The 137,193-nt window shown below is 32.2% G+C and overlaps 11 protein-coding genes across 19 annotated transcripts; 5 read left to right on the top strand and 6 right to left on the bottom strand.

The window, feature by feature from the left end:
* Nucleotides 1–31,561: 31,561 nt before the first annotated feature.
* LOC126840667 (uncharacterized) lies at nucleotides 31,562–35,949 on the bottom strand. The gene is made up of 2 exons (XM_050576556.1): nucleotides 35,032–35,949; nucleotides 31,562–33,493 (listed from the first exon to the last, which is right to left on the bottom strand). The coding sequence occupies exons 1-2, from the start codon at nucleotides 35,498–35,500 to the stop codon at nucleotides 33,372–33,374; spliced, it is 591 nt and encodes a 196-aa protein (XP_050432513.1). The 5' UTR covers nucleotides 35,501–35,949; the 3' UTR covers nucleotides 31,562–33,371.
* Nucleotides 35,950–57,381: 21,432 nt separating this feature from the next.
* Nucleotides 57,382–66,762, top strand: LOC126840676 (uncharacterized). Its single transcript, XM_050576568.1, has 3 exons — nucleotides 57,382–57,586; nucleotides 59,341–59,648; nucleotides 65,759–66,762. The coding sequence occupies exons 1-3, from the start codon at nucleotides 57,402–57,404 to the stop codon at nucleotides 65,845–65,847; spliced, it is 582 nt and encodes a 193-aa protein (XP_050432525.1). The 5' UTR covers nucleotides 57,382–57,401; the 3' UTR covers nucleotides 65,848–66,762.
* Nucleotides 66,763–71,652: 4,890 nt separating this feature from the next.
* Nucleotides 71,653–77,019, bottom strand: LOC126843084 (uncharacterized). Its single transcript, XM_050580400.1, has 9 exons — nucleotides 76,757–77,019; nucleotides 76,555–76,676; nucleotides 76,205–76,425; nucleotides 75,477–75,754; nucleotides 75,186–75,388; nucleotides 74,849–74,973; nucleotides 73,789–73,952; nucleotides 73,486–73,693; nucleotides 71,653–72,715 (listed from the first exon to the last, which is right to left on the bottom strand). The coding sequence occupies exons 1-9, from the start codon at nucleotides 76,851–76,853 to the stop codon at nucleotides 72,397–72,399; spliced, it is 1,737 nt and encodes a 578-aa protein (XP_050436357.1). The 5' UTR covers nucleotides 76,854–77,019; the 3' UTR covers nucleotides 71,653–72,396.
* A 3,442-nt stretch (nucleotides 77,020–80,461) lies between these two features.
* LOC126837903 (peroxisomal membrane protein PEX16) lies at nucleotides 80,462–84,456 on the top strand. Its single transcript, XM_050571886.1, has 6 exons — nucleotides 80,462–80,720; nucleotides 80,782–81,049; nucleotides 83,480–83,646; nucleotides 83,720–83,817; nucleotides 83,904–84,007; nucleotides 84,066–84,456. The coding sequence occupies exons 1-6, from the start codon at nucleotides 80,594–80,596 to the stop codon at nucleotides 84,310–84,312; spliced, it is 1,011 nt and encodes a 336-aa protein (XP_050427843.1). The 5' UTR covers nucleotides 80,462–80,593; the 3' UTR covers nucleotides 84,313–84,456.
* LOC126837912 (protein Mpv17-like) lies at nucleotides 81,227–82,540 on the bottom strand. The gene is made up of 3 exons (XM_050571898.1): nucleotides 82,087–82,540; nucleotides 81,683–82,017; nucleotides 81,227–81,605 (listed from the first exon to the last, which is right to left on the bottom strand). Exons 1-3 carry the CDS (start codon nucleotides 82,157–82,159, stop codon nucleotides 81,450–81,452), a joined length of 564 nt encoding a protein of 187 aa, XP_050427855.1. The 5' UTR covers nucleotides 82,160–82,540; the 3' UTR covers nucleotides 81,227–81,449.
* Nucleotides 84,457–85,511: 1,055 nt separating the features above from the next.
* LOC126837883 (protein kinase C and casein kinase substrate in neurons protein 1) lies at nucleotides 85,512–96,353 on the bottom strand. Of its 4 annotated transcripts, none has more exons than XM_050571873.1 (9): nucleotides 93,294–93,316; nucleotides 88,448–88,831; nucleotides 88,124–88,312; nucleotides 87,827–88,053; nucleotides 87,634–87,754; nucleotides 87,347–87,460; nucleotides 86,826–86,956; nucleotides 86,402–86,580; nucleotides 85,513–85,893 (listed from the first exon to the last, which is right to left on the bottom strand). In XM_050571873.1, exons 2-9 carry the CDS (start codon nucleotides 88,808–88,810, stop codon nucleotides 85,784–85,786), a joined length of 1,434 nt encoding a protein of 477 aa, XP_050427830.1. In that variant the 5' UTR covers nucleotides 88,811–88,831; nucleotides 93,294–93,316; the 3' UTR covers nucleotides 85,513–85,783. The 4 variants fall into 4 exon arrangements, with proteins under 4 accessions (XP_050427812.1, XP_050427830.1, XP_050427804.1 ...); XM_050571847.1 differs by lacking the exon at nucleotides 93,294–93,316 and adding an exon at nucleotides 89,288–89,311; XM_050571865.1 differs by lacking the exon at nucleotides 93,294–93,316 and adding an exon at nucleotides 95,890–96,353 and having other exon boundaries at nucleotides 85,514–85,893.
* Nucleotides 96,354–99,322: 2,969 nt separating this feature from the next.
* LOC126843253 (protein Fe65 homolog) lies at nucleotides 99,323–108,428 on the top strand. 2 transcript variants are annotated; one of them, XM_050580651.1, is made up of 15 exons: nucleotides 99,323–99,444; nucleotides 103,012–103,152; nucleotides 103,640–103,916; nucleotides 103,990–104,145; nucleotides 104,279–104,466; nucleotides 104,529–104,641; nucleotides 105,097–105,221; nucleotides 105,292–105,484; nucleotides 105,551–105,678; nucleotides 106,564–106,730; nucleotides 106,795–106,902; nucleotides 106,962–107,161; nucleotides 107,229–107,408; nucleotides 107,475–107,657; nucleotides 107,731–108,428. In XM_050580651.1, the coding sequence occupies exons 2-14, from the start codon at nucleotides 103,041–103,043 to the stop codon at nucleotides 107,634–107,636; spliced, it is 2,109 nt and encodes a 702-aa protein (XP_050436608.1). In that variant the 5' UTR covers nucleotides 99,323–99,444; nucleotides 103,012–103,040; the 3' UTR covers nucleotides 107,637–107,657; nucleotides 107,731–108,428. The 2 variants fall into 2 exon arrangements, with proteins under 2 accessions (XP_050436608.1, XP_050436616.1); XM_050580659.1 differs by lacking the exon at nucleotides 99,323–99,444 and adding an exon at nucleotides 100,269–100,460.
* LOC126843263 (COP9 signalosome complex subunit 6) lies at nucleotides 107,924–111,284 on the bottom strand. The gene is made up of 3 exons (XM_050580673.1): nucleotides 110,851–111,284; nucleotides 109,327–109,766; nucleotides 107,924–109,044 (listed from the first exon to the last, which is right to left on the bottom strand). Exons 1-3 carry the CDS (start codon nucleotides 111,154–111,156, stop codon nucleotides 108,834–108,836), a joined length of 957 nt encoding a protein of 318 aa, XP_050436630.1. The 5' UTR covers nucleotides 111,157–111,284; the 3' UTR covers nucleotides 107,924–108,833.
* A 528-nt stretch (nucleotides 111,285–111,812) lies between these two features.
* On the top strand, nucleotides 111,813–114,728 carry LOC126841674 (glutamyl-tRNA(Gln) amidotransferase subunit B, mitochondrial). Its single transcript, XM_050578270.1, has 10 exons — nucleotides 111,813–112,080; nucleotides 112,266–112,410; nucleotides 112,531–112,644; nucleotides 112,730–112,902; nucleotides 112,976–113,124; nucleotides 113,214–113,446; nucleotides 113,790–113,948; nucleotides 114,051–114,187; nucleotides 114,241–114,364; nucleotides 114,438–114,728. The coding sequence occupies exons 1-10, from the start codon at nucleotides 111,980–111,982 to the stop codon at nucleotides 114,660–114,662; spliced, it is 1,560 nt and encodes a 519-aa protein (XP_050434227.1). The 5' UTR covers nucleotides 111,813–111,979; the 3' UTR covers nucleotides 114,663–114,728.
* Nucleotides 114,729–117,945: 3,217 nt separating this feature from the next.
* LOC126838572 (neuropilin and tolloid-like protein 1) lies at nucleotides 117,946–130,703 on the top strand. 5 transcript variants are annotated; one of them, XM_050573101.1, is made up of 11 exons: nucleotides 117,946–118,320; nucleotides 118,423–118,594; nucleotides 122,776–122,820; nucleotides 122,930–123,121; nucleotides 123,196–123,349; nucleotides 124,822–124,928; nucleotides 124,991–125,148; nucleotides 126,835–127,072; nucleotides 127,477–127,586; nucleotides 128,629–128,775; nucleotides 129,260–130,699. In XM_050573101.1, the coding sequence occupies exons 2-11, from the start codon at nucleotides 118,552–118,554 to the stop codon at nucleotides 129,860–129,862; spliced, it is 1,797 nt and encodes a 598-aa protein (XP_050429058.1). In that variant the 5' UTR covers nucleotides 117,946–118,320; nucleotides 118,423–118,551; the 3' UTR covers nucleotides 129,863–130,699. The 5 variants fall into 5 exon arrangements, with proteins under 5 accessions (XP_050429058.1, XP_050429049.1, XP_050429066.1 ...); XM_050573092.1 differs by having other exon boundaries at nucleotides 117,946–118,594; XM_050573109.1 differs by lacking the exons at nucleotides 117,946–118,320; nucleotides 118,423–118,594 and adding an exon at nucleotides 121,545–121,684 and having other exon boundaries at nucleotides 129,260–130,701.
* LOC126838565 (integrator complex subunit 8) lies at nucleotides 130,446–136,855 on the bottom strand. The gene is made up of 16 exons (XM_050573080.1): nucleotides 136,466–136,855; nucleotides 135,743–135,956; nucleotides 135,459–135,680; nucleotides 135,183–135,384; nucleotides 134,763–134,987; nucleotides 134,440–134,697; nucleotides 134,130–134,373; nucleotides 133,729–133,862; nucleotides 133,255–133,365; nucleotides 133,037–133,187; nucleotides 132,711–132,950; nucleotides 132,401–132,644; nucleotides 132,147–132,265; nucleotides 131,313–131,467; nucleotides 131,037–131,219; nucleotides 130,446–130,763 (listed from the first exon to the last, which is right to left on the bottom strand). Exons 1-16 carry the CDS (start codon nucleotides 136,581–136,583, stop codon nucleotides 130,641–130,643), a joined length of 2,943 nt encoding a protein of 980 aa, XP_050429037.1. The 5' UTR covers nucleotides 136,584–136,855; the 3' UTR covers nucleotides 130,446–130,640.
* Nucleotides 136,856–137,193: the final 338 nt, after the last annotated feature.

The following is a 137,193-nucleotide window of genomic DNA, read 5'->3' as shown; positions in this document are numbered from 1 at the left end:
TCTTTAATTTTGTTAATATTTAATACATTAATTTGAATGTCTTGTAATAATAAAACACAATTAATGTGTATCATTTTCGTACATTTAAAATCGTATTACTTTGATTATCAATATTGGTATAGTATTTTTTGCTGAAATATACATTTAAAAAATCTACAACCCGACTCAGTGTTGCTAAAATGTACTTCAGGTAGTTTAAATGAACCACGTAAATTTTAGGATGGTTGTCTGTAAGACAATATATGTGTTTTATATGATGTTATTAAACTCTAACCTTTTTTTTAATTCAGTCTGTCCTACAATAGATGCCCGACTTAATTGTATTAATATAATATATAACTAGTATAAGCAAATACTTTTAATAGAACGAATTTCAAAACAACTTAAAAATGTACAGTTTTGAAAAATAAAACTTTTTTAATACTGTATGATGAAAAATTTTGACGTGAAAGTGATTCCACAAAACATTTTTTTTTAATATTTATGTAAAAATAATATTAAAATGAACTACTGAGTGTTTTATACTGATACTATACACTTTCTTTCTTTTTACTAGTGTCTGCTAATTCGAAACTACAAATAATCTTCGTCGCAATATAGTTTGACTGATGAAGATGACTTGCTTTTTTACTTAGAGAGTATTGTTAAGTGCCATCATAATGTTTTCACTCTAATAAATGTCAGCGAATTGTAATAGGATTATTTCTCGACAATGTCCTAAAATAGGTTGAGTAAAGAATATATAATTATGAACATAGATACCTATTTATGAGATATTCCACGTATTTTACATCTCGGATTTTGTTGAATTTTTGTTTTTCAATTACTTTTTATCCGTTTACGATGTAGATTTTTTATTTTTCATTTACTTGTATAATTCAGTAGAACTTATACTGTAAATTTGAGTGGTAATAAAAAAACGATGTGTTGAAAATCTTCGTTTTGATTTTTGATCTACCTATATTTTTGTTCAACATTGAAAGAAAATTTGTATGTTTGTTGTAAGTATACTATTTATTAAATGTTAACCATTATTCGTATTTTAGACTATCTATTTTATTTTAAAAAAAGGTTTTTATACTTCTTAAAAAATATGGAAAATACCTTATTGTATTATAAAATTAATAATCCTTTACAAGATTTGACTAACTTATAGTTAGTCCAAAATCTAAATAAAAAAACCAACACAATGGGGACGGGGAGGTTAAAGATCTTCAGAAATTATCATAATTGATAGTGATAAAATTAACGATTTTAGATCGTCCTGAAAAATTTAAAAACGTGGATTTATCTATTTGTTGCTCCAATCAATTTAATTAAAGTATTTAGGAGTTACAAGCGCAAGAAATTAGAGTATTTGAAGAAGATTGTGGCGAGTAAAATGAAATGTGATTGGAAGTCGTCATTATCTATTAATATCGATTAATATATATTTTTTATGGAAAACTTACATGATTTGTTATTTATTGACTTTATAGTTAGTATCAATGGTCACCTAATGCTAAAATAAAAAAAAAGTGCATATTTCAAATAACAAACCCAGTTTTAAAAAATAATGAAATTACATAAGTACAAAATATTACTGGGATTTTTTGGAAGAGAGAGGATAGATAGAATAGATAAAAATGCTAATGGGATTGCATGCGGTCTGTTTTAAGGAGTTTTGTATAGGCTACATTTAAGAAAAAAAGAAGTTTTAATAAATTTTGACCGTGTCATTTAATTTACCGGTTGATTTGTATAAGCTTCAAGGAATTATTTTTAATTTAAATAATTTTGTCTATGAGTAAAAGCCATTTCGGTTTATTTTAGACAAAATTGCAACTACACAGAATGATCCAATTTCAATTCCGTAATGAGATTCGAGTTCTTAGAGGGCCCCAAAACTGTGCAAACTCCTATATTTTTAGTATTGATATAAAAATGTTTTACTGAAAAAAGAATAATTTTCCATCTTTTCCGAAAAACAGTTTAGGACATATTACTGTACATTTATTCCCCAACATAAAAAGCGTCAAAATTTAAGACTTGCCAGATGCAATTTTTGTTAAGACTGGCGCCACCAAAACATTATCGACCTTCGAGCAAGCAGCCTCTGCGTGCAAGTCGATTGTGGCAAAGCCTTGCAGCAGCAGCAGTAAAGGAGATAACAAAAATTAAATAATAATACTACCACGGTCGTGCCCCGCAGAAACACACACTACAAGTCCAATTGTGCTGTATATAATGTGTTCTGTGTGTGTCTGTGTGCGTCCAGACTTGATGCACAATGTGGAGCCAACGTTGCCCCCGGGTTCATTGCGTTAATAACAAACCGAATGTTCTCGTAATGACCGCGTATACTATTATAACGATAATATTATATTATATTATTATACAGGCACCTAAATTATTATTGATGCCGGACGGTCCAGCCTTTTGCGGCGACACGCACGCGGCAATTGGTAAACTATTATAGACAGAACGCGTCGCCATCGCCGACAAAGGATCCAATCAACGAGTAATTATATACAGTTAGGCCTGTCCGCTTTGACGTGTGCCGGCCAAGAATATACTCGCTTTGATTTGACCCGATTTACCTGCAATATTATCAATCACCGCTACACCAGGACATTCGTTGTCGATTTGTTAATGTTTCAGGTGTTTGCGGATCAGGCTTCGATTAGACCACGAGTACGAGTAAAGTCGAACACGAGTATAGGTATATAAATTCGGCGAAGAAGACCAGACGGACCAGTGCTTGATAGGTGAGGCAAGAAAGGATCGTGACAGGGCACCAGGCGGAAATCCTAATAACTATTCATTCGGACGACAAATTGTTCTACAAGTCTATTGTTTATTGATAACTGACCAAAGGCCAACAGTTTATCCCGTATACTCTTAAACAGAAATGACTTCAAAATTATTTATTCCCAACTAGGGATTCGGAATTGATTCCGGAAAAAATACCAACATTCCAGATCTGTGTTCCAAAACTAACGTTTTCAAAAGTTCCGTTTCTCTATTTGTCCTGGAATTTTGAAACGCCTTATAGACACTAATGTCACCTTTACCACATGTTTATTCGGAGTGTTGATGAATAATAATTATCGAAGTTTTAAGTTTTTAATATTTGTACTAAATGATATATGATTTTTTTTTTTTAATTGTTTATTCCGAATCAAAAAATAACAAAAGTTTTAAAACGATTAATCATTTCGGAAAAAAAAATCAAGTAACGGACATATTTAAGAATTAATATGAAAACTAGTTTTTGACCAATCAATATTTTTTAGAAAACTTACTTTAAAATAAACCAGCATAGTCCAAAACCAAGCACAGTCCAAACCAGCACAGTATAAACCAGCACAGTAAGAAATTACCTAAGTGTGGTCTAGTATCCACAGACTCGCATCAAAGCTTTTTCTAATTTCTCAAATGTGATTTTACTACTACCTAATTATTTTCTATAAAAATGTCGACTATACCTACTGTTTTTTTGCGAAGATATAGCAAATCAACTTTGATGGTTGAAAAACCTAATAATTTGTTTTTCCCGGTTTCGGGTAAGAAGGAGTTGACTTTTTCTATTGACCCTCAATGTACCATTTGCATACGATTCTGGGTCTAAAAGTGGTACTACACCAGTGAAATCGGTCAACAGAAAAAAAAGTTATCGTGTCTACAGATACAAAAAAACACATGATAAAACCAATATCGCATCGAAGCTAAAATTGTAAATACAAATAATAAAAAAAACATGAGCCCGCTTAATGAGGATACTGTCATGACATGCTCGACTTGATTTAAGTTAGCTCTCCGGACTACACCTCGATTGCCAAATGATGTGAACGTAACTGTTTTAAGAATTATTTGATTCCATTTTTAGTGAAATGATACTTAAATTCATGTGTAAACGTGATTTCACATATTTTCTCATATACAGAAAAGTAACCATATTTTTTTATAATTAATATTTATTATACGCTCCTATTATGTTATGCAATCCTCGAATGTTTAATAATTGTAATAAAATATTAACCAAATGAGCCCACAAGCTGAAACAATACTACATGCTGAAACGAAATCGGCTAATTTTTTCCACATAATACAGTTAATCTAAATGTTAATGAACACGGACGACCAATTACACCGGAATATTGACTAATGTGCTTTCTAATAGCATGAAATTAATCGAACGATCCGAACAACCAGTTTTGTCTTATGTTTTTTTTATTATTTATAAATGTAAACAAAAAATGTGTACAATACAGTAATGAATGGACTGATTGGGTAGTAATCGGTAGCATAGAAACGACGTTTTTCTTATAACGTTTTATCATTAATAAAACACTAAAAAAATGTTAAACGTTTAAGTTTGAAAAATAATTGTTTTCAAATATATTGAACAACAACAGTTTACCTTTTATTCCAAACAAAACACAAAAAACATACATTTTATAGGATTTTGTTTCGTTGTAATCCTACGCGCCTATTAACGTTTTTCTAGGACTTATTTTTGGTGTTTATGCGTTATCTCTAAATTTGTGTACAACTTACAGTAAACGAAAATCATAATTAGAAAATAGAATTTTCTTTTGTGTCACAAATCACAATATCCAAAAGAAACCGCATAGTAAAGACTGAAGACTACAAGACTACGGGTTAACACGTTAGGGCTCGAGAACATAAATATGAAAAAAATAAAAAATATTCAAATCAGTATACCCTTGTTTGGGGCCGTATCACACGAGAGGATTATTATTATTATTATTTTCCAACAGCGTAGCCGCCCGATGATACTGTACAACCGTCGGCCGGACGACGATGAAGAAACCAGTTTGGTTGTCATTCCCCAACAATCATTTTCTTTACTACACGCATACACAACCTACACGACCTACCGGCCCAAGACTCAAGAGGTATTACCTGGTCACCGGGGGTTCAGTGACCATGTCAAGGATTTACTATACACACACACACACACACACATACGTCTATCCGTGTTGGACGGTGTTCCGAGATGAAGAGAGAAGGAAATTATTATACAGAGAGAGAAACCTGTTGCATGTCCGTACAGGACACAACGTCGAACACACCCTCTGGCCGCCGTCCGCGTACGGGATAATATAAAATCAAAAACCGGTTTTACCACTATTCAACTTAAAATGTTTTATTGTACACTCGGATAACACACAGGGTAACACAGAAGTCAGCAGCCGTCTCGTCTGGATCGCCGGGAACGCGCCAACGACGCGTCACCCGACTACGCGGGGGTGGTGTAAAAAAAGTTTCTTGTTTTTAAAAAAAAACAATGCAATAATCAGCCCCCCCCCCATTACCCGCCCCTGGTTTTGGGGGCTCAAACCCGTCCTTGGGATTTTTTAAGCTTGCCCGTGTGCCTATCAAAGTCTATTGTTACGTTCGTCTACTTTTTGTCTTGGAACTTTCGTTCTGTTTTTAATCTATCTTATTAATATTTAAGTGTACAGTTATATTCAAAACGCACGATTGCAATTTGTGCCAATTTAAACGGCGTATATATTATGACGGATTTCTATACGCGAACCAGACACAACTGAGGTCTGGTTGACACGCCGTATACAGACACGTTGCACAACCAACAACATCAATAGAGGGTTTTAGTGTTGTGTCGCACCCTGTGCGCTCAAGAAAATACCTATTCTCATATTTATTATATACCTGTATGCTAGCTACCGCGCTTTAAACACGTATATGGGTACATGTAAGTAAACAGTAGCTACCTCGGTTTTTTTCTTTTCTAAAGCACCCGACCATTAATCAATACACTATTGTGTACGGCCGGGGTACACACAGTGTGTAACCTTGTAAAAAAAAACTCACAGTAATAATAATAAAACTAGATTTAATCTCCGAAACGGATGCCACTTTGAATGCGAGAAACCGAATTTGAATTTTAATTCCAACCTCGGCCTATGAGAATACCAAAATATTATTATTTTTTCGTATATTAAAATATAAAACATAATTTTCAAGGTAAACTATTTATATATTTTTTGGCCTGTTACAGTTGTGATGGGAAAAGTGTTCTAGGGCGACATTGATTCAGAAAAAGCCAAATAAGACTAATGTTGATGTATATCTAAGTATTTGGTTACATAATAAAAAAGAAGATACCTTTCCATCTCCCTATCGGAACTTGGTATGATTTATTTTCATAATTTATTATCGAACTTTTCTATCCAACTTTTATATTCACAACGCGACTAACAGGTGGGTGAAAAAATTGGTTGTCATAAGGGCAGCAATGATATATTACTTATTAGGGTGGTATTTTTATAGGTTTTTGATCAACTTATTTGTTGGTGCCCTGGGTATAGGTTTTTACTTTTTAAAAAGTAATAAATATACTCTTATTTTTTTTAAAATTACTCAGAATTAGTCGATTGAAGTTATTTACAAAACTTTCTAAAATCAATAATTTTCTTAGTAATTTCTGGTAATGGGACTAAATTTTTTATTAATACGAGTACGATGCGATTTGAGAACACTTTTTTCATCGTAACAGACATGCAGTGTAATTTTCAAAAAAAATCCGAAAGGGTCACTCCAAACGTTCGTTTATATTTAGCGTTTAACCTCATTTAGTAAAATTGATATCCCGTACGCTGCCATTTTATTTCTGAAGATAACAATTCGAGACGATGTGTAATAACCTGTATATTTCAACTATTTTAAAATAATAAAAAAGTATTATTTGAGTAAGGGAAGCAATAACAAAGAAGGAATTAAAAGCGTGTTGAGCGAGTGAGCTATTTTATTATTTTATTTGTGATAAATATAGATTCATTTAAGGTGATATGAGTATTGGCAATGCGATATTGATTGAATATGAGTGTCTGGTGGAAAAGCAAGTGTAGGCACAACATTTTCTAGTCATTTAACCGGTTGCTTAATGTGGGTAGTAAACAAATGTGTAGACTGTACACCGTTATAGCTTATGATCAACGGATACAACATTATTATACATAGCTCTGCCGAATTGGATAATGTTATGCAAAAATTATACTTATAACCGATCTGATGGAAAATAAGAAATACGTCGAATTGTGTGCGCTTCCAGTAATGAATATGAATGCGACGCTAATCGGGTAATGGTCGCACATATTTTATATATATACGACGTATAGAGTCGAAAAGTCAATAGGTATAGCTACTCGTTGACAAATATAAATATAAATATATATATATATATATATATATATGAAACAAACGGTACCTATAGTGTGTGTGTGTATCATATAATGTATACGATTGTGTGTGTGATGCAAATAGAAAATGCGAAATGGAATTGAGCAGTTCGAACTCTTCGGTATGCGAAAAACAAAACCAGTTAGTTTGGTTGTAATATAGTACACGTCCACTATGTATAATATATTATAGTATTAGACATACTTTGCACAGTAGAATATTTATCAAATAATAATAATAATAATAATAATCGACGTGGCATAGAAATTATTATAATCGGAATGCGGTTGAAACGACAAAAAACTACTTAATATTTATTATTATTAGCCATTGAACATTTTAGGTAAATGTCTCCGTGAGTAGCCTACATAATATTATTATACTACAATATATATATATATACATTATAAATAAAAACCTGAGAAAAAGGATACAAAGGAACGGCATTTACTGTAATAATATAACGATTATAAAATGAAAATGTGGAGCATATACCTATATCCATTCCGAGTGAATGGATAAATATAAAAATAACAAAAAAAAAAATATGTGGAATAACAGGTCTAAAAGCCGAATAAGGGATGCTGCGAGATAAAAGAAAAATAATACGGCCGCAACCGTCATTGTGTCGTTTTGTAACTAAGTCATTGAAGAATAAATAATTCAACACAACTAGATGAATTATATCGACAGGTGAGCTTATGTTAATTCCCGTTCAGTAAAGGAGGAGAAGGGTGAGTGGGATCGGATTTATGTATAGATCTTTTCACAAAGCCGAGGGATTTTCAATTTTTGTTTTCAAAAGGGGCAAAATCAGGTGGCCGAATACAGTGTGTGTTGAATGCCGTTAACGCCTACACCAAATTACTACATAAATACACAAGAGTTTTTCGTTCATATAAAAAAATATATAAAATACAATTTTTTTTTTTATGTACCTATTTCTTGACTCGCAGGTGCTAAGATTTTTTTATGTCTGACTAACAGTGAACACAACAATTTAACCAATTTTTTTTAAACAGCAACACACACACACATGTATATATATATATATCTAAAAGGTTCAGAAGGTATAATATAATACATAATTAAAAATCTCAACACCGTATCTAAGAAAAAAAATGGAGAAAAACCACAATATTATTAGGTATACTGGTTATTTTTATTTAAGCGATCCTCTCAATATCTCATAGGTTTTAGTTTCTAATTACATTTATTTTTTGTAGTCATTTTAAACAATGTACTTTCAATTTTTCCAAATAATTAATGTTTTTAACACTCTTTACAATGAATGATTTTTTATTAACTTTTAAATCTTGTAGTAGTGTATGTATTTTATCAATTTTTTCAAATGAGAATAATTTACTAAAAATTCCGACTGTTCGATTAGGTAATTATTTTTACAGTTTAAAGTTAAGAGCGGAAACTAAACTTCCCCCTTCAGTCCTAACTTTTTAACTTAACATTTTTTAGTGTAATTATTCTTAAGTTTCATAAGTTGATGTAAAAATAATTCATTTGGAAGAGGGTTAAAAACGTAAACATTTGACCATCCCTTTCTTTAGCTTTTCTCTATCTATTTCCTATCCTACATTCATTGTCTTAATCGCCATTATACTACCCCACTTACCAGTCCTCATAACACTCGAGGAAAGGCTCAACTGTTTAAGATTATTTATAATCATTTTTAGCTTCGATGAGGAGCTGAAAAGGTATTGTATTTACAATGATGTGTTTTTTTTTTGTGTCTGGACCACGATATCTTTTAAAGCGCTGAACCGATTTCTTCGTGTAACAACTCTATAGATCAGAAATCGTACCTGAAAGGTACTTTATTGGACCAACAATTTTAAAAGTTCATCCCTTTTAAAATCGAGAAAAACACCAAAGAAATGTACATATTTTCTACTTAAGATTACGGCGCTCCATAACTTTTTTAAAAATAGTCTAATTAGTTCCAAATTTGCAAGGAATATTCTTTAAACATAATACTACCGATAAAAATTAACAAACCAAAAAAAAATAAACCCTTTCCTCTTAACAGAACATAAAGGCCCAACGTATCCTCCCTAATACTATAAACTAGTTTTTAAGCACATACTAGTCATTAAGTACAATGATTTTTTTTTACAATTAAGTACAATTTTTTTTTTTAGTACAATGATTTTATCGATATTCGTATTTTTATTTGTGAACACTGGACATCCCTTGCTTTCTAATTTACTACTACTACTGTCTACTACTCACTTACGTATAATGTTTTCTTACTGTGCTGATTTGGACTGTTCTGGTTTGAACCTACTATATCCACAGGTTCGCATCGAAGCGTTAATTAAAAAGTGATTTTATCACTTTCAGTTATAATAATTTCTATAGGTCTGTGACCTCCTCGTCCCCATTATACTCCAGTTAGGTTATGTTGAACTATTTATGTATATATGTATAGATTAAATACGTGTTTTTTTTTTAATGAAAAAAGTTTTTTTTTTTACTTTCGTTTCTTGCTAAAGATTTTAAAACACATGTTAGTGGTCGAGGATGATCCGTTTGACTAAAGTAACCCTTTGACAATGTATTTTTACCGTTAAATTGTTAGACTTTTTTTCTAGAGATAATATTATGACCGGCTTACACTGCAGACTTAACATTAACTAGCTAGAAAAAAATATACATAATTCTAAACAGATGGAACTCGAACACTAATCTTTGAGCTCTGAAACATAAATTTCGTTCCAGAAGGCCTCGGCAAAACCCTAAATTATAGACAGCTGACAGTTATTACGGTTGTATAAGTGGACATTGTTATTGTTATTAGGACAAACGTCAAACAGGGTAAACTATTGTCAAATTACATGACTACTTGAAGTGGTTTCTCGGTAAAATAACATATTGTACGTTCAGCATAACAGTATCATCAACGGCGCTATCCCGTTATTATGTTAATTAGTTTACATTCAATATTTGTCAACAATCTGTATTCAATGATTTATAAAATGTAATAATTCAAAGCTAATTTTTTTTAGACTGTATCTTACTTCAACAACAATTCACTTGCGTAAATAATGATCATTTTAATTTCAAATATTATAGCTTTTTATAATGATGTTTTTTTTTTTTTTTGTGTCTGGACTCACGATATCTTTTTAGCCACTGATCCAATAGGCAAGTCTATGGAAAAAAGTTTACCCTTCAAACACTCGAAAAATGTACATATTAGTCAACTTTTGTTTTTAATTAAGAGGTATGAAGCCTTTTAAAAAAAAACCAAATAACATAATTTTTAACCCAAGCATTATTTTTTGAAAAATGATTTATATTTTTTAACTGTTTTTACCATCTATATTTTCTTTGTAAATTTTATAATTTTCAGTCATAATAATTTCTGAAGAACCGTGACCCAGTTCCAATGTGCTTAGTTCCCACAATGAGTCGGGCCCCACTATGCTGTACTTTCTTAAATTAATATTATTTTTTAATGTATGCTTTTTTAAATTGCCGAGATCAAAACTAGTTACAGGTACTTATTTTAATTGCTACGGCCGTCTATAAATAATTTTTTGAATACCATTAGTGGCAAGAAGTTTGTTTTTCATTTTTTTTTTTTTTTTTTTTATAATTATTATTATTTACCAACCGCGTCCGTTGGGCGAGTCAACGGAAAGCGCCGAGTTGCTCTGTTTGGATCGCGAGTCCATTAAACCGCTTATGTATAGTTTGCTAAACAAGCAAAAAATGTTCCTCTCTTCTCCACTCGGCGTTGAGGTCATCACTGACCGTTGAACCTGGCCGGCGTACAAAACTGACGGCGTAAACTACTCTATTATTATTAATTCGTCTTGTGTTAGCCACATTGGATGTATTATATATTTTTATTATTATTATTATTATTATTATTATACGTTTTTAAGTACGATATTCTCGTTTGGCAGTTGTCCATTATTATTGTTATTATCGTGTGGCGATCAACACACACACACACACACACAACATCTTATACATCTATTTACTTGTTGTACATACAACACGCACGTGCATGTACGTGCAACCCGTTCTGTACGAGATGACGGTGTGTACGTTACGTATGTATATTATATACGTGTTTACTTCCAACGCTATTGTGTATGTGTGTGCGCTCTCCAAGCAAGCCACTCCGGCGCGAGGTGAACGTCCTAGTACAGCGTGTGGCATTAACCTCCTGGCGGCATGTCATTTTCTCCCTCCTCACGACAACCAGCCCTCCACCCCCCCCCCTAACCCAGCCCCCACAGGGCCCATTTTTATCATCATTCTCCGGCACCGTAATAGCGTATACTATCTACCACCGGCGTCTTCTTCTTGTACTTATATAATATATATATATATTGCCCGGACGTAATGAGACGGGTTTTTATATAAACAAATAAATCTGGCGGAGTTAAAAAAAAAAATAAAAAACAACAACAACTACCACTCGTATGTATTATAAACGTGAGGATATAATATTATTATTACAGTAGATTACTACGTATTAAAATAATCGTGTGTAGAATTCTCTGGCCACGTTCGTCGTGGGGTCGAAAACCTCTCCTTCGAGTAGTAGTATCGATAGAGAATCGTGTAAATACTGCACATCCGCCGCGTTTCCCTTGTGAGCAACAAGGAAGACGTGGTTATAATCCCCCGGATACTACAAAGCGACACCGCTTGTAAACTAATTTACAAGGAGAAAAACAAAACACTGCCCGAAATACTAGCAACAATAGGGTCTGCTCGTTCTGTACAGTAAATTTGTTTTGTATAAAAGTGAAAAATCTCTTTCGACTTGTTTAAGCAAACTCTTCGGTTCGAAACTATTAGAGAAACAGGTAAGAGTATCACAAACGAGTTAACACCGTAAAGGTTCTGTATAATGTAATACAGTCGAACGAGTAAGAAAGATTGGCGTCAAAGTTAAAAGTTGTAGTAGACCGAAGACAAATTAAACGACGTGCGGAAAAATGTGTTTGGCCTTGGAGTAGTTGGATAAATGGCGACGAAACAATAAACACACAAAAAGGATTTTCGGTCGACTCCGTTTGGTCGTTTGTATAAAGTGTAAGGCGATGAAAAAGACACTAGTGGTAAATGGTAATGTAAAAATCTATTAAATCTACTCTTCGCCTATTTTTCAGACCAGTCATAAAAATGCCTGTGAAAGTTTTTACTTTCTTGAATCCTGTTTTTCGACTATATTGCTCAATAAAAACGTTGACCAAAGACATTTTGCTCATGTAAAAAAAAAAAAAAAACAGAACTATCCATTAGAATCGCCAAAACTGTTTATAATTAAGTACTAGGTAGCAAAAATTCAACAATATGAACTCGAACAAAAAAATTGCTTACGCTGTACGCATAAGGAAATAATTATAATAATTACATTTAGAAAGTAGAAACGCATACACAGGAAAAGTTTTTAAACTAATAATGCTACCATGGGCGAGTGTTTTTTTTTTGAACCGATATTTTTTTCCTAGAACAAAGATATTTAAACCTCAAAAATACAATAAAATAATAAATAATAACCATTTCTGTTATTAATTTCTTTCATATTATGTATAATATAATATGAGTATATAATAGATAGTTAAATTTATCCGTTGTTAAATATTTTATTTATAAATCATAAATAATAGATAATTATCTATTATTCAATGAATAATTGTACATAAGGTAGACAAATAAAAGATAACTTATTAATTTTAATTCGAATAGATTACTTATTACCTAATTAGTTTCAAATTTATTTTTAAAAAAATTATAATAAAAATAAGATATCTTTTTATTTAAAATAAAACAATTATCTTAAAAATGGTTCATATATATACCTCACTAAAATGGATTATCTTTAGTATTGTTTAACGAGGTAAACTCTTTTAACCCATACAAATCATTTTTGCTAAACGTTTTCTGATAATGTATGAACTATGAACAGTATTTATTGGTATCCACATGAAAAAATATCAGATGTCTCTCGGATTATCCACGATATTTATTAACCCTTAACCTTTAATTTGGCAATTTCTCTTTTAACACGCTAATTTTTTTAACGTATTTTTCCACGATCAACCTAATAAGTAATAAGTGCGATTCTTTTTAATATTATACAATTTACCTGGTCAAGGGTTAAAAAATATCGTGGATCAAGGAAGCAGACACAAATATAATTTTAAATAACAAACACTTCATTCCAATAGTATCCTAGCCTTATGCCTTCGGCATTGTAGCTGAAAAGATACTATTATAAAATGTAAGTGTTCGTGCTATAGAACGGTATCTCCTTATAAACAGGTAACACGTGCACGCTGTGTCGAAAAAGATTTTTTTTTTTGTATTAAAATACAATAAAAAAAAATGTTACGCAAACGATCCGTCCCTTTTGCCCTCATGGTATACAGTGGCGCAACTTGTTAAATACCCGCAGTTCCCGCATAACCACGGAGAAGGGTGTTTTCTGTTCTTTAGGTGCTTAACGACTCCTTTATGTATTTTCCATCCAATCGGGAATAAATCTTTTTTAATCACGTCCATTATATTGTATTATACGGTCGTTCAAAATCATTACCGCAGTCCACGAGGATCAATGTAATGTGTTTGAATAGACAGTTAAATTCTCGAGTGGTAATCAAATATACTTCCAATTATTACCATCGGATAACTCATCAAACAATTTTTATATTTCAAAAAGCGATTTTTGTGTTTTGTTCGAATGAAATCTGCCAAGGTAGCGTTAAATTAATAAAAGCTATATTAATACACATTATAATAGTAAAAAAAAAATCTTCAAAACAATAACTTGCTGATTGCAAACGTGAACGTAGTTGGCAAACTCCCACGTCATGATAGTCATCGTGCGATAATATTGTGTTAGTGGGTCGTCGTCGAGTATGTGAGCAGTGGAACAGGTCGAGTGCCTAGAAAAAAAGTATTGCAAAGTTACCAAAAATACAATAATTCCAAACGCGTTTTAATTATATATTATGTAATGTATTTAACCCACAAATAGAACAAAATGTCGGCATGCGGTCCATTCTCAAAGACCGTCGGCGTCTTTTACAACACAATTGAAATACTAAAGGTGACAAACTCAACGTCAATAGGCATACACACGGCAACGATTAATATAATACGTACGAATGTCCTATACTATATTTTTAAATCTTAACACAAAAAAATACCACAGAAAATCATCATGAAAATTAAGCAGTTTGATATCGGCATACTCGTGCTTTGTGTGCTCGTTCTATGATTATTAAAACTGCGTTTTCTTTAAATTTTGTGGACCTTTTAATTTAACCGCAGGTCTTGGGGGCCGCCCCTAAATGTATTAATTAGCGATAAAGTCGTAAACAAAGTGAGCCATTTACATGCCCCTCATACAGACTTATAGAATGTAAATGTGTAAGACAGATATTAATAATAACAGACACTAGTGAAGTGAAAATAAGTGGAAAAATCAATTGCTTCTACATAAAAATCAACTATTAAGGACAGTGGAAACCGATCCTAAAGTGTACGGATTATATTGGTATTGATGATCAAAATGCTTTGTAGATTAACGCGTGCCAGATTATCACAGCATTTTTTCCCTTCGATTTCCTCGCCAACCGGACTGTTTTTTTAACCGTCTAAACTTCCCGTTATACTTTTTACAGTTACAGGCGAGCACGAAAACGACTGCAAACCAGTTTGGCAGTGTGGAACTATAAAATTGTGGCATATTTTTTTCGCATAGCGGCAGCGACTGTACATTATACATATAGTACATCGCTTAGTTTATTATACCTGTATAATGTATATGATACGTGCAAACGTCGTCTAAAGAAAGTGGCATGGAAAAATAAAACAGAAGAAAGGTGTTCTGCATTTCGGACAACGGCCGATTGTTTAGTATTCCGGTTGAGGACGACTTTTTCCGCGCCCAAATTCCATCACCAACACACTACGGTTATATGTGTCAAGGATGAAAAATTTCAATAAAATTTCAGGCCCCCCATAGAGGCGGTTATTTAACAACAGAGCCGTCAAATGTTAATTGAAATAATAAAATGTGCCGAGATGTACTGTATCCGTTCAGTAATAAAAATTGTAGCACGGGCCTAATCGTTTAACGCATCACGCTACTTTTTCTATTGCTTGTAATAAAATATCTTTTTCTAAAGAAAAAAGTTTAAAAATGTTCGGATGAAGTTATACAACAATAAAACAACGATGAAAAATAAGGTATGACATTATAACTCAGTTGCTATTATTATTATTAAAAATCACGTATGTTAAATATTGTTTTATTTAAATTTTTGTAAGGTTGTACTTTAACAATAAACTTGCACAGTTCGAAAATTGTATCTCCTGAGACATGTTTTGAAATAATAATGTGATAATTAAGATATGTTTCCAGCCATTAGAATATTAATACAAGTATTAGCAACTCTACCGGTAAGCGTTGCCTCTGCTTAAAGGAATTTCTCTACACTTAAAAGAGTTAAAACCTGACTTCATTCAAGGATGACTATCAGCATTATGTGTCATATTAATGTGTATAATAAAGTGGATGTTTTAGACAGGCGCGGATTCAGGATGTCTGATGGGGGGGGGGGGCCACAAATAATTTCAATAGAGATTATCAGGGTTTGTTATGTTAACATTTTTTGACATCAGGATAATAATGATTGAGACGAAGTTTATCTCAAAACTGTTTAAGTAGACCAAAATTGAAAATATGTATTACGTGCAGACTATTGGTGCCCTAAATGATCGTTATTTTTCATTATATTTTAGTTCCTACATTAAACTTCAATAAATAACTTATATTTGTATTGTAATAAATAAACAAAAAAAAAATGTTTTTGATACTTAGGTTACTTAAGATTTTATTTTATTGCTTATAAAATATTTAATCACATTCTTTGGCAACTGATTTTATTTTTTCAGTTTCTTCTTTTTGGTCATTTGGTATTTTTTAAAAATTAGACGGAAGAAAAAAAGATGACTGAAGTAATTCCAATGTACTTTGTGAAAAACGTGTTTTTAAATCATATATAACATTATCCAATCAAGGAATTTATATCGTGATTCTGTAATAGTCTTCTACATTATAGAATTGACCGAAAACCAATATCATTTTTACAAAATATTTTATCAAATATAGAAATATGTAATAAGAATAATTGAATGGCGTTAATAACTGGTTGCTTTCTGCATAACGCCGCGTTATGCAAAAAGCAACCAACCCACAAAAAATAATCGAGATTTTAGTTTAACTAGTGTAGTATAGTACTAACTAAATTGAATGAACTTAATGTCTTTCTCATGTAATGTTTTGATATTATCCTCTAGATTCTAGAGTCTAGAAGATAAAGTATTATTAGAGTATTAAAGTACATTAGTAGTAATGTAGGTACATTACTACAGTATTAATACTAGTATTATAGTAATAATAGTATTATTACTATACATGTATACTTATAATCATTTTCACCAGCCTCTTTTTTTTTAGATTTGGAGGGCCATTGCTCCCATGCCCTTCCCCCTTGTATACGCGCCTAGTTTTAGATCAAATAGATCATATTATTGATATTTTTGCTAAAACTAAAAAGTAGACGGCTTGAATTTGTGTTGTAAAAATTGTTTTTTTTTTTTTGTTGTAGTTTTCTGAAAATTATGACTTAGCCCCCCCCCCCCAACCAAGTCTCTGGAGCCGCCCCTGACAAATATTTGATTTGATTCATATCAAGTTTTATCGAAAAATTGACTATACTTTGCTTGCTAAAAGATAGGCGGTGGCGACCTAATATATTGCTGTAAATAAAACTATATATTGATCGCGTGGAATAAATCTTTAAAAATATGTATATAATGGCAGATACATTTTATAAAATATATTATCAGCATTCAGCGTAAGTATATCTCGGTGTTAGTGGGCGAATTAAAGCGCTTGTCGTATGTATAATCCATTTGTATACCGTTGTCTGGTCTAATACATATCATTTACATAATTTATGTATCTGAATTCAACCACCGCATTGGAATTAGGTCAATACAAATGAGCGGTATTTCTTTGTTGGCCTACCCAAGTAAGCGCACGTGCCACTAACGGATTCAAAAGGAAATTTTATAGTAACTCGTATGTACGATTTAGACATTATGTACAACATAATGGCCTGTAACGGACTCTTGTTCTAATTAAAATAGATACGATGGGCAGACTCCAATAGTACTGTTGTAAACATAATTTGTTAAGTCCTAACTCTTGCTTGAATGGATATCCGAAATGTTTGAAAATTGTATTAAGTAATCAAACGAGTTGTTCATGACAGTAACCAACCATCATTACAGTTTACCGGTATTGCTGTTTTCGCTGTTTGGATTAATAAAACCCACGGGGATACCTATTCAATTTCAGTCTTACATTTTAAAAGCTACCACTAATACATTCTCCACCTAAATAGCCCTACCTAATAATTTTTTGAAACGGTAGTTGAATATTTTTAAGTGAGCTGTGTAATAGTTTAGCTTTATGTAATAAAAATGTCTATTATTAATTACGACTCAATAAGCGGAAGGCTAAGCTCATTAGTCATATAAAAAGCGGTTAATCATTCGCCTAAACCAACATTTCACATAGCCTGAAAAATCATATTTATTGTTTTTTTAATTGCCGTTTATTATGACAATATTTAATTTAAAAAACATTTGTTTTGTTTTAACTGTATTTTAACACAATAAAGATAACAGGGTAATATTTTGTCCAAATGGCCTTTACAAGGACCAATATAACATAATAGTTAACGACAACTGTTTTACAGCTGAAACGTGTTTTTTTTTGTTAACGTTTACCATTTGCCAGTAAAAACAAAACAAACAAAAAACAAAATGGTCTTTTGTCCTGACACACACACAACAATAATATAATTCGTCATACTCTAATTATTATTTTAAATAGATAAAACACGTCCCGTGAGGTGCCGTGTCGGTTTTTATAAACTACAAAACAACCGACAGTGTTTACCTAGTTGCTCTGATTGACTTTCCTAAGTTCTGGTCACGGTGAATACATATTGAACCAAAAATAATAAGTAGATAAAGCGATTTACATGAATACAGAATCACTATGCGTCCAGAACAAACTTCAAAGTCAAATGTGTTATTTAAAAAAAAATATTAGCAAGGTCTCTCAAACCAAACACTTTAGTTAAGTCCTGTTATACAAATTTCAACCCATAACTGAGTCCGCGAAATTGTCTAATTGTGGTTTGTGTCCACAATTAAATAACAATGATATATTTGAGTCCGATATAATATGCTTGTAAAGTCTCCCACGTATATATTTACATATTAAAGTAGCAATCAAGTAACCCATTTAGGACTTTACTGTACAAATGGCAACCGTCCCATCCATCGATCATGCCAAACACAGTGCTTGACTAGGTATTACAATATACACTTATACATATATGAATCTAAAAAAGATATTAAACTTACCAGTTCCGATAAAGCTTATACGGGCTTCTTCGTGTATATATGTTTTCCCGTGTATATTTTTTTATTACTTTGGATCAGAATGACTATTGTTCTTTTTTTAGATATATACCCTGATGTATTGACATGAGGTATAAGGGATATCGAGGACTTAGATAAAGAATTGAACAAGTGGTGGCTAAAATGACAATCGGGCGAGCGCCGCGCTCACTACGAGTCTAATGACGGATGAACATTTTTTTTCTGAAATAGGACAACGAAAGGAGACAGGAAAAAATGTAATACAAATTTTTTTTTCATTATTCGGGACCAATCTAGGGATGCCTCGAAATTTTTTTTCCAAATCCCATGTGAGGACCACTCTATTGTGGTATATTCCATTAATACATTTATGCCATGTGGGTTCGTGTAGTCTTACCTGGATTCAAGTGTACCTTATGTGGTCCACCACGTGTTTTCCTGTTTTAGTTTCATATAGGTCATTATGCGGTCGTCTAGTCGACGGTTGTCCACGTGGCTCGGATACGCCTATTACACAGACTACGGTGGACGGATACTCGAAATCCTCTATCTGGTTTACCTATGGTCGATGAATGCATATTTTTTTTTTTTTCGAGCTCTACTAGACCGGCCAGCGTTTCCGCATACCTAGGTATACTGGCCTACACGGAGACACTATATACCTTAGTACTGCTATAGGTATATCATAAGAAGTAAGAACACACGTGTTCGCATTGCCTTGGGCCAAACGTTCAAACCTCGTGGCGTGTAGCCCTCTTAACCCTGTGTTCGGTCGAATGCAAGCGCCGACTATATCTAACAAAACCAAAAAAACAACAACCCCACAGACACGTGGCGGCAGCCTATCTATGGGATTGCAATTGAAATCAAAGTATACACAAGGCGGCCGGTCGCCACCACACCCCGTTTAGGCCCGTCTTCATCGGTAATTAACGACTTGGGCATTACCACCTTCTCCTTAAGGCGACGGCACTCCCTCGGCCGAGGCACAACGTCACGTCGGGACGCCCCGACCATTCATGTTTGGCGGCAGACTTGCAAAGCAACAGGGTTGTTTTTCCTCTTGGAAACAGCTGTTTAGAGAAAAAAAAACTCGACACAGATATAGGTATTAACGTACGTTAAAAATAATAATAATAATAATAACGATCGCACCGAGTTGGAGTGATTGTATGAGCAAAAAAAAAAAAAAGCAGGTGATGGGCAAAGGTAAACCTACCTACCTATGCGTACCTACCTGGAGAGCAGGTGCAGCGTTTTGGCGGGAATTTTCGTAAGGTCGCGCGTGTGTGCAGGTGGTGTGCGGGTGCCCGGAGGTCAATTATGGTAGGTTTTTTTTGGCGGGAAAATCACGGTACGTTTCGCTATACACGAAGACTGGCTATAGAAGATGATGACGGAGAAGACGGGCAGGGAAAAAAAGGTACCTTTTATTTGTACGTCTGTCGCTGTTGCTGCTGCTGCTGCTGCTGTTACTTGGTTGGTCGTCTTTCTGTTTCTTGGGTTCGTGTATGCAGGCTGTGGCGACCGACCAGCTGCCACCCGACCGTCTACGGCAAGGCCCGCGAGGTCGGCCGCACCAGGTGCACGCAACAGCTGCTTTGCTCTGCTCTCCTCGGTGTGCTCCTGGACTGCTTCCTTGGTCCTCCTCCGCCTCCGCACATACGGATCCCGTCAATCTTACCTATCATAAACAAAAATAATCCACCATTAGACTACTCTCCTCTCTTCCTACCTGATCCTGCTGCGGTCTCGTGCATGTAACACACATCACGCCATGTGCCGCGCGACCGGAGACGGCTGCACCGAGTCCGTCCAAAGAAATATTCGACCAAAGGTTTTTTTTTTTGCAACACATTGCCCGTTAAATACAGTCGTCATGCCGAAATATGGCTGATGATACATAACACCTACTATACACCTACTGAGAATCTCGTCTGTCGAGACTCGTGGGACGCGCTAAATATTAAGTTCACAAACCCAGACCGAATATTTATTTTTACTATTTAATTTTAAATTCAAATTGCCAATAAACGCTAAGTCCAAATATTGACGGTGCTCTTCTAAGGTATTTGATGCTTTGGAATAGCCTCGGTATGCTGACTTGCCATTCTCTGCTAGCATTCTAGCAAATTGCCATACATTTTGAACACGCTTTAACTTAAATAAGCAAAATGGCATAGGGTGTCATACAATGCAACCAAATTCAAGTATTGACTTAACGAAAGTGGTGTATAATGTCACTAGGCGTCCTATGCCAGAATACTCCTTGCAAGTTCTTTTAATACATTCCAGAATTCTTATAGATTTACCCAATGTCAGCGTGACAGAAATCTATATGATGCAAACTAAAATTGATACCACCTTAGCGACCGAACTAGGCCTATACAATGCAAATACGGGGGGGCTAGGGTGGGCTTAGTCCTCCCAATGCTAGACATAGTCCCACCAAAAAATTAGGTTATGCTTAAAATTTAAAAATACAAAAATATGTATATATATATATATATATTTAAAAAAATTTTCCAGCCCCCCCAAGTTAAAAATTGAAATTGCGCTTATAGGCCCTACTCTCAGTCCATAAGTCTGAAAAAAGTTCATAAGCGCGACAAATAATGTTAAATTATTTATTCGAACCTTTTTCAATGTTTATAAAAAAAAAATAATAGTAATAACAAAACAATCTAAGAAAATATTAATTTTTTCTCACACGCCAAAAAGATACCGGCAAAATTGGGTAACTTGGATTACATTTAAATGTAAAAGTAACCCAGTTTTTGTTAAAGTTAAGTGTTTTAAAACACGTGTTCTAATTTAATTACGGCATCTAAAGTACTACCACGTCTATGCAGGAACATAATCTGGTGATTAAAACGTACTTGTAAAATTGCATAGATTGTGTAATATTCTGAATAAAAGTTTAAAAAAAAAATATATGTATACATTGTGACTAAATATTCCTTCTACCCTTCAGTGTAGTATTTTCGATTAATTTAATAACAGGTGTCTCAATACCATCGATTTATTAGCGCCACAACCTGACCTTTACAAAATATTACCTACAACACCGAGTTGCTTGCATTTCCGTTTCTAACGACGCCGGTGCGGCAACAACACGTCCCAATTTTTAACGGTCATACGCATTAGGTATTTGTGTACTAATAACTGCCGTTTCGGTTAAACAGGATGATTCATTTGGGGTGTGTCTCGAATCACTGGCTTAGACGGAAAAACTATAAATTATAGAAAACCGCAAGGCGCAAAAACCTACCCGTTTTGCTTTGTATTAAGACTGGTCTCATAACACATACGGTCCAAGTATACCCGCCCTACTACCAGAAGTTAGTTTTTATATTTTAAATAAAAAATACTTTTGGCAACAGCTCATAAATTTTCTGCTGATATAACTGTACCGAATTTGATTAATTTAATAGGGTTTTAAAAGCCAACCGTACATCGTTGACTTTTTTCATGACTAGATTTTATGAAATTAGGACATAAATCTTAACTTTTTATCTTGGATACATCTACTCGTAGGCAGCGTTAGTTTTTACCGGACAAACTCAAAACTACGACGAGGCTCTCTTAAAATCCGGTTTTGTCTATATAGAATTCTCCGATTCAGAAGACTTAAAAAACTGCTCATTTTTCTTACTCGTGTCCACGGAATCGAATAAAATGTACACACAATTATTATTATTCATTTTAATATTTTCGTGAAATCCATGCCCCATAGTGTGCCGTTCATGAATTTTGAAAAACCGTACAATAATACTTCTAACGTCCGCGTGCGAGCTCATACACACATGCGCGCGTTGCCCCATGCACCTTGAGCTTAGGAATTCGATTTACAGTGTACAGTACATTGTGCAATGGCGTGGGCCAGCTGGAAAAAGAAAACAAGAAGGAATATATACCTATTCGCGTCCTGCTGGGGGCGATCGGAGAGAAAGAACACACGTGCCTGGCACACTTGCCACGTCTCTTTTCTTTTCTTATTTTATTTATTAAAATAATACATTTTTCTACCTTGTGTCCGTGTCGAGGGTGGTGGCAAGGGATGATGACCGAGAGACGACGGAACGTTAATAACAAATATTCGGCTTCGTTCAAAGGACCGGTTGCTGCCATAAAGAAGTTTCTGTATACACAATAATATATTGAATACCATACTATAGGTGGACAGTAGCCGTGTCTATCTGCTAGGCGGGTGTCCCTCCCGATAATGTAATCGCCAAAAAAACCGGCACGTGGTACTCGTTTTTAACGCAGGAGACGATCAACCGCTTCAGGTATTTAATCGTTATAGGGACATAAAACAAAATACACAAGACGTGCAAATATATATATATATATATATGTACATAAGTTAAGTGTTAACATTCTATTTGTTTTCTGTCCCGTGTCTCACCCAAGGTACACATTACACACGAGTCGTAATGGATGATATTCCAGTCACCGTCGCCTAGATTTTTATCCTGCGCTCCAACACAATTTTTATTTTAACGAAATAACTATAAAAATAATAATTAATTGACGGAATTAAAATATTATGATGACGAGGGATACGACGAGAGATACGAGGGATAGTTGGTGTATAAACTTCTTACTAAAATAAAACCAGTTTGTAAGAATTGTTTTTAAAGTTATTAAACATTAAAATGTATTTAGGATATGAGGTGGAGGTGCGGTTGAGCAATGCGCGCATCATAACAGAAACGTTTTTAAAAAGAAAAGATACACCTATATATTTATGTTTATATATAAATATATATTTTATACATGCGATTTCCGATTTAGGAAGTTACTAAGAATTCTCTTACTGTGATAACGGAGTGGCTACAAAAAATTATAGATAATAATATTAAAAAAATCAATGTAATTTTGCATTTTTTTTATGGCGGGATGTAATATTTTGGAGTTCCCGTAAAAGTGAAGGGATGCCGTTTAACGTTAACATCCACTTTGTCAACCGTCTGAAAATATTTATTGCTGCAAGTATTTTAAAGTCATTAGTAATTACTAATGAGGGATTATTTATTTTTAGTTATCATCAAAATAACGTGTTCTATTGTTCTTGTACAAATGAAAGCGTAGACGCGGTTTTTTTCTAACTCGCTCAATATAAACAGTAGATATACTCGTAATATTCGAGAACAACAAATAGTTAACGCCAATAGATACGCACGATAGTCCCCAGTTCAATACCTACACAGTTGTATAAGTATTATTACTGAGAAAATATGATAATAAAAAGTAAATTGGTAAAAATAAACTATTCCAACACGACAAAAATTTCGAATAACCAAGTTCAAGGTCTTCTAGTTAAATTTAAAGGATCACAATCGCGACACGACTGTTATACCTATCATAATAATGTGTAATGATATTATCACGGGCCGTGTTTTTATCTAATGTCTAACTCATTCATGACAGCGAACGTCGTATTCATTCGTTCATTCATAAAAAAAGTTTTTAAATATAGAATAATCGTTGCGTTGTAAATAGTAATGATATTGTACGTTGTTGTTCAGTACAAAAATCATTTGACAGTGCCGGAACCAGGTAACACGGACACGTGCCACCCCTGGCCCAAAATCCCTTAACAAATTCATACAAGTATAGATTTTTAACACAATATTTTATCAGAATTCAGGAAACTAAATGACATTATATATATATGTATATATATGTGAAGGAAAGAGGTGATATGGTAAAGCTACCATTGAATTAGAGACCCAAAAATTTAACAATATAATCTATAATATTCAATTTACGGTATAGCCGTTTTACGCTCAGATTAGTCGCAAATTATTACAGACTTAAAAAATTGAATTTTTCAAAAAACAATATTCTGTGTATAATAGGTTTCTATGACCTATTACTGCCTGCAGTTGTGTTCAACGACAACCGGTAGGGTCAGACGTGGACCATCGTTCCATGTTCCTACCGTACCCTAGGTATTTTATTAACTCATCCATATTGTCCGTTGCGTTGGGATAAGATTTTTTTTTACATAACGATAAATAATAACCTCGGCTTTCCCACAAACGATTTTTTTACCACCCAGAAGTGGTAGTGTCTTTTTCATTATGTCCGACAGACAACTCGGCATGCACAGAGGAGTGACGAGGCCGACGCTTATTAATCCTCTTCCTCGACAACGGATCAGTATGTGTTTAGTGACCAGTAACAATCACATAGCCCTATAAGAATAGTATAGGGATTGGAAAGAAAAAACAGGGTAAATTACATAAAATATGGACCTTTGGCGGCCGTGAGAGAGAGAGAGAGAGAGAGATAGAGAAGGAGGATGATGACCACTCTGGCTTGTGCAGAATCGGAGACGGTTTTAACGGATTATGTAATTTTTAGGGGCAAACTAAAAACAATATACCACACTAAATTTAAGTAAAATTCTAAAAAAAAAAAATACTTTTAATTGCTTTATTTATTAATCTTGAAATAAAAAAAAATAATCTTACTAAAAGTTTTTACAATAAGTTACGGCCAGCGTTAATAATTTAATTACTCATCAATTTTGGCTCACGTTTACACAGTGTTGATACAAAAGTATTTGAGTAAAATTTCAAAAAATAGGTACAGAAATTTTAAATTTGAATACGGTATTCGAATTATGTTTCATATTATACAACTAGAGTCCAGAAAGAAGTATTTAAATATTATTTAAAATAATTATTCCCTTACTTTTAACAATTGAAATATTTGTAATTACAATTAAACACATATTTTTTCAAGTTATAATTAATTGTTAACGTCAGAAGATACCTTATACCAAATTTGATAGAATTTCCCTAGTGTTAACTTAATTAAATACACTTATTAATAAGTAGTGGCACTTATATTTAAATATTTTTTTATTTCGTGCGACGTTTGTGTTTTAATTTTAACAGTGCGACGTATGTTTAGCCCAATTCACGTCTGGTATGTACCATAATACATACAATAACTATGATACCTTTCGTGTATAATCGGCCTCTGTGCAGAACACAATAATTGTACATACTACATATTATATACATATACGTGACTTTTTTTTCTTTTCCCCTTGCCGATACACGCAAGACTAGATGCTTAAAAATAACCCAAACACAGTCGCCTAAGGATATGTGGGGATTTATTATTAGAGCGCTCGTCTTATGCCGTCGGCGGATGTAGTAATACGACCAAAGACCAAAGAAAAAAACTCCATACAACTGAAATATATTAAGCACTCCTTACATCATGTACCCATGGTTACTTTGAAGACATCAAAAGAACTACATCTCGGATGCGGCCGTTTTCGGATTAAATTACTTTGGATCACGAAACGGCTCCCATCCTAAATGTCTTAGATCATTAGCAGAGCGTTCAGGTAACTACTGTGTTGCGGCGGACGCCGCGGTCTGCTGTTTTGCCTGCTCATCGTTAAAAAATATTACTTTTTATACTTACAACCGTACATTACATTCGACGTTATTATATTTTACTTAATATAATATAAAAAACAGTATTTCAAAGATAATGATAGCAAGTATATATAAGCACCTATACCTATCACTATAACCTTACCTTAAACACTTATATAACTTATATGCATAAACTATCAAGCCGTTAGTTCACATATATTTTTTTTAGTACAAGATATGATTAAAACCCCAATAAATACCGCTTAAAATTAATTGACATTATCATCAATTAGACTATACTGAACTCGGTTGTTATGCATAATAGCGACTAATCGATGCGAGATTTCCTGTTTGGTCACTCTATATTATAAAAGACAAAAATGTTTCCATGAATGAAATTCATATTTGTTTAATAGGTACTTAATTTTTTTTTTATTTAAAGAATATTTACAATCTATGCTACAAGGCATAATAAGCAAATATTAACAATAATATATATACAGCAAAATAAAACTGTGATATAATATGAGAAGGGAGGCCGTCCAGTGATAGAACCAAACGTGATTTACTTAAATATTAACTACTTAACATATTATTATAGTAAATCTGCGATTTTTGTGTGGCGTTCCAGTTGACCGACATTGCGTTTATAGAAGCTTGATTTTATTTTTATGTTATATGCGAATGCGTTCATTACGCACAGTGTAATATACATACTACTTACTAGTTACTAATGTAATAGTTGTCATAGTCTATAAACATGAGAATTGTTATACATTAAAGCCAGAAAATACAAGTCGTGTTCTTGGCATTTAACATGATAGACTGCCTGTTGGATAGTCCATCTGACCTTTTTATTTGATATTAAAAACGCCAGTCACGTAACCGTCTATACGATTTCCCGTTCACTTCACATCTTAATCCTTTACAATCGACACCGTGCACGAAACGACCGTTTTATTCATTTCACGCTGCAACGATACCGCATGTTATACCTTTACCTGCGGCGCCTATGATACCTTCGTATGTATATACACAAAATAATATCCAGACCATAATCATATTATATCAATGCATGCCAGAGCAGGGCGTCCATACAAGGTACATTATGCGAAAATTGGCTGTATATCGAATTCAGAGTTGGAGTAAAAATCATAAGGCCCCCCTCCAAAAAAAAATCTACTACTTTTTATGTTGAAGCCCAGCAAATGTTTAGAGTTTAATGTCTACTCTGGTCGAATTTAATATTATAATTTGTCCACCTGTCGAGTTTTTAGGCAATGCATCAATCATTATTTATAATAATAAACTGTACATAATATAAATTGATATCGGTTTGCACAGTTCGTGTGTACCTACCAACTTGTTGTCGCTGTTAGTATACCTTAACGCAAAACAGCTGCAATGCAAAACACCCGACGGCAACAATAATATTAATACGTGCATGTGTACAAATATGCATCTTACACAGTAGCGAATGTATCGAGGTCAGTTAACTACATAAAAAAAAAACCTTATTAAACCAATGCACGCGACAGACCTGCGCAACATTTTATTAGTGAAAAATTATGGATCGCTGACAATACTCATGGCACATACTTAGCTTTATTATTATTAGATATACGTGTATACTATATTGTTGCATGTCCTTTGTTGACGTTGTCAAAATGTGTTTGCATCCAAAAATATCCGTATATGATGTACACGTTTAAGTGCGCGCGATACATGTATAAATGTTTCCGCGTAAGGAATATTGTTGCCAAAGAAGACTTTGTTTTGTTTTTTAATTTATAAATTAGTAATTACAATCTTTCGAGGTCAGAACCATAGAATAAACTCAATTTAGTAAAAATCAGGTGTTATTGATTTTCTTCTAACCCATTAGGGTTAACGGGTGCCGACCAAGGAAGGGTCAAATAACAAAAAAAGTAATTTAGGTCACTGACATATTTTACTAAATCGTGTAGGAGCTAGAAAAGGGTTCGAAGAATCTAAACTCTCAAGGTACCTTCCACTAATAACTATACAAAATGTAAAACTTAACAAAATGTTTAGCTCTTCGGCTACAATTTGGAACTGTTCGAGCATGGCCGACTGATAAGATATGTAGTCTCCGAAACTTATGAAGCATTTTGTGTTTATTTTTCAAGCAAATTAAATTTTCATTTTATTAGTTTTTTTACAAATTTTAACAATTAAAAAAAAAATCAGAAATGCTTAAAACATCTCGAAGCTATGAAAAAGTTAATGATTGATGTAAATGTAATTACTTGATATTGTGTTTGGAACAAAACCCATAAAATACATTTTATAGATTATTTTGTTTCCTGAATTCGAATCTGGTCTCAAGACTTTTTCCAGCAAGTCCGTTTTTTGAAATCGCTTCCGAAATTGTAAAAAACTACAAAATAATAGTAAACATTTTTTTCTAAGTAATTTTACTACGCTTATGTCGAAGGTTAGATATACTTAACCGGGCTAAGCCATACATCAAACCTATTCCATGAACCGTATTTTATTCCAAGTCGGTAACTATTTTGAAGACGGTTCTTTGCCTACCCACCTGGACCCTCTTGTATTTGTGTGTACCCTTCGTGACAAATATCCGTTCAGTCCGGATGTAGTGTGAATATTTGAAAACCGGTAGTACAACCCTAGAGATCAAAGGAGTTATGCGTTATTGTACACCTATATGCAATATCTGCCTAAACATATGTTTATAGCCAACCGATCGTCACTGGACGAGGGGTGTCGAATAATGAAAACACACATTTGATCGTTTAACAAATTTTTTCAGTTTCAAATTTGTTTCTGACAACTCTGTACATTTTTACTAGCGTCACGGATGTAAATACATAATATTATTATATTGTACGACCCAAAGACCGCATCCGGATGGTGTACAAAACAAACGCGTTTGTTTGCGCCGACCCGTGCGTTTACACAATTTCGGGCTTAGAGTCAAGTAAGATGCGATAAAAAAAGAAAAAAAAAGGCGCCAAACCTCTTATAGACCGTTGTTGCAACGATGTCGGTTCGTCACACGTATGCAATGATAACGCATGTACAGTGATATACTTAAGGGGGTTGCACGTGTGTCGCGTCCGAGAGGATCGTCATTATCTGACCCAAATATTCTGTAGTACAACATAATATTATTATCTTTATTTTTATTTGATTTTTTTTCGAAAATAAACACCCTTAATTTTGTACACTCGATGACCGTTGGCGACGGTGTACAACATTATATAGACAGTGGCGTGTCCCAGCGGGGGTGAGAGAGGCGATGCCGTCGTCTGCGCAAGTATATTGCGTTACTTATCTTGATTTTTTTTTTTTTTTTTGGAGCCAATTGATTTCTTACATACACATACACGCGGGCGAAGATAAATAAGTGACAAATAGCCCCATGGCCACCCCGACCGATTTAATAAGATAATATTGCCGCCACCAGTGTCGAATAGGTTCGGAGCCTCGAAAAACCCGCCGAGATCCTTTTCACTGTAACAATACAATATAATACACATTATACGCCAACAGATAAAAACAACTAACCCCTGGTAATGTGTCTGTGTATCCATTTACAAGTGCATCCGATGGGCGACGGCGACTACTTAGTACTCACACATAATGTTGACTATTTTTAAAATAGCACACCCGCGGCGTCATAAAGGAAGGCGACGACACACGACCCGTGTTGGGTAGGGTTTTATCGCATTTAAATAATTAGGAAAAACAACGTCTTTTTTTTTAAAAAAACATATGAGCAGCAAACAACGTGCCACCTACATAGTTTTAACGTCGTTCAGCTACACGAAGTCACAAATCTGAAAAGTCATAAGAATAAATATTGCATAATTATACCTATAATCTACCCAAACTCCGAAAATTTGAAGTTAATACGCGACTAGGAAGAGGGTATTATTCAGATGCCTTTGGCACCTTTAATTCAACCTATAAAGAGCGGTGGCGCAATTAGAAAAAATTCTCGGGCCAGCTCAAGCCTTTGATGTGCATTTTATTATAGTTTTAAAAAACTGTACTTTATTTATAACAATTTATTATTTTTAATTTAATTTTCCTGTTTTTTTTCTCTAAAATATGAAGTGTATGCAGACGCGTAGGCAGAGGGTGTGTACTAAATGCTGGTTACACCTAACCAGCATTTAGTAAAAAAAAGTATTTTGGGCTTAAATACGACCGAGGGAGGGGGGTGTTTTAACACCCAAAACAAATCCCCTGGCAAATTCCTGTGGTATTCTAAGTATTTAAAAGTTTTTTTTTGAGTAAAAAATTTGTATAAGATTTATTTGTGGCTAAAAGGCAATTTATAAAGAATTTTTCAAAATTAGTTACCTCAATAATATGGCATAACAGTAATTTCATTTTTAATTCATGTCTTTAGGTTTTTTTTCATTGAATCCAAATTTAGTACCATAGTGAACTCATCACACGGCAATCTATCTTTTAAAATGCTTCATACGAGTTTAAAACAATTCACAAATAACACTACATTAATTCTGTAACTAGTTTTGAACTTAGCAAAAGAACACCACAACACTGTTTGTAATAAATTTACTCAGCCCTAATACATTTGTAACTTCTTTAATCTACATGGGGGTTTTATCTTATCTTGCAAAAACTACAGATCCGTCTGTATTATATCTAGTCTCATTGATAATTTCCAAGGGTAACCCAATTGGTATCATATTGACGCTAAAATTCAGTAATATCCTTATTTCCATCTGCAAAGGCATCCGAAGTGATAAAACTTCTCGCACTAGTCTAGACTCGAGACGCCTCTAACCTAAATTACATTTTCTTACCTGCAACTGGCCGAGCCCTAAACGTACAGACACACACGTCAACCGCCAGAATTTAAGTTAGGTTATCGAACACCCTTTCGATGCCAGTTTTCTTAAAACGGTTTTTGGTTTATTCGTGTTATTTATAAATCGCCAAAAATATCATTTTTCAACAGAAACACTTTAAAAAATGATTCAGACATATCTCCTTAATAATAAGTAATACACGGTTCTAAAGATCACGACTCTTTTTGAGCTTAGTAGGAAATCATTGCGACTCCAACACAAGTGATTCAAATCGTCTTACCAGTAACAGGTCTTTCCTTTGTACGACCTTTGTTCCTTTGTACCTATTGCATAATCATGAAAATGTGCCTTTTGGTGCAGCTTTGATGCAAACATAATTGACGTTTGTTTTAATATTTTTTAAAAAACAAACCTTTTTTCATATTACTACTAGAAGCCAAATCAAGAAAGGGTAATAATCGTGAAAAATAGATAAAACCATTTGTGTTAATGGTAATATACATATTTTTATTAAAAATGTAAACTTGGTAAACCACTTTTCATCGAAAAAAAATATATATTAACATGAAAAATAAAATATTTAAATACTATATTTTCTGTTTATCCAAAATAAGTATTTCATTTCTTAAATACAAATACATTTATTTTATTTTTATACAATATATAAATATGTATATATATTTATGTCATTTATTTAACTTAAGACAAATAGTCTACAATTGTATTATATGTCTAATGTCTACGGTATTTATATGTCTAAAAAAACACTGTCAAATTAAAAAAAAACAACACGATTCCTATATAAACTGTATGTACAATTTCAAAATGTTAACTTCCTTTTAATAATAACCAAATAATAATTTAAAAAAAAAAATACAAAAAATTGTTATCCGGTCTAAATTGTAAAAATTACATTTCTCTTACAATATATATATATATAAATAAACATATTACATAATAATTATAATAATATAAAACGTATTACATTCAAATATATACTTTCGAAAACAATTTTTTTTTCCTGTTGAGATCAGAATAATACATCACAGGTTGAATGTAAATTATCAAGAGAACAAATTTTGACAATAGAGAACGAAGACAACCCGAGAGCGAGCTTACAACTTTTAGATTTTTTTTCTTTATATATATATATATAATATACATGTATACATATATATATGTGTATTAAAAATATGTATAAACAAAAAAAAAAACAATTAATCTATACAAGACATTTTACAACAAGAAGTGAATTTTTTGTTCAAAATAACCTTGTGTAAAAAAAAAGTTAATAACAATGAGATCATTTCAGTCCCATATTGGAATAATAAAAAATCTGTTTTAAGTTAAACTTGTTTTCCCTTGTGATGATACGCTTTGAATGATTTTTTTTTTTTTTAATTAAAATTAAATACATAGCTGTCGTTTTTAACACGGCACTTCTGAAATTTTTTTAATCATATAGTAATACAGAATTAAAATTTAAAAAACTATGAAACAGTCTGTAATTTTGATTCATGAACTGAAAAATTTGACAAATATATCTTTGGATGTTTGTAAAATTAGTAATAGAGACCAATGAATCTTTGGATATTTTTATCTTTAAAACTGAGATCTTCTCGAAAATGAAGTATTATTATTATTTCTGTAATGATGATAACTGCAAATTCAAAAAAATTGTTAAAAGTTTTATGACAGCATTGTTAAATCTGTTTATGAATGATGCATGCTACATTATATATATAATATATATTATAGATATATTTATTACATATACAATTTTGGCTTGTAAATGTTGTTTTTTTAGATTTAAACTAACAAGCTAAAATTAAAAGTTAAATGTATAATTGCACATTAACATTAAAATCTAGAGCTAATACTAAACAAAAAGACGTCAAACTGAGAAGTTAACATATCGGTTAAATGATGTCTATATATTTTTAAATTATTATTATTGTTGTTCTTTTACGAAGAAAATACATTCATCTAAAAGATGGGATTTCTTAGTTAACATTTTTGTCAAGACACATAAAACAACAAAATATTGGACTGCGCGTAATAAGCAAATGGGAAACCGAACAATATTCGTGAAGGAGATCAAAAAAAACAAAACAGTATAAATATTAATTGTTTAAAAAAATACATAATTTTTAAAAAATTTTAAAATTTAAAAACATCTGTACAATAACGATGGGAGTTGAAAAAAAAGAATTTATACACACATAAATAATGCAATAAAAGTGTTTAACTCAGGAAGAACCCTGTATAGAAGATAATATTATATAGGTTAAGACTATCTATTTGGGAGATCTTGAAATTTAGAGGTGAAAATGAGAAAAAAAAACTTAATGGGCACTCGCGTTATTTTTTTATCATATTTACTCTTGTGCGTCCGTTTCCAAATTTAGATAGCCGTTCGACGTGTTCTCTTGCTGCTCGCCGACAGGGTGAACTCTTCGTCAACAAGTTTATTTGACGACGATCCGACAGCGCTCAATGGTCGTTTTTTAGTTTTGCTCATGAAATCTGGAAAAAATCATAAACAATTAGTTTTAAGTTTTTTATTTTTTTAAATTCATACAGCAATTGTTTAGTATATCCCAAACTAAAATTATCAGTTTGATCTGTGGTGTACGCAAAAAACCTGGGTTTAATTGCCAAATGTATAGAGGTTAAGCGATGGGTTTTAGGTGTATATTATTACTACTCGTGACATATTAAAAACAATTAAGATGTGGGGGAGGGGGGGTAAAATCGTTTTTTAATGCTTGAAAAAAATATATATATTACGGGGCAGCGACCTTACAACGTAAATTACACACAGACTCGAATGGAATAAAAAATAAAAATAAGAATACAGATATCTCATAGCTCGGATGATAATAAATACACGACCGCCACGCCTATTTTTTAGCCGATACACTTTTTTCTTTTATTATTTTTATAATAATATTATCATGAATTTAGTTCGTGTCCCAAGAGTTGTGTAGTTTTACCCCCACCAATATATGTGTAGGACGATATAAAGTCGGAGAATGAAAAAAAACCGGTCTCCTGAACACGTGTGTACATATATGCGAGGCGAGCTTATTATTATTATTATTACAGGCTGATCCTAATATTTATTATAATATAATATAGTAGTGTATACAACACGTCTAGAGTATGATAAATACAGTGACACTTCTCTGTCTCTTTCTCACTCATACGGCGGGTCGAGCAGGGAAAAATAAAAAATAATATTATTTGCGTCTTCGTCATAAAACACACACACACACATACACCATATTTTAATATCGATATTTGCATAACCTAAAAAAAATGCGCGCAATTTCTAGAAAAAATAATAATAAAAACGTACACCAGCTAAAACATAATATAATATTATTATTCAAGGTCTCTCACTCACTCTCCGTTTGACGTTTTTTTTTTTTTTAATTGTTTTCGCGCCATTTCGCAATCGGTATACATACTATATAAATTTATGTATATATATTTTTTATTTATTATGTACACACGCTTATATGCTACCGTATTTTTTATGCATATTAGTAGTTTTTTTTTTTTTACGCCATTTGGAAACAACAAAAAATGACGATAACGCTCACCCTTGGATGACGGCAACAAAGGTTCTGCGTTTTATCGACTGAAACCAATCGGTGGGCGGACATAAACAACAGATTTTCTTTGGGCGACACTTTATTTTAATTCAAAAAGGGTTTGAAGTAATAAAAAAAGATTAGGAATAAAAAAAAAATGAAATACATAAACGACTCCCTCCCTCGGAACGTTATGGACTTTTATTACGTTTTTCCCACAGTAGCGGCACCGCGGTCACCCTCCTCGTCGTCCGTTAACCCAACGACGGAGGGTTCACTGCACCCTTTTCTCCCTCATCAACGCAGGTGTCTATTGTCCGGGTCCGTTGTCGTGCCCGGGGGGAGGGAAAGGCGAGGGAACGGAAAACGATGGAGGATCGCCCTCGGGCAAAACAAACGATATTACCCAAAAAAGAAAAAACCGTGTTAAAATTTGTCTACAATATACGATAAAACAATAATCACCTGTGACTTTAGATTGTCGTTTTCTGCTACAAGAACCGCCGTTGGTCTGTTGGTCATCGCCTGCCGCGGCGGCGGCGGTGGTCGTAGTGGTGGCGGCAGTAGTGGCCGTTTGTAGTAGCGGTGGACAGACGCGTTCCCACGCGTAACGGTCGGCCGGGCTGTCGCGCATCGGCCGCTCGTTGACGAAATCGAAGTTCCAGGAACGCGAATTCGCCGCCGTCGACGAGTGGAGTTGTCGCTCAAGCCACGCCCGCGTCTCCGACCGATCGGCCGGCGGCCCGAACAGCACGCGTTTCACGCTCAGCACAGACGCCTTGCCCGTAACCGACGCGGCGGCGGTCGCCGCCGCTGTGGCCGTAGCCGGTCCGTTATTGTTATCAACGTTGCTCAGCGAATCCGTTTTTGCCATCAACACTCGTCTGCCGACGACGCCTCCTTCGGCTGCCAACGACACGCACGTAACCGTCATGGTCGTTGTTTAGTCGACGAGACGGGTTGAAGCGATAACACAATTAAATATAATGGCGCGATCAGAGTACTTTGGTCGATGTCGGTCGTACGACGAACACCACACTGCACAGCGCGCGCACACAGTTTAATAATAACGTACTATAATAATATTCGTAAGCCTACACACACACACGCGCGCGCGACACACAACCGGTGTAGTAGGTAGTCCGTGTTTTAGCAAAAACAAAACAAACGAGTTAACAAAAATAATAAACGCCACGGTATAACGTACACATACGCCGACTGTTGACCGGTCGGTACAAAAAGACTGCAACGGTGATAATAACGCCGACAAATAATAATAAAAACAATATATAATATTAAACACTCAACACACAAAATGGACGCCGGGCGGGCGCGCGAACGTCGAGATTGCGTGTGACACGGCGTACGGAGAGAGAATGAATATTCCGGTCCGTACACGGAGGCGAGCGTCACCGCCGAGGTCACGTACGATGGCGGCGCGTTCGGCGGTGGGGAGGGACGGTGGCACGTCATCCACCGCCACCGTTCGCCCGTCCTATCGGGCAACCCCCACCGCCGCGGCTCCGACCCGCAACAACAATACCGGTTCGTCCACGCGCTTCGGAGCGCGCGCAAGATTTACACTCCACCGCCGTTCCCACCCGTCTACCTATCCGTCGCGTCCATGCGAGTGCGTGCCTTACTACTATATGCGATGCCCCGTCGTCATCGCCGTACCTCTCACTACACACACACTCACTGTAGTAACGATGATAGAAAAAACAAATTATAAATACACAATATTATAATCGTACTAGCGAATAACAAAAAAACTGAATATTGTAATAATAATAATAATAATAAATTTCCAACAGCCATGTGGCCGCCGCACCGTGCAAGATATAGGTTTCTTCCCTCTCTTATTATTTTATCGTTTCGGTAACGTTATCAAAATCATCATAGCCCGCGGTTTTGTGCGATAACCATTTATAACGTACAAATAACCGCATAATATTCTCTCTTTGTTTCGATTTATGTCCAATCGAAACAAATCGACGTTTCGCTCGAATTACTAATTACTATTGCAGCAGCAGCTTTAACGAGTTCTGCATTCAGGGGAGCAGCCTATTCCAAAAAATATATACATTTTTTTTTATTTGTATTATGTCAAAGGTACTAAAATTTCACAAAACCCTAATGGTCAGTAGAGGGGAAGGGCGTAAGCGTGCCAATTAAAATAAACCCCAAAATAATAATAAGGCCATTTGTTTAAAAACGTTTCGATAAAGGCAAATCAAATTTCGTCTAGGTATCAGAAGCGGGTCAAAACTGTTTTAAGGTGAGACATGAGCTCCATTTTAATTTCAATACTCTCAGAATTCTCCCACTTATAGTTTAAGAAATTACAATGCTATAACAAATCATTGAGGAAAGGATACATGTTTTAATATACCAAACCCTGCGAAAAACTTGTTGATAACAAACAAATTACAAATTACGAACAACTTAAACCTCCTTCATTGACTTTATGTGTTTTGTTTTCTTTTAGGGTTTTATATTTAACCTTTTTATCAATAGATTCTAGTTAGTACTATTTTAAGGTCTTGGAAATATTCAAAAAAATGCCATACGAATATAATATATAATATGTTATAATAGAAACAATACATAAACAAATGTGTTTAAAAACAAGACAAAAGAAAAAGCGAAGATGTTAAAAAATGATTATTATTAAGTCTCCTTATTAAATTTTGATTTTTTGAAAACTTTATCAGAAAATATTTTTAATTTAGATACGTTATGTATTTATGTCTACAAATTGTAAATCTTAACCGAGATAATTCATATATATTTATAACGTATTTTGTAAGAATTTAATATCTTCAGTTCCAACTACAGCAAAAATGCAACATGTTTATTATATAATTTTATTTTAAATAAATATATTTAATTTATGTGGTGCCCTACAGATATTAAAGACATTGCTATCAATCGGATGTTATAAACGTAATTTTCTTTAGTTGTACAGGTACTTTTTTACTTATTTTTCAAAATTCCTGATGATTTAATCTATATAGAAAAATTATATATATTATAAAATTAAAACAATTAGGCATTGAAGGGTTAATTTGTAAAGTCCTACCTCTAGACAGCAGTGTAAGTGTCATTTTAAATATCCAAGGGGGCACTCAACCAAAAAATACATTTCAATTACAGTACCCTGTAACCTCTTTGGAGGTCAGGGGTAACAAATCGTCTCTATGGGAGATAAAACAAATTAAATGCCATTTTAATATTTAATAAACCGAAAAATGATAAAAATCGAGACGTCCTTCTTCGTTGGACACGTCGATATAAGAGTTCGTACCCAAAGACGTGGCGTGTTGGGGAGAAGACGAAAAGTAAGACACTTGTACCTTGCCCTCCCGTCTGGGCCACTGTCTACCACATACTCCATCATGCATGTCATAGTGGGTCCATGACTTGTAATGGGGTCTTTGCTTAGGTCAAATGGCATTCTCGCCAGGTTGTCGAGGAGTGGTCGTTTCAACGTTGCCAGGGGTTCGAAAATCATCTGAAAAAAATTCATAAAGGATTAATTATTCTGGCGATTACAATTTTTCGACCAACTGGATATAAATAGGAAACGTTTCGCGTACAAAAATAGGAAACAAAACCTCATTGGATCCGGCAATGGCGCACGCGCTCGCCGTCATCGACTAGCGATTCGTTATAGATGCTCCTTTACGCGAAAACGATAGTCGTTAAGATAAGAGAGAGAGTTATTGCATATTTTATTACATGTAAACATTTTCCAACAATAGTGCCGCGCTTTTACACGGGTGTAAACAATCGGTAACGTGACCTCAAACAATAATAACGGTGACGCGTGCGTTTTGTATACAGGCGACTACGCGATGACGATAATATTTTTATTATTATTATTTAATAGAATTATTGCAAAGACGGTAAAAAAAAAAAAAAATGAATAAATGCAAATCACGACACGGTACAGGGATCAGCGTTGGACGCGTGTTAATTCGTTCGGAAGGTATTGTACTTACGGGTCGTTGTCTTAGACGGACGGGGCAGGACCGAGGGAGAAGTCGGCTTTGCGTGGACGGTCACCGAGAGGAAGCAGCCAAGGATTTCTACGGATGACTTACGGCGACGATGGGGCAAGTGAAAAGGGAAAATAATTACACCCGTCCCCGTGGCCGGTCGTGTTAGGTGAAATCGGTGTACCCTATATGAGAATAATATTATACATTGTAAGCTCGACGAAGGATTCCAATTAAACGGTATTCAACGTAGACCACCCCAGCGGTCACGATTTGGGTTCTATTCGTTTACAAAAAAGGATTACCGCGAGCGATGATATTTGATACAACCTTTTTTAGTACATTACAATATATCATATGTATCATCACGTGTATATATACGTGCTTTGATCCGGACGTCTGGTACTTTTTTTTTTTTATATTCATTTATCCCAAAGAAGAAGACACGACCGAGAGATTAAACCAAACGTGTCTGGCAAAGGTTCGCCTACGCGCTTATATTATAATAGGTAGTTTGCCGCCTACTGCAAACTCCGCACCTTTGTGGACTTATCCTAATTTGGTATCGCGAGTCGCGACGGTCGACGGTGGGCGCAATGGACTCTCCTCCTTCTACCGCCGTATCAGCTGTGGGCGATGCAATTCTTCAGCGAATACACCGTACAATTCCAAAAACCTACATGTAATATACATATACGCAGTATTCTTAGTATCGTGCACTTGTAGTATACCAATAAATCAACCGATGCTGGTCAAAGCGGTTACGGCCAGGAGAGGTCTGGTTTTCGACCGACAACGCGAAGACGGCCACGACGCTCTTTTGGTTGCAAAAAAGGCTGAACTTGAAGTGCTCCGCCTCGAAAGGCAACGATGGTGTTTCGATTTTATTTCTGGCGTGCCCGTCGACGGAGGACAGTTGCAATGGACCGTTCTGGCCACGGACGACATCCAGGAATCCATCGCGACCGACTGTAGTGATTTCATATGAATCTCCGGAAGGCTTGGAGCCCGAGGACTTGATTAGGGCCAATTAGAATCATACTGTGCGTATTATACTTAAAAAAAAATATATAATTCTACAATACAAAGAAACTAAATGTCTTTTCCTTTAATAATCTGCATGATTTTAGAATTGTAACAACTCAATTAAAAGGACGTTATGTCACCCATTAATTAAGGCAAGGGTTCCCAGACTTCTTAGCGGTGCTCTATATGGGCTGAATTCAGCTGCAGTGACTCTGTTCTCGGTTGGCTGACATGAATACCATCAGGAATATTATTATTGTAAAATTTAAATTAACAAGAAATAGTTGTATGCATCTATTCCTAGGGCACTGCGAGGCACAATTAGAAAACCCTTGTATTAAGGAATTAGACATTTTCGAAAAATCTTAAATTAAAGTCATTAGTATTGACTGTTATGTACATTTATTATTACAGTATATACGATTCTTTATTGCTAGTTATTTTTATTAGACTATCACATAATACCCATTAACAACATTCTTCACTATTTTAATTTTTTTTTCAAAACAACGATTGCGCTATACTCGATCTATGATGGTTTAAAAAAAAAACACCTAATAAGAAATTAAATGATGTTGACATTTTGAAGAGAATCGCCAATGACATATCCGTTTTGTAATATAATCAGTATCTTAAATAATATTTATTGTTGAACAAATTTCGTTTGTATTTTTTTTTAAACAGATAACTTATTTTTTACAAAAGATTTAAATAAACAAGAAATATTCCCTCCAAAAAGTCATATATTTTTTTCATTTTATATTAGGTATTTTTACTTTAAAAAATGAAGAGACAGAAATCATGGAGAGAGTAAAATATACTAAGAAGAAAAGTAAGCTGGAAATCGTTTAATACAAAGCTGTAAACCAACAAAAAAAAAAGATTAAATTAGGTTTTAAGTGATTTTATTAATAGTAACATAAAATAAAGATATACTATAGATACTTAAATACTTTAAATAGACAACCTTAATGTAACAATAAACTATACGCTATTGTACTAGCATTTATATATTCCACAGCGGTTCAACTACTATGAAATCCAAAAACAGGAGAGTCAAACCATTTATTGCCTATTTAGTTTTAATTTTTAGTAATGTTTATAGTAATTTTATAATAACACACTATACAATATACATGTGTTTTGTTTTTTAATTTGCGAATTATAGCTATAGCTTTATTAAGAACGAAGGTTATAATACATTTAAAATTTACATTTTTAATGGTTCATTTAAACAAAAACTACTATTTTGTTATTGTTTTGATCGATCCCAACATCGAACAGCGCTCCGGAATCTACATCAAGTTCGTGATCCTAACTAAAGAGACGGCCTCGTTGAATCTTTGATAAACTGACAATATACGATTCAGTTAGCTGCGTTATGTTTTCCATCAAAGTATATTGGTTTCGTTGTGTTTTGACCCAATTTTAAAAATAATCTCAGTGAAAAATATTGCAGTAGTTATGTAATCAATTGTTAACCTTGTATGGTGTGCGTACGCGGTTGTAGTGTCGTAAACGACTTAACAAAACACTGATAAATCATAATGTAGTACAATACATTATTACAATATTATTACACGATGGCAGTCATTACGGACGTGTTATAATACTTAATTGATAATTAAGCGAACAGCCAGAAAGTTTAATATTTATTAGACTGATATTTATCGACCCGTTGTTTGTCTACATATAAGGAACTCATTTGACACTGAACTCATTTATAAAGTTAAACGTATACAAAATACCTGTACAGGTATTATTAGATACACCGTACACGTTGTTCAATCTCGGTGCGACCGATTTACCTGCCGGACAGGAAGCGTTAAAAAAATTACAAATAATTATATATATATATACATTTAACGACCACAACGCGCCCTCATAATAATTAAAAAATCCGTGTTTTCCCTTTTTTTTCTCACATTATATCTCTCATGCATAAAAACATGAGTCACGGTCCGGCGGCCGCAGTCGGTGTTTCCTATTTTATTTTCCCAGACAGTATAATACAATCGTTTTGTGATTTTTTGTAGTTTGTTTTTTTTACAGAACACTGCATAATATTGTTACATATACACACAACGTCGAACTTTATGGTTGGTAACAGTAATTCCTCATCCGAATCGATGAACGGCCAAGCCCATCTGTTGCTGCGATTGAAGCGTACGGACGATTGTGTGCATTCGTTTTTTAAAAACTCAAAATACAATCCTCCGGTCTGCCGGACAGGAAATCCGGTTTCGCTATTTGCCTATAACAGGCGTTCGGTAGTCCTAACGCACGTCTCCTAACCACCAAAGTACGTTGACACTAGTAATAATACCTATTCGCGATTTTGTTGTACCCGATAAATACAAATATTTTTACCTTCAATACGGCAGTATCCAGGGCCGTCTTTAGCTATGTAGGCGCTCCCTTTAAGAAAACCAAAAAAAGCGTAAAGATGAATGTACCCTTAGGGTAAAGATGGCCCTGGCAGTATCGGTTGCAAAAGTTTAATTTGATCATTTTTTGTACATTCACACATCCACGGTATCTTGGGAGAGATTAGAGATAGGTCATAGGATACCGCGCTTGTGTAATGTTGACCATTTTCCTTTTTCGACCGTCTGTTTGGGTCACGTTTTCGTAACCCGTTTGATTAATACAATTTTGGTTTAGGCGACAACAATGCATTTGGGTGTTTTTCCTAGTAGAAAAACTTGTGTTCGTACAAAAGCCGCTATATAAAACCCATGGGTAAAAAAAAGACATCATAATATTTTTAATAAAAATAGGTACAGATTAGTTATCCCAATTTGTGTGTATTTAAATATTTTTTAAACATGTTCAACAGTTTCAAATTTTTGAGAAATCGCTGAAAGGCATATACAGAATTATATTTACTATATATAAAGGTTTTTTTTACAACCGTATCCGAACCCGCTCAATTGGATCCTCTGTACAATTATTACCGACGGTCAAAAAAAATATGGGTAGACGGTTCATGCTTTGGATGGTCTCAAACGTTGGAAAAGTCTAAAGGAAAATAAAATAACAAAAGTCTAACAAATTTTAACTTTAGATACAGCTTAAACGGCTTCCAAAGTCAATGTTTTCCCGCAACAACCTGTAACTTGTTAGCAGATTTTTTCAAGGTAAAAAATAATTATGTTTCTTATGTGTTAAACTATAATGAAAAATGTTATCAGTACTCGGTCTACATTGTTTTTACTGTCTGCCGAGTGAAAAATCTAAGGACTTTTATAAGTACATATTTATAATAAGCAGTAACGTGCATTTAACGAACCGAGAAGATGGGTATCTTGTGTACAGATTAGTCGCCGGATAGCTTAGGGAATTTCCTGAGACTTTATGTGTACATAATAATAATAATAATATAATACGAGCCACATTGTTGGATCCGACTAGGTAAGTAATTGGTCGTTGAAATTCCCAGCAAGTGCCTACCCTAAAGCCAGGCTTTGAACGAAGGACACGGTTTTAATGTAGTAATTGTGTGTACAAAATTCAACAGCACGTACAAACGTATGGTCACGAATTTTCAGCGCGTTACGGTTTTGATTGAGCAGTACATGACGGTTAATGCACGATATTTTAATGAGTGTAATAAATGTCTTATACATTCCCACGGTGGTCACACGTTAGTACTTGTACTTTTTTATTCAAGTGTCGCTTTGTCAAACCTTTCACAACACAACGCCTATCTTTCGGTTGTGCCGGCGGGGCGCATGCAGTTTTGTTGAAGTAATAATAATGTATGCCCTCAGGGCGACATAATGAGTGCCCACCGTGATAACCGTGATATCCGACGGCACTTAAACGGTTTATTTCTAACGCTATTTAACTACAATATTATATATACATGATTTAATACCTTTGAAACGTAAAAACATTTTGTATGAACATAAATATTGAATGGCACCCGGACGCACTTCAAACCGTAAAACCAGTAATCCGTAAATTATGTTTTATTTAACCCGTTAACATTTAATAATGCATTATTGTATTATTATTATTTATTTTTATTACGTTGTGTCACACGCGTGAGTACTGAGTATAGCAAAACTATATATTTATTCATTCTGTTTTAAATAAAAAAACAATATTATAATTATTGAAAAGGTTTTATTCATACCAAGGATTTTTACATTTTTTTTTTTTAATACGAATAGATAATTTTGAGTTACTACGTGTAACCCACTTTTCAATAACATGCGCAATAATAAATAATAATGAAAATATCATAATAATTATAATAACATTACAAAAGTGAATTGTAGATAAACAAATGCAACGACCAGCAATATCGATGCATAATGATATAATTGTTTCATACGGTGTGATTCGCATTGAGTCAAACAATTCCTAAGTACCCAAAGGCTTTTTGACATAATGGTGATACAAAAAAGTATTAGTTTGAAAAAATATTATGCAAACAAAATATTATCTAACTGGTTATATTATAGGTATAGTTTTTCAATTACAATATATTTATTATTTAATTCCCTTAAATTGCAGCCCTTGTCTTTTTTTCACTATATTTATCTCGAAGTAGATTAGTTATACTTAAAACTGGTAGGAAACTTGTTGATTATATGACATCTTAATTTGTATATTTATGGAGAGTTAAACGTATATTATACTTATATTATAATTACTTAACAATGTTAAAACATTCCTTTGTCAACAAATTTTTCATTTTGGTCAAAATGGGAACGTTTGTGTACCCCTACCACTCTACTCAAAACCGAACCTAACTGATGGTGAGATATTCAAATATTCCTAACATTCAGTGGCGAAACCAATAAGTTCGGTTAAGGTGTTATGATTCTACTCCAAATTATGTTCTCTGGATGAACATACAAATTAAATTATTGCTGACAAAATAAGATCACTCGGTGTCAGAAGTTTTTAAACATTATAGTCCTATAATAGTCTCATAAACAATCTGTTCCTAAATCCTAGCTGGTAGTTGGCGAATCGTCCTGTATATTAATTATTATACATACAAACGTATATAAAAACTGATAGACAACATTAAAAATCAATGTGCATCTGTACGACACAAATAAACCGCATGCATGCATCTTTATATTGTATATTAAAGCGCGTTAATCAATTATTCATCGCCACGCGATATTGTTGATGTTGTTGTTGTTAAGGCATAAAGCTCTTAATTGAGTTATTCAAAAAAACCGACGCAATTATTATTCATTTATCACTACCTATATATATATTTTTTTTATTGTTCATAGTCGCCATTATTATTATTATTATTATTATTATGAGAGGTCGCGAGCCCGATGTCCGAGCGCGGATTGTTCGAGCACAATGATCTTTGAACGCGCATCGGGCTCGAGGGGTGTATACTATTAATACCGTGTACAGATAGTAGGTACAATATTACATAATAATAATGTATGTAGGTATACCTAAACAACATAAACACTCGCAGGTGCTCGTACAAAAGGGCTGCTGCGGAGACCGTGTCTAATTACCTTCGAAAACGTGTCCCGTACGCGGTTCGGAATTTGTGTTTAGGGTTAATTTTTTGAATTGCCGTTAATGAACTACAAGCCTAGCTGGGCGAGGGTCAGCGTTGCAGATTTATATTTATATATTCTTTTATTGTGCATATTGTGTAGCCGGGCAATTGACAAAATACGGGGAGAACCGAGACAGAGTTATTACCAGTCATTGTGTCGCTGGGGAGCGAGGTGGCTGATAAACATTGCGCAAGCCCTTACGATACGCGAACACCGTTCCAAAGTGTTGTGGAGTTTATTATTATTATTCATATATTTTCATATGTGTTATATATAAACACACTCGACGGTGGTCGAAAACGTGGGCACTGGTGTAGTGGTTGTGTGACCGAAGCGCCGCGTGAGTCGACTAATTAAACGCGGATTGAAAATGTGTATTTGTGTGTCCTTCTGGTCTGTGTGTTAGTGCTTGACGTGCGTCTCAAGTGCGGTCGTAGACCGAACACATGGCCGGTTTCGAAAATAATAATTAAAAACCCCCCGACTGCTGGGGTATTTTGGATTTTGAACGCGAGGGGAAATCTGGCAGTGTCAAGTGGCGCGGTCGTCGTTAAAACGGCCAGCTTGGTTTCTTTTTTTTTGTTTATTTACTACTCGTTTGTTAACGGCTATTGAAATATATATTCTTATTATTATTATTAATGGGCGAAATCCGTCCCGACAGAATAGTAGCGCAACGACTTGGCGCTCAAAACACTGTTGGGCGTTGGCAGTTGTTGATCTTATACGTAATAGCGTTATGCACTTAACCCACGTCACACAGATGAAAATAATAGGTAAATGTACACATTATACGTGCGGGAAGGTCGAAGGAGGTCGGCATCACCAGATTTTGCAATTGGTCGATATTATTTTGTATAAATCACTCGAAAATTATGTTTTTATCCATTTTTTTTTTTGCGTTGAATAAAAATTGATTACAACATTTAAACTAATTCAAAATGTGCAACTGTGTTATTGATATAATAGGTTTGCAAAAATGTATATTTAGAAACGAGTACCGCTTGTACGTTGGACTCGTGATGCGAAGTGTAAATCAAACATGCAATTAATAGAAAAATGTTTACTAACGCGAGTGTTAAACTAATGGATGTGATAAACAAGACATACGCTCATATATTATTCGACCGTCTTCAAGGTGTACCGCTGTTGTAGTGCAAACAATAATATTTTTTAAACCAAATCGATTATACATTTTCGCATACTATATCGTTTTATATTTTTCAACAAATTTTAAATTATGTTATCAAAATATTATATACATGCCTTGACGGGGTTGTGCGCGTGTTCCGATGTTTTCTGAACAACTACAATGTTGTCGTTGTGTACAATCAGTTACGGCGTGTAACATAATATTATGCAAAACTTAAAAAGGGGTAAATCTTTTGTTGTCGGGGCGTATTTCTATTATTATAATAGTATAATATTATTATTCCCGTCCAGGCGCGTGTTGAGCAAATCAAGTATTCAAATTTGAATACTATTTTTTTTTCGACATTTATATTATTATTATTATATGCCGTAGATAAACGCAAAGAAAAAATAATACCTATCCAGTTACTCACCAACAACGATAATAGATTATATGCTAATTCCTATACAATAGGATCAATCGATTTGGTCCAATTACACTATCGAATTACATATTATATAAATATTATAGTTTAACTACTTAGCATACGGTACGTTAAAAAATAGGCCACGGTGGAACAGAAGGCAACGCAAAAATTATGCTCGATGAACTCGGAATAGATTTTCATCAACATGTGTTTGAATACTAAAAATATACATTAAGATTTTGCAAGGGGAGAAATCCTTTTAAACGAGACTGCAATTTCAAAGCATAGACAATTATGTACATAATGTTGTTTTTTGTATCATGTTTTTTAAATTAGTAAGTAAAACTTCAATCATCAATTAGGGTCAGGATTGAAAAAGGTTATATATATGTTGTATAATTTTGTATTTTATTTAGCGACCTTAGTTTAAGATAAAACATCTTGTAGCCTGCGGCTGAGAGTTAGATTTATTTAACAGTGTGACCGCCCGTTCTAGCTCCTCGGTCGGTATATTAAATTAATAAGGAAGACTTTAAGGCCACCTAGACGTAGCTAGCGGCCTAGCTAATCGTTTTTCTGTGGCCATCCGTCTATTTTAGCCTTATCGACGGCCACTATGCCTAGCCTAGTCAGCTAGCCGAGTAGGTACGTTACAAACGTATAAAATGTTTCATACGAATTATATTGATATAAGAAGTACATGAACGCTGGTAGACTATTGCATTTTTTTATTTTGATAATATTTTATATTTTTTTGAAACAAGGAAACTATTTACTGAGTGCATACACTTCAAATGTTTGGTTCAATAACCTATAGCAAAATTACAAAAACATGTGGTGAAAAAAAATTCAAAAAAGTTTCATATTTCAGCTTTTAAACCTAAACAGAGTATTTTTGTTTAAAAAAAAAAAAACAAATTTCACCAAAATTCCATTAGTCAAAAGAAAATATCGTTACAATCTTTTCCGTGTAAGTAAGGGGCGGGGTTCTGATGTCGTGACCGTAAATAATAAAAATAGACATAAATATTAGTAAGTTGGATATCTCAATAGTGAGCATCCGGTGGTCGACATGCTTTGTTGAAAAAATGTCCATAGATCGTCAACGTCTGATCGCCGATAAACGATATTATAAAATAATGACTTATTTACTTTTGACACGGAACGGAAACGGGGACTTTGACCAGGAAGTGGATTGTTTATTAAAAATAAAAGGGGGCAAATTATTAAGTATACTCGACGCGGAATCAATGAACCGCGTCGCATTTTGAACCGACGCCGATTATTTTTCTCCGTTTACCTGGAAACCCAATTCGGGACGTTATTCGCTAATGTATACGAATCAATTATTATAATCAACCAATACACAATTATAATAATTATTTTTTTATTTTCCATATAATATCATGGTCGTATACATCCTACTGTAACAATCCCCTGCGGCGCGGCGCTCCGCTTTTATTATTACCGGCTCAAGTAGAAAACATCTGTGTGTTTGCGGTGCGTTATAGCTTTTCTAATTTTAAACCATAAAACAACTACGAGCAGTCGAGTCGCAGCTGCCCCCCATTTCAGTTCCGAGACGCACACCTTTGGCTGTAGTTTTATGATTTTTATTTTTTTATTATATCTATTATTAAATTCATTACGCTGGATTAGCGCGTCTCTCGTAATTTATAACCCTTCTGCATAAATCGGATATAAACTATTTTTTTTAATCATAAATTACAGAATGGTTTTTTTTTGCTTGTCTCTTAGTTTAAAAATGATTTGACGAGAGAAGCGGTGAATATTTAAGAAATAATCATGCATACGGACCGTATGATACGGTAGACGTTAGTCTAAGGGTGCACTTAAATTTCAGAAACTGTTATACATTGAAATCAATAAGAATTAATAAAAAATTATTTTTGATCCCAGACAGTGGCATTTTTTAGGTAATTTTTCGGAATTAGAGGGATTGCCGTAACTCGGAAGTTTTATCACAACAATGACTACTTACCTTATTTTTTTTACCGTCTAAGTTTTATCTACTTTATCAGCTCTTTGGATATTAACTTAGCAATAGCTAAATTGAGCATCCCGTTACACATCACCCTGATGAGATGGTCCAAGCAAAAAAAAAAAAAATACACTACTATAGTCCAGAGATTAAATTTTAGCGTCAGGCGAATCTTTTATAAGCTCAAGGTAGTGTTGAAATCGCTCTAGGTTTAACCGGAAATCTACCAGTTATACCTTACCCCAAACGTCTATTTTGAAATACTAGGCCGACTTTGCGTTGGTCACATTGAATTTTACCCAAGCACGTATATTAATGCGGAGGCTAAATATGTAATTGCCCTTCTGTGGTGCATTCGGGACCGAGTTCAGCTATAAAGGCTCCACCGGTATTTTTCAATTTAACTACAGTGAAGTCCGCCACTGGGCTCGGTTATACGTAATATATTCTCATTATTTTTTACTCGGGAGGGTGGCTAGATAAAATGTTTTCAGATACTCGGTAGTGTCGTGGTTAAAACAAAAGCAATTTCCAAGAGCTTCTTCGCTGTGTGACAAACGAACCGTGTAAATAACGATGCGGACGGACGATCTCAGCGTGCACACAAGCGGAGCCGACAGATGCATTATATTATGTTATGCTCGTCGCGGGCGTATCTCTGTCGATTTTCATTACATATATTTTTATGGAACAACAGATGCGATGCTCTCGTTAAGATAACGAAAACCCCCGTAAAAAGATCCGCATTGATATGTATTCATATTTCATCGTACTGTTCCCTATATATATGCACAGTGGATGCTTGTCATTGCACCCGATCGGCCCGACTGATAACCCCAAACCATGTCTATTCAAACACAGAGATCTCATCCTTCAATGTGTCGACCCGCACCGGTTGATCGATACGTAAACGTGTCATCGGACAATAAAAAAATAATATTGAATAACGCGCAACGGTGCATATTAAATTCATATATAATAACAATTTTAGTAACGAGCATGGGTCCATTATAATGTAGTATGTATTGTATTTTGACAAACTTTACACGATGAAAAGACATTCTTCGGTCACGGCCAATCGTATATATGTATTTATGTACGATATTATTGTGCGCTTGATTACAATATTATATACACAAGACAAGATTTATCGACACAGCGAAGCAACGTGATGAATTAATGTTGCGCCCGGCTGATAAGACGAGTGCTGTCAGTTTGTCAAAAAAAAAAAAAAATGCCGTTCCTATATATTATCTTATAGGACCTACAATATTATGTTGACCGGTATGCTTAATATTTCCTGCGCGTAGCCTGTAAACGGTAAAAATTATTTTTGGATCAGAACATTGCGTAGACGTCACGCAGGAAATACCTGTATCCGTCGTATACCTACCATGCAGACATCGAATAAATTATAATACAATCAATAATTATAATATAGTTTAGGTACATTGTTGCACACAGTTTCAAATTAATAGAAAAAGAAAAATCACCGATAGCAATAATTGTTTCAAGAGTTCCAGAACACACTGGACCGACTGATACTCGACGTGTGAGGGAAGGAAGTTACAAACTCACCGTGAGAATCTTATGAACTTATGGGTTCAAACCCCACTTTGTGTAAAAGGCGTCAATGGCAATCATGACTGACTGCACATGACTACAGCTAGGACTCTTAAGAGAGTCCCTAAAGATAGTCTCAAGATAGTCTCTATCATTGAATTGACGATGTCTAGTCGATAGTGTTACAATACTAACTTTATTAATATATTCATAATTTGTTTAGGCAGACCGATTGATTATGTATTTTAAATAGTTATTTACATGGAAAAATCATGTTTATATAATATGTAAAGCAAGCGGAATTTTCCATAAACAGATTGGGTTCTTCTGACATAAGTCACGCCGACGCTGTATGATTCAATATAATATACCTCACACCTGTATGATGTATTTAAACGAATGGCGCGGTAAATATTTGCATGTGTAATGTACGGTAGGTTTAATACTTTAATGCATAATCATAAATTTTGAATTTTATACATTTGCACGTGTAGTTCGTTATCAGACTCATTTGTAGTCAACCGACAACCAATTCAAAGCCTGCGGCAGATTACAATATGCGTACAAGGTGATTATCTAGTTATGATACAGCCAACATTTTCTTAAAATTCTATAACTTCAACATTTGCTTTAAAGACTCTAACATAGAATAGTCCAAAAAAAAATGGCAATTATTTTTAATTACAGTCCTCCCTTCTTAACTAGTTATGATATTACCTTTAACCTTTGATTTACAAATGAAGACCTATAAACATGTTTGATAATTTTATAAATAGGACAACGTTCTAATAAAAAAAAACAATGATTGGCTAATAACCAGTTTTAACCGATTTTTTGACAAAATAGTTGGTATATAGGTGTAACTCGTAATGAATTTCGTAGTTATGGATAATAGTAAGCTGATTATCGTCCAGTCATTATCTAATATTTGCAGGTTATATTGAAAATAGAATATTAATGGCATTATAATTGATTTCAAAGAAAGATCTTTGTATATAAATTATTACATAATTAAGATAGTTTTTTATAATTTTCAGAATTTCTAAAAAAACAGAAAATTTATACGAGATATTTCCTGTGTCATAATTAGAGTTTTATTTTGATTAATAATAAACAACAAATCAGCCTAATTTAAACACCCTTAATACTTATACCTAGTATAATCTGTTTGGACTTACTGCAAATAAGATTATAAGATAAGTTTTATTTAAAAGTAGTATTTCAAAATACAATACAACATTTATAAGTATAATAATCTATAACATAATCGTAAATCATACTGAAGATGCTGAGGCCTGAGCACAACTAGTACTAACATTCGTCGCATATTCACACCAGTGCGTAAATAATTGTTGTAAAATGTGTACAAATTTTATTTAAAAAAGTCAACTCAGTTTAATATAAGCCTGTCTTATATTAACCAGAAAATATAGCACAAACCCGACAAGAGAACAAAATATATAACAAACACAGCGGGGTCCAAGGCCGAGGCGGTTAATACCGTTTCGAGACCATAATAAATTTGGAAGTGACAAAATCTCCATCAGATCAGAATCTTCTATGCGATTATATCTTTAGCGAGAAAACATCACATTTAAAATCTAGCACAGTAAATGTCAACAGGTATCGGCATCGAAGCGTTTTCTTGAAATTATATTATAATTTATTAGTAGTATCTCTAAATCCAGCACAAAGACGGGTAGAGATAGTTAAACCTGTGAATTGCGAATATTACACTTTAGGAACGAAGGCTCCCCGGGTGCTTCTGGATAGGTTAGCACTATATAGTAAGGGACAGGCCGTAGGTGTCAAATTGTTCGTCTTGTCTTAATAGTCTTATTACGGCTACCAAGTAAAAATCGCATACTGTTCGGTATGAGCCGTTATACAAGTAAATCAATTCAAACCGTTTTCAATGCAATCGTGACAAATGAAGAAGCCTTCTAAAATAATATTTCCTTAGCTTCGCAAATAAACTTAATCAACAAACAATATCTGTATGTTCTACATAATAAAATAACTTAAAAATAATCAAACTTAGCAATTTAACTGTTTTTCGAAAAATATATTTACACGCCGAGCTTATAATACATCCATATATGACCAACATTTTAAACTTATGTTTCTGTCATCGTCGCACGTGGATGGGTTTTGTTTTAGGCTATTAAAGCGTTACTAATGGTGTAATGTGTATTAAAACTACGCCTTCTGTCGGCGATACCACAATATTTGGTTATATCGGACCATATGGGATGTTTGTTCTGCAAGAACGAATGGATTAGTGATTAACATTTTTTTTTCCTGGACCACGAGCTATGGTGTAATATACATTATGGCTATCAGTATGTTCAACGTGCGGTATTTGATGCGGGCTGTGCGTAATTACACGACTACCGTAAAACGGACCGGAAAAAAATTAAATGTACACTAAATATTATTATCATAGTACGTCGTGTATATGGGCCAAAGAAATTGACCAAATGTCGGCGGCACAATGCGATAATTATGCAAGATACGCTACGGTTTGTATAAGTATAAACAGTGGGCACGAGACACAAACAGCAGCGGTGGCGGCAGACGAGTTTTTTGGCACACGCTCTTTCCGTTAAAGACGATCCCCCTTTTAGATTACTCAAATTTCCCTCCCATTAACATAATAATATTATCATTATTATTATTATTATTATACATGCCTGTTTTGTCAACGCACGCACGCACGAGTCGTAATATTATATAATAGGTACCACCTATATTATAGTGACATTAAACACTAGGACTACCAAAAAAACATTCCAAACATTGGCGGAGATCAGAAAGGGAAGGGGGATTGGGATTCTAATAAGCTTAAAACTTAAAATTAGCGCTACATTTATTTTTATTTTAACAAATCTCTCACTAAAAAATAAATGTAGATATTTTTAAAAACACTTATTTTGAGTTTACAGGTTTGTAGTAACCCAAGCCCCCCCCTCTGATCTCCACCAATAATTCCAAACATAGCTGCTCGCATTCTAATGGGATTTTATCAATACTATTATTTTGATCTACTCGATAGGTTTTCAATTTTTCATCGATGCCAACCACGGCGCATTATTAAGCGCACAGCATTTCGGTCGAAAGTTTGTCCAGCAATTATTTATTAATGTATTTATTATTATTAGCAAGTAGGATTTTAGGTGTGGTTTGACGAGAAGCTGTTGGAAAGAAGTAACAGGTCTGGCGAAAGGCCAACCACGTTGATACATGCAAGTGAAAGTTGGGCGACGAATAAGACTGATGGATGGGAAATGAGAGTAGTTGAAATCAAAATGTTGTGATGGATGTCAAAAAATTTTCCAAAAACACCTCATGGTCCCGACTCTGTAATTTAACCGCCGATAGTGAATCAAAATGAAACCTGCACAGTTAAAATTCTAATTAAGTGTACATTAATAATATTTTAAAAAAATATCTTATTTTTTTATTTTTAACCTGGAAATTTTGTTAGAAAACATTTTTGGGGTAAAAAAAAATATATTTTGCTTATATCGAGTGTAAGTTATGTTCTCATGACCCATATTATCTTTGAAGCAATTAAGTTTATTTTTACTATTAATTTACGGGTTTAAACACGGGTGGTTTGCTGAAAACTGTCTACTTTACAACACATATGTAACTAAAAAAAAATTGTCCAAATTTATATAATATTTTATATATTATGATTTACTGTAAAACATCTGGTAAAAGTTTGGTAATGAAGAAATTATTTTAAGGCTAGTAGTATAAGGGTTCAAATTTTCCGATTTACATTTATTAGAAATATACAAAATTTACACAACTATTCAATTTATTCCTTATATTATAATTGTGTCATAATACAAAATTATTGAACAGGCGCATCTAAATTAATAGTGACAATTTTTACCTAGCAATAGTATCTATAATATCTAGCTGTAGTGCCAAGTGCGAAAATAATAATCAATGGTGGGCATTGCTGATCGGCCGTCGGTGAAAAACGTATGGACTTGGTTAAATATAATAATAAAAAGATAAAATATATTTAAACCATCTTAACCTATACAACGTATTCATTAACAGTGGAATGAACACTAAATATTATGTTAATCCGAGCGAAGATTGGCTAACGCCGGCTGAATCACCACCGAAACCCACTTAAACAGTGAGAGCACAGACATAGATGAGTCAGAACTCAAATGTGTAGACTATGTCACGGATCCTTAAAAAAAAAAACTCTTTGCTCTCTCAGAAATTCGGTAACAATGTTACTTGAGGGGCTTGCCTGATCGATTGCTGACAATTTGTCCGTCCCTAAAGACCCTAAAGGAGTTTATAGAACGATTTAAACTTCCTTACAGCTACTAGCGAAGTCATTGACGGAAAACGAGTTAGCCGAGAGTCCCCCCCCCTCCCCCAATACTGTCTTCGCCACTTCTCTATTTGCATAGTAATTAGCTTAGTTATCAAATACAGTCCTATATTTTTTTTCTGTGGTCGGATAGTGTCAATAGTATCGTCCTTTTACAACGCTGGTGTATACAATATTATGGGTAGCTTAAAGAAATCCAGGTGCGTGCTCGGTGGCGGCGCCGATAAAAACAAAAACAGATTCGCTATTGTTTTCTCGTGACGGTAAACTTATACACACACATATAGACATTAGAGGTACATTATAGTTTACACGGTACTCGCTAGTGTTTGCCTTCCCCTCTGCCTCGGCGATCGTTCAAATTACCTGTGTAATCGGTCCAGGTGCGTTTCACATTGTACACACCGCGATCGGCGGCGACGGTGATTACTATCAGCTGTCAATCATATAATAATCCCGATAATACCAATAATTATTATTTTTATTACTACAGTGGGTGCCTGACAAAGCGTTTTATTGTTCGGCCCTTGGCCACGTGGTGGAGTTAATAACCCGACCGCCGTCGAGAAAACCTGCCGACCCACCCTCTTGCGCGTTTCCAAAGGGGTGTCACAAAAGAGTTGTACCCTACCCACCGGCGCACGGCTATCTGGTCAATTATTAATTATAGTTTTTTTTTTTGACGAACACAATAGTAATAATTTACCCGTATGATTTTCGAATTTTTTTTTTGTGGTCACGTCGGAAGTCAACGCCCCAAAAAAAAAGCACCGCAGCTGGACTAACCTAAGCCGATCTCGTCGATTCGGACAAAACAACAATTTAATAATAAACAATAATAATAATAATAGTATTGATGTGTTTTTTTTTCGAAATGATATACATACCTACTATAATATTATTATGTACCTATGCTCTTTTGTGTTAAAGTTTTTGCTGCTGTTTATCTACAGCGCAGTAGCTGTATACCGATTCGGCTATTGTTAACGAAAATATTGTTTTGTGGTTTCCGGTAAATTACACGTTGACTGACTCATACGTACGTTTTACACAATATATTACACATGTAATAGTATATAATATCCTAAAGGTTCGGCAATCCAACCCTTTGGAGTAGGTTACGCTGCAGAGTGATTTAAGCGTGCACCGAATGCATATAAATAAATAATTATGCGGTCGAATCTGGGCGGAATAAACGGAGGGTAAAAAAGGTATCAACTACCTACATGTACATTATACATAGTAATTACATTTAAAATACATACGTGTATTATAACATTATATATTGTACCTAATGCCATACGTGCGCCAAGACGGAGAGCCTTATGTTAAACGCGAGCCATCGCGATAGGGAAAAATATCCTATAAAACAAGGCAAACGATTATGTAATTGTTCCTATTTTTTTAGCCGCGTGCTCGGTAACCGTTCGACACGGTATAGTGTATACCGGTGAATGACAAAACAAGAAAATAAAATAAAAAATACACGCGCATTAATAACATCTTAATGAAATAAGTTAAAATCAGTGTTCCATCATATTACCCGAGGCGACTTGAATGTAAGTATTTGATACTTCTGTATAATATTACATTTTGATACAATATCGATTCGTTACAGATAATAAAATAATAATAATTTTTAACAAGAATAAATATCCTGGTAAAACACGGGACGGGTTTAATTGAGGTAAGTCGAAGTTAATAAAACGCTATTTGATTATGTATACATACTGCATACACCATAGGGAGGATGTACAATATTATGTATTTTACACTTAACACAATATACGGTGTGGATACACGTTAAGGGACCTTTCTCTTATTGTTTAATTGTATAGATTTTTATTTTTAATTAAAACAACTACGAGTTAAACTTGACCATATGTTGTATACGATGCGTCACGTACACCTAACCACGTACCTTATTGTTTTACCCTCGATGATTTGAATAGCTTAGGCGTGTGTAAGTACATTTTATCTTTTTTCATCTTAATTATTTATTCTGTGTGGCCATCGGTAGGTTGTATAAGTATAATATTGTTTTGTAGATTTACTAAATTCCTCGTGTTTATTGTTATCGTCGATAGAAAAACAGACGTCGCAGAGAAAGGTCGGCAGCAGAACCATTTTCCCTTAGGTCATCAACTTGTTAGTATAAGCCAGGCGCGTTTTATATATGAATAAATAAGGCTAACTAAGTGTGTATAATATACATATATATTTTTAATCTTATTTCTTATTGTACAATGCTGTTAACTTTTCTTTTAATAAAGCTATAAAAAAAAACAAAATTTATTTAATGCTAAAAGCCACTGGTTTACATAATATTTAGAATAGGTAAGCCCACCCCATCTCAGATTATGACCGAGTGTACTACAAGATAAGTTACAAAAACCGTTCATTTTTGAGATAAAAACCCCGACTCTGAGCCATTGGCATAACTCAAGTCACTATTTCACGGATGCTAAATAATTTATTATAGCCAGTTAGTTCAATTAACATCGAGAGGACGTTCTCATTCGTAAATAATAACAGTATAAATATTTTTCCAACAACACTTATTCATTTGGAATTTGACTATTTAAGTAGTACTTACGACCACACGAAAAATTTGAAATAAAAATATTCAACTGTAACGGTTACATTTAGCCGCCCGTTACCACTCGCCTCCTAATATTCATTATTGGCACTTTATCCTGTTTAGCATGTAAGCCATTATAGGTAGGGGAGACAATAGACACACGGGACAATGAGCCAGGAGCACCGATGCCCAGTCAGTTCACAGTTGACATCTTACCATCTTTGGACCGCGACCTAATTAATCTCAAGCCATTACTCAATACCTCGTGTTACTTAACTATTTTATATTTCTTTCGACTTTATCAGTACTCGTGTGTCCGTTCAACTCCACCGTTACCTGAACTAACTACAGAGAACGCTTTAGAATCCAGGTAGAGGTGTACTATATATATATATATATATAAAAAAAATAGTAAATCTATGTGTATATATATATATATATATATATATATATATATATATATATACATACATAGATTTACTTATTTAATAAACCTATTTTCGTTTTGTTGCACACTCGAGAGTTATTTAGAGGTACGATCGCCTGTTAATAGCTCCTCAAGCGATATAGTAAATATATAAAAGAGACTTAAGGGATATTTAAGTGTAGACACGGCTTAGCCATCCATCCCGTCTTCGGGTTCACTAATTTAACCCTATTGACTGTCGTTTCGGCCTAGCCTAGCCAACTAACCAAACAGACACGTTACAAAACGTTGTATTGTTTAGGTTACGGTTATTAAAATTGACTGAAATTAGAACAAGAATAACTTATGGTTTTAGATTTTTAACTTTTTTTTTTTCAACTTTTAATATTACAAAGTTGTTTTGAGTAATACTTTAATTAAATTCTCGTCAAATTTTAACATCGTTTTCGCCGTAAAAACGATTTATTTATAATTTTGTTTTGTGAGGCAAACAAAAATGATATTATTTTCCTTTTTTTATTTATTTCAGCTTTAATGCAAAGTTGAGAAGGTACTTGTTAAATATTTGTTATTTTCCGGACACCAAGAATGAATATGAGACAATAATCTGTGTAAATTGTTACAGATAAATACAAGAAAATTTGAGAGGTCTAAGCCTATTATTTCCGCCTACGTTATGCTAAAATATTTTAGTTATATAAAAATAGTTATATTAATAGTTTTATTGATATTCAACAATAAAACTATTAATTGTACAGTATATTTTTTTTTGAACCGAAGAAAAGAGTCGCCAATATTTTTTTGTAAACAGTTAAATTTTAAGCAAATAAAATTAATATTTTGATTTCCTTACTTTTGTATTTTCGTGTTTTAATGACATGCTTATAGTCGAATATACCGGGCTTCCCGCGTTAACTAAAAAAAAATGATAGTTAAAAAAATAAAAACTGATGACGCCCATTATTTGTGTGTAATTTGTGGTGATGATGTGCATAATAAATTGTCTTGTGTACCACAACACGAGAATATTGTCAGCGCCCAGTAACCTTGAAAACGAGTTGCATTTAAAAGCGTTGGGTAATGCACATTGTGGTTTCGACCTTTCACTTTTCGTGTATCCCACCGCGTTAGTGACTAGTGTTGGGCCGACTGTGACAGACAATACGTTCTACTTGGTTGTAGGCAATAGGCATACATGTACGTTACCGGCGAGCCCCGGGACATACTGTGCGTGTATTGTGTTTTCAAATTTGTGTGTACCTACCATAGCCGTTAGCCTATTATGGACCAGCGAACGGTATGACGCGCTGAAGCTCCGCGGACGATAGCCTACAATATTATAGCTCTGCTAGAGTTATGCGCCGTCTGTCCGCTGTCGACAAATCTCGGTTGCGCGTACTCGGCTGCACTGGCAGGGCACGTCGGCCGTCGGTTTCCCGCGCAAAACGACCGGTGGCAACACTGCGACGGCGGCGGCCGTGAGACACCCCTCCTACGGAGAACGACTTGTGGCGCGGGATCGCGCTCTCGCCGACCGTTAGAAACGATCGAATTTTAAATTCAAAATCGGCAACGTACAATCTGCCGCTGTCGGCGCCGTTCCATCGTCCGCCGGTCGTTCGCGTCTTTAACCGATAGGTGTTAGTCATTTTTCAATATTAATTAAAAGCAAATTGGTCGTTTCGTTTGGTCAATAGTTTTCCAGTGATAACAAACCCCAACAAAATGGTCTTGTCGGACGTGAACAACTTGGGCGGTACGAAGAAATCGGCGGCCGAACGTTGGCTGCGGCAGCGCAATGCTCAGCGGGCGTCGGCGGCGCGGTGCATATTCGGGCCACCGGAGAAACGGGCCCACCTCATGATGATTATGCGGAACGAGGCCGAAATGGAACGCAAACGGATCGAGTTCGCGTCCCGGTACGAACCGGTCGGACTGACGGCCGCCGAGCGTCGCACGTTCTACGACGGTCTCCTCAGATCGCCGCCTCACAATAATGTCGCCGGTGAGTTGTCGCATATAGTAATTCAATTAATCGATATTCTATTGGCATATGGCGGTTGGCTGACAAACGCGTTACGACGGACCCGTAAGCCGTATGGCCGGGGCGGCGTACGAACGGACGCACTTGGCCTTTTCGAAAATTCGTTTCAAAACTGTTTTGAATATGTATCGCATTATCAGTGTATGCCAAAGTGTGTTTTTGTGTAAACTACGATCACGCCATTTTTTTGACCGAAACTACTTTTATTATCGTAGTCGATTTAAAAACAAATTTGAACGTTCAGCACAATAATATCGTAACCCGCCGTGTGTGAGTGTACGTTTTTTCTTAACATGGATAATTTGTTACTATGGTAAGAAAAAATGCGTGTGTGTGTGTGTGTGTATTTAAACAGGGTCTACGTCTATGTCTATGTCTATTGCACGTGTTATTGCGCGATAAACGGCACCTGTTGATTACAATATTGTTGTTTGCTTTTTTTTCCTCTACGCGTAAAAAAATGGCGGATAAATTCGTAAAATTACAGACTACGACAAAATAAATTGTCTATGAGTAATGTAAACATAAATCGTGCGGTTTGCGTTTTTTTTTTTACAAAACCCCCAATGAGTCACATTATCATCTGACAGAAAATTCGAATTACAAAAAATGGAGGGAGATAACGATTAACGGCGGTTACAGTGATACGTTTTCCCGCTAAAAATTATACGGACCACCGCCGTTTAGACTACGACTAAATGATTATAGACACGGTAAAGACTTCTACTGCCTAGCGATGATTTCATTTATCGTCAGTTGACGGTGTTAATCGCAACTGCGGTAAAAAAATTGTCCATTGTAATATTTATACATAGTCGATTAAAACTCTTTGACAGAGAGGACATATGTTTTTTTTATACCCTTCCAAAAAAGAATATAATTGAGATTAGGTAAAACCTATATAGTATACAAATTAATATACATATTTATAGTTATAATTCTTGTTTACAATATTATTTACATTCAATCTTATATTCTAGATTATAACGATTTAAAAAAAAAAACAGGGAATAAATTATCAGTGGTGCCGCCCCTGATTTTGTAACAATGTCCATCCTTTGATTGACGCAATCAAATTATAATATTTTTATACATTCGTTACGTAATTTATGGAAGGATTAAAATTTGATGTAGTCAATTTTTTCCCGCCTATCGACCGCATGCGTGGGCGCACACTACCAAGCAATTGGCGGGAAAACGTGCGGTGTGTAGTATTGGTATTACAATTATTCAACATGGACCTCGGAAAATGTTTATTCAACATCAAAAATGCGTATGGTCTTGTTGAATGTTTGTGAATCAAACATTTTTCCGACTATCGCTATAATATCATTAACTTAAGCCAAAGCTAATACAAATGAATGTTTACTGAATGTCGAACCCACCAAAAAACCAAATTTGAAAACGTAAAACCGGTATACTATAAATCGGCGACTATAACGCTAGCGTTTTATACTGGTTGTTTTTATGGCTTATTGTTGTTTTTTTTTTTTTTTTAAAAAGAATATTATTAAACTGGCAAAAGATATAACAATATATTAATCGTTTTGCCGCTCGTTTGTCAATTCAAACGGCGTAAAACGATGCTAATGTTTAAAAAAAGAACAAAATGGGAGAAAAATTCAAGGTTCGCATTTTGTGTAGTAGTAACAACAGTACAACAGTATAGAGGGGGAGATGAGCAATATAATGGGTAGGAGCGATCGAAAAATTGGCGGGAACGCTGTCGTAGCACGCGTCTACTGACGGGGAAAAAAATTACATAAACGGGTTTAGAGAAAGAAAAAAAAAATGTATACATGCCAGGTATCCATATTATATTTATACAACACACGCGAGCTCGCAAACGACACAATATTATCCCTGTGTCAATATTAATCGCAGAATTTAATACAACTCAAGGTTGTAATTTGCACAGACGGCTACCGTGTTTGTGTAAATGTACGCTGGCGAACCGAATTGGCGGGAAAACGATCCCACGCAACCGTCAATAATAATATTTAAAATCAACGTAGACATATAAATATGTATAAATGTATGCATTTTTTGTATTCTGTTCCAACCGACAGTTTTATTATTGAACGCACAATATTTAAAAACTAGTTTCACTTATTTTCTAAAAGGCTATTACAAAAAAACGTCCATCCGCGTTTCCATTGCCCTGTTCGAGTGTTTCGCCGACTATATTCTAGCCAATGTGTTGATGTCTCATTGTTTTAAAAATGTGTGCACAAACGATTTATCGCAGGGTTTTTATATTTGATTAGCCGCTATAGTTATGTATTTAATATCGAGGACCCTAAAAGCCGACGGGTGCAAGTATACAAGTGCAATTTTCAATTAAATCCAGTTAAGTACCCGAGACATTATCGAATGCGAGTAATTATTTCAATCACCACATTTAGAAGTTGAATAAGTATATTAAAATAATAATTAAGTATGGATTATGAAATTGTATAAATTTCAAGGTCTTTCGCGAAATATAAACCCGATACGTTCAACGTTTTACTCGCATAACAAGTTTTTAAAATGATTCACATTAATCTTCCAAGAGATCACAATATTATTGCCTACCTAAACGAAAGTAATAAAAATTAAAAAAAATAGTAGGAAAACAACGCCAACGACTTCTTATAGTTCATTTTTTTTTTATTTACTTAGCTTATTAATTCGCCGTTAAAAAAATAATTTGGCGAACCATATGCGACCGACTCATATGATATATCGTAGCAACGGCTCACATTACTCATATTATTTTGTTTCCCCCTCGTATTATTCATGTAGCAGATTCGCCGGCAAAGACCACCGTCGTGGAAAGATAAGTAACGGCCAAGAAGCAGCACCGGTGTGTTTTGCAAAAACGGAAAAGTAATTTATAAATTACGGCAAAAAAAATAATAACATCGAATCGCTACCTCCTGGTGAATTTTAATCGGATTTTTCTTTTTAAACGCGTTTTATCTTTTATGTATATATATTTTTTTGATCGCGAAAGAGAAAAGGTTACCCAAAAAAGGTCTATGTTACGTCGTCCACGGTGCACGCTGTTTGTATATACGTTTATTTGTATTGCCCCGGGCTAAATTAACGCTCTAGTATAACGTGTTTTTTTTTGCCAAAATTTCGATTGTCCGTTTTTAAATTGAAATACACATAATGTATTTTTGTTCGTCAAAAGAACAAAAATCAATTGAACTCCTCTACGGGTACTACACGGGAGGAACCACGTGAACTGTGTGTGTACCTATATCTTTTACAAAGTATAATACGGGAAAACGTCGTTGTTGTCTTTTGTGTACGGGGAAAACTACGGTATAATAATGGATTTCGTCGGACACAATGGCACCGAATTCTCCCTACCTGTCGTCCGGGATAAAAGATCACGGTGGAAAAAAAGTAAACACACATCTTCCTGCCGCGTCCTTTGGACCCGAGAAGAGCCGCAGGACTTGCGGTGGGAGAGAAAAAAAAACATTTTTGCAGATGGTTAACGCGTCGGCGGCTGAACAACAGGTGGTTAATTTGCAGTAACTACGGCACAGCTGTTTCGGGACGTTTAAGTACAAAACCCGGTCGGGTACATATTTTCTGTCCTTGTTGCTCTCGAGTCTCATCCCACGCGTTTCCTGCGGATGTGGCGTGCGACGTCACTATCGGAAATCCTCGTTGAACGACCGAATTGTACGGTATATACCTGGTAGAAGACACTCACGTGACACATGGCTCTGTTATTTAAGTACGATATATGTGATATCGTTGCACCTAGGCCATACGTCGACGTACGACACAATAGAATAGTGCGGTGTATTTAGCACACCGTGCAGCTGTATTGTGGCTGTAACTACTTCAAGACCAAGTACATACATGTTCTAAAGAGAACGTCGTCCGTCGATGTTATAAGACTAGCTATGTCTGTGACTGTACCATTATGATCATAGAGTGGACTTTAGAGTTTTAAAATGTTCGAAACTTACAGAAAACAATATTATCCACAGTTTGTCGTCGGTTTTTATTGATATCTATAGCTAATAGCTTCATTTAATTATTAATCATTTGTTAATAGTTTTAAATTATTTTTTTTATGTCTTTAATTATTACTTTTATAAAAATGTATTTAAATACAGTATAAAAAAAAAACTGGCGATGATATAATATTGATTTTTTAAGTGCCAAAAATATTTACTACTATCACCATTACTGACAGGTTAGGTATTCTATAGGCAAATAGGATAGTGTTCAGCCGACTAATAATAATAATAATAATAATAATAGAACACCGAAAAAGGCGCTATAATAGTCTGATTAAAAAATGTACAGCCTACTAAAATGATAAAACATGGAACTTGCTTTAGCCTACTGGCTCCTGAACAGTGATTATTTCTGATCTATAATCTCCTTGTGATTTATGACGATAGTATAGTCTTAATTATATGTTCTGGCCAAAACGTTTGCATGACGACGACGACGACCTGTTATGTTATACGTTTAAAGTGGACGCGCTACTTTCGTGTCGTTACTTTGTGTCGTTTTCGAGCTGGGAGGCCAAAGCTAAAGCGTGTTCCTTGGTAAAAAAAAACGAACTACACATAATGGAACTACACAAATAGAAAAGGCTGTTGCCGCACTGCGAATTTATTAAGGAGTAAAATATAAGACATTTCTCGATGAAACTTGATATGGACCTCAAATGATCAATGTCTTATATTATCATGGCATATTATTTTTGTTTTCAACTCTTACAACACGGTTATTGAACACTCTTTGTTAAAAACCACGTCTCAGGAGATGCGCTTTTCCGAGAAACTGAGCGCAAAAGTGCATACAAACAATATTTTTATTATTAGAAACCGAGTTATGGATTTTTCATTGGATAATTATTTACCACTGTTCTAAATATTTGTACTGAAAACGACTCGTCGAAATGTTTAATCTTTGCAGTTTTAAAACGTTACTTATTGACCTAAATTCAGATCCTAATCATTTCAAAAATAACGTTGTTATTCATAACTTTCACATGAATATATTAAAATAGTATTTGGTGTTACTATATACACCATCCCCTTATTTTTTTAATGTTAACTGGTCCATGTATTATGTAGGTCGACGCGACGAGTATTTCTGTATAAATGATTTACTATTATTGTAATTAGATACCTACAACTTTTTATTATTATATTATTTTATTCTATACAAACGTCCGTGATTCATTAAACGTTGATGAGACGGCAGATAAAACACCGTAAAAGATACGGTTTTCTTGTGTATTGTTTTTTTCCCTTTGAACTATTCCGAAACTATTATATGAGAGAATGAGCGTGTACGATTGTAAATTAATACACCTATTTTTTTATAATTTTTTATGTTCAATTTCGCTTATAGTAACCGGCTTATCTGAAATAACAAACGATAAACTTTGACGCACGTTAAACGGAATAATAATATTATAGTAGTTATCGTTTCTCGTAGTAGTAGTATACGCATAATAATATTATATATTATGTACTATATGATAATATTTGAACACTATATATTATAATGTATAAATTGTGTTAATGATGGTAACACAAAAAACCTAGTGTAATAAAACTTGACTGGCGTATAAATAATTATTCAACTCGGTTATTTTGTATTGGAAATTGAAAAAAAAATGTACGTAGCTTTTACTAACACAATGCACAAGGTGAAATTCACAAGGTCATTGAAAATTATGAAATCTATATTCCTTAATGTTGTTTCGGAGGTGCATATTTTTTTTATTAGGTCAATCTAAAATGTATTATCATCAATTTTGTCGGTTATGGTTGGGTTTAATCGGGGTAAAATATAGATAATATGACGGGCGATGGCGGCTGAACGCGTTGGATCAAAATACAATTTATCAACAATCGTGTACTTACCTAACATGTTGTCTCGTTTCTATTTACATAGTCGGTAGAGTGACACACTTCTAAGATAAACACAATATAGGTGTAAACAAATACACGTGCGCCGCAGTTTCTGTTGTTTTGCTATAAAATTAACCCAAAGAACATTGTGCGACCGTCATTCTTATGTAACTTTTTTTTTTTCAGATAATCTTAAAAACAAGAAATCGGACCAGCAGCACAAAAAATGCAATAATCACAATCAACCCGAAGACGACGGCAGAAATCAAAAATAAATAAAAGAGCCCCTATACACTATTATAGGAGCATGCGCGCCCAAATTATCATGAAGATCTCTAGCCTAACACTAAAAAAAAAAAAAAAACCTAACAATTATCTTCTATACCTATCTAATATTATATCGTCTGTTTTGTATGTAGTTAAAGGTTTTGGGGAAAAATTGGGTCTTTTATTACTTATTATTATTATTTGATTTGTTTTATTTATTATTTGTACGAAGTCGGGAAACGTTTTATTTTCGGTTGACAAATTGATATATAACTAATGACTGTATAACTGGACTGTATAATTATATAATAGAACATCGTTTAAATTATAATAATTATATTGTTATGACAACAATAATTTCGAGAAATATAATAAATAATTAAACTATCGCGCTTAATAAAATCGATTTCAAAATTAATAGAGCAACAATGCCGCTATAATTTGCCATTTTTTTTATTCTGCAAATAAATATAGTATAAAAAAAAGCGGTATTGCCAAGATAACAGAGGTTAAAAAACTACTCTATCTAACGACGCATTATATGCAAGCTATTCATACACAATAAAATATAGCGTAGTTACATAAAACATTATAAGTTAATTTTTCCACTCATTACTCGTGAAAGCATTATCGTTTTTTTTTTTTAATTCTAGTATTATTTTTTAGAATTTTTTTTTCCTTGTTGTCACAAGAGATACTCATGATAGTGGCTATATATCATTGTAGCTATTTTAAGAAATTTATATGCAATATAAATGCTAGTCTAATAATTTGTTACGGAGAAAAAAAATATTTATGCGTTATTTAAGTATACATTGATGAATTTATATAAACAAAAAATATATTATTTATGGTATTGTAATAATTTTCCAACGAAATTATTTTGATTTTATTATTATTATTATTAGGGTTAAAAAAATTGTAATAGGTATTTAAAATGTATATTTACATATAAACTATGATTTGTGTATTAGCAATCACTATTATTATTATATTAATTTTTTAAGAAAAATATTTATATACATTTTAGTTATACTGAAATAGAGAAAAATGTCATAATGATATTAGACTATATATATATATTGTGTATGTTTTTAATTTGTCTTGATGTTTATTTTATATCTCTATCCTATGACGTGTGTTGATAATATGTTTACGACCGTATTTAATTATTATTAATGTTTTTAAATAACATGGTATTATACTAATCTTGCCTTTTGTCAATGCCCTACACTAGGTCTTGAAATATCATATTATGTAGTCAGCCTAATGTTTCTCATACCGCTTACAATGTATAGTTGCAATAATTTGGATCTTTAACAAATATGTATCACTTTAACGTGTATTTTTTAATTAGAAACTATAAAAATACAAAAAAAACAAATGAATATAGCAAACAATTGTGAATCAGTAGTTTAAGGTTTAAAGAACAATTATTGTTTTTGTATAAACTAACTGTATAACTGTTCTACCATAATGGTTCGCATCGCTACAATACCCAATTTAAGAGAGTCATGTTGTTACAGCTTATAACTAAAATACTACTATTGCTTTCATCGACCACTTGCTGTAATGTAATATTAACTGAAACTTATCCAGATTTCAAATTTGAACTCTTTTTCTAACTAGAAGGAAAAAAGTTTTCAGGAACTAAGTTTCCCTGTTTCAAAGACCTAGTTAGTAGTTACGCATGTGATGGTATAATTACTATAATATATTTCTTTTAAGTCATTTTTTCTTTTGTTTACTATACATTAAGTTGTACCGACACTAAATTGTATTTCTCGGTCTTTTTTAGCTATACCCATATTAGCTTCTCCTAGCTTAAAATTGACTAATGCCTATTCTCTATTATCATAGATAAAATATACATAATACAAATGTATATTATATTTAATCTACTCTATTATTAAATACTAATGAATAAGGATACACTGTAAAAAATAATTTTGTATTAAAAATATACCTAGCTGATTGGCCCATTTCAATAGTTAACGCTTTGTTTAAATTCTACATATTTATGTTCGTTAGTCATCAAAAACAACATTCGATAACTCGCATAATAATTAATATTATCAGACATTGCACACGCATTTACGTTTGTCCTATGTATATTATCAAGAAACTAGGCACTGCTCTCGAATTTTCTTTTAAAAGTAGAATAACTGATAACGATATTATTGCAGTCCTGTAGCCTGTATCCCTTTTGTGTTTTTTATATGATAAATTATATTTTAACGTCGTTTAATTATTGAAATCGGATAATCCTAAGTATAGTCAATATTATTTGCAGACTTTGGTCAAAAACACATATCGCTTTCAATCGCCTTAATGTAAGTAAGTGCTACATTTTTTTTTTATTTGAAACTCTGTCAATAACAATTTGTTTCTACGATTAGTGTTACGTTTTATTATATCAAAATTTAACGATCATTAACACGTATATGTAATGTATCGCCTTAATCCCTGTTAGTAGTTTTAACGTATGACGTTAAAAGGTTAAAAATGAAACACCGAGAAACCCACGGAAATATATTTCTACTCGACAGGTTTAATATAACAATACTCGGAAACAAAAGAGAGACGGGAGAGTTTTATCCCTCGTGGCATATTTTAAATTAAAAAAAATAGCTGATGCTATTTACAAAAGCGTCGAGCGTCTATATCTTTCAAACAGTAATCAACCGTTTTTTTAGACACAATAATCACAATTAATCTACGAATTACCTTATGGGCTTTTTTTAATTTCGGGGTGTACGAATAAAACGATAAATGTCGCAACAGACCCGAATGAACCGGTGCAGGCGGTAGGATAACGATATTGTTATTGCCACGACGGATGCGCTTTCCTCTAGGGGTCTTCTTTCCTGCGCCGCATAAATAGTACCGCGTCCCGCCTCTCCCGTGCATGTTGCCCGACGCGAGGAAGCGCACACGAAGACGTACATGTGCGGTGCACGTTGCAGGACGCAAAACGGCTAAGGTGATAGTGGAAAGACGATGTGCAATGTAACCCCCCCGGGCAAGAGATGACAAAACAAATGTGACGTCCGCATCCGGTCGTACGCGCGTCTTACGGCAGTACTCTATGCGGGACACACGGCGGTATCCTGTTTCGCGGTTACATTATGGCCCGTCAACAAAATCTCAATGAAGTCCCATTAATCTAACACGGATAATATCACGCGTGTGTGTAAAAATATAATATATATTGTCTTCTTCTGTTTTCCTACCCCATTCTTGCGGGGCTGACTTCGCGAATTACATTATTCGTCCATCGTCTTATACTATATTAACATGTTATGCTTCCCGGTTATTATTTTTACCACACTTTGAAAGGAAACTCTCATTGTTCCTGTTATTTTAAGTTGCACTCATCATACGATAAACACGAAATGTTTATGATTAATTAGTAATCGCAGTACAGTGATTACTAATTAACAGTGATTTCCTCGATGGAACCGGAATTGTAGACGTTGTGGACATTGCTACAATATAACATCTACACTATAATATTATGTGTAGAGTTTTATTAGACCAAAGTCGTAATAATGATATAGTCAGTCGTCTAATTATAATTTCAATGAAAACTGTTTTAAATTATCTTTCCCGTCCTAAGGCCAAGCCTGAACGACGTGGAATAATTTTGATTATTATTTAGTACAAGTACAGTAGTATGGCGTATAGCATGTAGGTAAAGTTAAACAGAGGCATATTTTTTTATAGAGAATTTACAGTTTTCCTTAGGTACATATTATGCCCATTTTCACTGTTGTCCGATAATTAAAGTAATTGTAATATATAAAATTATATTAGTAATTTAGTCATATTTTGTAAGCTATAAGCCATAATATTATTATTATTATTTTAATAAACGCTAAACATACACACTGATATCCCCTCTTAAAGATCTCCTGTTATAACCATTCCAGTTTTCCAGTTCAGTTTTCTCCTTTCACCCTCACAGTGTATCGTCTTTTCTTACTTTAATAATTTCTTTCATATTTTCTCACGTTTTCTTTTGCTTAATACCAGTGTGTATGTAGATCATTTTAAACTAAAAAAAAGATTATTAGTTATTTATCATCATTTATACCATTTCTCATTTCTACATCTATTTTTTAAATATTATTTATTTAATAGTCTGATGCTCATAGAGTCTGTTAATATCACGTTCGACACAGATAGAAGACCATCGGTAGTCATGGCCGCTTTCTTTGTGAAGTGGTGCTTTGATATCTGATGAGCTTAACTGCTGGCGTTGTTACTGATTTATCTAGTAATATTAAGTCCGATTTAGATAGAAGACCAGCGGAAGTCTTGGCCTTTTTCTTTGTAAAGTGGTGCCTTGATAACTGTTGAGCTTAACTGCTGATATATTACTATTGATTTACCTTGTGAAAAATAGTTATACTATCTCAGCTATTCTAGCAAGCGAGCTGTACACATTTAACATTATAGTAACTCAATTAGTGCTTATAAATTGTCGTTTGTCTTCCAGCCTGAACACGTGCAGTATTGATAGGCGCTTTACGCCAGTAGCTTAAGCACAGCACAGGAAGGTTGATAACCAATATGTGTCTCTGACCATATGGGCGTTGAACAGGTCATGAGAACACATTTAATAGCTTACATGTATAATTTAATTGTACGTGTATTATAATTGATTCTCTAAGATATCTCTTACATCAACAGGATCTGGTATTAGGATACATTATCTTAAACGATAGTAGTATAACAAAACAGTTGATTCATAGTGTATTATAAAGTATTTAATTAAATCCATTCTACAAAGCACACTCAGCAGAGGAGAGATTTATTCAAATCATCGCAGAATCGACTAAATGTACGTGAAGTTTACATATTATAACCACATAAGAGTAATAGTAGGATTAGAAGAAGATAGGATATTTTAATTACGCTCCCATATACAACATACACAACTAGAACATCATAACATAACAATTATAGTAGAATATCATCAACATAACATAATACTTCCATTACCCTTTCCTTTCTACGCAAAACTCCTATTGACCCTTTTAATTTTACTTATTACATAATGTTACGTGATGTTAAATAATTAACCTTATACCAATTTGTGTTGCATAAAATAAACAATCAATTAATTAAATGGAAATCCTAATGTTTTTACGTCGAAGTATTTTATTTATTATAAAAAATAGTAAAAAGTGTGTTGCATTAAAAACACAGTTGTTGCCGTTTAGCGTGGGCTGTACGTACAACGATAATGTAGAACCTTGAAAGTTAGTGTACACTGTACAGTAATGACATGTTGTGATATTTCAAATAAATATGATTATAATATTTATATAGCTGTTATTATTTGAGATTTGCTTAGAATGTAAATAGATAATTGGTAAATTATGTTTTTGGATAAATATTGACCAAATTACCTTACAAGAAAATAGCACGGTATGTATGTATAACCAACGAAGGAGAGGCGGGAGCTCTTGTAGTTAAATCTGAGAGGATTTGTTAGGGGGTTGGTGATTGTAATTATTGAAAAATGATTATAAAATTGTCACAACTGGCCGAAAAAGCCAGTATGTCGTTTTTTTTTTGTTGCAAGTTGGTTTAATAAATAAATCTTTACTGCTGAATTTAAAATTATGCATTAGCCACTATTATAAATACAATAAATTTATTATGTACAAACCACCGATATTAAATTATGATTAACGAACAAAATAGTATTTTATGTATATTGTGAAAACATATAAAAGTAACAAACAAATAAATTTTAAAATATACGAACATCCATAAATAAAAGTGTGAATACAAATTTTGTTTTTGTTTTAATTGAAACTAAATGCAAACGAATAATCCGACTTTCTATACATATATTATTGTGGATTTTATTATAATACTTGTTCATATGATTATTTTTATCGGCAGAACAATCAAGCACGTCTTTGTTTTAAACCTTTTTGGCACATAATATTTCATTGAAAAATACGGCACCGCGCAGATACGACGTTGGATTGTCAAAACAATAATAATAATAATAATAAAAATAATTAAATTATATGAACACACGGGCTGGTACGTATTCTGTTTTGTAAAATTACATTAATATTAATAATGGGATACACAATAGTTCAACGTGAACAAAAAATTGTGCAGGGAAACTCGTGAAAAACAAATAAATAGTTTTTGAACAAACAAAAACAAGTTGCACCAACGCCGCGTCTAAATATTATATTGAAAAAACATGATCATAGTGTGCTCACCTAGGACAGACTGTTCCGGACAGTCGTTTATGACTTGCGTTTAAACGCCATACTAATATGTATGTAATTCTCGACAAAAATAAATGTATTACTTTCTAATAGTACTATTGAGATTCATGATGATAATAATTAGCAAGAGCGATCATCATAGTAATTTAATTTCGCTGGCACAGATCAAAGTTGTATTACAGTGACACGATAAGTCTAAACTCGGATGTTTTCTCTGCAATGATGTGTTTTTATTTTTATTATGTAAAATCCGAAACAATGTAATTTAGAATTTCGGAGTTATAACGACGCACGTTACCGCGGCGAGTCAGAGTCGGGTTTGGGGAATTTGTCCAGTTCGTTGCGTATGGCTCGGATTAACGGGACGGCGGGGTCCTGGGGGGAGAGTTGGGCGTCCGTGCAGATGAACTCGGTGTTCAACGACGGCCGGTGGAAAGGACCCGCGCTCAACGGCCGAGGCGCGAACATTGACTGGTCCGAACCTGTCCACGCTTCGCCCGGCGGCGGTGCCCAACACGACGCTCCTCCCGAGGTCGTCTGATGGTCATCGTCGTTGGCCGACGAAGTCTTGGGCCTGTTTCCTCGAGGCAAATCGTTCGAATTGGCAGAAGATCTACACACGGGTAAAATATTATCATAAACTATTTAAAAAACACACACACACGTACTTGACGCTCATTTACGAGGTTTATATGATATCTGACACAAGTATCAATAAGTCTCGATCAGTATTAGACGAATCGATAACCTAAATCATTTTTGTACCTCTATGTAATATAGAGGTATACCTCATGGTTTACCATGGTAATCATGGTAAATGTAATTTAAAATCAGTTGTTAGTTAAAAACATGATATTTGTATAACTTAACTAAATTTAAACTTGTAAAAAAAAAAAAATGATGTCTTATGTCAAGAGCCTTATGATTTATGAATGTATTAATATTTTGTGTATTGTATGTAATGTCCACCTCTGAGTAAAGATTGTACTTTCAAATCCAGGATAAAATGACCGTGATAATTATTTAAAAAAAAAAACGAAATATCCCCTAAGTCCTAATGGAATACTTGAAATAAAATCGGTTAAGAGGAGGACGTCGTACCGGCTATTGATTAAGAAGTTCGGTACAGACAAATTAAAATCGAAATCGATTAAGGTAATGGGGAAAAGGGATTAATAAAAAAACATCCATTTTCAAGCGAGTGGACTAAAAGATGATAAGGGCGATTTACACGAAAATTGCAGCATTATTACTTATAGTTTATACGGACAACTTTTTGGCAAAAGTAGTTGCTCTTACAACTACAACGAAATCAATTAGAAAACAATCCTTTTTCTTATCTCAGGCTAGTAGCAATGTGAGTATACTATTATAATAGCTCACCTGAAAGGAGCCGATTTCGATCTTAACTCGTCGGTGTTCGTCGACGGTCGACTGCTGTCGTTGCTTTGCAAACTCGAGTTTCGACTGCCAAACAATGTGAACGCGTCGTCCAGCAGTTCGTGGAACTTTTGGCGCATTTTCGTCACATTGTTGTCCGCCGCGTCGAAAACGTCGAAACTCGTCAGGGACACGTTGTCTTGGTTCTTGGCTAGGGCGACCGAGTTGAAAAACAATTACGTTAAACAAGTGCTTGCGTTTTTTAAGCCGTTTATTTTTTAAATCTACAAAATAAAGAACGCTCACAATTGATGATTTGCATTTGTTTGCAGTGCAAATCCCACACAATGGGACCGACCACTCCGGGATCTTGACCTTCTCCAATGCTTTCGTGTCTGCTGATTGTCCGCACGTTTTTCTGTTCGTCGCGTTCGTGCAATACTTCCGTCAGCGGTCCGGGTATTAGATCTCTGCAAACAAAATAATAAAAAAAAAAAAAACCAACGTTTTGACATTAGCCGTGTAATTGATGACTTAATTACTATTGTTTTTTTCCACAAACACGAACGGCATTTTAATAGCTCGTCGTCAAATACTGCGGGCCAAATGTTGACAAACCAAAATCTCGCTTTGTATTTATTATACAAAACATTATTGCATTGTAATCAGACCAGCGGGTAATAGTGCGGCCGATTCGGATCGTGTAGGTATATCGCGCACCTGGCGAACGCCATTCGTACAACTGTTTTGTTTTTATCGTTCGTTGTCATTCAATATAGCATTACCCATTTATATACTTATTATTACCGAACGATCGGTTAATTAAAAGCCATATTACATGAATGCGTTTGGTTTTATTATATCAAGCCGACGATGATGTTTATAAAACCAGCATTCTGTATTGAAGTTTTTGTTTCTATAGTGCCTAGTGGTTTTATAAGTATATATAGGTGTGTTTGAAAAACGAGACGTTTAATATTAACGAAAAACATATGTATTTTCAGTTTCAACTTAAGTTAAGGTTTATTTCCATACAAGTTGCTTAATGCTTAATACGAATGCAGGTTATTTAAAAGAACTGACTCTCTTGGCTTAAGGCTTCATGCAGGGAAGATATAGATGCTGAATAATAAAGTATATTATATGTATATTTGTTTTACAATGTAAAATTTAACTCTAAGACTATTGCTTATATGTGTATTTGAAGTGATTTTTTTTCTAAAAGGGAAGGACCTCTGTTATTTCTAGATCCACCCGTGGTTACGCGATGAAAAGTTTTAGCGGTTCTTGTTTTGGTTCACAATTCGTACCTTCCTTGAACAATCTATGAATTTCTATCCGAAACGACCCCAGATTTATTACTTACTTTTGAAATTTATTCACCGCTTGCATGGAATGCAAAGTATTAGATATTTTGCTTCTGTTCCTCGGTTTCGGTTCTGGTGTACGAAAATCGGTAATGTCTTCTGTAGACGTGCCCTCGCTCTTCAACTTTAATCAATTAAATGGGGATTTTTTTTTTAATGCAATTATACATGATTTTTTACGTTATAATCAGTGGCGAAATTAGGGGCTAGGGATCTAAGCCCCCCCCCCCCCCAAGATGCTAGTTAGGCCCTACAAATAAGTTTTCATTGGTAGTATAATATAATATAATTATTAGCTAATTCCGCCACTATGGTTATAATAAAGATGTAACGCACGTCTTTTTGTGGAGTGTGATCTGCGCAAAAAGCCATGTTTGTTTTTGCCGAACTGATACTATTTTTCCTGCTTTTCTTCTTATGAGCTATAAGAACGGTCGTTACCAGTACCACGACGATCACAAAGGCCACGCTGACGTACGCGAACACCTGGCCGTTAGTCACCCCTTGCACTTTACGTACCAGCAACCCGTCGAGGTAAGCTAATCAACAATCACAAGAGGGCAACGAGTTATTGTGTTACATCGCATACACGTGTCATGTGACAATGTTGCAATAATATTGACTCACGTCGAGCTTTGATTTTGACGGCGTATCCCAGGTAGTAGGCGGCTTCTCGAGCGGACACCAGGCTCATGTCGTGCACCGCCGTCGCGGCGGACACCGGTCGGCCATTGACGCTGACGAAGTACACCAAATGAAAATCGCTGGATAACGGCAAAACGCTTACCTTGACTGCGATCCGGTTATCGTCGGCGTCCTGTCTACGATTTCGGTAATAATCCAGCTCGTCGTCGACTTTGATGGTCGTCCTATTCTGGTTGACTCCCAGGTGTCTGGCTTGCTGTCTACAACAACACACCAAACCAATAAATACAATAATGGTATACTAAACGCGAACGCCGATCATTATTATTATATGTTATTGATCAAACGCTTTGTAACGACGCGTATATCGCCGCACGTCGTTTTGGTGTTGATTGCGGCGATTACAGTGCGTCGCAAACCAGTACCGTTTCCAGAGGTAGGGAAGGTGCCCGGGCACATGCCACCAACCAAATAGTTAACAAAACACTTTATCGGGGAAGAAATTGCAATAAATTAGTGAAAGAAAGGGATGATCATGGTCCAGGTACCAGAGGGTTGGTAAATTTCAGGTTTCTCGATATACCCCTCTATTCTTCTCTAAAATACATTTCTGGCCACAGTAGTGTCGCAAACCGTAGCGTTAGGATATCAAAATTTGACGTTAGGTTTGACACGACCCAAACTACCTACAAAGGTAGGTGGGATAGTACCTTGTAAACGCCACGGCATAGAGCGCGGACAGCCTGTCTTCGATGACTGGCAACGTCACGTTGATACGCGACGACGCCTGGAGTTCCGTCACTATCCAATAAGTCTGGTCCGGTAAGTCAGCAGTTTCCGATATGTCGATCACCCCGCCGGCGATTGACGGGACGGTCGACGTGGGTCGAATGTTGCAGTCTTGTCCTCCTATGCAGTCCTCGGGGCTTTCCTATAACGAGTTATCTAAAATATAGTATCCAGGGTTGCAATTTCACTAAAAAATTGGAAGGGGGAACTTAACAAGGAACATTTTTCTTAAGGCCCCCTCCTGAATTCCGCACATGTGAGGTTTACTTACCGTGTAAGACTTCACAGGAGTTTTAGCGACCGGCGAAGACTCTTCAGGACCGTCACCGGAACCGGACCACAAGAAAACGTTCAGATTGGTAAAATTGTGGGCATCGTAATCGGCATTTTTGTCTAAAACAAAACAATGTTTTAATTTTGTATATAATAAATTAATAAAATAACATTTTTTTACTATTGTTAAACACTTATACCTTGTTGCTCGAGCGCTTGTGAGTCGCATTTAGGCACCAGCGTAATTAATTGCATCGTCGTTATTATGTACACCAAACACAACTGCTTTATATCCATGTATACATTCCAGGACGATCGCACGCGTTTGGGCACATGGACGACGGTCCTTCAACCTCCATTGTACCGTCGCAAATAGGCTTTTCCGACGACGACGACGAATGCCGTAACTCTGGTCTTTCCCATTTGGTATATCATCCGCTTTGACAGAAGAAAAGTACAAAAAAAAAAAACCCACAAAAACAGTGTACGCGCATAGGGCGCGTGCGCTTGTGTGCGCGGTGCTTGGAGCTCTGTATGTGCGGGCCAGCGGGTATCCATAGGCAACAACACACCCAAATAATAATAATTAATGTGCGTGTAGGAAATAGACTTCCGCACGCCACACGCGTAACGTGCGCATTATGCGTTTTCAAAATGACAAAAACCTGGTGTATCCTATATAAAACATACACCTATAATACCTATAGGGTTTATATCCTATAGGTATAAGTTGATTTGGTTATATATTTGAATGCAAATCGGCAAATCTTTTTGCCCTTGATGGACGAAATAATTGTTGTTTAATTGAGTATAAACAAATGGTAGCACAGTAAGTCGACGTGGTGAGCCCATTTATTGGTAGGTCCATTGATATAATTTAACATATTATACAAAAAACCATTGAAAAGTTTTTAAAAGCTTATTTTTTGAATTTAAAAATTTGTTTTAAACAAAACAGAATAATTAATTTAAATATTGAATTACCTAAAACCTGAAATGAACTATTTCAAAAACAATTTTTAGTTTAACGCTACACCTTTTGAGCAGGGCTTGCGCTAGGTATTTTATACTAGGGTCATTAGGGTAGTTTTAAAAAAAAGAAGCAATAAATTAAATTAAAACAATGAACTATTCATAGTTTTAACTGAAAGTTTTTAATGATAATATACAGATGTTATGTGGTCACACATACCGTTTTTTGTGCAAACACAAGGATAAGCATACTGAAAACATGACCGAATACTGAATACTCGTATATATATTATCATATAAACATTGTGGTAACATACGTGATACAACACTGATTTTTCTGAATTTTATAATAGTTTTTACACAGTTCAATCCAGCAATGCGAGTAAATTAGTATTATATTAGCGTTTCCCATTTATAGCATACTTAATGTGGGCATTAAAAGAAAAAGATAATTATACTATTCCCTCTCGAAGAGGTTTTTTTTAATTTCACGATTATTTGTTGGTTTACACTAAGTTTCAAAACTTACATTTTTTAATTAATTAATACAACTTTTCGAGTTGAAGGGGGAGATGCATAAGTTCTTGTATTTTTAGAAAGGCAAAAAGTACCTATTTTCTATCTGAATTTTTGAGAGAGCCATATGCTGTTTTTTAAAGAAAATCATTACAAATTAAGACATTGACAGTTTGTTAAAAATATTAACTACTAATAAAGTATCCTCAATACTATTTTAATAAATTAACGAAATAGTTTGAAATTAAAAAAAAAGATAGGAAAAAATTGCCTAAACCGAATGTATTACATGTGTCTTCCTCTTAGAACTAACTATTAATTACCATTATAATTACTATTTGCCAAATAAAAAAAACCATTAAAAGTATATTATGGATCCCATACCAACATATAAAGTTTGTTTATATTTAATTTCATATTGAATAAAGTTCAGTTAAAATTGTAACTATAGTTAAACATATCGCTTAATTAATAGGACTATACTGTATGAAGATTAATTAGAATATTTTCATCATGACAAAACATATTAAAACGTATGCAGGTTCTCTTATTTCTACATGTAACTTACTTATTTAAAGTTGTATTTCATTTTATTTAAACTTATTTAGTATCTATAGTATTTCATTTATACTGATAGTATGAATTACATGTAACTTATAAATATATACTAAGAGTTACATTATGTTCTTCGATTCGTATGACTAAGAAAATATATTATACCTACATAGATTTCAGAATTCTATTAAAGTAATAAATTATTATTGAGCTTCCAATGTGTTAGCATGTTCGATTTTCATTAATACATTATATTTCAGTACAGAGTATAGTAAAGTTTATCGATACACAGAAATAACTTGGATACCTGTTTTGCTGTTACATTCAGTTAATTTTATTTTTCACCCCCCGATCTATTTTCTGTGTCTTTTAGGCACACGAATCACGATTTTCACCTAAGAACTGCGTGCAAGACTTGTAATATTTTATCCAATACAACAAAGTAATAAATTATTATTATTTATTTTATATTTACACTATACATTATATACATTTTCTACACATTATTTTTGGTTGACAAACTAAAAATATATCATAAACCTTTTCACCTAGGGGTGGAATCTTATTTTTTAGTTAACTTTTTTAGATGAAGTTTTAGGGTTTAAAGTCTGAAAATTAAACCAAAGGTAAATCTACAATGAGATATATCTTATACAATTTTATTAAAAAACTATAGTCAAACTTTTTTTTTTATTAAGGAACTCCCCCCCTCCCAAAAATAGGGGAAAATTACACTTTGGCCGTAATCAATTTCTATGTTGCAGCAATGTGTGAGTGAATCAACAGCCATCGGGTATTTAAAAATATTTTTATTTTATTGTTAATTACGATAAATTGGTAACTATGGTAATAAATTATTTTAGACAGACGATCAATCCTGCTCATATCCACCCAGCACCTTTTTACAAAAAATTCTTTTAAGCACATTTTTGTCAGGTACAATGCTTTTATCGATATTTGAATTTCTGTCATTACAGATTCACATCGAAACGTTATTTGGAAGTGATTTTATCACTTATTATTGTACCTAATAATTAATATAGATCTGTGACCTCATTTATTGATTTTGATTAAGTGTGGAGGGAGAACAAGGAATATTATTACCAAAGATAACCTTTCTGGAATATAATGCAAGCTATTAGATATAAATTATTAATATACCCAAATCCCAATATACAGTTTTAATATTATTTTGGTAATATGTGGATTATGTCTATGCTCTGCTAAGCAATTATGGTAATTTTACTTGGTTTAATCGGTTTTTAAAAGATTGTTTTTGAGTTACGGCACTTTTGCTTAGCAGGACAGTGTAGGTACCCATGTTAAAAATAGCAATTAATTTTATTTATGTATGATTAGTGGTTTCTCTCTTTCTCTCCCTTAGTGCTGCCTGCTGGGCATGTAAAAAACTCGAGTTTTGTATGGTACACATTTTTTATTTTGAAAGATTATTTCAAAGAGGCGACGCCTAGTTGCTGGACACACATTGTGTAAAAACTAATCTTTTATTATTAAAAAATAAAGAAGTTATTTAGGTTCTTTATGACCCTTGTTTAAGTAATACAATTTTATTTATAATAATTTATAAATGAAGTCTCGATGAATAATGTGAAAGTATGTACGTACAAACTACTACCATTGATTATAAATATTAATAATCAATGGTACTACGTACAAAACACAATTTTCATCTTCACTTTTCTTCATTTGGTTTATTTCTCACATTCTCAACCAAATAACATAGTGGCTGGTTGGTCTTAAATTATTTTCCACAATAAACATGGTTAAGGTACATTTACCATACGGTATCAGTTTCTACTATAAAATGATATTGATAACGTTATGATTGTTATCATGGTTACTATTAAAATTCAAAAATGGATTTTACGACATTAATAATGTGGAAGTATTAAACAATTCTACTAAGTTAATATTATTGTTCTCATTATTGATCAAAACTCATTGTTATTACTTAAATATTCCATACGGTTACAATGGAAAACTTATCAATTCCGACTTTGAGAGTTCTCTACAAACATTATGTGAACTGGGTTAGTTCTAATCCCGAGCGTACCACAGATATAGAAGCCTCTATAAAATGGGTATCTTATTTTCTAGCAGGTAACTATTTCTGTTATTAAATACGAGTTTGTTTTATTTTAAAATTTATATTTTTTTACAGGCCGAATCAACAACTCAACTTTATTGTCGGAACTTGTGTACTCGATGTCAAACTTTATGGTGATGTTCAATGATCAAATTATACTTGACTCTGTAAAAAAATCAGCAGTAGCTAACGGGGTAGAAAAAAAAGACTATTTTCGAAGTGAAAATATCAAACGCTTTTTGACTATGATTGATTATATAGAAGTCTTTATTGAAGTATCTGCTACTAAATTGTGGGGCACAAGAGGACGATGGATTATTATTGTATTGTTGCAAACTATAAAGTAAGATTTTATTTCAGTACATTAGTATAGTTTTTTTTTTTTAAACTAGTATTTTGTATGTTGTCCTATTTTGTTTAAATTGAGGTCATCGATATAATGCTTTTAATTTGTACAAAAAAAACGAGTATCTAGGTATTGCGTGAATTATTTAAATAAAACTCTTATTTTCCTATTTCAAAGATATTTTAATGTAGGAATTGACAGTAATAATCAAGTGACGTAATACTATTAAAAAGATTACTCTATTATAAGTTTCGTTCATATAACTAAAATTAAAAAACCCTTATTCCATTAAACGCTAAATTGCTATGATAAACATCAACTTAAAAATTTAATAATTTTTTGTTTTAAACTATGAAAGATAAATTATAACAAATATGTATTATTTCGGAATGTTAATTTAAATAATGTTCTGCTGCTTTGGCTGACTCGATCCACCGCCAACGCTCATGAACGACAGATATGTATTCCAGGCTAAAGATATAATTTGTACTGTTAAAACTCGATATTGTTGAGGTACGAGTGAAAAATTTAACGTTTGCACAGCTGGCCAAAGCTAAATGAAAAAATAAAAAAATCAGTATCAAATAATTTGATTATAAAACATTCTGCTTATTATTAATAATATTTTACCATATAACTATTGAGTATCACTGTTACATAGTTGTCTTCTAATTTTGTTTGTATTTGAGGCCATTCGTCCCCGCTAAATACTCTACTCATAATCATCACGGATCCATTGACAATAGGCGAGGCGACTAACTGGTCGACTAATATTTTTTTGGCAATTATTGGCACGGTGGTTTGGGTGCCGAATCTATCCAATGTTTTATACCAAATACTCAGCGATGGTCCCACCGCACACCCAATAGATGCATAACGTAGGGTACGTAACAAATCAATTTCATTTGGTTTACGTTTTTCAACAATAGTTTGGGCGGTGATATCACCGAGTCCAAATAATATTCCTTTGAAATTATAAATAAAAAAAATCACTATAAATGATATATATTAATACAAAACATTATCAATCATACCTGTTTGAACGAGATTAGTCCGTATTGGATAAGTATGACTGTAATGTCTGTACCATTTTAGAAACGATGCCATATCGTTTAGTATAGTCACTAATTTAGTCAACAGAAATTCTATTTATCCATTAAAAGTCACTTTCACTTAAGTACCGTCGTTATCATCAGGATCCAAGTTACACGTATACTCGACTTCAGCCGAAATTTTAAGATTACTACGAGTCCAAAGTCACATCACAACTAGAATTTGTAATTTTTATGGTGGGTGTATTGTAATATGAATGTGTAGACTTGTCCACCAATTGGCTCAACAATGATGTTATAATGAATATTATTTACGGTGTTAAACGTCACGTGCGTTTTATACTGACAAATGACAAGTATTCGGTTTTTTTTTTTTACTTAGAAGTATTGTAGAACTACCGGTTGATTCGATTCTGGCGTGTTATCTAATGAGATTTCTGCGTCGGCGCCGCCATCGCTGTATGTACAGAGCGTTCAAAATAAACTTTTGTTTTTTAAAAACCGTTGTCCGGTTGCGTCATTTAGTACGTTTATACTTTATAGCGTTAAACGGTTTAAAAACATCGAACCGATTTCAAAATTAAAACTCGCGCAATGTAGTTTAAGAAATTAAAACCATTGTAAACGTATACGGGTTTTTCATTTGGCATTTTTATTATCACGGTCATACCAAAGTTATTTACTTGCTTATTAGTTTTCGTTAAAAATGTTCACTAGACCGATTTGATATATGGACATATAAACGGATATAAGAGTTGTTAAGATAAACCGTTTTAATAAATTAAAAAACTATTTAAATTCAAACCGATTTAACGCTATCGAATACACGCACTAATAGATTTTAAAATAATTCACAAATTAGTGGTACTATACACGGAATTTTTTTAAATTGGTAGTTTGATTAACTTTTAACAGCATAATAATTTGCATCCCATTTGTATGACCATATTATTTATCCTTATCGAAAACTACTTGACATTCATTTCGCGTTTGCAAGTATGTCTATGGCCTATGCAATTCCGATGTCAATCGATAGCGCTGTGCGGAATCTAATTTTCTCTAAAATTCTACCAGTACGCTTTTAATTTTTCCAGTGTCTAAAACTGATTTGATCAACATTTTGATAGTTGTAGATGATTTTTTCATTTTAACTAGAATTTTTTCCAGATTCCTCTGGGATTCTAATTAATCAAAATAGTTTTATGTGATAAGTTCGGTTTTGAGGAAGTTATGTGCCAATGATTTGGCAGAAGTTTTTTAATTTCACTTAAACTTTAAATTAATTGACCACATTATATGTCCTCGTCGGATGCTTTTGACTTTAAGGCATCTCTGAACAATTAATACGTCTTGCTGGGTTTACAACTTGTTTCAGGTCATTAGCTCGTTTATATCTTTTGCACGTTCACAAGTTTTGTATACTTGAATCGCCTCCTATACAGCCGTTAAACAGAAAAGCAGTTTGCTTGAAACAAACCGATGTCTTGGAAAATGGTGTAATAACATTGCCATCGGGACGAACAATTCGTAAATTGAACAATGGTTGTATTATATTATACACTTAATTAAGTTTATGCTCTTGTAATTATTAACTAATTTTTTTATTATCTTTCAGCTCCGCCCATGAATCGTCGTACATGGAAAGCTCCACCCAGATCGGATAGATCTAGTAATATTAGTGGTCAATTAAATGACAGACTTCTTGTAGCTGAGGTAATTATTAACTTAAAGCTTTATTTAATGAAAAAAAATAACTTATTGCTTACTCATGATTAAAATTTTACGTATTTACATTTCAGACAATGTATGTAATGAAACCACTTGTACACTTAGGAAGTATGTATGTATTTGGAGGAAAATCATGGAAGCCTTGGATAATATCCCTGACCATTGAATACATTAGGTAATTAAACACCAATCATTGTCAAACAAAATCTAATGCCATGTTTTATTATATATAGTTTGCAAAGGTTAAAGTCGTCAAAGAACCTAACACATCAACAACGTTTGGTTTTATCGAAACGAATGCTCAGCTTAGCCATGTATTTAATGAGATCTCCATTCTTTGAAAATTATTCCGAAAAACATATGCGGGCATATTTGCGCTGGTTCGTTTCAAGCGTACCTTTGATCGGGCCTTTAATGCGGCCTTTCCTTGAATACTTAAAACAATGGCAAGATACATATTTTTACCTATGGTCATATTAAAATCCTTTAAAGTTGCGATAATCGGTGTTTGAGAAATTACGTGTAATTAATGGGTACAGATATATATTATTATTATTATTTAATTTTTATATGGTTCAAATTGTAATTTTTTTTATTTTGTAAAATATGAAGGTTTAAAAACAATTAATAGTATTTTCTTTCTATCCTGTCTGCACCTATTCTATAATTTGTTTTTTAAAAAACATACCAAGTTGTAATTAAAAAAATAAAATATTTAAAAAAAAACCTTAACCACAAAAGAAATACACTAGCATATACGTGTATTTCGGCACTAATGTTACGTCAGCACTAATAGTATGTTGGTAACATTGCCGCCGAAATATGTGTCAAAGTGTATTGTTTTGTGGTTAAAGGTTTTTAAATATTTTATTTCTTTACTATATATAACCGCTAGTGTTCCTTAAGATTTTTTCTAGATAAAGTTACATTTGTTGCTTTTTTTGGTAATGAAAAATCTCTGAATGAAAACAATATTTTATGAAATAAGAAGTAAAATTCTAATTTTATATTAATATTCTTTGTACAAAACATAACTAGAGGAAAAACATTATTAAATAGTTAACAGCTTTTTTGTATACAATCTAATGGCAATTTTTATAATAAGAGTATTATTTAGTTATTATGAAAAGTGAAATATTAACAATATTATCCATTATACATTATACATAAATAATAAAAAATATATTATCTTTGCTAGAAGATAGTATGACAAATATTTTGTCACCGTAACATTAAAATTCTAAAATGCATATAAAAATTATTTAAATGTCGCATTTCATAATAGCAAACAACATATACATTGAGTATGCAAATAAATGATAAAAAAAATCATCACAAATCTTATGAATTAATTGGAATTTTTTTCATATTAAGTCTTAAATTGTTACTGTTCGGTAATATTGATTCAGATTACAATTTGATCATTTAAATTTTGAAAAAGAATAAAATTGCCACATGGAACACAATACTTTAAAAACTTGCCAGTTGAAAATAAAAAATTAATTATTTAGCAAAAAAGTAGGTACACGTATGTACGTTTCTTTAAATGGTTTGTATAACATCTTGTAAATTGCAATAGTAATTAAGAGGGATTATTAACAAATTAATAATAATAAAAAAACTATTCAAATTATAAATTAATTTTTAATTTATTAATAAGTAAACATTTGGTTTAAAATAAATTATTAATTTAAATACCTTCTCATAGTTGCCTTGTATTACATTATTTTAAAATAACAAAATTGAAACTTAACATAATTTTATTTGAAATTAATAACAAAAAATATTAGATTAAAACAATCAGTTTTCCCAAAAATAAAAATTGGATCACATTAATTTTGGCCATAGGACAAACTTTAATATAAAGTAGTCTCTCTATTCATTTTCATTGGATTTTTTAAAAAGTAATATTTGATATACCATTTATAAATTTGTATCCTATTTTTCGTTATTATGACACAGTTTCCACATAATTTGCTGGATATAAACCTACTCGTCCTTCTTTGCGTCCCTTACACCAACCTTGTTCATCTTCATCTTCCAGTTTTTCAAATAGATCTCCTAAAAAATATAGTGGCTTTTATTATTATTGTACAACAGTAATGACATATGAAAAATATATGTGACATAAACAGAACTGAAACATGCCTACCGGCTATACTAATAACAAAAATTGTGTTCTTTATCCGCAGATACATGATTATTACTATGAGTACTGAGTACATAGAAAAGTGGGAGGTAGGTACACACCTATCACTAGTTACCAACTAACAGACAAAATGAATTTGACTGATTGAGATGAATCTTTACGATTCGACATTTGATAATACTGTTTATAGCTGTAGGATACAATGATGTATAAAAAAAAAGCATCATATAAACTTTTGAATATAGTTTCTTAACCACTAATGCCAGAACATAGGTTAAGTAATTAAAAAAACACATAATAACAGCAAAAGTAGTAATAAACATATGGATTAATGGCGTTAATAAGAAATATATTTGTAATTATTTTTTTTTGGTTATAATTTAATAGATAAATATTTTAATATTTAAAAAAATATTTTACCTTGTTTAAAACTGAGTTCATCTGCTTCAGCGCCTTCATAATCGTAAAGGGCTTTTACAGGTACGCCGGGTTCGCCGTTGTCCACAAGCGCACCATCGGGACCAACTCCTTCTTCCTCATCCCATTCTTCCTCTTCAAATGGGTTTGAATCTGGTGTTTGGCTGTTTGACCCCCCATTTCTAAAAAGTATTAATATTATTATTATTTGTATTGTTTTTAGATTAATTACAAAATACTACCGAGGGATAAAAAATAAAATATAAATTACAAAAAACTTAGTGGGACACGTGTAACCGATCTTACCGATAAATAAAGGTATGTAAGGCCCGGTGCACGGCCCCTTCATTAGAAATCTAAACGATACGACTAGGAATTATTTTGAAGAAAATAAAAAAATAACAATAAAACTCGACTAAAAACTTACGTTATTGGATGTGATTTTACCGCGTCTGTTTTATCTGGAGACTGTTTGTGATTATCAGTGCCTCCATTAGTTCGTGGCAAAGCAGCAGCTGGTTTTTTACTGTTAACTTTCGGATTGTTCATATGTAATTCCTAAAAAACAATATATTTGTTGATATGTATATAATATTAATAACTATAAGTAATAAATAACCCAAAACAAATATATCAACACTTTTTTATGGGAAATATAAAAGAATGAAGACATAAAAAAGTAATACATACTAACTATTGAAAAAAAATTAATAAAATTCTATTACTAAACTAACTCTTCAATATAGGATATGATTATTATTTATATTTATAATTATACATTTAGCAATGTACTCATAACAAATACTGTAAACCCGCAAATTAAGTACACAATTTTTGCTAAGAGTACACACATACAAAGTAAAGTGGAAGGTGAGTACACAGTGTATGCTCACGACTAAACTATTGATTATATTAATAAATTGATTGAAATTTAAATGCAACACTAACATTTACATGCAAATCTTCTCCGACCGATCGTTGATTAATTAATGTAATTGTTCCAGCTGGAATGGATTCTTTAAGTTTGCCTTTGGAAATATCTCTGAATTCTTCTATATAATCCTAAAGACAAACAATATGGCAAACACATGCAAACAAAAATTAGATTTATTATTTACTACATTTATCGATACTATTTTTTTTTTTGAAGCAGTAAGCAAAATTATTATTTAACTACCGCACACAGTTTCAGTAAAATAAAATAAAAGTTGTACAAAATATATAAACCAACAAACCTCAAACAATGGCCAATTCATAGCCATATTAACTCCATGATTATTTGACCACCATCGCAAGTCTTTTTCATGATCAGCATTATTGATTGTGTGATAAAATTCTTCATATATCTGAGGTAAACTAAAATAAAATGCAGATAAAAATTTTAATATACATAATATTGTAATAAATATTGAGAAATAAATTTCTTACACTGGGTCCTGAGAGATATTTAAGCACTTGTGTATTGTAAATAAAGTATCTTTGAAAAACTGTAACCTTCTGGCTTCTGTTTCTTGACATCGATCGAATACAACCGTCATGTCTTCCATATATTTTGGATTATAAGCATTTAACTCTTGTAGAGTCATTTCATATTTTTCTTTGGCTTTTTGCACTTCTTCTTTAGATTTAGCAACGCGATCTTGCATTTTCTTTACCTAAAATACAAAGTATAATAAAAATTCTGTAGATTACTGTATTTTAATAAAACACCAAAACGAAAGTTACTTGATCCATAGACAATGAACTATCAGCAGAAGCATTACGTTCTTGATTAGATGCAGACTTCTCTGCTTTACATGCAATATGATAATCATTTTTAGTTTTATTAACTTTGGTTAATAATTTGCACCAAGGTTTTTGAGCTTTTTTGAATGATTCTTCCATTTCTTTCCGTTCTTTAATATGTAATACAGTCTAAATAGGCAGGTGTTTATCATGTTAAAAACAAATAATAACCATACAACAATACTTATGACATATTTAAAACGTAAATTTATGCAAAATTGCAACACATTTATTTAAAAAATTAATCATTTTTGTTAATTTTACCTTATGATAGTTGTCTTTTTGCCACGTTTTAACTTGCTGCATGATATCATTACACAAATCATCTTTCACTCTTACATGTAAATCACAAAGTCGATCAGCCTCGACTAATACTCCTTTCCAAGCCGCTTCTGTCGTACCATATTCTGGGCCTTTTTCAATAATTTCATTCCACTTTTTTGACCATCCTTTCAGACTTTTGGCGTACGCTTTCTCAATGTCCGATCGTTCTTGTATAAGTGTAATAAGATCATTGCATAATCGATAGCCATCTTCAATACGTTTAGTGGTACGTTTATGATTACCGGGTTCCCAAAACGAATCGCTGCTTGCTATCAGCATATTATCATCGCTGTGATGTGACATTTTTTTTTTATTGATAATTAACTGAAACAAATGTTTTACATTAATAATAATTTTGATAAAGTAATAATAATAATATTTGTACTTCAAAAACGACAAATGTAATTTGCATTATAAAGTATTGATTTACATTAGTATAAATTGTAGATTATTACTGGGTAGAATACACTTCACACAGCTTTATTCTAATTAATTAAACGAAAAGAAACGAGTAGATATATATTAAATAAATAGGTATTATATTGTTAGGTAAATCTTCAACAAATCAAAGATACTTGTAAAGTAAACTAAAATGTTTTAAACATAATAAATGAGCAATTATTATACATTATTCATACTGTAAAAGCGCACGAATAATTAGGTGCTATGTACAATTCATTATTATTCAATAACAGTGCCTACGCATGATGAAACTACTAAACTAACACTAAGTCTGTTTTGAAAAAGGTTATGAAATTTAGTAATTTGTCTTCTAATTACTTGGAACAAGCGCAGTGACAACGGGTATGAAATATAAGCCATAAAATAAAAATGGTAACCAATACAATTGTTATAAATTAAGATTACTATAAACTGAATAATTTGAACTAAATTAAGCAACATAAAACAATAGTGAGGTGTCAGTTGAAATCAAAAAAATGTTGTACTTAAATGTGTATAAAAACACTTGTTATTTAAATTAAAAAAAAATGAGTAGGCATCATCTGACTGTCAACTATAACACTTCACAACTGACATAAAGAGTGAAACAACTTTTGAACGAAAAAGTGTGCAGCCTGATATTCCTGGGTTAAACACAAGGTGAACTACTAAGAGCAATAGTAAAAAAATTCAAATTAAAATGTTTAGTGATAATAAACAAATATTATATTAGTAGTTTACAAATTACCAACATAAAATTAACAATTGTTTTTATAAAATTATTCAAATTTTTAAAATAAGTTATGGAAAACTTATTAGGCAATTCTATAGAAAAAAAAGACTTGTGGTAGAATTAAAAAAATCAAGTTATTTAAATTTGATTTATTATTAAATCGTTTTGCGTTGTTTGTAGCAGCTAAGTACTGGCTCATTATTTCAGTCTTTCTCGAAGTTCATGGTATGGGAACTGAGAAAATATTAAATATCGTACTAGAAAAATAATATGTTATTAAATTTAAAACTTTAGTTTGATGTACTGCAAAATTTATTAAATTTGAGTAATACTATTAATTATTATTGTAAATCACGAATTTGTTTGGAAAATCGAGTTTGGATATCGAAAACTAAACAGACGAGTTATAGAATATTATTTAACTGGTCATGGTTCAAAACGAATCGGTTCCGTGTTTATAATAAATATATATTGTATACACTTAAGATATTGTTGCGTTGTTAATCGTTTATATTAGATACATTCAAATATTCCTACACGGCATAGAATCTTTATTCTTTAAAACGAATATTATGTTTTCTTATCTCTATATGCTCCTAAAATGGCGAAGTACGCCGAAATGGGGAGGGATCACCTTTGTAAATATAGCCTTAATACCCATTTTTTTTACCTGACCTGTGCTTTTATAAGAGTCCATAATAATATGTGGCAGTGCACCCAACATTCTAACAACTATAGAAATAAAAAAAAAGTTTTACTTGGCAACCATATATCAAATACCTACAGTTGTTGTACCTGTTTACATTTGCGAGATAAAAACTAAAAGGTTTGTAAGCAATATTCACTCTTTATTATACAGAACCTATACACGACAAAGACAGAAAATAATAGAATTTAATACGAATCGTCTAATGAGAATACACAAGTTCAGTTTGGAAAAATAGTATACACTATAGCCGCCTTCCTACCCAAAATGTAAATTTTATTTTTGTAACTGTGGAGGCGGGAGGACAAATGTTACTCAGACATCAAGAAATCATATTTAAATAAATGGAATTTATTTTAAATTTAACTTAATTACTTGTGGGATTAATTGTTATCTTACTAAATAACAACCCTATCTATAAACAAATTTCACTTTGACGCAAATTATATTTTGGCGACTATTTTGCCATCTTCAGTGAATATGTAAGCACACAATTGTTTATATTTATAAAAAACAAATTTGAAGTCCCTTTGAACTATGAAAATCTCATACGAACAACTTTTAGATTGGATTAGTATTTTTCGATAGAAATTGATTAATATTTTAAAATGGGATAAAAATGTCCTTCTATAAAATTTTTCGACCAGTTATTAACTCTATGTGTCACGGTAACATAATATCTCCAATAAAAACCAAACAGAGTTAAGCAATACAAATAAAAGAGCAGTGTTGCTCATGAAAGTAGGAGTGAAGTGAGGTTATGAACTAAAGAAATAGCAGACTTGGTCACAATGTAGATATTCACTACTTTGATAGGTTTACAGGTGGTCTGACACTTGGCCCTTTTTCACTGTTAGGTTTTTGTTGGACCTATCAATATATTATTCCTTTTTGTCGGTTCAGCATCGTGGGCGACGTGTTAAGTTTTTACGAGGCATTGGTGAGAGCATTTCGAACATGGGGAACAGGCGTTTGATTCACGCGGCCGCGGCAGTGCGCCGGGCCAAGTTCCAGCAATGCCATTGTATCTTTACACGAACCAATTCACCCAGTTTTTCTAGCCCACATATCTCTTTTTCCTATAAAGATAAGCTTTTGAAATTTTAAACATATATTAAGCACGAGTAACTTAGGATACTGTAAAAATTTGAGCCCTTAATAACAAGCCTTTTCAAAAGGGGAGAATTTCAAAGTTGTCATTATTGTTACTGACTCACTCACTCATCATCAAAATTATAATACACTTCGCGTGTAAGTAGAAACGTGAAATTTGGCACAAAGGTAGTGTAACTAAAGGGAAAAATCTAAAAGTTGCAATTTTCTCAAAATGAATGCCACTTTAGGGAGTGTAGTTTTAAATGCATGATGTGACGCGCATTAATATTGCTTGATTAGATTAGCACGGGTTTTTAGTAGTTAATCATAGATTCCCGTGCGGTCGCAACAAACGTTTTCTTTCAGTGTTACAACATGACAATAAGTAATTGTTTGTAATTGACAGTAAATACTTTTCAAACATGATGTTTTCGTAATTTTATTTCATTTATTGGTCATCAAATACAGAATATTTTAATAATCGTAATAATGAAATTATTTAATTCAGTCAATATACTCTTATTCCCGTGTTATTCTTCGTTGGAGAATTCGTTCGTTCGTTTTAAGTATAAAAAAAATAGAAAGTGCCGCTTTTCTAAGAAAAATTGTATAAGCAAAATCTTCGAGGCGGCCGAGCCGTGCGCTCAGATGTTTTAAAGGTTACATAGTTTAACGAAATTGTAACGTTGATTTTACATATTATAGTACACTTCAAATGAATTGCACCATTAATATCACGACATCAATATCAAAATTTATTTACGAGTTATTAAAGAAGAAAATTGTGTTATGGATTTTTCATTAGCAGACAATTTAGACTAAAAATAAGTAAATAACTAATTAATACAGTCAAATATTTTTCGAAGGTGCTAAGCTTTAATAAATATGCTAAATTAGTTTTATCACTTTGAACTCTTACCACGTCTAGACTTTATTTAATGCATAAGTTACTTAAAATCAAATAAAAATAAACGATTGTTGGTATAAATATAAAATATAATTCAAGTTAGAAAAAAAAAAATTAAAAAATTAAGTTTTTAGAATTTAAATTTAATTTTTTTTGAAATAATGGACTTTTGAGTTAAGCTTTTCTAGCGCTATACGCCTCATGTACACCTTAGAGCTTAAAATAATCAATTCATTTATTAGAGTAAAACTAAGCATTCAAATTAAGTAATAATGCTAATAAAAATGTTTAATATTTTATAAATTGTGTCACGATGTAAAAAATAATAAATATAGAAATTATACATACAAATACTAACAATACATTTTTTAATTACATTACAGTAATTAATTAAAATTAGAATGTCTAGAATTAAAGACGTTAAAGAATTACAAAAATTAAATATTTTACTGGTTCTTAGGTAGAATAGGTAGCATTATGTTATAAAGCTCTTGATGGAATGTTAATTAGCTTGCAGCATATTTAGTCCTTGACCCTCTAAGCCACACCCAGTCTAGTGTTAAGAGGCCCCCTTTTCTTCAATATAATATATTGATAACTCTTGTTTGTAAATTGTGCTAATATAGATCAATATGCATGCTGTGACGATAATTTACAACTGTGTCAATAAATACCACATAAGTATCTAGATAATATGTGCAGTTATAAAAAAAATAGCAGAAGTTTTCTTCTTTAATATTTTAATTTTTAGTAGGTATAAAATTTAACATATGATGTACATTCAGCTTTATTTTTCATATAAAAAAAAATATATATATATTATAGTGTTAGTATGAAGTATTTATCCTTTTATTTAATAAAATGTACTGTGTATAATACACAATTTAATAGACCCAGAAGATACCTTATATAATTGACAAGTTGTAAGTCTTCAGTATACTCGCCAACGTACAACTTTATTGATTATTATACTTTAGTTGTATTTTGTTTGTAGCTGTATGGAATAATGATGATGCTTATGAAATAACACTATAACTGGTGTAAACTATTATAAACAATAACAATTATGTACCGTTAATATTCATCTTAAATAATTTACTTAAAATTATGTAAATGGAAAGATTGTGAATCAGAAAATTTTAGGTCTTGATACTCTATGTACATATTATTTTTTACACGCAGTAGTGTACTAAAGTAAATTATTAAGAAACTCAATAAGATGTATGAACAAAATTAAAGAACTATAATTAGTGTAACAACTTATTATGTATCAATACATATTATGTCCTTAAATACTGAATTATTACTCAATCCTTATTACTAATCTCTTAAGTATTAGTTAAAATTACTAATGAATTATATTTATATTTATATTTATAATATGATATGGGCTTTTGCCAAATTTACAATTAGTACATTTATGGGGAATGAAAAGCGTCAAATTTTTTAGAAATAAAGACTAATACGCGGGGTAACGTTCTAAAGTGTCTCCTGAACCAATTTCATTAAGTTTTTTTTTGTTATATAGTTTAACATCTTCTCTATGGGAGCTAAAACGCCGATTTTTTATTTTTGTTTTCAAAAAAAAATGTATAAGCATTTAAATTTTTTTATAGTTTTTTCTAATACATCTAATTACTTTTTTAATTGCGAAATCAACAATCGGCCTTTTAGCCCCATAGAAAAAAAGGAAGCTTCACATAAAAAAAATTTAATCTGTCCAATAGATATGCTAGAAAATGACTTCTACGAAAGTAATTTTTTATTAAACATTCACCATAACTCTGAGAAAAATAACTTTAAAAGTATTATAATTTAAAAAATTTAATATGTGTTCACCTTGAAATTAGTAGGCATATTAAAAATGGCTATTATATTAATTTTTGTCAAATATTGTCTATCCTTTGCCCCTAAATAAATAGTTCTTTCTGTTCCCCTAAATAACATTACTATAAAACAATAACATTTTACAATTAAATTTGAGATAAGGAACGGTCGAAATTGGCTTAAGACACATAGTAATATAGTGTTTTATTAAGTCCATGATTAGTTAAGGAGATAGAGAGCAAAAAGAGAACTATATGTTAGGAGAAATAGGGATAAGCTTTAAAAGAGATTTAAGAAAGTAGGTAAGGTGAATCAATTTGCCTATGTAATAGTTTGACCAAAAAACTGAGATTATTAGCACACCTATAGTTGGCTAATGTATCCAACTCAAGGAGCTGGAGGACTTGTGTAAACAAATGTGGAAGAAACTCACTTTATTTAATAAAAAAAAAATGTGCACTGTATGTTTCAATAAAAGATAAAAAAAAATTGCTCATGCATTATAGAATTGTGTCTGCTGTGTGAGGATCTCGATCTCAAATGACCAAACCACATTATAATATTGACCTAACTAGCAAACAATAAAGGGCCTTCAAAGGATATTACTTTTAATTCATAAGACACTAACTTAATACAACCTTATAAAATGATATAGCATCACATGATCCACAATATAAAGAACTTAAATAATAAGTGTAAAAAAAATGTATCTAATTGGACAATTTATGTTTAGTAAAATATCATCAGCAAAAATGTGTAGTTTATTTCTAGGTAAAAAGACATCAACAGATTACTTGAAATACTTAAACTTAAAATTATTTTATTTAAAATGTTATATTGTTAGTTATGTTGTTTTTACCAATTTTATATTTTTGTATTTACAGTTGTTTTTAAATGGTTAACAATTAATAATAGTGCAGGTTTTTCGATCAGTGTATTAGCCATTAACAATGTTATTAGCCAATATGCTGCATATTTCTTGAAATATAACAATTATTTGATGATATCAACAAAATGGAAAATATATTATATAGGAACTTTAATCCTTCACACTGTGACTCAAGTGAGAAATATACGCCAGGCAGATTTTATTTAAGTGTGACTGAAAACCATGCGACTAACAGAGGGTTAAAGTGAAAATAAATAATAGGTGTTATAACATAAACTATATACAAATTTATATTATATTATACATTATAAATTTGTACTGTTACTATAGTATAAATAAAATCATATAAACCTTAACCTTTTTGTTACTGACATCCTCGTACGAGGATTAACTTTAAAAATCGAATAAAATATTAACAACGTATTATTATTATCATTACTCTCAAAAATGTCTTTAAACACAAGTTCTAGTATAGATTGATGATAAAAAAATCGACATAGCTATATTGATAATCAATATCAATCCAATACGTAAAAAAATTGATTTTTTTTTTCTAAAAAAAAATTCCCAGGAACTAAACGGAATAGCTTTAGTGGGAATTTTACTTTATAATAGATATTAATATATAATATAAATATTACAAGTCCACTATTTGAACACCTATCGTTGAGTACTTTATAACCATTATTAGCCCGCCCTAAAAATATATGTACTTGCATGTACATACAGTTATACTAACATAATATAGTTACCTCGTAATTAATAAAGTTAAATGAGTTTTTACCTGTGAATATTGTAAACCCTCCGATTCCTCTTATTTGTATTTATTTGGTCTGCTTGTTTAATTAACGCGTTTAATCTTAATGACTAATTTAAGAAACTATAAACGGTCGCAAAATAACTTTTTGACGTTTCAACACTTTTATCAATCTGTTATCAACTATTGACATGGCACAGGTGTGGGGGATCTCTTGCACTCATTGTGGCGACGATTAATTTTCTCACAGAAACATGAAACGACACAACTGCGCAATGATACTATCTTACTGCTCCGATAGACCTATTATATTAACAAGTAACAACACAGATACACAAATATTGTAATATGGTAAATGTTTATGCACCGAAATATAGATACTAGATAGGTGTGTTGGCGGTTGACCAAATAACACGGTAGGTACTAAGCGTATTGGACGAATCGAGCGGGCAACCGATGAATACCGACATTGAACGACAGTCTACAACGACACCAGCGACGGCGACCAAAGGAGATGCGTGGATTCTTTCAAATCAGTGGTCGAAAAATTCACACGGATACACACATAATATTATATACAATTAACGGTATCTAGCGTTCAAAAATCTTACTGATGGCTATGTTAACGTCAGCCATTCATCGGAAATGGTCGGAAATTCATATACATTTTACCATTTAACAAAATTACTGTCTACACAATAATATTATTTATTTGAATGCATTTAGGCTTCAATAAAATTAAAACTAGTTGGAAAAATCCCAGCCCTTTTTTTTTTTAACTAAGATTTTATTTTTTATTCTTACAAAATATTGCGAAATTAAAAAATCATCTAACAAAAGTCGTTTAACATTTAATTTCGTAATATAAATTGCTTGAGTTTATTATTCGAACTAATAGTTTGATCGTACAATTTGTATGATATTACTCATACAAAAAAAAAAAATTATTTGAGACATCGATTTGCGCAAAATCTATAAAATACTGGGAAAAAATTGAAATTTCATCAACTAAAAAACGCTCTAGTCCAGCGGTTCCCAACCTTTTTGAGACTATTACCCATAATCAGGTTGGATATTAACAAATACCCCTCGCTCCCAAAAAGAGGGTAATTACCCCCCTTTTATAGCCCCCCTAGTTAAAACCATTAAATTAAGTATTGATATCATTTTATAGGATAGGATTTTATATTAATGGGATATAAAATGTGTAGTTGTTATAACAAAAATAATTAATAATAATAGATATAAAGTACGTAAAATAAAAAAAAACTAGTTTATTCTTTACCCCTCAAAAAATCGTGTTTTACCCCTTGAAGGGGAATTACCCCCAGGTTGGGAACCTCTGCTCTAGTCCAATAGGTAATCTGCGAAGACTTTTAGGATGTTTAAGCATTTACCCCAACCCAGCAATAAAAAGTAAAGGTTGGTAGGCTTTTTCTCCGCTATTTGCTAAATATTAATACATTCAAGATAACAACATGTTAATCTATCTATCTATATATATAAAAATGAATGTCTGTCTCGTGTAAATCGTGTCTATCTGTTTGTCCTTTACGCATTACTCATTAGTACACCATTCATCCGATCGCCTCCGAAATTTTGGGAAGTTGTTGAGTACACTCCCGCGAACCTAACTGGCATGGTACTTTTCAAAAATTCCACCCCTAAGGATGACCTTAAACACGAACTTAAATACGAGGTATTTTCCGTTGCTAACCAAAAATAAACAATTAGTTTGCATCCATGGTAACCACGGTACACGAGCGAATGGTAGGTGCTTTTAACTGTTGGAACGGGATCTGGAACTGGGACTGGGGTCCTTAAATAAGAGGAGGACATAATAACCGAAAATAATGTCAGAAAAACGCAGTCACGCTGTTATCTGATAAGAGATAAGAGATTAGAGATGGGGGTGGGAATGGGAATTATTTTACTCAGCTCTGGCAAACTAAATCTCGGGCAACGCCAGGTCCGGGCAGCTTGTAATATTATAAATTACCTGTAATACGTACATAATACTGATTAATTTGTGCAAACTACTGGTAAATAATATATTAAACAATGATTTCTATAGACTCTTCAGTGATATTGTGGTAAAATAATTCCAAAATATATGGTTATATTATAATAATATTTTGTTACTAAATAATAATACAACGCGCCTACGCTATACTGCCTACGCGCCTACTCTTTTTGTGTGCCTACGTTTTACTTAAATTAACAAATACAAATTACAAATACAACATTACGAAATCATTAAATACTGTCTAGAACTATGTTTCCGCCTCGAGAATGTAAACAAACAGTATAAATGTTATTCAATTTTGGGCCAAAATCTTTATCTAACCTTTGCACTAACATAAAAATGTATAAGAATCAAACTTATGGAAAATTATACGAGGAACAACTTTTGTTGGAAAAGTTTTGTCGTAAGTGTAGTATTCTTCAAGAATTTTGTTAAAACGGGATTTGAGGGTGTTTAATACCCTCAACAATTTAGCAGAGTTCGTGAGATTTTTAGTGTGTTAGTAAGAGGACTCCCCTGTTTAATGACTTTTCGAAAAGTCCTGCTTGTTACCTCGTCTTTCATAATTAATCTTATTTTTGTCTATCTAGCCTATACTATAATATAATCTATAAATTAAAATTATGTCGAAAAATTTAAATGGTAAATATATATATATATTACTAAAACTGTTACCTGCCATTTTTATAATTACTAAAATGAATATTATGAATGCGTTAAAACTTTCGTGGATTGATATATCCGAAACTCATTCAATTGAAATTAAAATGAATATTGTTCAAATTTGTTAATTAACAAAAAACAAAGAAAGTTGTACGTGACTCATGAGCATCAAATGATGATTATGCTTATTATGTTATTACTTGTGATATTTTACTGCGAGAGAAAAATATTCAGATGTTCAGAGAAATGGAGTGGGCAATTTCCGTGGGGAGGGGGTACCCAATTTATCAACATTCAATGAATGATTGTAATTTGTGACTGTAATTAATAAAAAATTATGACTATTGACTTGTATTCAATACGTGTAATAGTGTAGATGATATTATAACCTAGTTAATTTACAAATAAAGTTATAATCTCCCAATAAAAAAAACCATAAATTTATATTAAAAAAAAGTGTTAGTCCATTCAATATTTTGAAATTTTATTCGGTAGGTAGTTTTCAAAAACAATTAGTTTTTTCAACTTTAAAATTAGGTAGATATTCCATTGATTTTGTTATATGCTATTATTACTATAAACATTAAACATGTTTTTAATAGTAGTTTTTATTAATTAAATATTAATCGAATTACGTTACTATGGAAACCCTGTGCAAATGCATTCTTTAATGCAGTGCGTTACAACTTATATCACATTGCAAGACGAAGGAAGGTAGGTAGGTACTGATGGAAAAAAAGTAGACATACGAGGTCATCCAGGGTACCGTTATCATGTGCAGCTGCAGTGGCCGGGTTGTTATTTCCTTATCAGGAGACTGAGTGCGCGGTCTTTTATCCCTATGGTCGTCTCCAATAATTGTCATTCAACAATGAGATACTGGATAAAAAGTCGTAAGTATCGTTTTCCATTTACTAAATTAATTTATAAGCCAACTAATATTCATATTATTATACTTAATTTGATTGCTTGTTAAATACTAACAACATTTGCTCGCTAAAATTACTAATCGAAATAAATAGTATTAATAATTATTAAATTTATTATGTAAATATATCTATTCAATGTTGTTTTTCTTTTGAAATTCTGTAAAAATATTTTAAAAGATATTATGTAAATGGTATATTTTGGTTTCAATTCATAGGATGTATACGTAATACAAATACTATACTGTAGTTGTTAGTTATAAACTAAAGCATCGGAGTAAACGGTCTAAACATCAAGACATTTCGACATACTAGTTTTTTGGGGGTTCGTATAACTATAAAGTATAATACAATGAAAATATATGCTGCATAGGCGCACTTGGTATTTAACTTATGCTGGTATTTATATTGCTGCAAATGTTTAATACAATCGAATTCATGTGCTTTCAGTTTTTAGTATACTTTTAACTTTTAAGTAGACAAATAAATAGTTTGTACTAATATTTCAATAAAAAAAAAAAAACTTTTAAGTAGACTATAATTATTACTGCCTTTAAATTTTTCGAAAAAAAACCATTTTAAAGTTCGTAGGACGTAACTTATTGCCGATTGTTGAATATAGTTTATTTCCAAGTACGTAATATTATAATAGTTTATGTATAGGGTGCTATAGCGCAGGGGTGAGAAATAATCGATACGCCTTGGTGTCGGCCATGTTTGTGATGTTGCGTCCTGCGCCTGTCTAACCTTTTGACCAACAGCAGGCCGCAGGGTAGGTACTGTTCCTTTTATTCTGCCATTTTACCGATGCGCTACTGGAATTGACTATCGGATCGTATATAATAATTAATCATTTTCTCAAATAGATTAAAATAATATCAGTGTTAATAAAATAAAATCCAATTTATTTATGTAATTCGAAATTGTATGTGTTATTCGTTTGCTTACACGAATAAATATATTTGTGCGAACAAGGATACCCCGTAAGTAAAATATTACATGTATATTGATAGTATATGAAAAAGCTAAAACTGTGTTGTAGGCACAATGTCTGTTCGTTTTCGTTAATCGAGCAATAATTAAAATTTTAAAACTAATATTAATAATTTTATAATTATTTCGGTGATAGCAATCAAATGTAAATAATGATGTTTTTTAATAAAAAAAGTGTACATACTAATAACCATTGATATTGCGATTGCCGAGTTCTTATTCAAGTTAAGTATTGATTCTTCTTCTTTAGTCCATCTTCCAAAAAAGATTATAAAAAACACGCTATAAAGATTATAAAGATCACGCACTATAAAAAATAATCTGGATATTATTATTTGTATTACCTATATTTATATCAAAACATTCAACTATTTTAAGCTCACAACAGAAAACATGTAAATATACGTTTAACGAGTTCCAAACTATTTCAAATGACGACAGACTGTCGTCATTTAATGACAAAGACTGATGTCACTTTTAATGACATGAAAAACGTTTATCTAAGTAGTATTTTAACCGTCGAGAATTGGTTCAATCCTTTTATTAGTTTCAGAAAACTGGATTGTTGTTTTGTATAAATACCATTATGCATCCGAAGGGTAGTACTTAGTAGGTAAGGTCAGGGGCAGATAGTCTGTTTTTAAGATTAAGGAACTTCGAAAACATAACCTTAAGGATTTTTGTGTTTTATTCACATGTGAATAATATTATGTTGTATACAATTGTTAACATTAATATTCTATTACGAGAATTAGTTTACTTTGGCTCTTTGGCAGATTGTAAATCTACTAATAACTCAGTTTACAACAAACAAATCATCTTCAGATGTTAACCACCTTATGATTAATACTATTGTTCGAAAATGAGGTAATTGGGTGACCACACATTAGAAATAATTAATAAAAAATAATCAGTAATTTACGCAGAAAGGATATAAGTATATAACTATTTTAAATATAGTTTAAAAAAACTACTTTGGTCTAAGGACCAATTAAGATTTATTTTAGCTTCATTGTGTAGTTGTGAAGGTATTTTAAAAACGTAACTTTATCCACGTTAGAAATTTAACCATTAGGTATTAAGTTATTATTTATAATTAAAAAACACTATAGGTAGTATTTCTTTCAGTCCACGATAAAAAAAGTGATGATAATAACAGGAAGAACGTCGTTTTTACATTTCTATTCAGTTACGAGTCCGATATAGTTTTTTAAATTTTAGGTATAGACATGTTGGCAAAGTCCTTTTTTTTTTAACTTTATAAGTCATTTAGGGCTTTAGCTGCTAAACTATGTTCCAGTCATCTTGAAACTATATTAAAACTTCTATTATATGCTCCTTAAAAATCTCCGGTCATAGATAATAAAAGAATATTTTATTATCTATGTTTCTGGTGCGATCTTCCTCTCGGTGTTGTTCTCTGAATGGGAATTATTTTACTCAGTCCTGGCTAGCTAAATCTCGGGCAACGCCGGGTCCGGACAGCTATAATATATATAAAAATGAATGTCTGTTGAACCTTATTTTTTAATAGACAATATACTATTTTTATTATTTTTGTTTTTAATAAGTTACTATACGTTGACAATGTTTTTAGGATTAAAATGTTTGTTAAATTTGCATTTTCTTCACTGGATTTTTTCTACTCGGTGTTTTTTGTTCCCTTAAAAAATATTTATTTAATTAGGCATAAATTAAGTATTTAAATTAACATTATGTTCACATTCCAAAACATTTTTACATATAATTTGTTGTTCGAGACAACAAAAAAATTAAATGGACCTTCTGATTTCCACTAATGATTTATGCAAAATTTCTAACTGTCAGACAATCAAACCCAGCTGAATCCCTAAATTATAGGGTTATTATTAATGGCCTAATAATAAACCGTCACGTTTGGCATTTAGATATCTGGGAAATTTTTTACGCCATGTGCTTGTTTGGATGACTTTATATGAATTTTATGTACCTCAATGTACTTAACTGTAGGTATTACTTTTTGTAGGCAAACAATATAATTTAAGATAGTTTTGTAAACATTGACCTTACATTTACCACTTCGATATTTATTATACCTACTTAATTTTTCTTCTTTTTTTATCAAGAAATAAATATAAAAAAAGTGGTAACTGCTACGAATAATTATTGTATTGTAAATTTCAAGTTAATATATGTATACTATGTATTGATTTTACGGTTTTAGAATAATTTGTACTATTCTATGGTTTGTTATGTTATACAGCCTATAACCTATAGGTATATTTGTATATATTGCATTTATTTTCGCGACAAATGATTGTTTTAATTAACGTAAAGCATCGCGATTTTTATTTAATTTAAATGTAAAAAAGTTGTACGAAATTGCTTTTTTCCCTTCTCCGTCATAATTTTCTTGTTTTACAATATTTCTTTAATTTTTGAACCCGATATTGAAGAAGGTATATGCTATATAGCTACCTATATTATATTAGATTTATAATACCATATTATGCTCACTAGTCACTTATATTTTTTTTTCATTAAAACTCGATTGTTCTACAGGTTTTATGGTCTGAATTGACGTTTATGGTATGTTGTGTGGCGAAATAATTAGATCTCCAAATCGAAGCCCGTACGCTACATTATTATCATCTCTTTACCCGATGATGACCGCTACTGTCGCCGAGGATGATAATTTACTTGGTAAGTCAAAAAAGCTTTTGTTAATATTTCCATTTGAATACAGTGTGTATATATCAATTGTACCTGAATGGCTTTTAAAACGCTTAATAAATCGTACAGCCACCATGTTATATGTATGACGGAATGCGTGTTGAAAATCGCCGAGAACACTTTTGTTTTGTCCCCTCGAATTTCAAAACTACCCTATATTACTATTATATCGATTATGCTGTATGTATGCATTTACCATTTAATATTGTTATGAGTCACCATTTTGCGTCTACAACAAACAAGCACACATGACTCAGCTCAGCATATGGAAATTATTAGGACTCATTGCGCATGGTTGAATAGGGCGCTTCTATACTGTACTCTGTTTTCTATTAACTAATTTGTTTTTAATCGAAATAATATGAAACATACTTGGAGGGATTATTCTGTTCCTGGAATTTACATACAAGTAAAATTTTAATTATTGATTTATTCAAATACATTTTTTTTTTTTTAGAAAACGGGCGTTTGAGTTATGAAAATCCCAATTATCATTTGGCAGGAAGAGGACAAATAGCGCTTGATGATGCATTAAATTCAAATTTGCCGTCTGCTACAGATTCTCCAGCTGGGTTCAACATAAATAGTGAATGCGTATTGTACTCGGATATTTTGTGCCGTGATTTGGAAAGTGTGTGCAATATTAATACGGACAATATAAACAGAAAACGTTATAAATCACTGGATCTAGGATCGATGGGCATAGACGTGCTTGGACAAACGGGAACAACTTGGTATTATTTAAGCAGCTCATATGTTATTTTGCTTTAACCGTAAACTGATCAAAGTTATGAATTTGTTATTTAGGAATAAAACAATAAATAGTAACATGGCGAGAGACTTGAATATCTCCAACAAGCATGAAACGACAAACGTTAGTAACCTAAATCATCAAATGCAAGTGTCTTATACAAAACCGGATTTAATTGAGGAATCTGAACAAATAAAATACAAAGGAGGGAAGTAAGTCGATTAAATACATTTATTTGACAATAATAATGTTTGATGATAAATAAATACACATTATGAAAATGTTGGTAAATGTTTTTTCCCCAACTCGATAATTATTTATTAGAACTATGTACGTATATTTTAGCATTAAAGAGAAGCGCACACCTCCTAACACTCTTTCCTTAAACAAAAAAAATGGAATTTCTAATATAAATAAAGGAATACCGCACGTTCAAGGTGAACTAAACAATGATTTGTATGCGGTTCCGGTAAAAAGTAACTCGTCTGAATATTCAGAAGAACAGTTACCAGCTGGCTGGGAAAAACACGAAGGTATAGATTTGTGTTATTGCGTTTTCTGAAGTAATACGATTATAATTAACTTAAACTTATAGACAACGATGGCCCCTATTATTGGCATATTAAAAGCGGAACAATTCAAAGAGAAATACCAGAATACAGCGGTAAAAATGAACCTAAAACTCCCTTGGTCAAGGACGCAGAATCGGTAACAATAATTATACATATTAACTATTATTATTATTATTTAAATTGAGTTAATAGATGAAAAAATCTCCAAAAACAAGGGACTAACTTATTTTCCAAAAATTAAATGTAAAGACACTTCTAAAAAGAGAATACAATTCTATCCCAAATTTCAAAACAATAGATGTGTCACTTAATATAAATTGGTTTTAGCCACATAGGTATTGATTGGTGGCTGCTTTGTGAACGCGATTTATCCTCATGATTTTGGAACTGTGATTACTTTTTTATATAACTTATTGAATAAGATACGAACGTCGAACACTATTTTTGTTAACTATGAAATAAAAAAAAAAAATGGATATGTATACATAATATATGTACACATATTACAGAGTATTCTGAATGGATCATTTAAACTCGGTTGACACTCTGTAGACTTTCATGTTAACATAAAGTTTTGATTTATGTTTTAAGGTGTTGAACAGTTTTCAAACTAGTAATAGTGGAGGTTTAGTTAGTTCTGTGACTAGAAGTACAACGAGCTCAGCTCTTGAAAACTTATGTTATCAGAAAAATAAAAAGGAGGAAATGGCTTACAAGTAAAAAGACAACAATCAGTGATCGGTTTTAAAATATATTGTGTAAAAAAAAATTTTAATTGTTTTTAAGACGAAGAAGTTATCCGGCTCGCATTGAAAATGAAAATAAAGGAATAAGATTTGCAGTGCGCTCTTTAGGGTGGGTTGAAATATGTGAAGATGATTTGACACCGGAAAGAAGTAGTAAAGCCGTTAATAAATGTATTGTTGATTTATCTCTTGGACGTAATGATTTCATCGACAATGTTGGCCGTTGGGGAGACGTAAGTTTAATTAATTAATTATGTAAAACATCTTATCAAATAATTAGTTCATCATTTTATTTTCAGGGAAAAGATTTGTTTATGGATTTGGATGAAGGCGCCTTAAAATTAATTGATCCCGAGAATCTAACGGTGCTAAATACACAGCCTATTCACACGATTAGAGTTTGGGGTGTTGGGCGAGATAACGGCAGGTTAGATCATTTTAAGCAATGTAAATGTTGCATATATAATAATCAGTGCCTGATTTGGGAAAATAAATTTAACTAACACAACTTGTTGTAAAAAAATACATTCCAATTTCTAAGCACGACATTATGTTTAACCAAACCGGCGGATTTTTTATATTTAAATAACACATAATTATTTGAAATACAGACATGGTGTGAGCAATGAACAACTCGGCTGTCGCCTGTCACGCGGCTCTTGAGGTTAAGCTATATATGTTCATTGCTGCTTGATTCCGGATGGGTGACCACCCGTATTTTTTGTCCTATGACATGTCCCCACCACACGTGTTCAGCACGACATTTAAACAACCCCAAAAACCAACCCACAACAAATCTATAAACAGCTAATGGCCTAAGTTGCCAAAGTTAATTTTATTATGATTTATTCAAATACAAATTTATTCAATACCATTTATTTTTATTTTTGATAAGTTAAAAACAAATTCTATTTTTGAGTTTTTTCTTTTAAATTATTTCCACGTCAAGTTGTAACAAAAGTATTTTGTTAGACACAGGTTTTCAAAAAAACAAAAAAAAAAATGTTATTTGGAAAACAAAAACATATTATCTGGTTATAATTATTACTTATTAGTTATGCCTCTTCAATTAGAGCACTGATTGGATTTATTCAAATTGTTATAATATTGTAGATACTTAAATTCTTATAAGTAATTTTATAATTTTGTTTTTTTTTTTATGCTTCATCTGTAGAGAAAGGTAATACATTTATATTTTATAAATATTATTAATAAAAAAATATTTACGTTAAACTAGTATTATACTCAATGTTTAAACTTACATTTAGTTTTCATAAAACATTATAAACAATTTTTTTAATTTATTTTGTAGAGATTTTGCATATGTGGCTCGTGATAGAATTACTCGTCGACACATGTGTCATGTATTTAGATGTGATATGCCTGCTCGTACAATTGCAAATACTCTTAGAGACATTTGTAAGAAAATCATGATAGAACGCAGTCTCCAGCAAAACATAATTAGACCTACAGACTTCAGTAAGCATGAGTAAAATTTAGTTATACAATAATATTTATATTAATGCTTGTATATATCTTTTAGGTAGTGCTACTAAAATGAATCAACCAGTTAGGCCAACAAACCTTCCTTTAGAATACCGTAGGCGTAAGACTAATCGGGGAAACTACACTACGGCTAACAGTACTATAGGTAAAAGTATACAATTATTTAAATTTTGATAATTATTATAACTATTTGTTTTACTATAGTACAACCATTTCCAACTCCGATGGAAGAACCCCGTAAAGTCATACGAGCTACTTATTTAGGCTCAACGGAAGTTTCAAAGGCATCTGGAATGGATGTTTTAAATGATGCAATTCATACATTAAAAAATTCACAAACTTCAATACCCCAAATAGTCACAGTAGCAGTTGCACCTTCAATGATTACCATTCAGCAAGATACAGTAATTTTATCAGAATACAAACTGATACAATTTATAACAATTATTATAATAATTTTACAACTTTTAGGACGATGGTGATCAAATTGTTGAATGTCGAGTTAGGTACTTATCCTTCTTGGGGATCGGTCAAAATATAAAACAGTGTGCTTTTATAATGCATACCACCCAAGACTTATTCATTGCCCACGTTTTCGAGTGTGATCCATCTGCCGGAACATTATGTAAAACTATTGAAGCTGCTTGTAAAGTATGTTTGTCGAATAACCATATAAATTTGATTTCTCATAATTCCAGTTGTTTCATTTTTTAACAGTTAAGATACCAAAAATGTTTGGATGCACATCCACAAGGTTTAAATCCAAGTGTAACACTTAGTCACAACATTAACGGTGGGTCAAAAAAAGGTATAAGTTCAACGTTAAAGTCATTAGTTGGTACTATTACAGGCCGCAAAATGAAATTGACTCAATCCTGAGAAGAAGTTTTCACGCTACAGGTAGAATAAGTATAAGCTACAATTTAAATAATATGATTATTTTTATCAATAACATTTTATTAAAACCACTTAGGAGGAATTGACAAATTCTGAAGAGCGTGAAGTTATACCACACAGACATTTGCAGTCGCCACATACAATAAAGTATTATGCGCTTTCGACCAGCATGCAATCCTTATTATCACCGACTATTGATAACCGGACCTTAAACGATCCTTACTAAGTTAATATCAAGAAATATAGTTGTATAAGAAATAAACATAATATACTAAATTATAAGAAGTATTCATACATACTATATATATTGCTATCATGTCTAATACTAGAATTTGAGTAAATCAGTTCCAAATTGTGTTTTATCGGCTGAATAATTACTCCCATCAATACTGTGTATACTTAACTTTATATAATTACAACTAGGGCTTTTTGAGAACATAAATATAGTGGTGGGATAAATGCTGTGTATACTTTCACTTTCCTATTAGTATACACATACAGAAAAATGAGAGCTGAGTACACACAGCTTACACCACTGTATATACACTATATAAAAAAGTTTGAGCAAATTTAATTTTTTTTTTAAATCAAAGATATGACAATAACCTGAGTTACTATGAATACACTATACTACAATACATTTATATCTTATTACATTTCATCATATCACATATCAAGCTTGAAATAATAATGTCACTATTTATTCATTTAGTTTCTGCCAAGATGTTAATTCACATTAATGCTGTTTAACCTATAATTAATTACTATTAATGGTATTAACTAATAATTACAGTATTATTAATACTGTTAGAACAATAAAAATCCTTTTATCCTATTATTATGCGATCTCGATATTTTTGGTACACGAGTTTGTATAATTATAAACGTAGCTTGTTAAAAATATTTTATAAACAAAAAATGCACACTTATTATGGATGTTGAAATGTAGAACTAAGCTTTATATACGTTAAAAATAAACAAAAATATTATAATTATAATTTATAACTGTAAATTTATTTAAATTTGTACGACAGTCCTAATATTTGTAGTTTTCAATATCTATTGCTAATTTATACTTGTATTTGTAACATAAAAAGTAAGTAACTATTCAATTAGCTTTCAAATGATTTAACTTATTAATTTATACAGTTTCAAAATAAAAAATAAAAAAAAAATAACTTATATAAATAGAGCTTTGACTTTTCTGCCAACCAATTGGCGATCATATAGTGCATTAAATTTGTTACAAAAGTTATTTATTTCATTGCAAAATTTGGTTACTACTCCCAAGTATGCAATTAATGCTACATCGTTGCAATGTGTATATAAGTCCCTGTAAAATTCACCCGATTCCATTACTGGTAAACGATGACATAATGAAATATATTCTCTGAAAAAAAAAAAATATGACTAAGACATATTTTATAGAATACCAAGCTAATCAGTTAATTATTTAAACTAGTATATTAATTTATTAAATATACTGGCACTCATTATATATTATAAGTGGAAGACAAGTGGCCAAGGTGGGATAACGCTAGTGGATTTACATCGACTGGCGTTTAAACACTACCTTTATGGAAAAGGGAGCAATTGCTTTTAGTGGGCCACTTAAGCTAGCATAGAACAGACACTCATTATTTTCAAAGAAATTTTAGTTGCATAGATTTACCTAAGTATTTCATTATTGATTGGCTTATCACTGTTCTTAGTTTCTTTTAAATATTCAAGTAACATTTTGACTCTACTGTGTAACATCTTGATGGCATTAAATTGCACTGTTAGAGTTTCAGCGACCAAACTATTTTCTTGTGCATCGTTGGTTGACATTCTTGCTACATGATCGACTCCAATACGTTCAGCGTCTTCAGTTGATAATGTATATGTCAATTCGACAAACTGCATTTTTGTTTCTCCATTTATTATGTCAATAACAGACTCGTATACTTTAACTGGAAGATCCGTATGACCGCCATGAGGATTCATCTTAAGGAAAATTGGACTCTCTGATATATCAGTAATTTGTTTATGTAGTTCGACATCGCGTAATGTTGGTTTGTCACTACTCGTACCCGTTATGTACCAACCCAGAAATTCTAAATCACAAAATACCTAAAACAAAATATTCTGTTATACTATTGTCTATTTAATATCATGAAGTTGGGGCACCAGGACGAGTTGGGTACAAAGGAAAGTTACCACACATTAAATAAAAAATAAGGAATTAATGCTTGATAAACTGCAAAGCTATCGATAAACCCCCTATAGAGCCAGACAGTAACCTGTCAAAGACTGAATCGAAAGGAAGTTCCATAATAACACGTTGACCGCCTGTGACCTAAGATTTTTTAATTTTTTTTTCCTGAAATTTACAAATAACTTATTATAAAGATATACATTTTATCAAAATTAAACAACTGTAACTATTTTTAAGTGTTTACACATTTGAGAAAACCATATAAAAATAGCGTGGTCTTGGGCGCATTACACTGACTTGGGTCGCCCGCGGTCATGTGGCAGTCAACGTGTTAAACAGTTTTCCATTTTCTTAAGCAACAAATTCGTGTAAGAATTTTGTACCAAACCTAATGTTTAAAGTAGGTAAGAGAATTTATTTAATGGAAAATGGTCGCAAGAAACGGACTTTTGACTGATTGTAATATGTGAATATGCATTTAATCTATAAATGATGTTTACTAAATCTTAAAGTTAAAACTTATGCAGTAAAATGTCAATCAAAATGTATTTATTTATTTTTTGTTTTATTAAGTTTTGGCTTAGCTAAGCTCTCTTCTAAATCTTAGTTACAGTGATGAGCTGGTCGCAGATACCTGCAACAATTTTAATAATATACATGTTCTTTGGTAGTTACTTCATTTTTCCCGCTTCACAAGTCTCTTGATATAATTAATCTGGTTTACAGTAAACACTAAAAGTGAAAATGTACTTATTGAAATACAAATTCACTCATGAAAGAGTTTTTTTATTTTGTAATGAAAATTACATAAGTAATAATTTAGTAGTATTCTATATTTTAACAGAGAAGTTTATGACCGAAAAAGACATAGAATGCAAATATAATATTTGTATAATAGGATGGGGCGAACAAATCTTTTACATTATAGCTCAAGTTGATTTATTATTAATTATAAGTGTTATTTAGGATTGAACAAATTATATCCTTGTGTAATCTTACTTGTTTGAACTGCTCTTCTTTAGTGTCGTAATAAACTCTGTCAATCACCAGTGATGAATCATCAAGTTTAGTATACGACAACTCAAATGAGTTCATAATTTCAAGAGTACGGTCCTTATGTTTACCTATAAGGGCACCAAGAGCCAACTCTGAAGTACCTAATTGGGCCGTTAGACGTGTCCAATGTTCGGATATATTGAGAATGACAAGAGGGTGTAATGATATAGAGACACTACCCGTAACATTGGTGGCTAAGACATTATCTTGGACATCGTCTACTTCCATCTCCACGACTGTGTTGTCCATATTTAAGTCCAAACAAACACAATAACTAAAAACTTACAAAAAAAAGAATGTAATTAAAGTAAATTCTAAAACATTAATAAATAACACAAGTCACAACCCACAGTTGGATTTAAGAAATGATAATGAATCCGACAAACAACAAAAACACTGATAACAATAATAGAGATACGATTACCACCAACCAAATATATAAAATATTTATTCATTTTAACTGATTTACGATTATAAAATCGAAATTATTATCTGCAGGGTACACAATTTTTGTTATACTTTTATTATTATTAACTTTAGAATTTAATAACCGATTTTACGAGCATTTCAAAAAACAATTTCGGACAATTTGTTTATAGATTAAGTTAGTAGATCCTTGTACAAATGATTACAAATCATGATAAATAAAATAGTCATGTCAGCAACTTTTGATAACTTCACAATGTCTGCCGGCTTTTTCAGGCGGCCGTTTATTTCTTACGAGAGAAAACCAGCTACCATATTGTATTTAATTGATAACACAAGTTATCGACATACCTTTTTATTTTGTCTGGTAAAATCTTCAATGAAAAATTATAAAATTATTAAATAATTGATAACAGAGAAAAATGTTAAATTTTGTACATATTAGCCGGCAACTGCTGCCTGTAATTTGTAAGTTAAGAAGGACTTGTTTGACTTGTTTATTAAAATATTTTTTTAAAAATATTTTACTGTACTACCAATCAAATTTAGTCATTCTGTATTATAGTTCAATAAGTGGAAATATTTTTCTAACAATTATTAATTTTATATTTATTCATGTAGTTAGCATATTATATGCTAATTTAAAATGTATATAAATAATTTATTTCGAAGACGTGCGTTAAAATTAACAACTTATGCATCTAAATACATAAGGAAAAAAAACTCGAAAACAGATGCTGACAGAAAGTAATTTAAGTATTTTATCTTTTTAGCAGAGGGTCTAAATAATAATATTATATTATTCTTAGATGCTGAACGCCTTAATTTCCGCTTAAAAAAGACAATACGTAAACCTCGCTATCTTTCACACTTTATTTATGAAATTACATTTTGTTGATTATAAGTTAAAAGTTTATCGCTTTGTTTTATAGAGATTTAAAGAGTGTAGTAGGATTAGAAATACATGCTCAACTCCAAAGTAAGTCTAAACTATTCAGTGCAGCTGCTAATTGTTTTGAATCGGCGGCTAATACTCAGGTAGCACTGTTTGATGCTGCCATCCCTGGGACACTTCCAGTAAGTTTTATAGTCCTCAGACTTAATAGAAAATTTAATATATTGTTTTTTGTGATTTATTTTAAACTCACAAATGTCACAAAGCTAGATTAAACAAATAATAGCTTCAAAACTTTCTAGATTATAAATAAAAAATGTGTCGAAGCGGCGACCTTAACTGCATTGGTATTGAATTGTAAATTGAATACTATTTCATTATTTGATCGTAAGCATTATTACTACGCAGATATGCCGGTAAGAAAATATGATTTACTAATTATAAGTATACAATTTTTTGTTTAACTATATAATCTTCTGTTAATATTTATTATTTTTTTAGGCAGGATACCAAATTACGCAGCAAAATTTACCATTGGCTACAAACGGTCAACTTTCGTTTTACGTTGTAGGTGAAAATATAAATAAAGAAATTTATAGTAAAACCTCTTTTATCAAACAAATCCAATTAGAACAAGACAGTGGTCGTTTAATTCACGACGATTCTTCTCAAACGTAAAACTTCTTATGCTATTTTAATTTTTTGTTACAAAATTTTGTTTTCTTTTAATTTAACTTTTTTTTTTAGGGTTTTGGTAGATTTAAATCGAGCAGGACTTGCATTGGTGGAATTAGTATTTGAACCTGATCTTTCCGACGGGTTGGAAGCATCTTCTCTTGTTAAAGAACTTTTGCTTACTTTTGAATGCATTAAAACATGTTCTTGTAAAATGGAAGGTAAATTATAATACTTTTAATGTTGTAACATTATTCATTTGCTCATATCTAGTCATTTTTGTATGACATACTTATTAATAATTCATTAGAGGGTGCTTTAAGAGTGGATGCTAATGTTTCTATTAGTGAGGGTGAACAAATGGGTACACGTACTGAGATTAAAAATTTGGGAAGCGTACGAGCTGTCCAATCAGCAGTTGACTATGAAATCCGTCGACAACTTAACTTAATTAAAGCGGGTAAAGAAATCATAAATGAAACTAGAGGATGGGATTCAGTTTTGAATAAAACAATATCTATGCGAGATAAAGAAGTGTTACAAGTAAGTTAAAAATAAATAACATCTAGTATAACAATTAACAATTGATCACAAATCATTGCAATAACAATTTGAAATAATGAGTTATTTGAAATACACTTTTTATTGCAACAAATAGTTATATTGTATGCATTTTTATTTAACTCTTACAAAAAATCTGGTTTTTTTAATAATAGTACAATTTTATTTTAGTACTATGTGATTTTTATTTAAATAGTGGCCAGGGTTGTAACAAACTTGATACTACTAGAGGTTGTATTTATTAGTATATCATTCAATATCCCTACAAGTGTAAAGTAATTATCATATTCAAATTGATTCATAAATAATTTCAATATTTTTTCAGGATTATAGATTTATGCCAGAACCAAATTTATTACCTCTAAATTTAAACATGATCGATGTTGATAAACTGCAATTGTCTATTCCTGAGTTACCAAATGCAACTCGAAAACGATTAATGCAAACGTATGGTTTTAATATACGAAAGGCGTCTATTTTAATGGTATACAAGTCACATATTGATTATATTGTTATACATAATTGATAATACACTTAAAATATATAATTTATTATGTGTCTATTCTAAACAATTGCTTATTTCTAGAATGAACCAGTGTTGTTGAAATTATTTTTTCAAATTATGAATGAGGACTCCTCTAGGAATCCATCAAGAGCATGGAATATAATAACTATTGAACTTGTAGCAGAACTAAATAAAATTAATATGAAACCTGTACAATGGTAAAAAAATAATGAAATACTGTTGTTTGTTTTTTAACCAATTAATTTTTTAGTGGAATTTCATCTAACGTAATTGGAGAGATCGTAGATTTATTAGATAATGGAACATTAAATTTAGCTTATGCTCGAAAGGTAATCGGAGAATTGCTACAAAGTGTAAATAAATCTGCAACAGAAGTAATTATATCAGATATTTCATGTGTTATTGACTATTATTATATGTGTTTCTTATTTGGAATTTTTTCTTTAGATTGTGATTAAAAATAATTGGAAACAAATCACAAATGATAGTGAAATACTCAAGTTTTGTGAAGAAGCCATGGTTGAGTATCCAAAAGCTGTTAAAGACTATAAAAAGGGAAAAGTAAAAGCTATCAAAGCATTAATAGGTTCAATTGCCAAGAAAACCAATAACCGAGCTGATTTAGCATCGGTTTCAAAAAAATTAGAAGAATTACTGAAAAGTAACAATTAATTATTAGTTGTTGAATCATATTAATAAGAAATATTATTAAAGCAAAGTATAACTTTTTTATAAAAATTGTTGTTGAATACTTCTTTTAAGCCATAGTTGTATATTATAAATCGATAGATCAATCGAAAGTAGTTGTTACAATTATATTTTTAAAGTTCGAATTACACAGTTTACGCTGCAGAATTAAATTCAGATAAAGAGAGAAGAGCATCACTTGTGTAACGCATGTAAATAGAAATAGTTTAAAAGCATAATTTTCTTATTTAATTCATTAACATATTATGAGTACACTAAGTGTACTCAAATTTTGAAAACGTAAGCATACCTACTAATTACGTTTGTATCATATGTATCAAAAGTTTACCATATTCTGATTGTATCTATAAAAAAAAAAGTAGGACGTAGCGCTGCTTAGCACTTTCTTAGAACATCTATGGCTTTTAAGCAAGTATCGGATTTAAGTGCAGGCATTAGGAACACTCGAAGTTACACTGAAGTTATTCAGTGCAAAAAAGTTCTGTATAACTTCACATTATCATTATCGCAAAGCTTTGATAGAACTTTAAATAATCTATTTACTTTTAGAACACTGAACAAAAAGGTTCTATCTAAGTCAAAAACTATTTTATTAGGAACAAAAAGTTCTATTTGTAATTATTAATACCACATGTACAATATTTTTTACAATAATATGACAACATGTTGAGCTCCCTAACCAGCTAAAAAAAAAGCGCCGTGGTATTTTCTTGGTTTTTTTTTTTTGCATATCGCCGGTATGATATTTATAATATGTTATATAGTCTATTGTCTATACCTAAAGAATATGCCACATCATTTTGGAGCAAATTATACTATTTTCAAAAAATATATAGCGTACAGTAATTCTAACTTAATTTCTGTGTACGTTTCTAAGGTGTTTTTGTCGATGTTGAATGGGAAAGGGTAAACTATTTTTAACTTATGGCCTTATAAAATAGGATACGAATTTTGAGCTATACACTTTCTATGTGAAGAAATCGGTCCAGTTGTTAAACTTTTTTTGTGGATCCAGGCACAAAAATAGGGAAAACACATCATTGTAAAACCAATAATATATTCTCAGCTTGGTATCGAAGCTAAAATGTATTAAGGACGCCAGACACGTGTTTTGAAAATAATGCGTGCGTATTTCAAATGCAACGAAGGCTTCAATGAACATCGACATATTATAATATATAAGTAATATATTGTTGGAAAGATGATAAGATCTTAGTTCTACCGTGTTTTGTTGGAATTATATTTTCACAATTGTGTTTTTTTTGCCTTACATAATGATATGCAAATATGAAATGAATATTACTATATTATGGTATTTTTGGTAAGCTGTAAATAAATTGTAATGCTCTCTATTTTGTAATACTATTTTCAAAGTAGGATTCCAACAAAATCATCATTGAATTTTTCATCTTTTAAACGGTGAAAAAATTTTGGCTTTTTGTTCACTTAACATTTTATTGTATTTTAACTACGAAAAATGGTGTGATGGAATATAATTGTAAATTTTGATGTATAAATAATGACTGATAGTCTGACCAAATAAAAAAAAAAAATAACGAATAAAGAATCCTTATTACTGTATTAACAATTATACACTATAACTATTGAAGCTCTAATTATGATTTTGCCAAAAATTGCTTATACTTTACTCTTTAATAAATGGGTGGTTTGGCGTTCTCTTAACTTTTATTGACCGGGGCTACAAAAAGTCTAAATTCGATTCTTATTTTAAACATTTTAAGAGCTTTGGGAGAGGAAATGCTTTTATTTTGCTCGCCGGAAGAAACATCGAATAGATATCATAAGCATAGCGATTGTTCTGACTCTCGGACCACCCAACCTTAACAACACATAACTGTCTTGTACTTATACGGTTTGTATATATTCATTCAACTTATACTCAAAGTGTGTACTGTATATACCAGTCGTTTTTTGGCGACCGCACGGAGGATGCGCTTAACCTTGGTCTGGCCGGTCGGGGCTAGCCGGTGCCAGTTCAATACATATATTTATGTATTGTACATACACACCAAGTGATCTAATTAACGTCTGACACTTATTTTCTGTTAAAAGAATTGCAATTTTGAGTTATTCTTCTACAGAAACCTTCATCGTGCAAGACCATTTACATAAGCGTGTGTTGCGTTAAATAGCTAAGTTTATTCAACACATTGTAAGATTAAAATAGAATTGTTAAATTGGTCTTACTTTTTATTTATTTTATTTTTGAGGAACGGAAACATTCAGGTTTAGCTCTGGGTTTAGCAATTAGGTTATTTTAATAGTCTTATTAACGGCCTTCTTCCTCCAGATTATGAGCCTTATTGCGGCTACGACTAAAATGTAAAAATAGCCCCATTAGGTTCAGACATTTCCCTTGTCAGTTGTCGAGTGTAAATAGGAATTGAATCGGTGGCGGAAGCATTATCTATAGTTACTAATTTTAAACGAGGAAAATTAACTTTTATATAAATTAAATTGGTGAAAATGAAGTACTTTAAGTTTTCCAAAAAAAAGAACTCATGACATTGGTTATTAGAGTACTATTTTATTAACCATATAGGCATAACTATAGGGGAATGTAAGGATGGTTGAGCTCCCTTTTTGATTTTAGCTCCAAAATTACTCAAAAGATAGATAAAACTTAAAATTCAAATAAGAAATAAAATTTCCTTGAAATAAATTACTGGCTATATGAGACTTGTTCGTACCAAGAGTTATAGTCCATAATCAATTATTAACCATGACGCAGGGGAGGGAGTGGACTACATTCTATAGTCATATTCATTTTAACTTGAATTTAGTTTCAAAAGGGATTTATTACAATCTTAATCATGTTGGGGGATGTGGTGTAAAATCTGTTTTTGATTTCTGGGTTCAACCCCATCTCTACCTAAAATCCGTTTTCAGTTAAGCCTATATGGCTTTGGATGGCATTGTCAACATTTTATCGTAAAATATACACAAGGAAACCGATGTAGGAGTGATATTAAGGGACGAGCAGCGTTCGGTCCAGTGGTCGCCGGTCGCGTTAATTAGACCGAGAGAGACAGCATATATAATACAGCCACCGGGGCTCTTGACCCATATACACATGTCACGGGTCGGGCACGAGAGGATTTAACGGTGGTTCAGATCTTTGTGGCGTCGGCGGGATGATACTCGCGCAAACTCCGGAGCAGCCGGCGTTGGCGCACTGCAACGGCCGCACATATTAGCCATGAGCGAGCGCTTGTGCCAGTGTGTAAATGTGTGTGTGTCTCAAGCTCGACCGTGCCTCTATCGGTCCGTCGCTGCTCGTTTATATAAATAGAGGCGTCCCGTCGCCACCGCCGCGGCGAATAACTTTTGAGTTACACGAGCACGTTATACGACTACACGGCCCAGTTGTTATTATTAACGAGCGTTTAAGACTCGACCACGGAGCGTCGCCGAACGGTGTCCGCTACCGCGTACTCGCGCCAACGAATAAACATGTTTTTAGTGTAATTAATTTGGTTTAAAAAAAATAATAATAATAAAATAAATCGTTTTATATATCGTTTTGGACAACTTCGGCCGGTCGCGGGTGCGTTCACTCCTTGACGTCGCCGATCTGCGGGGGTGCGATCTGCGGTGTTGTGTACGCGTGTGTGTGTGTGTGTACCTACGTTGTCCGACGGATAGCCGCCGCGATCGCGTGTTGGCCGGCCGTCGGTATAGTGCCTGTTTTTTTTTTTTTTAGTGGACAACAATATTATTTCTAGTGACATGTCGATGAGACACGTTGCGCGGCGGCCGCGGCGATGGTAGAAGCGCGTTAAATGCCATCTGCAGTTACGAAGGTGGCGATCGTAACAGCGGCTTTGAAATTATGTCGCCACTGACGATCGACAGACGACGTTTTCCGGTGCTGTGTAAGTAAACGCAAACGAAATCGTGTATAAATAAATCAATGCCAAAATAATGTTTGCCAAAAAAAAATTAGTCATAGGGAAAGAACGAGAGTTTTTACATTGTTCGGGACCTGGCCAACAACGTCTCTTGAGAGGTTGATATATTATATTAATATATTAGTATATATACATGAACAGATACATACATGAATTCTGTGCACAAAATCCAGGTTCAAAACCGTTAACATTTTTTTTAAATAAATCGTCAAAAAGTTAAAATTAAACAGTTACCCATACGGTCTACGTATAAATAATTTTTAAATAAAAGCAACAATAAAAGTTTTAGAAAATATAAACTAAATATAATGATATATTTTTAGAAGAACTGTTGTTTGCTCAGAAGTAGGTATTGATGTAAAATAAATAGTTTATAGATAAAATATTGAATCATAAGTTAATTGTTTTATTGTACGTTTATTGAACAATTTTAACCAGTTTTAATCAATTTTTAATGGTCCTGTGAACGCCCCTCTTACCCCCTCAAAACCGCCCTTGTGGGAATAATTTGTTAGTATGTACATTATCTTTAACTTAAATTATTTTAAGATATTGTCTTCTTCATTAAAGACCAGCGCTGTCATTTTGAAACTTAAATTATTATGATAGCAACTAATAATAATAAATATTTAAAAAAAGTACTTCAATACTAGTGTAATAACTAATAAGATACTATATATTAGACAACAGGTACTAAATTTCTTTACAACTGTTATCTATTGAACTTACAAGTAGGTATAACGACTACAGAATTCGAAAAATTACTTAACTATATTTTCTATGTATTTTCTATTCAATGTGATATCTTTCAACTGTTCAATCATCTATTGTAAATCACAATTCACAATTACATTATGATGGTTATAACTTATAAATAAGAAAAAATTCATGAATATTATAATTTACATAGTTTTTTGACATGATATCATTGACAATTGACCAAAATTATTTTTTATTCTTTAATTTAAAAAAAAGTCGATGATATACCTCCTGTGCACCTACTGTATAGGACTAGAATTTTAACTTCACGTTCAAAAGGTTTTAATGCTAATTTTAAAAATAAAGTTAAATTTGATTCCAGCGATATTTTAGCTTTACATGATTCGTCTCGTGTTACGTCTCATCGATGTTCAAATGCATATTATAAATTTGTTTTGGGTGTATTGGTTAGCGGGGAACCTATGAATTTTCAAAAACTTAAATTTGTTCTGCATGAGGTTGGATTGATGAATGATATTGTCATTAAGTATTAATATTGTATTTCGTCAATTCAAATTTGTTTATTCTTAGAGTACGATTGAGTCGTCTTCCGCCTCAAATCCTTAACTGGAAATTATTGATCTATATTAAAAATGTTTTACTACGATAAAGCAAGTTTGTGCCTTCTGAGCTTAAAAATCAGTTTACAAAGGAAGTACATAAATATTGACAATAATTGCATTTGATTTGGTAAAAATACGATGTCCTTAATTTTACATATTCTACAATAAACATAATATAATTAGCAGTTGATGTACAGCCTACTATTTTATAATCTGTATACTGAATGTTGCCTCGGAGATATTGTTTTTTTGTGGATTTTACATAATTAAAAGATTTTTATTTTAAATAAGTAAACATATTGACAACAGTTTTATGTGTGTTATTTGGAATCGCTGGCGGCTGAACCAGTTTTTATGATCAGTTCTCTATCGGTTCCAATTCCTAGCCCGTAACCGGAAAGAATATGTAGGGAAACACAAGTTAAAAAACTCCACTCATTTATCCTATAAACCCTCGAATGTTTCAATAAGTTACCTACTGATTTTGTATGTTTAAATATTGGTGCACTACACCAAAATAAAAAGGTTGTAAAGAGTTTAATTATATATGTACAGTATACTGTTTATTATTTAGGCACGTTTTTACTTTTTAGTCTTTAATGAGTAATAATAATTTTAGTCAATATAAAAAAAAAAGCTAACATACATCAAATTCCCTCTTGGTAGGAATTAATAACAGATTAAAAATGTAAATATCTTTAGTTGAATTTTGTTGACTGTTAATCATTGAGATTAACAAAATTGGAGGCGTAAAACGCCTTTTAAACCTTAGTACCTTACTAATTTCTCCAATAGGCATGTGTTCACATCAGTAAATACCCGAGAAACAAACACCAACCTTTGGCAAAGAATCAGATATATTTTTCGTTTTATTTAATTTTTCTTAAAAATATGTACAGTTTTCGGACATGAGCTTTTGATTTAACATAATTTCATTATTTTAATTTCCAACTTTCAATTTAGCGGGTTTAGTTTACCTGTCGTTACATAAAAGAGTGTCTTACTTAAAATATGGTGTTAGTTGAAGTAGGTAGATACTTAAAAAATACCTAGGTACAATTTTTAGTGCTTTTCTTCAAAATAAATGTTTTTTTCCCGGTTAAGTTCGATTAAATTCACTTGCCGCGTTTGATCATTCGTTACACGTGGAAGTGAACACTTTTGTTAATTTAGTTATTTAGTTAAATAATATTATGTTAAAACACTCAAGCTTTCATTTTACCCCTTTAACAAATCTTAATATATATTGTCTGGGTCGCACAAAATTTCATTGGCTGCATAAGCCTTTTATATGAACACTGTGATTGGTCCATACACGGTTAATTAAACCAATAAAGTTTTGTGCATCTCAGCATTAATATAATAATTAAGTATTCTTTATTATTTAGTATATTTAAAGTAGTAAGTACTACTATTAAAAGTCGGAATTGTACAAATGTACTTTAGTTTACTCCATCGACTCTTGTAAACATTTTAAAATTGTGTTGCTTTAAATTTTAATCTACCCAAATATACTAGTATGAAAAGTCGATAATAATTGAATGTCTTAATTTTTAACATTTTGTAGATAGAAATTTAAACAATTATTTAACTATTGCAAGCATTTTTTGAACGTAAAATAGTTTTAGTAGCGACGAATAAATAAACAAATTAATTAGTCGTTAGCACTGGAGATGACAACATTGTTGCCGAAATACGTATACGCGGAGAGTGTATTATTTTATGCTTAAGGGTGTGTTAAATATTATTTTATTATATATAACCATAAGTTGCTCAAGTTTTTTCTAGATTAATTAATTAGTTTTTAACTTAAAAATATGCATGTAGTGTTTGCATAGTTAGCAAATAAACATTTTGCTAAAAGGACAGGATTGTACCTACCTTTGAAATACCGCTTAATATGTTAATTGCATACGCGTGTGTGGTGTAATAAATATATGAACATTATTACTTATAGTGGTTATATCTAAATTACCAATATACTTAACCTATGTCGTATGCGTGAAAAAAAGAAACAACGCCCTTTTATTGCGTGTTTACATGACTTTTACAGGCGTCATACACCCTTGTCATTTTACCTCCCTGCCTTATAATGTACATGCGTCCACATTTTAAAATAATTACTTGTATGTATATCGACTTAAGTTAATTATAATTATTATAATTTATATTTGGCAATTTATGCTTGATTGTTTAGTGACATCTAAGTTTCTGAACTATCGCAGGTTTTTTTTAAATATGCCATGGGCTACGCCTTCACCCTCCCTTCTTCTCCCTTTGTTGCCAGGTATTTTTATATACAAACCATGTAAACGGGTTATATGAATAATATTATTGACAACAAATTCAGTGCTTATTTCCTAAAACATTTGTAAATACTAAATATAACGTAAAACTGAAAAAACTATACTATTTTTGATCTTTTTATTTTTTACAACATATTTTGGACAGTTTGTATTTTTTGCCATATGAATAGCTGTAAAAAACAAATTTTAAAGAATAAAAATTCAAATACGTCTATTTTTGAAACGAATAATATTTTATGTGGCTTTTGGGAATCATTCAAAAGCTAAGCAAGGCTAAACAAATTTTAATAATAATCATCGTACTTATTTAGCTTAAAAACTGAAAATGAACCTAAAAACGAAAAACGAAAACAATAAAATATTTCCATCCCTTTTGGGCAAGTATAAATAATAGAGGCACTTTAAAATTTTAGGTACTAATAATTGTTGTCTGTGAAATAATTGTTTTAACTAATACAATTTTAAATAATTGTATAGCAATACATTTATTATAATATAACTTTTTTGTTTGTTTTAGATTTCGCAGTTTTATTACTAGTTACGAAAAACACCGTCAGTACAGGTAAACGAGTCATAACTCATTCATAAATAAGGTTTTGTACTGGTAATATTATCATTTATCATTCTTAGTTATTATATTTTCACGTGCCGCATATTTATAAATGTTATAGATCCAGAAACAATAGGTGGAAATACTACAACAATAATTAATATGATCGATTACGATTTACCCGTTCAGGACATGGCACCTGAGAGTTCTATGACTTCACCCTGTCACCTGTTTGAGGGAGAATTTGAATTTTTTTCTCCCGGTTATCCTCAGACGTATCCTAATAATACGGAATGCATACGGGTAATAACAGGTACATATTAAGATGGATAACAATCGCGATGCAATTAGAGTTTCAATGTGGTTTTTACTTTTGTTTGTTTTAAGCTGACGAAGGAGAAGTTATCGAATTGGATTTCAGAGACTCGTTTACGATAGAACCTAGCAGTGGATGTAAACACGACCATTTAGAAATTCGAGATGGTCCCTATGGATATTCAGAACCTGCTCATTATTTTTGCGGTAACCAATTTCCTCCCAAGTGAGTGAATTTATTTTGTGATTATTAGTTATTTTGTTCTGATTACTGTTTGGCTTCACAAAGGCTATGGCTAGGCTCTTGTCCTACTCAGAAACTTCTTTTTATTTGCATGGTACTCTCATTTTTATGAGCACAAATCTATTTTATTTTTCACCTGTAAAAATTCATCTATAAATTAGTACGATTAATAATAATAAATGTAGTTATAAATGTGTCTTATAAAGTTAAAAAGAATCGGTAATTATCGAGGTGATGTTATAAAATATAAATTTGTATAGATTTTGGGGATTAAAATGAATACTGATATGAGTGGACTTAACCTATGCGTAATGATCTTTTAGCATTATACTAGTTATATTATTTGTAACCTAATCATTGTTTGGTAAAAGTTAGTTATAACTTAAAAGGGTTTACTCTTTGGGATGAGAGTGACGGTTCTGATAAAAGTTTTTAATATTTATAAATTATAATAAAATATATCATACAGATTTATTTATTTTGTATGACTTACAAGATCTTAAGCGCTTTACAATTAACGATTAATACAATTTAAATAGATAAATAGATAAATAAAATAAAATAAACAACTATGTAAATGCTATATTATTTGTGAAGTCAGGTAACTTTTGGTTTATAAATCGACGTCGAGTTTGCTTAACCATTCAATAGCCGGTTAACGGTTTCGTGGTTATTATTACAGATAATGTGTCTCTTATATAAATTCCAACATTTTTAAAACTATTTTTACCATAGCATAGGTATATTTTGTGAAAAGACGAGGACGTCTAAATATTTATCTATTGACATGAAATAATGATTGAATGACGCGTAAAATACTACGGAACATATTGTATTAGTTGGCATAATTTTCACAAAATGATTTGTCTCGTGTATAACAGACGGTTTGAGCTTTTCATAGGTTTGCCCGTTCCACCTAAAGGCAAGATATGTTCGTTTTCACCAAAAATATGTTCTTAATGTCAGATCTATTTACAGCGTCTCTGCTCGGTAGAGGCCAGGCCTTCAAAGTAAGGAATGCTTTGGTTCTTTAAAATGTAAATGTATATTTATGCCCATATTTTTAACTCCATGTGAATTGAGTATAAGTAATAATAGACTTGGTAATAGAAATTTTCTCGGATGAATTATTTGTTCAACAGTCAATTGATTAATACATTATTAATCAACGCCTCAGTATAAAACTAATAAAATAACATTTAAAATTAAATATTATTAGGTTGAAAACTAGAAAAGAAGCACCATACTTACTCCATCGTTATGATCACGCTAAATTGGTAGCCATAGTAAAAATGTTTAAGTTACAACTGTAAATTAATCAATATATTATTTAAACGTAGGAAAGGTATTATTTTCCTTGAGCCTAATCTTAAACGTCCAAATCCACTCTCCACATGTCTACTACAAACCAATAAAAGTTATTATAATATTGTATTATGTGATATTCCGTTTAGGATAGTGTCGAAGGACCGGTCGTTATGGTTAAGGTTTCGGTCTGACGAAAACATTGAATACGATGGATTTCATGCTGTTTACAAGTTCATCAAGAAACCTCCAACAAGTAAAAATTATATATATTTGTTTAATTTCTTATTAAATTAACCGCTGGCGTACGATTTTCAGGTGTCCGTGTACCGCAATTGCCGGCTTGCCGGAATTACATAAATGGCTCGCAAGGGTACATCAACAGCACGGAAGTGGATAAAGTCAAAAACGAAACACTCATGTATAAAGTGCCGCTTGATTGTATGTGGATCATAGAAGTAAAAGTCGGATGGAAAGTAAGCAGGACCGAAAATTTTTATTTACAAATAAATATCACTTCAAGGATAAAAAAGAACAATTTAGCTGCGTTATTATTGATTCAAATGTTCTTTAGCACGTCTAGTTATTTTTCAAATAACCTCCAAAGTTACAAAAAACTAATAAACATTTAAAATTTCTTTTGTATAAAAAAACAATGTACAAATTCTACATGATATTCTGAGATCATTCTTAATTTAAAAATAATACAATAAGAAACTATTTAAAATAAATTTATTTAAATGTAAAAAAATGCTTAAAATAACATTTTTAGCATGTTTTAAAACAGTGTTTTTAAAATTTGTGGGCGATTTCAATAACGTTCTAGAAAAAATGTGTTTCAGCATAAAAAAACGGATGTATATAATTGAATACTGGGGATATAGTGAGGGTAGGAAAAGGGGATATTGTACTGTTGATACAAAAAAAACAGTGGTTATGTTTACAAAATTGTGTGTACAGGGTGGAGCAGTGAAACGGGTGATTTTAAAATAACAAAAAAAAACTAACAACATTTTTTTAAATACATTTATTCATACCATCTGAATGTATATAAAAAAAACATTTAAAAAATGTTAATTTTGTATTTAATATTTATGAACGATATCCGCAAGATGGCGTCCATTTCGAAGCAAGCATTCGCCAAGGCGTCTTTTATAACTGGACATGACATTTCGTAACATTTCCCGAGAGATTTGTGTCACCTCTTCTTGTGTTCTTTGTTTGAGTTTGTCAATTGTTCTCGGCGTTGTTTGGTATACTTTATTCTTAATATAACCCCACAGAAAAAAACACAAGCTGTCAAATCAGGTGATCGGTGCGGCCAAGGAATATCCCCATTTCGAGAAGTTATGCGGTTCGGAAACAATGCTCTCAGAATATTCATACTCACTCTAACAGTATGACTCGTAGCTCTATTTTGTTGAAAATATCCAGTTACTCCATATTGAGTAAGTTGTGGAATAAAACATTTTTGCAATATCTGTGAATACCGTTCTGAATTAACGGTGACTGCCTCTTCACGTTCATTCTCGAAAAAATACGGGCCTATGGGCTATAATACCTAAAGAAGATAAAGCGCACCAAACCATTACTTTGGACGAATGTAGAGGTCTCTGATGAAGTTCAAGTGGGTTTATGTCACTCCAGTACCTAAAGTTTTCTTTATTAACGTATCTGGAGAGGTGAAAATGAGCCTTGTCACTCATCCATAAATCATGGACAATATCTTCATTTGCATTAATAACAGCCGCAAAATGTTCACAAAAATGTCTTCGACTGCCACGACGAATGCTTTCTTCGAAATGGACGCCATCTTGCGGATATCGCTCATAAATATTAAATACAAAATTAATACTTTTTAAATGTTTTTTATATACTTTCAGATAGTATGAATAAATTTATTAAAAATAAAATCTTGTTGATTTTTTTTTAGTTATATTAAAATCGCCCGTTTCACTACTGTCCCACCCTGTGCTAGAAATAATGGGTTTGTATTGTTTATATGCAGCCAAAAATCTTGACCGGACCAAGCTTTTTTAAAAATAAAAAATCCAGGTTTTTGCCAACTCTGGTTGGCGATACATTGTAGAGTGTAGAGTGGATAAATGGTAAATGTATGGAATTACAGATGATATTTAAAGATGATATTTAAACAATCGTAGATCCAGCTGAACTTCAAAGAATTCGCCTTGGAGAAACCCAACGACTGCAGTTGGAACGTGGTGGAAATTTTTTCGAATCGCACCGACATGGCGTCGCGTCTCAGAGTGTTCTGTGGATCGATTGCCGAAATGGTTCAGTCGCCGGGCAACATGCTTCACGTGAGGTTTGTGGCTGAAGGAAATACTTCCAAATTCTCGGCGTTGTTCACCGCGTATCGTACCAAGACCAAAGACGAAGGTACAGATTATACTTCTTCTTTAAAGCCTAATCCCACGCAAATACTTTATTTACCACTTGCTAAAATCTCGCTATTACCAAACTTAAACTCTTAAATAGTCCGTTCTAGACCTATGGGTTATATGGATCTAGCTATTTTTCTCAAACATCTTCCATTTCTTTAACTTAATTTCCAACACTTTTGTACTTTCATCTATTAAAATCACATCACCGGCAAACAATGTGCATCATTGTGCACCGCCCTGTATTTCTTTAGCAAGTCCATTACTAAGGCAAATAAGTATGTGCTTACAGTTGACCCTCGATGAATACTTACTTTAGAAGTGAATTATTTTGTTTTATCACACATACTCTATTAACACTAGCTTTCGCTCATAATCATACATAATCATTTCTATTATTAGTTTGCGGCGACGACCAGTACGATTGTGAAGACCTGACGTGCATAGCTTCAGAATTGCGATGCAACAACGTGGAAAACTGCCGTTTCCGATGGGATGAAGATGGCTGTCCGGTACGGTATTATATTCTATACTTATTATAAGAGAAGAACAGTGGTGCAAAAGAAGACAGCCCCTATTTCTTAAAGCGTCCTATAAACAAGTTGGGAGTTTTTAGATTTATTTCATTTTCATTAAATTGCAAGTACCTACAAAATACCAGTTGTTTTATTGGGTAAAGCTCAAAGCACCACTTCATTATTCCTTGAAGTTAGTCAAGTTTGACTTAATGGACCATAAAATAAGTTCCAAATTATTCTTATAAATTATAATTAAAAAAGAGCATCCCGTCTGTGTAATTTAATGTATTGGCAATTTTTAAAATTGTACACAAGTTTAAAAAAAAATTTTTGTTTTACGTTTTCCATAAAAAATATTTTAAGTCATCGTTTATTAAATTTGGAACTCTAAATCATCATTGTTACCAGCTATATATATTTTATATAGTATTTTTTTAAGGTTTACCACCTTTTGGACTAATTTAAAGATGAGGTGAACATTACAAATTTGGTGGATTTAGCTTATCCAGATTCCAGTTCCTCCTAGTTGAGTTTTTAGTTGATAGTTATGTTCAATAAAAATGTCGTAACAGATAAGTTTTAACAAGCATATTATTATTGTTTTAACCGATTAAGATTGTTTTTAACACTCTAAAAACAGTCTTCGAATGGAAAATCGGAAATAGTAAAAAATCAAAATGTATTCAGCTTATCGAATTTCGAGATGGCTTGTCAGCTGTTTTTTTCTTATAGCAGTGTTAAAAGAATATTAGCATGGGTGCCCGTGGAACATTTATCAGGGAGGGGCATTATGAAATCAAACACTAAAAAGTACATAAAAAATAGTTTATTTTTTGTAAACTACAAAATATGTCAGAATTATAATATACTATTTATTTGTTATTAAATAAAACTATATTTTTATTTAAGCAATAATAAAAGTTAAAATTTTCAAAATTATATTTGAAGTCCAAGGGGGGAGGAAAGGCAAATGCTCCGTCTTGCCCTCCCCTTCCGGGCGCCCATGAATATTAGTATTATTTGTAATGTTTTTCAGGAAGAGGACAACAGCTTGATGCAACTGTTTTCTAGTTTCGACATAATCGTTATACTGGTGGTGTTCTTTCTGATACTGTGTGGCATGTGTTCAGCATTTGTTACCAATATCGTACGAAAACTAGTGCACGATCATCGAATAATAAAAGTGAGTTCAATGATTACCTGTAGGCTATGCCGAATTTCCTATGAATATAAGAGAAATAATCGTGTACGGTATGACTGCTATGAAACACTGGACGGTGTTGGGTTAGGTATGACCTACACACATTTGGTTTTGCCCCGGTAGTGCTTTACCGGCCACCATTAATTTAGAAATTGCATACGATATGTGTGCATGGATGGGAAAAAAGTGTATTTAATTATATAAATTACTAATTTAGTATTTAATTACAACTTGCGTAATTGAACTACAAGTAATTATTATAAATTACAGTTTTTTTTTAATCTTTAACGTGAAAGAAAATTTGAAAATTCCAATTTCTATTTTGTACATTTTTTTGCAATTGGAAGCCATTTAAAAAAATAGACTATTGGAATAAAGTTTGATACCAGATTCGAGTTCAGTAAAAATGATTACCTGTCCCCCACTGTCTATTATGCATAATGAAAAAGTTGGGATTATATTTCAGGAACATATGCGTCACTCGAGAGAAGGTCATCTCGATCAAATAGGAGGAATTAGTGAAACCGACGATCACTCGGTGGAAGACTCCGGACCCCAAGGTCATGGCTATCCGCACAGTGACAACAGTAGCCAAACTACAAATTTATTTCGATCAAAACATGCCAATAACGTGTCTAGTTCGGATTGTTATGTTCCGTCGGGCGACCTCATTCCAGTATTAATGAAGCACGACCCTCCCCGACTTTACCCCTCGGTCGAAGACGAAGAAGGCGATGGACTGATGAGTTCCTATCCTATAACAACCGAGACCAAGGATATCGAATGTCAGACCAGAGAAAGTCTTTTCGACACTACTGTCGTGCCGAAAAGTACAGCGAGCCATTATAGAGTTAGGCCATCGGAATCGCCTTTAAATAAGCCGCCATTAGGATTTTCTACCTTCGGCTACAGAAAAGATACACAAACCTCGTCCGATGCGACAAACCCTTCAAAATTTAGGGCCGAGGCCGTTATCGAAATGGATAAATTCTCGTCAGAAATGTCCAACCAGAGACCGTACAGTATTGAATCAACCAAGTCAGCTCCGGATGTAATAGTGATGCACTAAGTATAAATAAATGATTGTAGATTATCCATTTATATTGCATTCAAAATGCAGCCAAGGTTATTATATGCTCAAACGATAAATTAATGAACGGCCGCTTTAAGTATCTAAATAAATTTGAGATTTAATAAAAATACAAGTTAATCTGAAACTCTGCTATAGATTATATTTGATAAAACGATAGAAAATAATGTAAGAATATTATTTAGCTTTGATAACATTAATGTTCTACGCAGTTTCCTACAATAGAGAAAATTCTCGATTAGCTGTGTTTGGAACGCTTACTCAAATAATGAACTCGTTTGGTTTTATATTTAATAAATACATTGTTTCCAAGAACTGTAGATGAGTATAACCACCAATAAATAGTATTTCATAAAAAAATAATTTTTAATATTTGTTACCATTAAATTTAGCAAAAACGAATATCCAATAACAATAAGAATTAAATGTATAATATATTAAAATAATTTATATAAAAACTCTCAAACTGATTATTCATTTTATGCTTCATTCAAATTATTTTGTATTGTATATTGTGTTACAACTTGTTTTATGAATTATTATGGTGTTTGTGTATTAAAGAATATTGGTGCACCTGACTCAATATGATAATTACATAAAGTAATTGTTAAACGTTTTACTACTTAAAAAACATATTGCTGTATAATAAATGAACAAAATTACACAATTCACAAATATTGTGAATTTAATAAAAAATGTACATACATTGTGTATCATAAAATTGTAAAAATAGGTAGTTAATTTTCTTTTTGTTATACTAAGGATGTACATATTGTTGAGACAATGCTCTTAGAAATTTTAGTTTTCTTATATTGGCTGCTTCTCTTTTTATTTCGTCATTATTATTTGCATTTAATTCTAACGCGCCAATCGTTTTCAACTGTAAAAAAAAAAAAAAAACTAGATGTTACAGCATGTATAATAGAATAAGTTAAATATACTGAATAGTATATTGTTTTTATTTGTAAATATAATTTAATCTATTTATATTTCAATATATGTTGTATCACGGCTAGGAGTAATTTTTTTTATATCTAGAATAATTAATAAATGCATTCAACCAAAGCATGTAATACGAAAAAAAATATTTTGTAAGTATAAAATATCATCACAAAAATAAAAATTTCAATGTGTATAAAATAGTTTTTCTTACGAGTTTTTGTCGGTGTTCTTGATGATTTAATTTAGTATGCCAATATATTAAAAATTCTAACAAGTTGATATCCCAAATGTAATCGTAATATTCATCTAAAGCATCACACGAATTTGATTCTGATGCGCACTTAAACACAGTCGCATAATCAATTTCATCTTGGAACAAACACAATATTGCTGCCTAAATAATAAAAGAAAAATAATAATAACTGGAATTAAGTAAGAAAGAAATAAATAAAAATCATAATTATTTTTTTTATTCACAAAACCTGACCTGAGTAAAGTTTTGCATTTGCATACAACATCTTGTCATTCTTTTGAATACATAATCCTCAATCATTGGTTTTAAAATAGGCCTCGCAAAATAGTCGCTGACAATTACTATTGCTTCCATGTACCATTTCATTGCTGAACTGTAGTGACCCATTACTAAAATGTTTATGTGCACATTATCCATTTGTATGAACATATTTTAGTGCGCTCATACCCATCGATACTAATTCGTTTTAAAGCGTACTTTTGATTACAATTAAAAAAATAACTTGTTTTCAATAGTTTTTAGATTGTAAAGGATTAAGACAGTTTAATCAGACGCTAGTTGCGCTAATTAGTTGGCAATTATTTAATTAACAATTAATTAATTGAATACTAACTAAGTTAAACAATTTATTCATTTTTTAAATTTTTACTTAGTTTCGAAATTGCAGTTGTTTTGACTAACAGCACTACTAATGGTGGTTGAATCTATTATTTTATCATTTTTAGAATACATATATATAATGATAAATAAAAATTATTTTACGGTACAGGTTATTGCTAATTATGGACCAGTGCATATTATATATATTGAAGATGATATGCTAAACAAACCTGTATAAATAGGTATTATAGGTAGGCAAAATTATTTATATCTTATCAATAATCCATTTATAGATTTAAAAAATTATATTATAATGGTTGTATAAATCATAACAAGAAAAGGCTTAAAAAAAAGTCAACAGATTATAGAGCCTCTAAAATTTAAGGCCATGATTCTTGGAAATCATAGTAAAAATGAGCCTTTAATATGTTTGATAGTATTATATACATTAACCCTGTTTTCATTTACCATGTTGAAGGTCTCCTTTCAGTTTTAATAAAACTATGTGATTTGGATGATATTTTAATGTTTCGTTTAACACAATTCCAAGAAATTCTGTAATATTCCGTAAAGGAATACTCATTCCACTAAAAATTAAAATAAATTTGGTTTAAAAAAATGCATGTACATTATATACAGTTTCAGTTTAGCAAAAAATAAAAAAAAATGATAAATTCATGACTAATAAATTTGATAAATAACTGCGATATATTTTTACATACTTCAGTACAGCTGGCCAAATACTTAAATAAGGCATTATAAGTTCCGTCGAAGACTCATCTCTAATGATATTTTGTATTTTTGTCAAAAGCGAAAGTGCTATTTGAATGGCGGTTTGATCTCTTAAACTCATAAATACACGCATAATATCTGTTTGACTTAGAACTTGACTTTGACCACATTGGGAATCTACATCCAAAGATCTTTTATTCGAGTTGCCGTAACTATAGTCGAATGCAGGCAAAACTATAAAAATAATACATTGTTGAGAATACCATTAAATTGTTGTTAAATAAATCTTTAAATATTTACCCAAATCCCATATTTCTTTGGCACTTTTCTTATTGCCTTTAAATTTACTAACATCGAGACAAGTGTAAGCGATTGCTAGAGGTAAATCAAAGCAGTTAAAACGCTTGGTCGTCAAATATTCCCACTCACCGACATTCAAAAGAGTCAATACACATTGTTCGGCGATATCTTGACGAGGTATCATATCGCCTTGGACGGTTTCCAAACACAATTTACAACGCTCAACAAGATCTCCGATAACTGTTGTCAAGAAATTTATTCTTGATTAGGTTATTCAATAGCTTTGATTAATGATTATTGTATAATATTTAATAGGATTTACAGACCAAAATGTTTAAACTCGTACTGGAATTGCAACATTTCAATATACAGTGCTTCCCAAGAAATAAGTTGTTTAATTTTAGAATACACAATGTTATTGCCAACTTTAATCTCATTTTCTGCTTCTCGTAAAAACACAATGGCTTTATCAAAATTCTTGAAATAAAAATTTGAAAATTAAATACATTGAAATTAAAAAAATTATCAAAATATTTTGACATACGTTTAAATTAAGCATTTCTTTTGATTTCGCTAGAAACGTTACAATTAAATATTTTAATACTCCGTTTGGCAATGGCATTAAAAGTGTTTGAATAGGTAAAGGCAACTGCCACTAAAAAAAAAAAACAATAATATGAATTAATTTAAATAGATAAATTAAAACTAACAATTTGTTAGTTTAGTATCAGATATATATAAGTATACCACATAACTTTATGGCAATGGAAACAATTTTTTTTTTTTTAATTTACTATGTGTTTGTAAATTGTAGTTTATATTTCAGGCATTACATTTGAAACACAGTTTATACATACATTTTATTTAAAAAAGATGTATCACTTGAAAATATAAAACACTACAAAATTTGATGGCAATACGCACACCGTACAGGTTTAATAGTTGTATTATTTTCATACAATAAATTTAAAAAAAAATTATGTTTTATTAAATATCTGAATTGAAAAAAAATACTTACTTCACAGTTAAGTTCCAAAATATTAAATCCCATATCTATTTTGTACAATTGCTGCAACAGATTGCGTACTATACTTGGATCACAGGTGGTACATATTTTGTTTTTCAACAAAGTAATTTGTTTTTTTATATTACCTGATGAAAAAAAGTGTCAAATATTTGAAGAAAAATAAATTTGGGTAAATCAAATTTTTTATTTTTTATGTAAGACAAGAATATAATACTAAATATGATACAACAGATAGAACGAATGAGCAATTTCTTAGTTAAGTAAATAATACTAAATCATATATATATATATATATATACTGAAGCATAAATAACATAATTTTGAAAACAGTGAATAAAAATGTGTATACAAATAAAGTAAATTTGATAAGATCATTTGAGATAATAACATACCTAAATCCCGTGTTAAACTTGTACGTTCAAAACGCTTTGTCATATTAATAGTCATTGTAGTTACATCCTCAGGAACCATTAACAGCTGTTGTATTTCTTCCTCGTTAAATAAATTAGATATAATATCGTCTTTTATTATATCGTTAATCAAACTTTTAGGACATTTTAATAAAACATTGTACACAAACATTTTTACTTTTTTTTTAAATTTATCATCTTTAATTGTAAAGTAAAGTTTTAAATCCTAGACAAAAAAAAAAAAAATAATAATAATAGTCTTAATAGTGCTACAATACTGTTTATAGGTTACCTTTAGAAATAAATCTGGCCCATGCGAATTACTTTTAATTTTAGTAACATAATCGTCTGGTGGCAATAACACTATTTCATCTGAAGTTATAAAAGCTCTTCGGAATGCATTTGTGGTTTGGATGTGAAAAAGCATATCGCGGGAAGCAGTAAATTTGCCTAAAGACAACATTGAGGCTAAATCAAGTTCTAAAGAATCTCGCAAAATCATTGGGATTTCCATAGTCTTGTTGTCAGCATTTAAAATCTTAAGTATTCCCTACAAATTAATGCATACAAATTTATAAATTATGTTTTTTTTACTATTGTTTAAATATGACTTACGTTGTAATTTGTTTGAACAGAATATAAAAACTGTATTAATAAACTTGTACTGTCTGTTACTTCAGACGAACACGCAGCACAAAATCCATTTAGTTCTTCAAGCTTAATTTTATAAAATGGACTAGGTTTTAAATTCTGTTGTAGTTGTTTACTCTTGATAAAATAGACATGTGCGTCTTCATATTGCTCTTTAAAGAATTTATACTTCGCATAATCGAACATAATCTAAATAAAAATATTATAAAGAACACAATACAATTTATATTACATATTTATAGTAAAAATAATAAATCAAGTAAATACCACACATAATAGATTTTAACATGAGTGATAAGTTAAAAACAATTAAAAACGTTTTCTCTCTTAGCTTTTAACATTATAGAATGAATAAATTGTGCCATTATTAATAACTTTACATACTTGCGATATAAATTCAGCTGAAGTGATGGTGTAACCCTTAGACCAATTGCACGATAAGGGATTCAATTCATTAGGAGGTATAAATGTCTCCATTGTTGGAATTGTATAAGATGTTTTTTTCAACGTAGCAAGACGTAATAACATTTTTTCACTTAGTTCACTCTGCATCTCTAATTTTAATAATACATCTTCATTACCATCTCTAAAAACATTTTATAATCTACATACTTTATGTTATACAGAGTACAAGATATGAACAGCATGAACTTGGCTTACTGTATAGGTCCTAAATTAAATGCTGTCTTTTTTGAAAGTGTATAGTTTATAATAACGGTCAGAGTCCAACGATGAAATAACGCTATGGCAAATAATTGCTCGTCGTTGAGTTGTGATAAGTCTTCAATGGAACTATGCAACTCAAAGTTAATCAGATTAAGTCCATTTGATACTAAATCTAGAAGATCTTGAACAAAAATTATCTGCAAACTTATAGGAACTCTGAAAAAAAATTTAAATCAATAAAATATAATACATTTAAAATTGTATTTTTTTATTATTACCTTGTTTGCAAAATATTAAGATCCCATTCCCAGAAACAAACGATTCTCATCGCTAATATTTTTAAACATTCATATTTTTTTCGTTTACGGTATTCAATCTTTTTATCTATTTTTGTGTTGTCCATTAGATCGTCAATATCAATTGGTGGCAAATCTTTAGGCCTTTCCATAGATGAATAAAGAAATTTTATTAAAAGATCTGTTGAACTTGGCTCTGAAAAAAAAAAATTAACATAATACAAATCACATATTATTTGTTTAAACATTAATGACACACAAAAGTTGTGTTGCATAAGTTATGCAAATAATTAAGAAATGTAAAAATAATGTATATTTTGGGTCATACAAGCCAATACAAAAAAAAATATTAAATGCAATATTATAAATGTGTCTAAAGGAAGAAGTGATGAATCATAATTTTGTTTTACAATAATTAGTTCTAAAAAAAAATGTAATAATAATTTAGATAATTAAAAGAAAGCTTAATACTTTAAAAATTGATTATACCAATCTTTTTTACATGTATTCAAAAATTTACTTTAATTCTCAAATAACTTAAGAAGACAATATACAGAAGTTAACTAAGGCCTTATTAAAATAAATTATCAATAAATGTATAAATATTGCTTTATTAAAAGTGTTTTCATACAAGATAACTTATGAACAGCAATATATTATATTTCATAAATCATTACAGGCAAATCACACAAATTATTTCAATACCTGCATGGGGTTTGTTTAAATGTTCTTCGAGGAGAGATGGATCGATGAGAAATTCAAACCAGAGTTTTGTATTTGGCGCGATCGGTATCATACCAGGTCGTAACAAATCGACATCCATATTGATTTGTTAGGTGAAAATTAAAAAAAGTAAAAATAATTAAGTAAATAAGAGCTTAACAATTATGTATAATCATTTCAATCCTAGATCAAACGGACCGAGTAATGTAAAAATCATATTTCTCATTTAAGTTTCACAATTATTAAATAATTAATAAATCAAACCATTTAGAACAAATTCAAGAAATTTATATACATTATTATACTTTCGATTTTAATAATATTTTGATTTGAATTTTGAATAAGCATTTAATATTTACTACTCAGTAATCACTAATCAGTATTAATTTCATTTCAAGCATTTTAAAAAACTTAATACTGACTACTGCATCATATAATCACAGACATCAGTATCATGTAGGCCAAATGGCAAATACTAAAAATGTATAGTATTTGAGGCATACTCAGATTATTATAGAGTAACACTCTCTGATTTGAGACTACAATTAGAATTATTTTATTTTGTCACGTTGGTGCTCGTGCGTGATATCGATGATAACATCATTTATCACTTTTTGGACGGGTGGGTAATAATTGTTCCACACATTTTTTCTTTCAATGAACATTTGTTCCAAATGTTTTTTGGAACAAAAGTCTATTGGGACATAAGA

The sequence above is a fragment of the Adelges cooleyi genome, unplaced genomic scaffold (assembly GCF_023614345.1).
Source record: "Adelges cooleyi isolate 19-005CV unplaced genomic scaffold, UGA_ACOO_1.1 ACOO_flye_CR_arks_rails_tigmint_CR_PRNA_108, whole genome shotgun sequence".
NCBI lineage: Eukaryota > Metazoa > Arthropoda > Insecta > Hemiptera > Adelgidae > Adelges > Adelges cooleyi.
The sequence above is the reverse complement of the archived record's forward strand: the minus strand, read 5'-3'. Positions and strand labels throughout refer to the sequence as shown.

Bases quoted from the DNA above. Each gene is read 5' to 3' on its own strand.
- LOC126841674 (XM_050578270.1), top strand. From the start codon at position 111,980: ATGTATATAAATAATTTATTTCGAAGACGTGCGTTAAAATTAACAACT. The intron at 112,903-112,975 runs GTAAAACTTCTT...TTTTTTTTTTAG, and splicing joins CACGACGATTCTTCTCAAAC to GGTTTTGGTAGATTTAAATC. The intron at 113,447-113,789 runs GTAAGTTAAAAA...ATATTTTTTCAG, and splicing joins GAGATAAAGAAGTGTTACAA to GATTATAGATTTATGCCAGA.
- LOC126837903 (XM_050571886.1), top strand. From the start codon at position 80,594: ATGGAAAACTTATCAATTCCGACTTTGAGAGTTCTCTACAAACATTAT. The intron at 83,647-83,719 runs GTTGTATTATAT...ATTATCTTTCAG, and splicing joins AATTCGTAAATTGAACAATG to CTCCGCCCATGAATCGTCGT. The intron at 84,008-84,065 runs GTAATTAAACAC...TATTATATATAG, and splicing joins CTGACCATTGAATACATTAG to TTTGCAAAGGTTAAAGTCGT.
- LOC126843084 (XM_050580400.1), bottom strand. From the start codon at position 76,853: ATGGATATAAAGCAGTTGTGTTTGGTGTACATAATAACGACGATGCAA. The intron at 75,389-75,476 runs GTGAGTCAATAT...ATTGTTGATTAG, and splicing joins CGTCAAAATCAAAGCTCGAC to CTTACCTCGACGGGTTGCTG. The intron at 74,974-75,185 runs GTGCGTTACATC...AATTGATTAAAG, and splicing joins ATCACACTCCACAAAAAGAC to TTGAAGAGCGAGGGCACGTC.
- LOC126843263 (XM_050580673.1), bottom strand. From the start codon at position 111,156: ATGGACAACACAGTCGTGGAGATGGAAGTAGACGATGTCCAAGATAAT. The intron at 109,767-110,850 runs GTAAGATTACAC...ATTTTGTTTTAG, and splicing joins AAGAAGAGCAGTTCAAACAA to GTATTTTGTGATTTAGAATT. The intron at 109,045-109,326 runs GTAAATCTATGC...TTTTTTTTTCAG, and splicing joins ATCAATAATGAAATACTTAG to AGAATATATTTCATTATGTC.
- LOC126838572 (XM_050573101.1), top strand. From the start codon at position 118,552: ATGTCGCCACTGACGATCGACAGACGACGTTTTCCGGTGCTGT. The intron at 123,122-123,195 runs GTACATATTAAG...GTTTGTTTTAAG, and splicing joins ATGCATACGGGTAATAACAG to CTGACGAAGGAGAAGTTATC. The intron at 125,149-126,834 runs GTAAGCAGGACC...AAACAATCGTAG, and splicing joins AAGTAAAAGTCGGATGGAAA to ATCCAGCTGAACTTCAAAGA.
- LOC126840676 (XM_050576568.1), top strand. From the start codon at position 57,402: ATGCCCAGTCAGTTCACAGTTGACATCTTACCATCTTTGGACCGCGAC. The intron at 57,587-59,340 runs GTAGAGGTGTAC...TTTGGTCAATAG, and splicing joins GAGAACGCTTTAGAATCCAG to TTTTCCAGTGATAACAAACC. The intron at 59,649-65,758 runs GTGAGTTGTCGC...TTTTTTTTTCAG, and splicing joins GCCTCACAATAATGTCGCCG to ATAATCTTAAAAACAAGAAA.
- LOC126843253 (XM_050580651.1), top strand. From the start codon at position 103,041: ATGTTGTGTGGCGAAATAATTAGATCTCCAAATCGAAGCCCGTACGCT. The intron at 105,485-105,550 runs GTAAGTTTAATT...TTTTATTTTCAG, and splicing joins ATGTTGGCCGTTGGGGAGAC to GGAAAAGATTTGTTTATGGA. The intron at 105,679-106,563 runs GTTAGATCATTT...TTTATTTTGTAG, and splicing joins GTTGGGCGAGATAACGGCAG to AGATTTTGCATATGTGGCTC.
- LOC126840667 (XM_050576556.1), bottom strand. From the start codon at position 35,500: ATGACGGTTACGTGCGTGTCGTTGGCAGCCGAAGGAGGCGTCGTCGGC. The intron at 33,494-35,031 runs GTGATTATTGTT...GATTTTTTCCAG, and splicing joins ACGACAATCTAAAGTCACAG to ATTTCATGAGCAAAACTAAA.
- LOC126837883 (XM_050571865.1), bottom strand. From the start codon at position 88,810: ATGTCACATCACAGCGATGATAATATGCTGATAGCAAGCAGCGATTCG. The intron at 88,313-88,447 runs GTAAAATTAACA...CTGCCTATTTAG, and splicing joins AAAAAGACAACTATCATAAG to ACTGTATTACATATTAAAGA. The intron at 88,054-88,123 runs GTAACTTTCGTT...TTTGTATTTTAG, and splicing joins GTTCATTGTCTATGGATCAA to GTAAAGAAAATGCAAGATCG.
- LOC126837912 (XM_050571898.1), bottom strand. From the start codon at position 82,159: ATGGCATCGTTTCTAAAATGGTACAGACATTACAGTCATACTTATCCA. The intron at 82,018-82,086 runs GTATGATTGATA...ATAATTTCAAAG, and splicing joins GACTAATCTCGTTCAAACAG to GAATATTATTTGGACTCGGT. The intron at 81,606-81,682 runs GTAAAATATTAT...TTTTTCATTTAG, and splicing joins TGATACTCAATAGTTATATG to CTTTGGCCAGCTGTGCAAAC.
- LOC126838565 (XM_050573080.1), bottom strand. From the start codon at position 136,583: ATGGATGTCGATTTGTTACGACCTGGTATGATACCGATCGCGCCAAAT. The intron at 132,951-133,036 runs GTCTGTAAATCC...TCTTGACAACAG, and splicing joins GTACGAGTTTAAACATTTTG to TTATCGGAGATCTTGTTGAG. The intron at 130,764-131,036 runs GTAAGAAAAACT...TTTTTTTTACAG, and splicing joins AAGAACACCGACAAAAACTC to TTGAAAACGATTGGCGCGTT.